Consider the following 121,896-nt stretch of genomic DNA (forward strand, 5'->3'; position numbering starts at 1 on the left):
AGGAATTACGCGAGCAAGTGGAAGCGTTTTAAGATCTATATGTCAAGCAAAGGAATGGCACCTTTGCAGGCCACTTCTTGGGACGTGCTCCTTTACCTGACCTCCCTAAAGTTGAAGGGCTTAGCTAACGCATCTATCAAGATTCATCTGGCAGCTATTTCGGCAAGACACATGGGATGGGGTGGGTCAACTGTATTCTCCCACCCGGATTGTAAACGTTTCATGAAGGGCCTAAATAACTTACATCCGCACATACGACGGCCGATGGAACAATGGAGCCTGTCCTTGGTACTATCTGCGCTAACAGAAAGCCCCTTTGAGCCTCTGGCGACTGTGCCCCTCAAAATGCTGCCTTTGAATACCGCCTCCTTGGTAGCAATCACAACGGCAAAACACGTAGGATAACTGATAGCTCTCCGTGTCGATAAACCTTATACTCAATTCTATCCTCACAAGGTAGTCATGAGACTGGACCCTCGTTTTCGCACGAAGATTGTCATGGACTTCCATATCAATCAGGAAGTGGTGCTTCCCACCTTCTTTCAGAATGCGGAAATTCCATTGGAAATAGCGCTCCACTCCTTAGATGTGCGGAGAGCCCTCCTATGCTATCTCCAAAGATCACAGAATTTCAGAAAGACTAGGAAACATTTTGTGGGATACAAGGGGAAATGCAAAGGTTTTCCTGTTTCTAGACAACGTCTGGCGCATTGGTTGGTTGAGGCGATTTCCCTCTCATACAAGAGCCAAGGTGTTGCCCTGCCAAGAACTGTGCGAGCTCACTCGACTAGAGCGTACGCAGCTTCAGCTGCCCACTTGTCTGGCATTAGTATGTCAGATATTTGCACAGCAGCTACACGGTCCTCACAATTGCCTTTCATCAAACACTATGCTTTGGACTTAAGAATGACAAAGGAAGCGGATTTTGGGAGGAGTGTTCTAAAAAGGGTATTAGCATAGCTGGAAGTACTGCACCCACCTCCAGGAGGAAAAGCTGGCTAATCACCCATGCCTTATGACCACAATGGATCACGTTCCAGATATACAGGTTGCTTACCTGTAACTTAAGATCTGGAAGTGATCAATTGTGGTCATAAGCCCCTCCCTACTGTCCCCGCTGCAGTATGAAGCACAGCTGCATTTGAATGTCTTCCTGCGGATCATTACTTCGGTGGTCTGAGAGAAACTGGAAAATGGACGCCCCAGCCGCCTCTTTAAAGACTCGGCACAGCACGTGCAGGCGGAAGGGGCGCCACGAGGTGCTACTCAATCAGCCCATGAGGTCCTTGCACAGGCGCAGAACCCATGCCTTATGACCACAACGGATCACTTCCAGAGCTTAAGTTACAGGTAAGCAACCTGTATTTTCTTCTGAGATGTATGGAGGGGCCATAGTGATAGAGTGGCAAATTTTTCTTTGCATTTTTTAAAATTGCTGGGTGTTCTTGTGGAACATCAGCAAGACCACTATCTTTGTCGACCACTGGTTGGGGTGGGGGAGAATAAAATAATATACAAGTTGTTCTAGTAAGAACTAATCAGCCTACTTTCCTTTCACTGTCTCTACATCTGGACTAAATTTGGTGCAAATGAAGGTCCACAAGTTAGATCTCATATGACTCAAATGTTCATCTTGGATCGGGGTGGATGTCATCATTACAGACTGCACCATTGAGGTGTCCCTGTGTCACTCACTAGCACTGTTCCAAATTTGGTTCAAATCGGTTAGATAGTCCTCAAGTTAGTGCACTTGCACCTCAAAGGTTTATGCATCTGCCACCTTGGATCAGGGTGGGTGACATCATCACAAACTACACCGTTGGGGCATCCCTATGTTTATATTCAGCTGTAGCAAATTTGGTGCAAATCAATTAGACTGTCCACAAGTTAGTGCACTTACGCCTCAAAAGTTTATGTGTCCACCATCTTGAATTGAGGTGGATGACATCGTCACAATCTCCGCTGTTAAGGTATCCCTATGTGTCTCTAGAGCTGTAGCAAATTTGGTACAAATTGGTTAAGTAGTTCACAAGTTAGCTCACTTGCGCCTCAAAGGTTTATGCTTCCATCATCTTGAATCAGCATGGATGACATCATCACAAGCTATGCCACTGAGGCATCCATGTGTGTCACTCATTGCAACTGTATGCAATTTGGGTCAAATAGGTTAGGCAGTCCACAAATTAGCCCGCTTGCACCTCAGATGTTTACGTGGCTGCCATTTTGAATTGGAGTGGATGATATCATCACACACCACGTCATTTGGGCATCCCTAAGTGTCCCTGCAGCTGTAGTGAATTTGGTTCAAATCGGTTAAGCGGTTCACCAGTTAGCCCACTTGCGCCTCAAATGGTTACACATCCGCCATCTTGGATCAGGGTGGATGACATCATCACAAACTATGCCATTGAGGTGTCCCTATATGTCCCTACAACTTTACCCGATTTGGTTTGTATTGGTCCAGGCGTTGCGAAGTTGATAGCGGGGGACACATGGACATAAACACCGAATGCTGGGTGATCTCATAAGCCTACTAGAAAGTAGGCTAAAAAGATAAAGAAAAAAGGATCTGCATGCCCACTTCCATGCTTCTCCTCCCACCCAACTGACTTGGCTTGCTCTCCCCACCTCCTCTATAGCTGCTTTCTTTCCATGTGCGCAGGCAGGGCAGGAAGGGATGGAGGAAGGCCTCCAACTGGGTGATCTTGTGGAAGACCCCCTAAAAACAAGGTTTAAAAATTATTATTTTTTTAAAATGTTTTTATTCATTGAAATTTAAGGTTTTAGAAGCTCACACCATGCGGACATGGTAGGGGGAAAAAGGAGGCATGGCATCCTGCCTACTCTAGAAGGCCATTGGCCAGAGAAAGACCCGGGAACAAGTGGTATGAATGGTCCACAGGAAAAATTAGAAAGGAACGGAGGGGACACCTCATCCAAGCAATCCTATGCGAACACCCCCAGAATCTATCTATCAATCAATCTATCTATATTACTCTAAGGTGTACCTGTTGCTAATCCCATGCATGGCAGATCTCGCAAGAGTTTGCAAGCGAGCTGCCAGCAGGGGGAGAGGAAAGCAGCGGTGCCGGACAGGCTTGCGGGCAAGTGGCGGGGGAGAAAATGGCGGTGGTAGCTGGCTGGCTGGGTAGGCAAAGAAGGCGACAGCGGTGGGCGGGCGGGCAGGCTGGGAAGAAAACGGCGGTGGCGGGGGTGGGGGGGTGAGACTAGAGGTGCAGATGCTCTGTGCCCAGCCCAGTTCAGGGGTGTAACTATAATAGGGCAAGGGGAGACAGTTGTCTGGGGGCCCACTGCCTGGGGGGGGCCCCCAGAGGAAAGTCACATGACTGACTCCCCCAGCTGCGCACACGCACGGGCTTCCTTCCGTTGTATTCATCCTCCGAAATTGATGTGAGTGTTAAGATCTGTAGCTACCAGAACAGCATGTCTTTCTCTAGTACCGTTATATGACTTCCATCGTCCACAATTTACAAAACCTTAAAAAAAATAATTTAGGATGATGTTCTATTGTGGAATAAATTTTACTATGCTTTTTGTTAGTTACCACTATTCAGCCTCATTTAAGATTTCTTTACTTCGCGAGCTGAGCTTCAGTGAGGGAGGACCCATTTTAAAATCTTGTCTCTGGGCCCACTTCAACCTTGCTACGCCCCTGGCCCAGTTAGTTGTAATTTCAACTTCAGGATGAGGCTTTTATGCGGCTTCTATGCGACTCATGATTGGTTGTGTAATCCCGCAATTAAGTCTGCCATCTGGGAAAGCCCTTGGAGGCTTCTCCACTTCCTCAGCATGGGCAGGGGTATTTTTCCTAGCTCTAGAAGTTTCCTGTGCATTCTAAGAATATATCCTGAGGGTTGCACAGCCTTCAGAGACATACTTTTGGAAGACCCAGAGCATTTCCAGATGGAGGGAAGGTCAGTAAAAACCACTCTCCTTCCCCTGTGTGCATGTGCTTTGGTAGTGGGGAAGCCTTCCGCTGCAAGGATGCAACATGTCACTGCATTGTCACTTACCTAGTCAGAATATCAGCGACTATTTTTTAAAATGTAGGAACAATCAGCTAGAATAAACATTTAAGTTCCATTGCTGTCAATGGAAGACATAATTCCCTCCCACGGTGATGTGGAAGTAAAAAGTGCTTAACTTGCCTGGATTGTGCCTTATTACTTAATTTCATAAACTAGTCAACAATCAGACATTTGATTGACCAGCAGACATATTGATTGGCAATCCTGTGTAAAATAGGCAACATCTATTAAATTTAAAAAATAATAATAATAATAATAATAATAATAATAATAATAATAATAATAATAATAATAATTATTATTATTATTATTATTATTATCATGCTGCTGTTCAAAAAAAAAAGATCTTGAAGTGGCTTGCATACAAAAGAACCATAATAAGATGGCTTCTGGTCCCCAAAGGTCTCACAATGTAAAAAGAAACACAAAGTAGACACACACCAGCAACAGTTATTGGAGGGACGTTGGGCTGGGGCTGAACAGAGATAGTTGTTCTCTTCCTGCTAAATATAAGAATTATTTCCCACCAACTCCCACTAGAAAGGCAGCAGCTTTAGAGAAGCACTGTGCAAGATCATTAAATTCTGGAAATGTTTACAGAATTTTCTAAAAGTATTCAACGAAAAATTCCTTATCCCAAATTTCCATCCTACTTTGCTGCCCAGTTTGCTCTAATCAGAGTAAGTTCTGTATCACACACAATACTCCTTTCTTGTAGAGTTAGGGCACAAGTGCTGAAAGCACTTCAGGAAGATGACTTCAGTGTCTAAGTTCATATTTCCTAACTCAAATGAGAAACTGCTGGTGCATTTTCTCCTTTCACAAAATGTGGAGCAATTGTTATGCCTCACAAGATTGTTTCCCTGTTGGGACACAATCTGTGTTTTATCCTCTTCAGCGTGCTGCTGCATGCCCACACAGTCCACATTGCTCCTGGCGGCGCAGATCGCTTGAGGCCAGGAAATCCCAAGCCTCCAGGAATCCCAAAATGAATTGGAGGATTCCCCCCCGTTAGTCGGGAGCTCTAGGCGCCCAACTCTGTGTGTGCTTGAGCTGTGTGCAGCCCGAGCACACACACGACCTCATACCTGGGGTAAAGGGCCTGCTTGCGCCCTATAACCCAGATATAAGATCGAAACAGGCTGGTTTGAGCATCGGTAGTCTAGCCATGCTCCAAGATATTAGAGTAGTTTTAAAAAGAATAGAATAAATGAAGTAGCTTTAAAGTAAAACCCAGAATGCCTTCTATTTACTTGCTTCTGAAGGAGGTTGCTGTCTTGAGCAACATTCTAAACTAAGGTGATTTGCACTATTCCTATAACCTCAAATATGACCCATTGCCCTTTGCATCCAAAGGCCATTAAACTGCAAATAAATTAATGTTTTTTGAGTCTAGCAAATATTTTGCCAGATTCTGTTTAAATGAACATTTGTCAAACTTACCCAATATTTTTGTATGAGATTAATTCCAAATGGTGAATGTGGAGTTTTGTGTGTAGATATAAAATCAAAATATAATATACTAGTGCACTTAACTGAGTATGCACTTGGTGTTGATCCTTAGTTTTTATAAAGGTTTGAATGTTATGTAAACTTAGTTTGCTTTTTATTCTTATATGACACTGAACATTGTTGCACAATCTTAATGCAGGTAGACTGTGGTACACATGTCAAATATTCTATGTACACCTTGCCAAATGTGTTTTGCCAACATAAAAATGATGAGCCCCAAAATTACACCCAAAGAGTCACTTCCTTTTCTGCATAATTGCCATATGACAACATGCAGTGTCACAAGGTTAAGAAAAGGTTAAGAAAGACCTGTGTATTAGAGATTATAGCTTGGGCAACATGATCCTTCATTTTTAATTCAAAACATCTGTTATAGAGCAGTGTCAAAACAGAGAAGAAGTATCCCTGAAGTTGTTCCATTTTAAGTTATATCCTGAAATGAATGAGTCTAACACAAAGTGAAATCCTGTTTCCAGTTTATTAGCCCATGTAGCAAAATATCACTGGCTGATCCAAACTAGCAAAGTATTAGTACTATGGAAGAGCCTGAGATGAGTGCTTGTGAAGAGTTCAACAAATTCAGCTCCACAGCATGCAGCAGGCAATTTTTGCAAAATTTTGCAAATGCAAGAGAAGCAAATTTTGATGACTTCTCTTCCCCTGGAAGTACTCAGTCCCATGCAGAAATGTGTCCCTGAGGGTTGCATACCCCTCAGGGATATGGCATAGAGTACTTCCAAAGGTAGGGAAGATCATCAAAATTATACATACACACAAGCACCAGTAAAGCAATAGTCTGGAACCCTTCAGAAGTACTGGTGCTATACTAGTGCTTTCCCCGTAGCACCAGTGTTTCGTCTGGATGTCAACCACTAACTCCAGGGTGCAAAACATTTACCTGAAGGGCTTGTTTACAGTCATAAAGGTAATTCACAACCTGCTTTTTAAAAAAAATCTAAAGAAGGATTTCTATAAATGCAAGCTGGTAAAGCATTTTTTGTGGTTTCTCCATGGAGTAGTCAGCCCTTATAGTGATATTTGGCTCAGTGTGGGTGGAGAACTGTCCTCTAAGAGTTTGTGTATATGCAGAGACTCCTTGTAGGGTCACCTTAGAAAGACCAGTTTGTCAAAGGATGTGTAAAGACATACGGTATCTGTGTACAAGAGTCAGTTTTCTTCTGCTGCTGTCGAGGGTGAGCTTTGTCCACCCCTCATCTTTGATGACACATGCTTTTGGTTTCAAATCTAGTGTAAGTTTTTCACTAGATTTCCCTATGCTTCAGGCAGACTTCTGGGATAGATAGATAGATAGATAGATAGATAGATAGATAGGTAGGTAGGTAGGAGGTTTGCAGACATCCACTAGTCTACTAGTCTGTGACAAGTGAAAAATGATGCCTGATGAGTGAAAAAGGTCCTGATGCGCAATGTAGCAATATAGCTTGATGAATAAAATATTTTCTCTGGCTGATAAACTGAACCAACATTTCTTCATCGTTGTATATAGGTACCAGGTATATATATCTGGTTATTTGGTGCTTTTTTTAAAAAAAGGCCAACCCATTTTGTTTTTAACACTGAAAACATTGCTCTGATTGTGTGGGTGGGTGGGTGGCTTCCTGATGGTCAAGACTTAGGGAGTCAACACTCTGCACAGCCTGCTTCTGCTGGAAACAGGAAGAACCAGTTGCTCCTGAACTTGATTCTCTGAGGAAGGTTATACTTCCGGCCAACAGGGGAGAGGGAAGATGTACAGAGGGTGTGCTGCACAAGCTATATATATCTGCATACAGTTCACTTTTCCCTCTAAGATGTGCGCGTGTACACACACTCATGGGTTTTCTGATGTCCGCTCAGTTAATTTTAGATACTGCTCAGGTTGGATTAGGAAGGCCCCACTCTGAATGCATGTGTGCACACAGTGCCTTGATATTGCCACCCAGAAGAAAACTCATTCCGCACAGAGATGAAAAAATATTAGAGGGACCACTGATGCAGTCTAAGCAGGGGCGTGGGGACAATCGAGCAAGGAGGGACAAGCGTCCCTCAGCCGCCAGGGCCTGGAGGGGCCACCAAGGCACCACATCACCCTAGGCCAGGGCACCCCTTGCCCCCTCCCGCACCCAGCTGGCAAACGAAGCTCTCACCAGCTGGGAGCGAGAGATGCACCCCTCTCCTCCCCAACCAGTGTTTCATTGAAACGCTAGCTGGGCTGGGGGTGGGGAAGCCCAGCTGGTCAGTGTTTCAATGAAATGCTACCAGGGGAGGATGGGAGAGGGTCTGAACGGACCCTCTCTCGGGCAGTGTTAATGGAACTGCTCCCAGGGAATTGGTGGGGACCCTGAGCTATGTTTTAGGCTTGTGGGGGGGGGGAATTAGCTAGCTTGAAATTGAGCTGTCCCACCTTCAGAATAAATTTGACATATTAGACATAGAGGGGTGCTCCTTGGGGGAGCCCCCAAACAGGCTCTCTTTCTAATAGCAGTAGCCATGCCCCTCCCCCCCATGTCTGACATCCGTGCAGAGGCAGGGAAAGGAGCTCCCAGCCCACGATTCAACAAACCACTGACTGGGGAAACTCTCACTGACATCTGGTGTCAGACACGGGGTGTAGCTTGGGGTGATTAAAAATCAAAAGGGGCAGGGAAGCCGCTGGCAGGACTTCATCCTCCAGCCGCAGGCTAGTTCCCTACGCCCCTGAGTCGAAGAGTTTACTGCATTTGCTATTAACAGGGGGGGAAACAGAAATCCCATACATACATACATACATACATACATACATACATACATACATACAGTACTTCTGAAGAAAATTTGCACAGAATTGTTATTACGAGGTAACTAATGGGTAGCTTTCCCCCACCCCCATGGTCAGCAAAATCATTAAGCTCAGAGATTACCACCAAGCATTTCATTTTATTTTCAGTAGTCACCTTATGAACAGTTTATTTGGCTTCATTATCCTTCATCTTGGATATCATTCAAATAGTTTATTAATGATTACGATTAATCTACTGCAGTTATTAGGAATGAAAGTTATCCTGATAAATTTATAATTTCTTTGATGAATGGAAATGAATTTATCTATCTATCTATCTATCTATCTATCTAATCTGTACACCACCCCAAACTTTCATCTCTGGGCGGTTAACAATAGCATAAAACAAGTTAAAAACATATACAAAAAACTTAAAACAATTTAAAAATTTAAAAATAAACCAGAGATTAAAACCTTAAAAAAAATTAGGAAGCTGAGAAAGCTTGGGTGAAAAGATGGATTTTTAAGTGTGTGTTTTTTTTAAATTGCCAGGATTACCAATGGAATTACCAATAGAATACAGTAACTCATGTCAAGGTGATGTAAAAAAGGAAATAAATCATGAATAAAGGTAAAAAGTAAAGTTTGCTGTCAGGTCGGTGTTGCCTCCTGGTGACCACAGAGCCCTGTGGTTTTTCTTTGATAGAATACAGGAGGGGTTTACTATTGCTATCTTCCGCACAGTATGAGATGATGACTTTCAGCATCATCCTATATCGCTGCTGCCTGATATAGGTGTTTCCCATAGTCTGGAATCCCAGAGGTCTGGGAAACATACCAGCGAGGATTCGAACCGGCAACTTCATGCTTGCTAGGCAAGTCATTTCCCTGCTGCACCATTAGGTGGTTCAAATCATGAACACCCAGTTGCTTTGGGCTTGTGGAAAGTAGGTTGGCATAGTTATTTGGCTGTACAAAGCATAAGTTAGTTGATCTCTAATAATGCAGCCCTACTAAATTCCGACGGTTTTAAGAATGCATAGGTAAAATGTAGGTTTTTCAGGGGATCCAAATTGAGTTGTTGTTTTTTAAAATAAATGCTGACTCTGAAGCTGATTCCATCTTATTAATAACATTTCCCATTCTGTTATGCTTATTCTTGTCATGGTAGGTCCTTTCTAGAAGTAACAATTGATTTCTTTGCTGATAATATTTATTAGTATGGGTAAAGTAACAGAAACTAGATCTAGATGACAACAATAAGAAATCACATGCTTCCTTGCAGATTTCCTGTTAAGCCTCTGTTGTGATCAGTCAAGAACAGCTTTTCCTTTTTCTCTAAAGAGTAAACCGGAAGTGAACCCTGTCCTGTCTGTCAGGCAGTGACCTCTAGGGATCAGCCACTCAGCACACGGTGACTGGGACATAGAGGGCCTGGTGGCAGGAAGTGAAGGGAGTCTTTGTTAGTGCAGTTGGAGCCAGGCAGGGGAAGCAACAAGTTGGCTGGCCAAGCCATGGTAGCAACCAGGAATTCTGCCGGGGCCTGAAGTCTCTACCATGATTTTGGTGAGTTCAGGGAAGAAGCCAGGGCTTGGCTTCGGAGAAGGGTTTAGCCAGGGAACCATGTGTTTGGTAGTTACAACTGCAGGTGCTTTTTGAATTATCTTTGCAATTGGGTAACCAAGATTTTAAAGTGTACTACTCCAACTATCAACTGGAGTGCTCTTTTTGGAAGTAATCTTGTAAAGTACTTAGTGTTTTCTGTTACCTGTAACTGAAGCTGAGAGAGAGAGCCTCAGACTGAAACAGTCTGTAGTATTTTGAATAAAGGTTATTTTTCTTTTTGGTCCTTTACAATTTTAACCAGCCTCTTTGAGTGGATTTTCAACTCAGGAAAGGGAGGACTAGAAAGGGGTCTTACTCTGGTGCAAACATGCCTCAAATTTGATTACTCAGCAACACATTACCAAGCTTTATCCTCATGCATAGGCTACACATGGGAGGTTTTTGTATTTTTCCATTTGGTAAAAGAAAGAGGGTTTTCCTGGAATTTCACCCACACCTGGAATTTCCTGGAATTTCACCCACACCCACAGGGATTAAACCCTGTTAAAAAGTGGGTGTTGTGGCAGCGACACCAGAGGGACAGTCTTTGTTGAGCAAACATGGAGGGAATGAATCAGCCATTTTCTTTCTCCCATGTGGACTTGCTCTGAGACAAAGGCTGAGTTTAAATCCACCATTCGCTAGTCTCTATTCATTACAGCCTCTTTGTTGTTTGAGTCATTTTTCATCCACGATACTTCTCATATTCCTGTTGAATATTCTAATCTAGGAACAGTGGCTGACATCTAGACTAGTGCTGCACTTGCACAACAAACAAACTTGTGCACATGCAAAAAGGGTGCATAGCCATGCAAAGTTGCAGTGATGCTCAAAGCTGCACTTGTATGAGAACAATAGCAGAACAGGATGTGGACATCTGCTTCTGTACCCTATTGCACTAGTCACTAGTCTGGAATGCAAGCTCCTGACATAGTGCATCTGGCTAGTGCAACATATTTGTGTAAGAACAGCTAGTCTGGATGTCAGCCAGAATCTTCAGCCAGCTATATTGACATACACTTTTATTTCTGTTATTTTTATACAGTTCAACAGGATGGCATCTCTCTCCTCATCTGATAATTTTTTTCCCTAATTTGTGGCTCTGGATACCACTAATCATCCAAATCCTAAGATAAAGGGTGATGCATGCAAAAGCAGTAAATCTGATAAAACTTTTCTATCTGCATATTGGCTTGTAGTATCATCCCACAAATGACCTATCCCTCTCTATTAAGAGGATAACAACTACTCTTAATAAGTCCCCACACTCCATTCAGTGATGAAGAATAGTTTTAGATTTTCCTCAGAGAGGTAAAACTGCAGTTGGACATTTTAACCCTCATCCAGATTTTGAGGTAGATTTCTACTCCAAGCTTCATAAAGCTGCGTAAATAAGCAAACTTTTGCACTTCCTCCCCCCCCCCCCAATTCAATTTTTATTGATTTTAACAGTAGTAATATTATCATTCATGGCAAATACACACAAAAAGGTGGACTTCCCGCACACATCTCTTCGTGAATCATCAACTATAAAATTTACCCTTGCTATAATAATAATTCAAAACATAAATTCAAACCCTTACAAACATAACTAGTCTACCCAACCTGCAGTTTTTTACTAAATTTCAAACCCTGCTGTAAAGTCCATAGTAGGAAAGTAATTCTTTAAATACAAGAAGAATGGTTTCCAATCTTCTTTAAAACATTCCAAGTTTTGGTCTCTTATTAGTGCTGTAAGTTTTGCCATCTCCGCATATTCCAAAATTTTTATCAGCCAGTCTTCTTTTGAAGGCAGTTCATTACTCTTCCATTTCTGTGCATATATAATTCTGGCTGCCGTAGAAGCACAAACTATTGCACTTCCAGCTATGCTCTTGTTGTCAAACTCTTACCTACCCTCTAGTACACAATATAGCCACAAGTACAGTCATCCCTCACCAACCACGGATTTCCCAACCACAGTTTTGAGTATCTGCAACCAGGAAATTGTGGTATGTCCTGCCAACTGCAACCTGAGTATCTGTGGTTTGGTGAGATTTTTTGCAATTTTGGGGGGGATCACTATTTTGGCGGGTCAGGGGCATTTGGGGGGTCCCCTTCACTCTTCTTCCCCATCTTGGGGATTTGGGGGATTTCCCCTCTATTTTTTACTGTATTTTTCAGTCCTTTCCCTAAACCCCCTTTCCCTAAACCCTCATGATTCCCCTAACCCCTGTTTGCCATTGATTTCAATGGCTCATCTACTACAAATTCTCAAACTGTGAGGTTATCCCAGAACAGAATCCTTGCAACTGGCGAGCGATCACTGTATGGCCCCTCACCAGTTACAATATTTATGTTAATAATAAAAATACGATCCAGGGTAGAAAACTACCCCCAAATGAATGGGCTTTCTATGGTGGGATGGTTTCTATCCCATTCCCATTGTAAGTCAATTGTGGAAAAACCAACCCCAGAAATGAATGGGTTTTCTATGGTGGGGTGGTTTCTATCCTATTCCCATTATAAGTCAATTGTGGGAAAACCCACCACAGAAATGAATGGGTTTTCTGTGATGGGCTGGTTTCTATCCCATACCATGTTAAGCCCTTTGGGATGGGGAAGAACACCCTGTTTCTCTTTGGAAATTTCAGTTTTGTTTCCCTTGATGATGATAGTGTCTCAAAGCCAGTTTGAAGCACTGTATAGTTCTGTGTTCTATAAGTTAGGGCAGATAAACCAGCCCCTCGCACAAGTCCTAGTGTTTGGAACAAGTGAAGCATTCAGAAGCACCTGATCTAACAGAAACAGGGATTTAAGCCAGCAGAACAAAGCCAAAAGATTCATCGCAGCATCAACCACAACATGTCAGCTTCAGTAAGCCTGGCATCAGTGGCTCAACCATACATAGTACACCTCTGGTGTTTTCACATTTCTCCTACTGGAATACAGCCCGGGGTGGGTGGGTTTGAGCTTGATGCCAGCTGGAGGAAGCAAGAAGATATAGCGGTGGGATGTGTGGCAGTGAACAGTCTGCTGAACCTCACTCTCCTGCCAGTGAAGGTACCAAGCTAATGGGTTATATGGCAAGCAGAAATGACAAAAGGTGGTCTACGACTAGTCTATCACTCACCCACTGAACATGTGCGGTGGCCATTTTTTACAAAATATTTTTTTAAAAAAATGGCCACCAAAACCAAAATGGCCACCATGCATGCTCAAATGGCCTCTGTGAGGCCCTAGGCCATGCCAGGCCTCGCAGAGGCCATTTGAGCATGTGTGGCGGCCATTTTTTGTGGCCATTAAAAAAAATAATTTTAAAAAAATCTTTTTTGGTCTGGCTACATCCACTGCTAGTTTTTGAAATATTAAAAGATTAACAAGCTTAACTTGTATTTTTGAGCTGATATTATGGTAAAGTTATCTGAAAGGTGGATGTCAGATGTTTAGACAGGAGCACAATTTCAGTGCTTGCCCTAGGCGCTATTTTCCCTAGATACACCTCTGCTAATTAGGGTGAGGTTTGAAATGTTCATTTTTCTTTGCTAACAGCTCGTATGCTCAGTGAGTTCTGCAGTCACATGGGCACCATGCTTGGGATGTGGTGGTCACCGCTGCACAACGCTGGAGTGAATTGTTAAATTATTGTGGGTTCTGTGGCCTGAAAAAATTGGGGGGCACCCTGTGGAACTAATGGGATTACTCAAGAGTAGGAAGTCCTACTCATGTGTAAAAAATAATGACTCCAGAAGAGGGTTAAATGGAACTGTCAGTTGTACTATTCAGTCTGCTGGTCTTGTTTTAGCTGGCCCAGAGCAGGAAAGATTCAAGCTGTTTTAACAAATGCATTACTTGCTTGCTTTAATTGTTCTTTTGTTCTCTAATTTGTCCACTTTGTGCTACTTTGTTATTGCCAGACATGAGTTAATTAATGTCTATTAGGCTTTAACAGGGTTGGTTTCTGCCCTTCTGAATGTCGCTTTAATCCACCACACCCTTTCAAATAGTTTGCTATGACATTTTTATTCCTCTTCCAGGGTTTAAAAAAAAAATTATCTTCCTTTCCATTGCACATGTTCTTTTCTCACGTATTTTTACAGCTCTAAAGGCTCATGTATCCAAATCTTATAACAGTATATAACCCTGCATGTATTTAGATAACGAATAAATAATAAATTGACTTTCTATTAACTTATAGACATTTAACATATATATTTACCTCCCTTTTGAAGTATGTTTTTGACTAGATGCTTTGTGGTGGTAATATCTCACTGTGATGTCATAATAAATTCTTTCATACTTTATGTAAATTTTCCAAATGCTTCTGGCAACTAATAAAAGAGCTGGTTCAGATAAAACATGGAGCTAGGATTAAATCCTGGCTTTGTGCGACACGCCCTTGTCTTGGGAGTGCGTTCACCAAGCAAACCTGGTTTATTCTAGCTAGAGTTTCAAAATAAACCAGTATCCAAAGCCGGGATTGCAGTTTATGATCCTGGCTTCTGTAATACTGGCTTCGTGTTATGTCTGAACCAGCCCTATGTGATCCGTCAGAGCCTTCATCTGCTAACTATAGGTCACCGTTGCACTTATCTCATTACTCTAATTTGATGCCTTCCTTACCCATTCACTAGTAAGTCACCAGTGAGTCATCATCCAGTGTAATGATGTAAGCGGGAAGAGAGCTGGTCTTGTGGTAGCAACACGCATGACGTGTCCCCTTAGCTAAGCAGGGTCTGCCCTGGTTGCATATGAATGGGAGAATACATGTGTGAGCACTGAGCACTATAAGATATTCCCCTTAAGGGATGGAGCCGCTGTGGGAAGAGCAAAAGGTTCCAAGTTCTCTCCCTGGCATCTCCAAGATAGGGCTGAGAGAGGCTCTTGCCTGCAACCTTGGAGAAGTCACTGCCAGTCTGTGCAGACAATACTGAGCTAGATGGACCAATGGTCTGACTCAGTATATGGCGGCTTCCTATGTTCCTATGATCTTGTTTCTGCTTTCAAGTGTACTAGCTTTTTCTCTGCCTCGTTATCTAAGGAAAATAAGTTGCTACTTTTGTATGTTATTTATTGACAATTATCCTAAACCAAATGGGCTGGAAGGATCTGCTCAGGTGACCAGACCAAATTGGCAATGCCAATACCAATGCCATTGCTAGCTGGTATCTCTTCCAAGAGATACTTTCTTCTCTTCCTAATTAGTGCAACAGTTGCTTTAGGGAGCTGCTATGTTGACATGGCAGTTCTTACTCTTTTCCTACAGGTTACAACAACCTTTGATTCACTGCTCTGTGAATGATTTTTTAAATGACCAAATATGAGTACAGTTCTGAGACTGGGATTTCTCCAGTGCTGAGTAAAACAGAATAATCATTTCATCTGTATGTGCAGTAATACCAGTAGATGATGTAACTCGTCATCATTCATTTTAATCCCCAGCCTTATTCCTGTATATAGCATGAATAAGAAAGTATTTCCCAGTTCTAAAACTGTACACTGAGGTTATTTGAATCCGCAGCACGTGATTATTCATCACGGCGTTTGTTCATGCCTATGCTGCAAGTATCATAATGGAGACTCACTGGTTATTTTCAATTCTTTGTTTCAATGTATGTTTCTTTTTAAACTGGCATTTTATTAAATATCTTTAAAGTATTTGAAATTCACTTCCATCCCGTCATTATAAACTGATAGTTTATTTTCTTTTAAACAAACAACATTCAAGAGGTGACAATGGGGGGTAACGATGCTGACATCCAGACTAACACTGTGCCTCTGCTATGGGAGAAGGGCAATTCTCACTGATCTGCCCTTCCCTCTGAAGTACCTTGCGCCTCCCAGAGTTATGTCCCTGAGGGTCATGTGCCCTAAGCACTTCTTTCCTGGTCCAGTTTGTTTCTAGTATCACAACTCAGTTGAGAACAAAATATACTCAGTAGGGAACAGACTACAGAAAAGGAAGCCATGCAGGGCCTTTAACACCCATTCATAGGTTATTTTTGCTTTACAAACTAACCCACCCACCCCTGGTTGTACATAATTGGTTTAACCCATTGGATCTGCTGTAAGGTAAATTGTGCCGTCAAGTTGGTGTCAGCTCCTGGCGACCACAGAGGCCTGTGGTTGTCTTTGGTAGAATACAGGAGAGGGTTTACCATTGCCTCCTCCCGTGCAGTGTGAGATGATGCCTTGCAGTACCTTTCTATATCGCTGCTGCCCGATATAGGTGTTTCCCAAAGTCTGGGAAATATACCAGCTGGAATTTGAACCAGCAACCTCTGGCTTGCTAGTCAAGTCATTTCCCACTGCGCCATTAGGTGGTTTGCTGGATCTGTTGTAGCCACACCTAATTTGGCTCTAAGAAATCCCATTGAATTAAGCAGTGCTCCAGTGCTTAACTGCATCCTTAAAGCCCACTGGCTGACACCTTGACTAACACACAACTGCCATGCTAGCTACTTGCGCTAAGTCTGGATCTTGCATTCCAGACTAGTGTGCTAGTTGCAAGCATCTTTGCACTTGCTCAACAGGCATGCATAGTCTGTGGCATGCCTCGTATGTTCTAAGGAGAACTTTGCCGACTTGTGCAGTTTCAAAGATCCCCATGATTTGCCACAGTTACACTAGTAGCTTCTAGTCCTGGTGCAATTTTGCTCATTGTGGAAGTTCAGCATTAGTCAGGATGTCGGGCACGGAGTTCAGTGGAACTTGGGCATGTGTCACTCCCTCCAGATTGAACTCTGTAATAGTTATGTACTCTAATTTGGAAATCTATGATCTAAAATGCTATAGGCTGGCATTCTGACTAAATTTATTAGAGAAAGTCCTATTGAAATGTAATTCCTGAGTAGTACAACTGAAAAATTTAGTCAGGATGTCAACCACCATTTACATTACCCAATTACCCAAACCTGTACAAATCTCAATACACATATATGTGTGTACTTCACATCTGATGCAGTCTTATTAGATGAGTTTTGTGCTCAAGTACAATACAATCTTGTATGAAGCAGCCGTGAGCCAGTAAGTCAAGGAGGTCGTTCACACAACTAGGTGGGGGGGCGGACGGGGAGGCTGTTTGAATTCACCTCCCCCCCCTCAACGAGTGCTTGACTGTTGCTTGGAGCGCAGACCATGCTCCCAGATAATCCACATTGCGTGGCACGATGTGTCCCTGCCCCCGGATATCCCACAATGCACCATGTGACATGCTCAATGCATTGGGGAATTCCCCCAGGAGACGGGTGCTCTAGATGTCCCCAATGAACACACGATCCCAGAGCCCGGGCTCACTTGCGCCCTTAAGCCCAGCTGAGAGCCAGGTTTAAAAGCTGGGCTAGGTGGCACAGCCCCACTGGGATCAGGCTCAATCCCAGCAGTTGTCATGTGCAGCCGAACCCAGGCTGGGCTTCCCGAGCCTGGGTTAGGATGTGCGTGAGAACACCATCAATATTTATTTAGTACCTGTTCATGTATCTGTACTGAAATAGGTGCAGTGGGGAAATGCTTGACTAACAAGCATAAGGTTGCCGGTTCGAATCCCCGCTGGCACTATATCGGGCAGCAGTGTTATAGGAAGATGCTGAAAGGCATCGTCTCATACTGTGCAGGAGATGGCAATGGTAAACCCCACCTGTATTCTACCAAAAGAAACCACAGGGCTCTGTGGGCGCCAGGAATCAAAATCGACTTGATGGCACACTTTACTGAAATAGAGCAAGCATTATGTGGATAGAGTTTTTTGTTTTTTAAAAATGTTTTTTTTAAATCCAGTTTCAAAATTGTTACCAAATAGTGATAACAAGGCAATTCTTAAAACCATTATAATTTTCTAGTTTTTCAAGAGCAGGCAAAACCTGGTGTTTTGAGGTTTTTTAAAATCAGGTTGCTAAATTACCTTTCATACCTTTATCAAGATTAGAGCCTTTTGAAGACTTGTTTATTCATTAAAATCTCTCCAACAAAGCAGCTATGCTGACAGTTCCTAAGTATTGTATATGCCTCCTGATTCTGGTAAATCTCTTGAAATAGACAAACAAGCTACTAAGTGTGCAGATTACTTCCTTTATTAATGTGTTAATTCAGTTTACTGTATATATTGTATACTGAGTAATTGATGTTACAGAATTCAATTCAATTCAATTCAATTCAAAAGGATTGAAGAAAAGTTCGGGTGATGTTTTTGGCATATAAAGACATGCTCATACTCACGTGCTGATGTAATATAGCCACACATTTTGCCCGATGTGACAGGTAGATGGAAATAATTAGGTGCCATATTCCTCTAAGTTAAATGGTTTTTAAGAGTTGTCATTGTATGTCAGTATAGGTGACGATAGTTATAGATGAAATTAATCTTAATATGGGAATCAACCACAGAAAAACATCAGGCACTAGTCATAGTCCTGAGCGTATACAAGGTCTCATGCAAGTCTAGCAGGACCTTGCTCTTTATTTCTTGGAACAATAGCCCCACCCCCTGCCGCATAATGTAACACAAAAAAGCATTCGGTTATGCTGCACATTCCCTCATCCTTCAGTGCGTATAGGAACTTCCCTTCCTTATTTCACTCCATCATTATATCATAAACAATAAAGACAACCATCCTCATGGAGAGTATTTTCTACTCCCTAACCCTAAGCAAACCTGCCACCTAATGGCACAGTGGGGAAATGACTTGATTATCAAGCCAGAGGTTGCCGGTTCAAATCCCTGCTGGTATGTTTCCCAGACTATGGGAAACACTTATATTGGGCAGCAGTGATATAGGAAGATACTGAAAGGCATAATCTCACACTGCACAGGAGATGGCATTGGTAAACCCCTCCTGTATTCTACCAAAGACAACCACAGGGCTCTGTGGTTGCCAGGAGTTGACACTGACTCGATGGCACACGTTACCTTTAACCCTAAGCAAAGACTATCTTTTCGAAAGATCGTTATTAGAGCTAGAAGTGGGAAACCTCAGACAAACTATGATCTCTCTTTACCTCTACTTTCAAAGGCAAGAGGAGAAAGAATGCCACAAAATCCAAAGAATAGTATCTTCAAGCAAGCGATTTCCCATTCCATCTTTCAAAACAAAGAAAACCCTTTAAAATAGTCACAAAAAAATAGTCGCAAAGATGTTAAACCACAAAAGTCTTTAGGAAGTGCATTCCACAGCCTAGGAGCAACAACAGAGAAGTCACCACCAGACAAGCCAGTGGCATATGGAGACAGACTTCTCTATGAGTGCAGAAAGCCCATCAATGCTTCTTGCAAACACACAGAGCTTCCATGGCTCTTAAGAATGGTGCCTGTGCTGTAGGACACCGTTCCCAGAATTCCCAGTAGGAATTCTCAGAATTCCTAAAGTAAGTGGCCTTAAGAGCCAGAGAGGCTCTTTGAGATGCAAGGAGTGTCAAAGGATTCTCCACACAAACACACGCTGTCGCTGAGTCAATGAAGAGTGCGATGCTGAGCATTATTGAAGCCTGTGTAATGTAAAATCTTTCCTGTTCAGCCACAAGTTCAGGAAACAGGAGATATACTCTTTAGGCAACACTGATGCATATGGTTTTCATGGCAATTTTCTGAATGCTTCTTATATCCTCCTTAGTAAATATATTCTAAGAAACTTAGAAACTAGATTTTTTCTAAATGTATTATAAAAGTATAAACCACCAATAAAATACTGCAGTACTTGTCTAGTCAGATCTACTTTTAAGCAGTCTTGGAGTTTAAGGGCACCTTACTTAGGTAAGGGAAAATGTGTACAACAGTTTTTGGGGATGATCCATGCAACCAAAGTTAATCACTTCAAAACCCAGTGATTGCAACAAGACAAATCTAAGCAATGTTTCTCTCTCCCATTGAAATCCAGGAGATTTAGAGGGCTTAACTTTGGTTGGATCAAGTATTTTCTTAATACACATTACAATTCCCATCTTCTATGAAACTGTATGGAGTCTAGTTATCAAATCCTGTAAGTATCTAATCCAAAAGAGCAACTACAGTAAGCAGGGGTCTAGCCATAATTGAGAGGATGGGTTCAAAGAACCTGGGCCTCCCAGTTCCTGAGGGGCTCCAAGGTCCACCCCTCACTATTTTCTTCATTGGTTCAAGTGGCTGCCAAGGAGAGGGATGAACAGCGGCCCCTCTCCTCTAGCTACACCCCTGACAGTAAGCATCCTGAAAAACATTGCCTGAAAACCTTGCTTGAAAATTGTATGATTTGGGAAAGGCTGTAGAACGCCTTTCTGCTTTTAAGATAATCATCAAAGCTAAAAACCCTGGCCTTGCAAGGTTTTTAAATTGCTCTAAAATGTTTTCAAGTTGTTTTATATTGTCTTAAGCCAGTGTTTTAAATATTGAGGAGATTCTCACGATCGGCCAAAAGCAGGCTAAGGGAGCCTAGACCACTTTTGGGTGAGCATGAGAACCACTGGGCTCGCAGGCGAGCCGGGTTTCCAAAAAGCAGGTAACCTGCTTAAGCAGCCCTCACCTAAAATGAGGTTAACTGAGCGAGTGCTCCGTTAACTGAGTTTTTAAAATTGTGTATTGGCGCTGCTCCGCGGTGCGGCAACACACGAGGAGACCCCTGCTGGGAGGCTCCAATTAGCCTCCTGGGCTCGGGGGTCTCTCCAGCATGCCCCGCGGACTTGCATGGGACATCCTGGAACTTCCGGGGGCCACGCAGCCCCCAATCCCCTCCTTGATCGCTGCTGCCTTGGTCGTCTGCAGGGAGAGCGGGCTAAGCCCACTCTCCCTGCTAATGCCGTTCAGGCTCTTCGCACTGATCGTGTGAAGAGCCTCATTGTTTGTTAGTTCTTTGTTTTAGTTGTTGTGCATCACCCAGAGCCATATAGGGCGGTATACAAATGTAATAAATAAATAAATAAATAAATAAATAAATAATAAAAAGCCTGAGAAAATCACCTTGTTATCTGTAACGTGTATTGTGTATCTGGAAAGTGGTGCTGAGAAGGAAGGAATATATAACTATAAACCAACAAGGTGTTTCAGGAACAAATAAAAAAACAACACTTTAGTTCTGGGTTAGGGAGGAACTCAATGGCTAGTAGCCTTGCTTAACAGGATCAATTTATATCGATCCTGGGTAAATGCTGTTTAACCACAGTGGTTTGACCGGATTGCACCCAAAATTTCGGGTTCTCACATCATGCGCCCCAGGAGCACATGGGACTCGGCAGCTGCAGTTAACTCTTGAACCATGCTCCTCATGGTCATGAGAGCACTGCTCAAATTAATACCTTGTTGGCTTACATGAAGCAGACAATATTGTCTGCTTATCCATTGTGGAAGAGGTGGTAGCAGTTCTAGAGAAGTCAATGTCATCTATTCGCATAACTTTTATTAAGATTATTGTTTTATCACTCGAGTGCTAAGTTAGAAAGATATGGAGGCTGTTCTCCCACACAGCCAAGACCAGGCTAAGGAAGCCAAGCCCAGTTTTGTCTCGTAAGAACCACTAGGATCATGCCTGGAAGTGCCTCGGCAGCAAACCCTCTTGTGGAGCCCGCTGCTTAAACAGGGTTAAGGGAGTGAGCACTACCTTAACCCGGTTTTTGTAATTGTGTAATCAACACAGATGGGCGCCCTCCCATTGCAGTGGGGATCCCCACAACGCACAGCGCACTCACACGGTGCATTGTGAGAGTTCCAGGGGCTGGGATGAAGCATCCCGGCCCCCAAACCTCCATGCTGCTGGAGGTAGCCAGCAATTATCCGGGTGCATGATCAGCGCACCTAGGAAGAAGGGAGGGAGAGTCTATGGGGAAGGTAGGTTTGAGCAGCCTTCCCCACCACCTGCCCTCAAGCCATTCTCATTGCGTTCAAAGGGCTCATTGCGTTCCTGGTTTGCTTATCCAGGCAGTCCTTGCCTTAAGATGCTCTGAGTTAAAATGAATAGCACTTAAAGCATTTATAAATTGCCACCTTGTTTCAACTTTGCAACTGTGTTTCAGCTTTACAACACTTGGAGCAGGAGGCTCTGCTAGATGGCAGCTGGTATGCGGACTGGAGGAGGTGGCAGCGACAATGGCAGCTCAGGCTCATGTTTTAATTGAGACTCACTGTCCCGGTGGCAACTATTCCTGCATCTGAGGCTGCGGAGAGATTGACTGACTTGCTCATCCAAGATGCGCTCCCTGCTGCCACCACTGTTGCTTCTGCTCCTCCTCCTCCGCGCTCAGCTGCTGTGCTATGATGGAAAAAGAGAAAGAGCCAAGTCTATTCCCAGTCCACATGCCGCTGCCTGCCTGTCCTCCTTCCTTCCTTGTCTAACGTTGCGCAGGAGGAAGAGATGGAGATGAGTTACCCAGTTGCCTCCCTTCCCTCCATGAGAAAGTGAGAAAGAGCCAGGAAGGGAGTGGCTGTCAAGGTCAATTAAATGTTGATTCTCCACCATCAACTTCTCAGCTGCAAGTCTGCATGTCTATGGACCATCATAGACATATGGACACCACCAACTCTGACATCAGCAGGAAAAAGTAGGGTATCTGGCCTTGGTTCAGGAATCAAAACCCCATATACAACATTGTTGTCTATGAGGTAATAGGTTCTGAGTTAAGGCATTAAGACACCATTTTCAGGAACCAATTGTGTCACAACTTCAGATAACAGGATAACAATCATTGCATGACACCGATTTAGTTTTCCCTCACTTTCAAGAAGAGGAAATTGGCTTGGTTAAGACTTCGCCCTCCATTCGCATAATTTGAATCTGCTGAAACTGTGGATCTGATGAAACTATCGGCCATAAGTGATAAGAACATACCAGCACTTTCACACCTGGAACTTTTAAAATTTATCCAAAAGGATAGCTGTTACAGGTTATTTCAAAAACTGATGAAAAGCATGTGGAATTTGTTATATTATAGATGAAACTTCTAGAATATAAGATCATTTATTATGTCTCTGTGTAAACCGCCATGAGCCATTTTTGGAAGGGTGGTATAGAAACCGAATACAATACAATACAATACAATATAAATAAATAAATAAATATCAATGAGGTAGAAGTTTTATTTAACTGCTCTGCAAAGTTGCTGAACCTGTATATATGTAAATATGTAGACAATCAAATGAAGCTAAATAGACTATAAAGAATATGCATTGTTTCCACAGATATATTTCTTTGAAGTTGGACTGATCAGTCTTGGGCCCAAATGATAGGTGATGGGAGCAGTCATGTATTCATGTGTCTGCCCCATGCACTTATAAAGCAAAGCAGAGCATGTGTGTGAGAGCCTGGCACCAAAAGGAGATGAGGAGGAGTGGACCTTTCACCTTCCACTGCTTTGCCTCACAGTGCTCTTGTCATCTCAATTCTTTTCTCCCAGCCCAGCTGGTTTTGCAGCTAGGCTGGGGGGGGGGTGGGAATCCTGGAAGCTTTGAAGGACAGGGAGAGTAAGTTGGAGGAAGGTCCACCTCTTCTCACCCACCCACTCATTTTGTTGCAGCACCAGAGGCATAACTATAATAGGGCAAGGGGAGACAGTTGTCTGGGCCCCCCCCCAGAGGCAAGTGACATGACTGACTCCCCCAGCCACGCACCCACCAGGGCTTCCTTCGGTTGTATTCATCCTCTGAAACTGATGTGAGTGTTAAGACCTGCAGCAACCAGAACAGCATATCTTTCTCTAGGACCATTAAATGACTTGCATCATCCACAATTTATACAACCTCATAAAAATAATTTAGGATGATGTTCTATTGTGGCACATAGATTTTATACACACACACACACACACAAATATTTGACTATGCTTTTTGTTACCACTATTCAGCCTCATTTAAGATTTCTTTACTTCATGAGCTGAGCTTCAGTGATGGGGGACCCATTTTTAAATCTTGTCTCTGAGCCCACTCCAACCTTGCTACGCCCCTGTGCAACACCCACCCCCAGCATTGGTTTATGCATGAATAGAGCAGCTAACTGAGCAAAGAGGCACCTTTTAAAAGCGGTGTTTCTCTTTATTTAGCAGGGGGAGAGTAACTGGCCCTATCCGTCCCCAGCAAAGCATCATCCCTCCAATGGCTGTTGCTAATGTCTATCGTGTGTGTGTGTGTGTGTGTGTGTGTGTTTTACATAGATATATATGTAAACCACTCTGGGATCTCGTATTTGTATGGGAATTTAAAATGTGACTGGTTCAAGTTTAGCCCTTATAACCCTACAACACTTGCGTAAGCTGCTAGGAAATCTATTCACCTTTAGACTGGACTGGGAAGAAATATGTAAACTGGATCTGAGGGGGGGAAATGGTTAAGACAGCCATTTATTGCAGGGCAGGAACGTTTGTTTTAAAATAAATACTTCCCAGGGATCTAATGGATACAACTTATTCTGTCTTATGAATATAATTCTGTAATGGTTTATGTACTATATACACTAAATTGATTACATATTGACTATTAACACTGAGTGACATTACTTAGTAAGTAAACAACAACAAAACCCCCAAAGACCATTGTAGAAGATGGTCTGTATTAGGCCTGTGCATGGCCCCAGTCAGATTCCAATGAGATCTAACCATCCCCCAAATGCCATGTTGTATTGTGATGTTGCAGAACGTTGACCTGTCTGTGGAAACACTGCCCTCTCCTCTCCTCCCTTTACTCAAACCACAGAAGGAAAGGCAGCTGCTTGAGTGCTCCCTCTTTTACCTATGACTGGGTGGGGACAGGCGGCATCATTTCTTCTTTGCTCCAAAGGGGGCACTTGGGTCGCGGCATGCCTTACAGGGATTCCTGCTGGCGAGCAGAGAGATCAGTAGTTTTCTCTCTGGTGCAAGTGAAAGAAGCAGCAACCTGCCCATCCTCGTGCCAGCAAGAGCTGGCTGGAAATGGTGACGGACACCTGAGGAGGAGCGGGATGCTTGTCACCATTCCCAGTCAGCTCTTGCCAGCAAGAGGGTGGAGGGGTTGCTTCTTCTTTGCTCAGGTGAGAGAGGACGCAACAGATCCACCCATGCAGGTGCTTGCCTGCAGGAGCCCACATGAGGCAGGCAATGAAGGGAGGAGGAGGAGGAGGAGGTAAAGCTGGAGGTAGAGAGGAGGTGACAAGACAGGGGGTGGAGTCTCTCCAAAATGCCAGTTGCCAACACTCTCCCAAAGTGCAACTTTTCGAGGACGCGTATACTGCACATTAAGTGCAAACCTTTTTTTTTTTTAATAGCTGAATAATGCGTTGGCTATATGAACAGCACCTTGCTGCTACTGTATAAAAGTCACTGCAAATCTCTCCCTCATAAGAAACACCCACCCCCCGGCCCCTACCCTAAGGGCAATGGACAGGAGTAAATTGCTGTTTGGAAAACCTCCTGGATCTTTTCTGCATGGGGCTTTTACAGTGTTTTGTATGCTGAGGCTTGGGGTGTGTTCATATGAGGGCGGGATTTAGCCTGAATTGAGACCTGAGACAGCAAGGTACTCTTCATAGAGCAATTGGAATTATTCAGGTTTTATCTTTACGAACTGAGCTTAATTTCAAGTATCTGCATCCAAAAATAGTTGCACTTTCTAAAACATTTTCCTGCTATATTCTGTCATTCTGTAGAGTATGATTCTGATGTGTGGAGAGATCCCACAGATAAATCAGATCAAGATAAGATGGAGGTGTGGCTTTGTTGAGTGTCTGCTGACATGATACTTGTTTCCTGTGCCGTGGAGTCAACTTCCGTTCATTCATTTCTATTTTTTCCCCTTTAAGTTTTACATTTTTTTGCTTCCTGCAAAGCCTGACTCATTTTAAAAAAAAATTAATTTGCCTTGTGTCTTGCGCAAGGCTCTCACGTGTCTTTTTAACATAGAGGTCAATGGAAAATTAGAAAAAGTAGTCAGTTTGGAAGGGCTGGCTGTAGCACAGGATACGGGGACCCTGTGTATTAAATTTGAAGCCAATGGATCAAGGAATTGATTCTTAAATGAATTTTTTATACAGGGAGGGTGTTCCACTTCTTTGGGGTTTTTTTTTAATTTCCCCATCAATCTTACACAAGCCTGCCATCTGGTGGATGATTGCAGTCTTCCCAACTTCTGAAATTTTTCTAGATTTTCATTGACCTCTATGTTAAAAAAACAAAAACACACCTTGTAGCTAGTGGCTATAGAGACCCACAACAGCCTTGTGCAAGACCAATGGCAAATTATTATTATTTAAATAGTAAAGGTTTAAAAGAATGCAGGGTATCCACCACATGCAGCAGACCTGCTCCTTTTCTACCTGTGCACTTGACTAGGAAGGAGGGAGTGGGGCACCCACCTTCTCTGCAACCCCTTTGGCTAAAAGCAGCCAGAAGGGAGAGCATGCAGTATGAACAATCCCTGCTTGGGGAAAACCTAAGGAGTGGTTAACAAACTTCATAAGATATAGGAATATGAATGGCCCCAGCTTTACTCCAAATTATGCCTTAAAACATTTATTTCTGCTTTGACTACTCTCATCCTAATTTGTCCAGTGTTAGACCACTCCCTCCTGCACTAAAGCTGGCAATCTGGAAAGGCTCCTGCATGTTGAATTTAGAAGGGACTTTCCCCCTTTAACTTGCCTTCTGGGTCCCAGAGTAGCAGAGGTGCTTCTGAGATATGGAGCTGTTTCTGAGGCTGCAACCATGGCTTTAGCATCAGGGGAAAAACTCAATTTCTCTTCCCTCCTCACCCCCCACCCTCCCTGCAGCTGCCACCACCGCCGTGACCCATCCCAACCTCCCTGGCTCAAGGAAAATCTTTAGGTGAAGGGGAACTCTCCCCTTCTCACACCCCACACTTCCCACAAGTACTGCCACTTCTGCACCATGGCTTTTTTTAACATAAAGGGGGGACTTTCTCCTTGCCCCCACCCTTGCTGCAGCCACATCCCATCCCAGGGCTCTGGGGAGGCCCCCCCCCGAACATTTGGAGGTCCCCCCCAGAGGCAGGAGGCCACGGACCAAATCCCCAAGGTCCGTGGAGAAGAGCACCTTATCTGCTTGTGAGAGGGAGGCAGTGCTGCCCGCAACCCCTAACGCTTTTGCCTAAGTCAGAGGGCAAGGCCAGCTCTGCCTCCCTCATGCACCCGCTCCGTCCTTCCCCATCACCACTACAGGGATGGGTTTTAAACTTCCGATAGGCAGCGAGGGAGGAAGAAGTTCCTTTCGTGCCTCCCTCGCTGCCGAACCTGCAGTTTAAAGTTCATCTCACCAGCAGCAGTGATGGGAAAGGGCAGAACGAGTGCATAAGGGAGGCAGCTCTGGCCCCGACCTCTGCTGTGAGCATTGGTATCAGGGGGTTCCCATCATTCAACTGTTCTGCCTTTCTCCATCACTGCTGCTGATGGAATGGATTTTAAACGGCAGGTTTGGCAGTGAGAGAAATACGGTTCCTTGCTAAATGAGCATAATCCCCTTTTTCGTGGGGATTCTCTGTATTGAGCAGGGGGAGAGCAACTGGCCCCATCCATCCCCAGCAGAGCATCCCTTCAGTGGCCGTTGCTGGTGCCTATCTTATCTTTCTTTTTTAGGTTGTGAGCCCTTCGGGGAGAGGGAGCCATTTTATTTATTGATTGATGATAGCTATGTAAACCACTTTGGAAACTTTTGTTGAAAAGCAGTATATAAATATTTGTCGTATTCATATCCTTCCTCTCTCACAGCTGAGCTGAAGTTCAGCATCCATCCCTGCAACGATGGGAAAAGGCGGAGAGGGCACACAAGGGGGTCGGCACTGGCTTGACCCCCTGATGCTGCCATCAGCATCGGCAGGGCGGGGGCATGACCAGAGGTGTATGTACCTCCGGCAGCCCCAGCTTCTGAGCTGGGACTGCTTCCAGCTGTCCTTGGAGAACTTCCTGTGACAATGCCTGTCAGCTCTGCCCAGCCCTAATAGGTTCATCAGTTACTCAACACAATACTGCTTCTTTTCAGAGGAATTAATATACATGGATTACCTTAAGAACTTCCTCTTTTACTTGGTTCTTAAACCTTTGCCACAGTGCCAGTTTCAGTCAAAAGGCTGAACTGGGAGGAACTAATTGTGTTGTTGCTCAATTTAATGTAAACATATTTCTAGTAGAGGAACACCCCAAGATGCTTTCTTTTGAAACCTTCGACAATAGCAGAAGTGTCAGCACAATATATATCTGTGATTGCAGGGCATATTTATTTATTTGTTTAGAAAATTTCTATACAGCCCAAAACTTCTCTGGGCAGTTTACAATAAAAACGCAATTAAAACCAATTTTAAACATTAAAACAATTCAAAACTTAAATCAAGGTTAAAAGTATTAAAACAGTAAATCTAATTAAAAGCCTGGATGTACAGATGTGTCTTGATTGACTTTTTTAAAGTTGTCAGAGATGGGGGGGGGCTCTTATTTAAACGGGAGTGCATTCCAAAGCCTCGGGGCAGCAATGGAGAAGGCCCATCCCTGAGTAGCCACCAGTCGAACCGGTGGCAACTATAGACATACCTCTCCAGATGATTTTAATAGGCAGTGGGAATCATGGCAAAGAAGACGTTCTCTTAAATACCTAGAGTCTAAGTTGTTTAGGGCTTTATAGGTTATAACCAGCACCTTGTATTTTGCCTGGAAACTTATCAGTAGCTGTAGTTCTTTCAATACAGGGATAATATCAATCTCTCCGAGATGACCCAGAGACCAATCTGGTAGTTTCTGGACTACGTTCAAAGGCAGCCCCACATAGAGCACATTGCAGTAGTCAAGTCTATGTACCACTGTTTTGCATATGTACTAGGGATGTGCAAAACAATTCAGCTACAAAACGATTTGTACTCAAATCTGGCTGATTTGGGTGATTTGTAGACAAAACGAGTCACCCCTGTCCTCAGTTGCCCCGATTTGGGTACAAAACAAATTACCCCAGATTCAGACCTGAAAAATTTGGAGTTTCAGACCTCCATTTTGTGGACAAAGTTGGTTTGTCACTGAATCTACTCATTTCCTACCAGAGAATCTACTCTCAGAAGAACACCTCATAAACAAAACGCAGTACCTCATGGGCTTGTTGTTTGTGGGGTGGTTGGCACCCTATTTAAGAGAACGTCTTCTTCGCTATGAACCACACCGCCCATTGAGATCATCTGGAGAGTTCGTCTGCAGTTGCCACTGGCTCGTCGGGAAATAAGAGCCTCCCCATCTCTTACAACTTTAAAAAGGGCAGTCAAGACGCATTTGTTCACCCAAACTTTTAATTAGATACTGTTTTAATTGTGTTTTAATAGTTTTAACTTTTCAGTTTTAATTGTTGAAATGTTTTAATATTTTATTGGCTGTTTTTATTGTTTTGTAAACCGCCCAGAGAACCTGAGTTTCGGGCGGTATAGAAATGTATTAAACAAACAAACAAACGCACTATACCACACCACACTTTGAGCCACCCTGGTGCCCCCCAAGTGGAGTTATGGGGCTGCTGAAATTACCCAATATTCCCTATGGGAGGAAAGCATAAAGACGCACATTTTTTTTAAAAAAAAAATTAAAATCACTCCTTTTCACCAATTTATTTGAAAGTTGGGTGTAGCAGGCACCCCTTGGGGCACTACCACCTGACCCACTCTTCTGCCCCGAATCTGCCCCAAAGACATGCCAACTTCAAAAACCTTTTTAAAATCACCCCTTTGCCCAATTTCTTTGAAATCTGGGTGGTAGCTTCCTTGCACCCACTGGGCACTACCATGCACCACAACCCGCTCTGGGCTACCCTGGTGCCCCACCCCCAGGGAGTTATAACTAAGGCTGCTGAAATCCCCATTATTCCCTATGGGAAACAACTTCAAAAATCATTTAAAAATCACCTCTTTGCCCAATTTCTTTGAAATATGAGTGGTAGGACCCTTGTACCCATTGGTCACTACCATCCACCACAACTCACTCTGGGCCACCCTGGTGCCCCCCACGTGGAGCTATAAGGCTGCTGAAATCCCCATTATTCCCTATGGGGAAAAGCTTAAAGATGCGTAAACTTCAAAAATTCTTTAAAAATCATCTCTTTGCCCAATTTCTTTGAAATATGGGTGGTAGCTTCCACCCATTGGGCACTACCACCCACCCAACTCTTTTGCCCCTGGGACCCCTTTTTTGCCCCGAATCTATTTGGATTTGGATTAAGAAAATTCAGGTACAAATCAAATCTGAGGTGATTCGGGAGGTGGGGGGTAGATTCAGACCCAAAACAAATCAGTGATTCGATTCAGGTACAAACCAAAACCAAAAAACCAATTCATGCACATCCCTAATATGTACCATTGTTTTGCATATGGTGGGTTTGTCATATTTGAAGGGTCAAAAAAAAACACACCAATCTGTAATACTGGCAGTGAGCTTGTACATCTCATACCATCAGTTATCCAGACGGGTTATTTAAAATACAGTGACTGTGGTAGCCAACTGCAGCTTTGTACAAGAGAGTTTGTGCCAAGGCAGTAAGAGGCTAGTTTAGAACTATTCATGACAAATGCCTTAAACAACCCAGCAATTAATTCACATTCCAAAGAGCCAAAGAGGGAGAGTTTCGACGTTCTGTTGCTGCAGTCCAGAGCTCTACAAATCTGGGAGTAATCTCAGGCGATTCTCTCACTTGGTCTCATCAATGAAGCACCAAAAGTTTCATTCACAAAATTTTTCTGTGTATGTGTATTGTTATAGATATAGGAAAATGCTCCTCCTCTTGGGATTTATTATTCATTCTCTTTACTTCCAGACCCTACATTTAACAATGTTGTAAATATACTCCACTCTGTCTTGACACTTTTAATTGATCTGTTTTAATTTTCCTTTAACTCCTGCGGTTTTACTAACCTCCTAGGCATTTTCCAGATTACACACTGCAACATGTTCACAATGTGTCCCACATGAACTCCTATACCTTTCTACACACTTATGGTCAATCATGAGAAGCCACCCACTGATTCTCTCTCTCTCTTTCTGCCTTAAAGCACCAATTGAAATCAATATTACTTAGATGTACCTGTCAGTAGCATGAGTAGTCACTCAAGTAGGTTGACTTAGGAACATAGGAAGCCACCATATACTGAGTCAAGACCATTGGTCTATCTAGCTCAGTATTGTCTTCACAGACTGGCAGCGGCTTCTCCAAGGTTGCAGGCAGGAATCTCTCTCAGCCCTATCTTGGAGAAGCCAGGGAGGGAACTTGAAACCTTCTGCTCTTCCCAGAGCGGCTCCATCTCCTGAGGGGAATATTTTACAGTTCTCACACTTCTAATCTCCCTTTCATATGCAACCAGGGTGGACCCTGCTAAGCTTGGGGAAATATTAATTGTTCAGTTAATGAACCAACTGAATATTTTCCCACTGGATGTTTTTGAACAAACTATTAGTGAGGCTGCATATTAACCAGAGTTGAAATCAGGATGCTTTGATAACATGCAGCAATCTGTGAAATGCAAGATGTGAACATAATGCTACATTAAAAGCTGTGGAAGCTTTATTATGAATGCTTCATAGTTTGTAGCTCTGAAAGTTGTCCTCTCCCAGTATCCCTTGTCTTTCACCTTTTACATCAAGTCATGCTGAATCACACAACTTGCTCTGAAGGACAGTTAAAGTATTTCTGTTTTTATGCTAACCTTGTTCCTGTGCTGTTTGTAATCTTTATGTGATTTATTTTATTGTTATTTTAAATAACGTTAGCTGCTCTAGGAGCTTTCAGATTGAAGAGCGGATTATCGCACTTGTAAAGTAAATGAATAAATAAGTTAGATTGAACTGAAGGCAGTTGTGATTTAGTGGGCAGAGTACTACACTTTGCCCTGGGGTTGGGTGGGGGCCAGAGATTGGCTCTGAATGTTCAAGATATATGTGTGGTGGAGGTGGGAGGACATGGAGAGAGAGAGCATGCAAATGACTCTCGCTTTCTCCTCCTCTGAAAACTCCAGAGTGGAATGTTCACATCACTCCTGAAGTTCTATGTTCCAACTCCCATTGTAGGGTGAAAGACAGGATGCCGAAGCTCCATGTCAGTGGTTGCAAAGAATCACGAGGAATTTAAAGCAGGATATGTCTATATCTCATATCTGAAGATTATCTTGGTCACAAATCCCATTTGGACTCAGTGGAAAGTTTTGAATAATTTGCTTTTTCAGTTTCAGTTTCAATTTTTCCATCCGTCAAAAGTCACTCCTTCTCTCTAGCAAGATAAAGACGATAAACAGGAAGCCTCTCATTCCTCTGCTATGCAAAACACTTTGTGGACTTGATTGTTGAAAAGCAGACTATAAATATTCTTAATAAAAATATAAACAATAAGAAATGAGCTCGAACAAAATCAGTAAGGCTTAATCATTTAAATCCTAATACTTCATTTTGATAATTTGGGCTGTTCTTTGGGTTGCACCTGACTCAGGGATTGAGTTGGAATTCTTAGGTGAATAAATGTATCTTTAGAGACTTTTTTTAAAGTTGTCAGAGAAGGGGAGACTCTTTATTTCAGCAGTGAGTGCATTCCAGAGTCTTTAAAAGAATCCAGGGTCTTTAAAAAAGAAAGATGGGCTTCCCAGGTATGACAAGAACATGCAAGCCACACAAAAGCACTCTGAAGTTGTAAACTGGTGGTGGTTCCTGATACAGGTAGTAAGTTAGAGAAATCAGTTTAGAAGACTGCAAAAATATAGCCTGCCTAATATTATGGCATCTCCTCATTAAGGTGTGTTGATGCACATGGGTGGAGATTATTTTATATTTTAAATATGTATATTAGTGCAGCGCTCAGCTTTGAATTACAAGACACAAAAACCTCAGTGTATTGTAATTCTGATTTTTAAAATGAAAAGGAAAAAAGTATATGAAGGCATTATTGATTAGGAAGTATATAGCTAGATCTATACTTGCAAATTACACTAACTAATGCAGTTGTAATAAGCTGTAAGATATGCAGCTAGACTATTAGTATAAGTTCACACAGAATTTCATAGACAATGTTTTAATTTCTTCTTTTGTAAACATGATTGACATAATATAGATTCAAAGAAGATATTGCAGCATTACCATAAATGAACTCCATCCTTCACAAAAATAGACAGCACAAGCTCTCTATTTTTCAACACAACATTCAACACAACACTGGGCACTCAGATCCAATCTGCACATGCTGGCAGCACTCTCCCCGAGCTGCCCCCGTGCGATGTGTGCACACACATGGCCTCCATGCATGCACAGCAGCCATTTGTGTGGTCAGCATGGTTGCACATGCACGAAGGCCATATACATGCCAGCATCATGCAGGGGCAGCTGTGGGAGAGCACCACTGGCACATGAAGACAGCTGGGAGGAGTGCCGCCAATTCAGAAGTGTCAGTGAGCAGAGGAGGCGCATATATGCACCTGCTCTCTTCTGTGTTAAAGGTGCAGGGGATGTGTTCCAAATCGCATGCTGAATTGCAATTCGGGCACCTCCCTAGGCTGGGTTTGTTCATGGGAGGAGTGTCCATTTTATTAAAAGTATTCCAGGAAAACAATTTTTCTATTGCATTTATATAGAACATCTCCAGGTGGTTTACATAAAATTCAAAGAATAAAAAATAACCAGCAACAATTAAAAACAAAACTTTTTTTTAAAACTAAAAGTCTGAAAATGCAGGTATGTCTTAAGAACTTTCTTGAAGACAGCCAGAGATGGGGAAACTCTGGTTTTGACAGGGAGCATGTTCCAGAGTCCCAGTGGCTATAGAGAAAGTCTGGTTCCAAGTCACCAGTAAACAAGCCAGTGGCAACTGCAACCAGACCTCTCCTGAATTATCTCAGTAGGCAGAAGGATTCATGATGAATGACTTGCTTAGCGAGCAAGAGGTTGCTGGTTCGAATCCCTGCTGGTATGTTTCCCAGACTATGCGAAACACCTATTATCGGGCAGCAGCGATATAGGAAGGTGCTGAAAGGCATCATCTCACGCTGTGAGGGAGGCAGCAATGGTAAACCACTCCTGTATTCTACCAAAGAAATACCACAGGGCTCTGCGGTTGCTAGGAGTCGACACCGACTCGAGGGCACAACCTTCTCTCTCTCTATCCATTCAGTCATGTCTGACTCTCGGTCACTCTATGGATCACTGCACTCCATGCCGTCCTATCTCGGACAGCTTCCTTTAAGTCCACCATGGTCATTCCAGTGTCATTTTTTATAATATCCAGCCACCGAGTACAAGGCCACCCCCGTCTCCTTCTCCCGCTGATCATTCTCAGCATAATTGTCTTTTCGAGTGAGTCAGCTCACATGACATGACCAAAATATGTCAGTCTATGTTTGGTAATCTTGGCTTCTAGCGATATTATTGGTTTAACTCGATCTAAAACGTCCTTATTGGTAATTCTTGCTGTCCATGGGATACGCAACAATCGCCTCCAGCACCACATCTCAAAAGCCTCCATCCTTCTCCTATCTGCCTTCTTCAAAGTCCAAGTTTCACAGCCATATGTAGCTATTGGAAATATTATTGCATTAACCAATCTGCATTTGGTTAGGAAACTAATATCTTTGCTCTTCCAAATTTTACTCATGCTGATCATTGCGGTTCTTCCAAATGCTATACGCCTCCTGATCTCAGGGCTACAGTCACCACATTGATCAATTTTAGAGCCAAGAAAACAACTTTACTTTACCTTTATTACCACATTTAATGGTTCAAAATGAACATCACTGGCTACAGTCTGTGAAATGACAGCCTGCAGTATCTGACACTGAGAGAATTGGAAGCTATACTTGAGCTACAGGAGCTGTTCAATTCTCTGTTTTCTGTGCACTCAGGATGGCCTTTTTATCTATTATCTATGCATCTGTACTAGCCACCTAATGGCGCAGTGGGGAAATGACTTGACTAGCAAGCTAGAAGTTGCCGGTTTGATACCACCTGGGAGGCTATGGGAAACACCTGTATTGGGCAGCAGCGACATAGGAAGATGCTGAAAGGCATCATCTCATACTATGCAGGAGATGGCAATGGTAAACCCCTCCTGTATTCTACCAAAGACAACCACAGGGTTCTGTGGTCGCCAGGAGTCGACACCGACTCAACAGCACACTTTACCTTTACTCTTTGTTTAGCAGGGGGAGAGTAACTGGCCCTGTCCACCCCCAGCTCAGTACTTCCAGTGACTGTTGCTGGTGTGTGTCCTATGTTTCTTTTTAGAATGTGAGCCCTTTGGGGACAGGGAGCCATCTTATTTGTTTTATTTCTCTTTGTAAACCACCCTGAGCCATTTTTGGAAGGGCGGTATAGAAATTGAATTAATAATAATAATAATAATAATAATAATAATAATAATAATAATAATAATGCATCTGTACTAGAGCCAAGATACATTACCTCGCTTGGAGTTTTAACTCCTAGAGCACTGGGGGAAGAGGCTGAAACTTCAAACCAAGCAACTTTAGTGCACATTTGTGTATACTGACAGAAGCTTAAGAATCATCCCACCAAATTACTACAATACTCAACACAGGGAGAGTGACAGTGACTTAACAGAGGTGGGCTCTAGAATAACCAGAGCTATTCCTAGTAAATAGGAAATGACTGGTGAGCACCAGACATGTGAGCAATGTTCCCTGTAACAGGGATTCCCAGATGTTGTTGACTTAAACTCCCAGAATCCCCAACAAAGCTGGGGGTTCTGGGAGTTGTAGCCAGCATGGTGTAGTGGTTAGAGTGCTGGGCTAGGACCGGGGAGACCCGAGTTCAAATACACATTCAGCCCTGAAACTTGCTGGGTGTCTCTGGGCTAGTCACTTCTCTCTCAGCCTAACGTACTTCAAAGGGTTGTTGTGAGGAGAAACTTAAGTATGTAGTACACTGCTCTGGGCTCCTTGGAGAAAGAGCGGGATATAAAATGAAAATAAATAAATAAATAAATATAGTCAACACATGGGAACCCATTACAGAGAACACTACATATGAACCAAAGAAAGCTGCTTACAGAAATGTCCAGTATGTTTTTTATTGTGTAAGTTTGGCTGTCTTTATGATTGAGAATAGAGTTCATAACTCTGTTTGCATATAGTCTGCCATCAGATGTAGGCCAAGTCCTTGATGCTGGAAATCTCTCTCTGACCTTTAGGGCATCATTTTCATCAGCTAGTGAGGAGACAGAGAGCAGGAGTTTTAGCAGTGTTTGCTAAAAACAAAATTCAGGGTTAGACCAAAACAAAATGCAGCCTTAGTGTGGCTGGAAGTGTTGCTCTTTGGGAATCTGATTCAAGATTAGTGATTGTGTTATGTAAATTAAAGATTAAAAGCTGAGTCATATAGAAATAACGTCTGAAGAAGTTACCAGAACCTGAAGTTGTTAGGAGAGGCTTAAGTAAAGGTAAAGTTGTGCCATCGAGTCAGTGTCAATTCCTGGTGACCACAGAGCCATGTGGTTTTCTTTGGTAGGAGGGGTTTACCATTGCCATCTCCCGTGCCGTATGAGATGATGCCTTTCAGCATCTTCCTATATCGCTGCTGCCCCATATAGATGCTTCCCATAGTCTGGGAAACATACCAGCGGGGATTTGAACTGGCAACCTCTTGCTCCCTAGGAAAGTTACTTCCCTGCTGCACCAATAATAATTATTATAATAATTAGGTGGCCCTAGGACAGAATAATTACTAACAAATAAATCCCTACATCATAAACAGTCCTCAAAACTGCAGTGAATTGTGTTGTCAAAGCAGCTCACTTAAATTTGTTGGCACACTCATAAGAGGCAAAACCAACACCAACATGAGATCCAATGGACATCAGGCATAATCAAACTCAGTACCCATATTTTCCCACACTATATGAAGTGCAAACAGCTAACATTTTCATATATTGATGTGGGTACCTGTCAACTCACCAGCATTTCCCCCAAGGGTTCACCTGTAGTTCACCTCCCATCTCTCACAGTTGGAGTCAACTGAAAGCTGGTTCATGGTCATATATAGGAGGATAAGTAAATGATAATGATCAGGTTCGGTTAATGAAAACAGTCCCTTCTTGTTGCAGCTGTAGCAAGCAATTCCTTTCTTTTCATTGACATCTACTTTCCAGATTTCTGTGAAGCTAGGAATATTTTCCCATGGCATATTTAACATACAGGTTATTTTATTAAACATGTCTGAAACTTTATTCCTCCATACTGTGTATCATGCAACACCATATACAGAGGCTCCAAAAGGTAGATGATGAATACAAAAAGCAAATGACTGCATGATAGGGGAAGGAACTAGAAAACCAGTCTAGAAGTACCCCCTGTCCATGACTGGAGACTGCAGCATTTCACTGTTTGGTTGTATTTATTGGTAATGAAATCTCAGTTTAAGAACAGAGTGAGAGAGATGTTTATGCTGTCTGAGGGCCAAACTACAGGTTCCATTAAACATATAGTTTGGCCCTGAATCCAAAGGCCACTGGGAGTGGGTCCAATCAGGATCGGGACCATGGAATGTGGGAGAGGACTTTAATCCTTTCCCTTCATTGTGATCCTGATCCATTGTGATCCTACCCCATGGCTGCTATTAGCCTTGGGAGGGAAGCTCCCATTGGCACCAATGAGATTGTTCTTGCCAAGGGAAATAATGCAGGTTCCAATCTGGGACAGGACCATGATAGGGTTAATGCTCCTCCCAACCAGCTGTGGTCCTGATCTGGGTTTCCATCCCCCACTCCACCCCACAGCTGCTACTTCAATTAGAAAAAGCAAGCATATAGGGTTAAGAACATAAGAACAGCCCTGCTGGAACAGACCCAAGGTCCATCTAGTCCAGCATCCTGTTTCACACAGTGGCTCACCAGATGACTCTGAGAAGCTGACAGGCAGGAGCTGAGGGCATGCCCTCCCTCCTGCTGTTCCCCCCTGCAACTGGTTATGTGTTTGCCATAACATGAAGTTTGGCCCTTAGAAGCAAGAATTAAGTATTGTGAAGGCTGCTGCCCTGTCTTATCATATGATCAAACATATTTGGGGGGATTAAAGCTAGTTTTATCCAATGAGAGATGCTCTGATTCTCTTGCAAGTTCAGCTGATGTATACTGCAGTTCTGGTCAACAGACACAGGAAAACCTTTTTACAATTTGAGGCACAGAGGAAGAGCTTGTCAAAAACCTGTCACATCACTTATTCCAATATCTGCTGTACAAAGAACCAACAGCTAAATATTTGGGTAGCTTGTGCTTTGTTAAGGTCTGTTACTCTAACCTACAACCTGGATTTCTGCTAGCCAGTAGCGGGAGTAGTGTTATAGAAAGAGAGTGTGTGTGTGTGTGTGTGTGTGTGTGTGTGTGTGTGTGTGTGTGTGTGTGTGTGTGTGAGAGAGAGAGAGAGAGAGAGAGAGAATGAGAATGAGAATGAATGTGGTGGACGGGGGGGGGAGGCAATGCATGCAATTGTTTTTATGATAACGGACTTCTTACTTCCATTCTGATTTCATGGTAAACATCTTTTGATCCAACTTTGTTCTAACCTATGGTTTAAACAAGCAAAATTGTGATTTCTGTCTTGGCTAATCTTCCATCGAGGGCTTTCTTGTTACAGCTTAGTGCTCAGTCAAGCAAAATGCTCTGTATACATAGCAAACCAGCCACAGAATTGGACTGTACAACGTTATGCCAGCAATCCTGGATGCATGAGTGCAACCAAGGCTGACTCCCTGGTTAGTGCCGTGGCCAAGGAGTGCCTTCAGTGCACCTCATCCGTCAGTTTTCCAACTTTGCCAACCCTGTAGTGTAACAGGCCCTAATACTGTTGCCAAGTTTCCCCAGCAATGCCCATGAAAAGCCTACAGCTACCGCTCAATAATTTGCTGCTTTGCTACTCCTGCTCTGGGATCCCAGCCTCAGAGACCTTCTCAGAGTCTCAGAGACCTTCTGCAGCTTCACTGCAGGCAATACACTCAACAAACCAGGAGCCATCTAGTGCAGGTCGGTGCCCCCTTCAGGCAGGCAACCTCTATGCGGCCATCCAGTTGCCCACTGGCCCTGTATGGGCCTATTGCAGCCTTCAGCACTTGTAAACAATGAATGCCAGGGAACACTGAGACTAGAAGCTGAGTATCATTGGTGCTGCTCAAATAATCAAGACAACAGAAGGCAAAATAAATGTTTCAGTTAAGTCTTTGGAAAATAAAGCATTCCCTTCTCACTTGCTCCTGTATAAAGTGCAACAACAAAAGCCAAATCACTTTTTCTTTGTGTCTGTCTTAAGAAGAATGTTCTGAGTGGTAAGGTATCCAAATTAGACAAGCGAGAATTTGAATGGCCTGTATTATTAGCAGGCCATTAAGCTGGTAATAAAAGAAAAATGAAGTTCCATTGTCTTTGAAGTGAAAACTATTAATTACCAACCTGGAGCCTATCAGAGTCAAGGGAAGGTTTTCCACTGTTGCAATGTTTGTCTTTCTGTTGGATAACTGGAAAGTCGTGAGCAATTGAAGTTATGGAGAAATCACTTACAGAGATGCAAAGAAGGTTGTTATGGAGCTAAAATGCTGCTTGAGTTATTTGGAGAAAGGCTAGGATAGTAATGAAACAAATAAATGAACAAAAATTACAGCCTCCTCATCAGAGGATTGGTGAAGGGCAGGGGCGTAAGTATAATAGGGCAAGGGGAGACAGTTGTCTGGGGGCCCACTGCCTTGGGAGGCCCCCCCAAAGGCAAGTCACATGACTGACTCCCCCACCTGCGCACCCGCCTCGGCTTCCTTTAGTTGTATTTATCCTCCAAAATTGATGTATTAAGTCCTGGAGCTACCAGAACAGCATGTCTTATTAAGAAGGGCAATCCTGAATCCCACAACCTGGGATTTGAGATGCCAAAATGAAGTCAAAATGGAACTGAGGATTTGAAAGACCAAGAAAGGTTGAGTGCCATGAATTACAGGAATCCCTGTTCCAGCCATCACTGTTTCAGCCTTGTCAGGATTTTGTTTCAATTGGCTCACAATCATGGTGAGATGCTGAGTGAGCCCTGAGACTGCAAGATGAAAATGAGAGCTGTAATTATGTGTCATCAGCCTATTGATGACACTTCATGCCATAGCTCTGTATAATCTCATAAACTTCAAATAATGTATTATGAAGAACAACTAATACCTGTGGGGGTTTTATTTTCTCCCCTGGAAAGAAAACAAAATGACATTGTAAACATAAAGTTGGTTAACCTATTACCAATCATTCTCCAGGGTTATGGCATAATTCTAAATTTGCAGTAATGCTTGAACCAAAGGAACATAGAAACATGGGCAGCTGCCATATACTGAGTCAGACTAGGGATGTGCAAACCGAGGTGGGGATGCTGCTTTAAAAGTGGGGAAGGGTGCACTTACCCCTCCCGCCGGTTCCCCCTCCACTGCCGTCCCTTTTATTAGAAGCTGATTGGGGCAGCAGTGTACCTCCCTTCCGCCCCGTTGCCCCCATTGTCCGGATATGACCAGATGTCGCCGCGCCTGCGCACGTCGGCATGTCAGAGACCTCCAGTCATATTTGGACAACGGGTGCAATGGGGAGGTAGGGAGGTACGCTGCCACCCTGATGGGCTTGGAATAAAACGGGGCCAGCAGGGGGAAAGCGGTGGGAGGGGTAAGTGCACCCTCCGCCGCTCTTAGACACCCCCCACTGTCGAACTGGCGGAAATGCCAGTATCATGCACATCCCTAAGTCAGGCCATTGGTCTATCTAGCTCAGTATTGTCTTCACAGATTGGCAGCGGCTTCTTCAAGGTTTCAGGCAGGGATCTCTCTCAGCTCTATCTTGGAGATGCCAGGGAGGGAACTTGGAACTTTCTGCTCTTCCCAGAGTGGCTCCATCCCCTGAGGAGAATATCATACAGTGCTCACACTTCTAGTCTCCCTTTCATATGCAACCAGGGCAGACCCTGCTTAGCTAAGGGGACACATCATGCTTGCTACCACAAGACCAGCTCTCCTCTCCAGCTCTCCTCTTCATCTCACCATGACAGTGAGCCAATTGAAACAAAATCCTGACAAAGCTGAAATAGTGTTGGCTGGAACAATACCATAGATGTCCAAATATGTTGGAGATCGGCTTTGCAAACCATTTACAAATGGAGATAATGGTTGCTTTACTGGCCGCTTTGGTGAGGTGGGCCATCCGCCACCCCCCGCTTTTCTTCACTTTGCCAGGCTATTTAATGGCCAAATATATCGACATTATACAGTCTGTAGAAATGTTTTTGATGAGGAAGCTTCCTGTTCCTGAAGATACATAATTACTTCTAAAATACTAGCTATAATTAAATTGTATCATACACTGCCTAAACAGCTGAACTGCTCACAAGCTAATATTTAAATTAGAAAATATAATTGTAAAGTGATGTGTAAAGGAATGAACAACGTTAACAGAGATGCAAGTTTTGGGCAGTATAAAAAGATGCTAAATGATAATAAATAATAAATGTTTCCGCCCTTATAGAGCCTTTTGAGAGTTTGGGAAGTGCTCCAGAGTCTAAAGGCTCTTACGCAACTGTGTTCACATTGGGGAGTCGGGGGGAGTTGCATGAAGGCTACAATCATGCCCCTTCAGCCCCAAGAAGTGCAAGCACTTTGTTAGTCAGGATGTCAGCTGCTAGGGCACTTCATATGATTGACATTGGGAGAGAAAAAGCCTCCTACCCTAATTTGGGAGCTCTTCGCGCTCCTGATTTTCAACTGTGTGTCAGTTAAAAACAAGGTTAGATGTGGGGAGCTTGAGTATGAGCTAAGCCCCAGCTGGGTAGGGTTATTTGTTGTTCTTAACTTTTTCTGAAGCTGGGGATGGAATCTGGGTAGGTTGAGCTCATCCTACCCAGTTGGGGCTTCATTCACGATCAAGCTCCCAACCTCTGACTTTGCTTTTAACTGACACACAATCAAAAATTGGGAGTGTGCAGAGCTCCCAAAAGGGTTGGAGGCTTCTCCTACCCTATTGTTGATTGTGTGAGCCTTCTTCCGAAGCTGGGGGTGGAGTCTGGGTAGGCTGTGCTCATCCTACCCAGTTGGAGTTTCATTCACAATCAAGCTCCCTACCTCCTACTTTGCTTTTAAAATCAAAGACTGGGAGTGTGCAAAGCTCCTGAAAGGGTAGGAGGCTTCTCCTACTCTAATGTTGATTGTGTGAGCCTTCTTCTGAAGCTGGGGATGGAGTCTGGGTAGGCTGTGCTCATCCTACCCAGTTGGGGCTTCCCTCACAATCAAGCTCCCTACCTCGCTTTTAAAACCAAAGACTGGGAGTGTCCGGAGCTCCCTTCTTCTACCCTAATATTGATCATGTGAACTAACTACTGTGTGCTCCCAGGCTATGAGAACTATTAGAGATGGTGTGGTTAAACATAGAACATTTGAGCATTGCCACATCTGTCTTTGAGTCCTCCATCCCCAGTACATCATGTTGCCTATTGTTATCTAATTGGACTGGAAATGGCTGTTTGGTAGTCAGATCCAAAGTCTGTAGAGAGCTAGTCATTTGCTCATATCTCTTGTCCACTAGACTTCTGAAATCATTTCCCTAAGAATCAAAATTCCTAGCAGCAACAATTCAGCTGTAGAATCAACAGCATAAAGATATTATGGACAAATACAGTTTGGTACAGAATACCTTGCCTCAGGCTAGGGGCGTCATAGGTGGCTACTAATTCCACCTATTTAATATGTGTTTAAGAAGCAGCTCAAAGTCATCCTATAAAAAGGCATTGAAATATGCAACTTCTCTGGCACGTGTCGGTGTATTATATGTAAAATAAGAGAGCAATGACAGAAGTTGGAAGAACATGAAGCCGAAAGTTATAACACTCACTGATACAACCTCAACATATGAAACCTGTTGCATCAATAGAAGTCAATTTAGGTGTTAGGAAATTGCAGGAGAGAAGAATCTTCTGTATATTCCTTGACACAAGGCACCAGAAAGCAACTGAGTCTGAATCTTGACTTTAAAAGTGACTCCCTTGTTTGAACCACATCAGCCCCAATTCTACTAAACAGTGGAAGCCATGTTGGTCTTGATCTCCATCCAAAATCTATATATACTGATTTAAAGCAATGAAGTCCTACCTCATAGAGGATCTCTTCTCATGCACTTCAGCCTCGGGGAGGTGGTCCCTGAGGAGACGTGGCCGTGGTCTTCTGAAAGGAATGGAGCAGCAGTAATCACACTTCCCCTCCCAGTGCTCTCTCTAATGAGGGGAGGACGAAGCAGTAAATAATCCTGCATGAATGCAGCATTTACTGTTATCAGGTGCTGCACCCACAAGGGATTACATGAAAACCTGCCAGAAGCCAGATTTGTCTGCTGGGAATGTCTATGTCATTTAACAGGCTTCCAGTTGAACTAGCTAACTCCAGTACAAGCCTCTAATGCAGACCCATTTAGGAGGCGATTCCATGAGCATTTACAGCAGTGTACCAATTTCAAAGAATCATTAAATATACAATCATATCTGGATTGCTGTACCATTTCTTTACTCCTTGGCTGGCATGTTTTAGTCCCACACAGTAATTTGCTAAATGATTTAATAAAGAGATAAAACAGTTTTAGTGGTCTATTGCATGGGCTTCAGATAGTGGCAACATTCTCAATACACTTCAGGCTGAAATTATCTGAACATCTCTTTTCAGTAGTTTGAACTGAAGAGTCAATGGATGGGTCTTCAAAGCCAGAATAAAACAATTTTGCAGAATTCTAGGTCGATCACTACAGCAACATGGAAGTAGTTATGAGGAGGAGAGCTAGTCTGGGGTAGCAATCGTGAATTGACCCCTTTGCTAACCAGAGACTGCCCTGGTTGCATTTGAATGGGAGACTACATGCGTGAGGACTGTAAGATATTCCCCTTAAGAGATGGGGCTGCTCTGGAAAGAGCCTCTGCATGCTTGGATGCAGAAGGTTCCAAGTTCCCTCCCTGGCATCTCCAAGATAGGGCTGAGAGAGACTCCTGCCTGCAACCTTGGAGATGCCGCTGCCAGTCTCTGTAGATAATACTCAGCTAGATGGACCAATGGCCTGACTCTGTGTAAGGCAGCTTCTGTATAAGGTGGTGGGGATGACGACGAATGTCTCTGGGCCAGTTGGGGTAGGAGCTCCCTCCGTGCTGGGAAGCAACCTGCTCTTTGGTCCTCCCCTGACTCATTGGCAAGCTACTGGTTTCTGATTGGAGTGTGTGATATTATTTGCATAGGAACAAGTAAAAGGGCATGCCACAAATGTTTCCACCATGTCCTTCTCATTCTTCTGCAGCAGAGACATGGCAGGCGGCGGCGGCGGCGGGCAGAGAAGGCAGGAGGCTCCCTTCACTTTTTGTCCCAGGACCCACTTCAGCCTTGCTATGCCCCTGGTCAGTCATGGACTATTTTAAAAAAACTCATTCTTGTTATCTTGACATATTAACACTTCACAGAGGGATTATTTAATTTAAACTTCTAAAAAGTGTTTTAATGGCTTGGTTTTAATTGTGGTTTGTTTTAATTTTTGTGTGTAAACTGCCATGGGGTGTGTGAATTTTGCATCGTATAGAAATGTGCCAAATAAATAGTTCTGATGGCTATGACATCAACCTATGATTTATAAAACTACTGTAGCTTATTGGCTGGGTGTTGTACCATTAAGACTGAGGAAACTTTACCCATGGCGAATCTTAAAGATAGCACTGAGCATAAATATAAATCAATTGGTAGGTGAAGCCCATCATTGATTGGGCAGAGTCATTTTGCATAGATTGCACTCAGAGGCGCACTTAGCCACAGACCTTGGGGATTTGGTCCGTGGCCTCCTGTCTCCATGGGGGCCCTCCAAATATTTGGGGGGCCTCCCCAGAGCCCCGCCACTGCCCCAAGCCCACCCCACCATGCAAGTTAAATCCTTTTAAAAAACCAAAACCTTTCCCCCCAACTGCCGCTTTGTGTTGGGGATAGTAGCAGAGATACTAGCAGCAGTGGAGGTAGCAAGAGCTCCTTCCCTGAGCCCGCCTGCCACCCAAAGGCCAAGTTGGGTCCATTTCCAGACCATTTAGGGGCTCTCTGCGCACGTGATAAGAGGGAATCACTCTTTAGGAATGCAGATATAGCTCTTTAGAAATGCAAATCAAGCACGCTTGCCTAGCTGTAGGAAGCAAACTCTTTAAGATTAAACTCTTTAAGAGTTTAAGATTGTTAACCGCCCAGAGACTAACGTTTGGGGCAGTGTACAAATGTGATAAATATATAAATAAAATAAGTTCTAGTTACAAAAGTAAAACCTCTGTGTTTGCTCAAGTTGACTTTTTTTGAACAATATCAGTCTGCTTGCTTCAGGTTTTCGCTAGTTAAAATGCCACACATGTGTTGGGAAAAAGGGAAGAAATCTGTAAGTGTATGCAAATGCTCCCAGTCTAGGACACAAGGTTTTGAAGGCAACATTGTGTTCCTACCCAAGGAGTGCTCTCGCTCTCTCCCCTTGCCCATTGGCTAGAAGGAAAACACAGAGGCATACAAAGTGAACTTGCACCAAAAGAAAATCCAAGAGCAGAGGGGAGGGGCTGCTTCCCTCATGCCGTGAGTGTAATTCGAAGTGGCTTTGCTCAACATTTACCCCGGAGCTTTACCTGCTGTGCATAAAAGCACCTGGTGACCTAAACGTGTCTTGAGTGCTCTTTAAAAACCTGATACAGATGGGGAAGCTCTTGCAACAACAGGGAGTTTGTTCCAAAACCTCGGGGTGGCTATAGAAAAGGCCTGGCCCTGAGTTGACACCAGATGAGCTGGGAACAGCCACAGGCGGACCTCTCCCAAAGATCTTAAATAAGCAGTGGGGTCCTGAAGGGTCCTTTTGGACTACGGCTCCCAGAATCCCCAGCCACAGTGACTAATAGTCAGGGATGATAAGAGTTGTACACCAACATCTGCAGGAGAGCTGAAGTTGTGCAGCCCTGTTCTACTTACATGCTGCTGTCCCAATTGTGCAAGGTGGCTATTTTAAGATGTTTTAAAATCCAAACTAGATGATACATTTATAACATCATGTCTAATTTGACCCTCAGTCTACTTATCTGGTTAAATATCTTCATTTAGAAATATGCTTTCTGTGATCAAAAGTGCAGAGCCATTGGTCAGTGTTCTATTGTACAATGTAACATCTCTACTTTTTCACCAGCCTTTAGCAAAAAGAAAAAAGAAAGAGGATGGCATTTAGTTTCCACTGTTTTGTGGAGAATTTCTACAAGGGCATTCTGGCTGATCTACTCTATACAAGGCTCACCATAGCCATCTGAACATTTGGTCATCAACACCCAAAGCCTATAAGAACTAACTAATTGTTTCTGCCCATTAACAGTTTCATTCTGCACTTAATGACAAAACACATCAGTATCTACTCAATGAACCCCTTCAAACAACCCACTTCTACACAGGTCACACATGTAGTATTTGCACAATGGGGAAAATGCATTGTCTGAATCTACCCTAGATTATCTCAGGCTCAGATTTGGTAGTGGCATCAAAATATCACACAAATATTTCACAGAACTTTCATTACAGATGTTTATTGGCAAGCAAAGCTCATGGAAGCAGCTATTAACAATATAAAAAAGCTTCAATCATTTCAGAACAAAAGCAAGCATGCAAGTTAGAACCAAATGGGTTCTGGTTTGTTTGTTTGTTTGTTTGTTTGAATTGCCACACATATATTTAACAAAAATGGAACTAATCTTGTTACAATTATTTAACAGGAATATTATGTCATCATTATGTGATTTAAGAGAGGAGAGGAGAGCTGGTCTTGTGGCAGCAAGCATGACTTGTCCCCTTAGCTAAGCACCCTGGTTGCATATGAATAGGAGACTAGAAGTGTAAGCAATGTAAGATATTCCCCTTAGGGGATGCAGCCACTCTGGGAAGAGCAAAAAGTTCCAAGTTCCCTCCCTGGCATCTCCAAGATAAGGCTGAGAGAGATTCCTGCCTGCAACCTTGGAGAAGCCACTGCCAGTCTGTGAAGACAATACTGAGCTAGATAGACCAATGGTCTGATTCAGTATATGGCAGCTTCCTATGTTCCTATGATTTAATTTAAAATGAGTAACAGAAGTTCTATTTCAGTTAATTTAGCTAATAAGGGTTTAAACCCCATGGAGTTTCAACAAAATGAAATCTGGCTGTTAGCATACATTTATTTTCTTTATCATTCATTTTTATATTTATATTCTGCTTTTTAACATTTATATTCTGGTGCTCAGAGCAGTGAGTGTCTGGCCACAAAATGGTTGAAACTCATGTCCATGTTATTCTTTATGCAATACCTCTTTTAATTCACTCCACTGCCTAAAATTCATAACATAAAGACCAAGGAAAACCCAGAAAGACTCCTACAAATAAAAGAATATCCACTTGCACCCACAATGATATTTGATTTCAAGAGATATCTGGAAAGAAACATATTTTTTTCTTTTAATAATTTAAAAATGTGTTTTAATAACTATTTTATTCTATTGTTTTTATTGTCATGTATTTTAATTTGTGACTTTTAAACCTTTTAAATTTTGTACACCGCCTAGAGATGTACATATCAGGCAATATAGAAATACAATAAATACAATAAATAAAATAAATTGGTGATTAACTGCCTTGTAAGTAGGCCTTACTCTTACAAGGTCTTAAACGACAAGTTGAAGATAGATAATCCTGGAGCAAATCTATGTGATCGCTAAGAGTCGACACCGACTTGATGGCACTTAATCAAGAGTAGCAAGTTTGGAAGCCTCACTCTGTGTCACACAACTGCCAAAAGGTCATCTCTATAGACACTACACACAAGGGAATGAACCATGTACAGCTAAAAGCAGAAGTTGCTGAGCCACTGCTTTCACTGTTGAGGTGGAGTATAATTGAGGGGGTCTGTTGCTACATTATGTTCCTTAAATGTACTGTAGCAAGAGACCCCCTCAACTACACTTCCCAGATCTGAAAGCGATGGGACGGCAACTTCTGCTTTTGGCTGCAGAGGTTACTGGTTCATTGAGTGAACCTGTAAAGCTTCCAGACATGCTGATCTCACAAGGCAGTTAATCAGCAATGGCTGAAACGAAATCACTTGTTTCTTCACCAAGATCTTTCTAAATCTACTAATGCAGTTGCTGGGGAGAATCCTATTTTATCTCATACCACCGGAAACACCCCAAGCAAAGTTTGTGTATGCATGCTCCACTCATGCTTCTGGAGTGTCCCTGGCCACCAATACCCACTTCCCACTCAGTGAGTACAAAGAACTCTCAGGCCTGGCAACTGCTGGAAAGTGCTCATTGCAGCCGAGAATTCTTGAGCTGTAGTGCCAGTCTGCCTCCTCAGGAACTTCCCAACACCTCCCTCCCCCAGCGGTTGTTTAGGGAATGAAGGGAGCTACCCTCTGCCCTCACCTCCAAGTAGTAGTAGAAGGGAAGTCATGAGCTCAGAGACAGCATGCTCCTTTGGCATGTTGCCTTTGCAGCCAGGATCCTCTCGCAAATAGTTGATTTGGGGACGGAAGAAGGTCTTGGCCTTCTCTTTCTCCTCTGAAATGACCACTGCTGTGAGGCGCTTGGTTCAGAGGAAGTGTTCCTCTGAGCCAGGTCCACTTTCCACCTGCCGTAACTGAGCCATTGCTGGAGAAATGAACGGTGAGCAAAGGGATAAATATATTGCCCGATTTCTCCACCCAGCCCCTCAATTCCTTGTAGGTTATATTTCTAACCTGTGTTTATTTTCTGGGCTGCATGCTATAAAATAAAGCAGCAACAGAATACTTGGGGGGCATCATCTTCCTTTTTGACGGTTTGCCAATGACATGATATCAGTGTCATATCAAGCACCCCCAGACTTAAATTTTTCATTTTTAAAATCACACTCTGTGCTGCACAACCTGCTGATAAACAGCCTGATCCTATCCATATTTATTTGGAAGCAAGGGCTAGACTTTCCTAACACTTGGGCCTTCATGTCCTCACACAGTTAGAAGAACAACCAGTAGAACCAGGTTAAAAACTTCCAGTCAATATCATTTCTTCGTGTTTGGGTATATTCCCACTACGGACACCAACAATTCAACACATCCAGTAGCAGAGCCAGTCCAGCAGTGGCCTGTGTCCAGCCGTGGTGGTGGCCCTGCTCACTCCACCCCCTATGTCTTATGTCAGACACGGGGGTTAGTCACGCCCCCACATCTGATGTCAGATGTGGGAGGCGTGGTTTTGACTCCTGAACAGGGCCATGCAACCCCACTCAGGAGCTAAACGAGCCCCCCCCCCGCATCTGACGTCAAATGCGGGGGGCGTGTCAGGGCTATGAGGCACGACCCTTGAGGAGCGGTGGCCAGGGTTCTTTGAACCCAGTCGCCCAATGATGGCTACACCCCTGAACACAACAAAGGTTATGATGCTAAGCATGCTTACTTTAAAGTAAAGCACATGTCTATAAATAGGACACTTGCTTCCAACCATTTATTTATGATCAGGATGATTATAAATAGGGGTGCAATGGCTTGTTGTGCCTACAGAAAGATGAACAGAGCAAAACTTAGTCCAGATAAACTAACAGCATTTTCTTTTTCTTGCCTAAACTTGTATCCCTGCAAATGCAGACACTGGTTAGAATTAATTTATTCCAAAACAGGATTATAAACATCATCATTCTGAATAAATATTGTTCAAGAGCTCTCTGTTAAACTGCTATTAACACTTAAGGTGATGCTAACTAGAAACCATCCAAGGACCAACAAACCAAAATTACTATAATTATGGATGCCAAAAGATTCTGCAATCTGTAAAGCTGCTGTGTTCTGAAAAACTGGATATTGCTCAAAAAGCAGAATGCCTTGTATCCCCATCATCAAAAGCAGAGCTTGACCAATTACAGGCGCCAGGGAGCCATGGCACCTAGAAATTCAACTGTAGCACTTAGAATAGGATACTCAGAGGTACAGTTATTTAATAAAATTGTTTGTCCCAGGTAGCTCTGAATATGTTACAAAGGGGATAAAGAGATGCCCATTTACTCGCCTCTTCCACAATGTCCATCACTAAGTCCCCTAACAGCGTCAAGTGTTCACTGCATGGCTCCTAGATTTTTGGGCTGCCTCCTGGATCCAAAGAAGATATGTCATGGTCCAATCTAAAGCATTTAAGCTGCAGTCTATTGTTTAATATATTCCTTTGCAATCCCCCTGTAGTTCATGCATCTACCCCCACAAAGGATGTAAGATTGTGGCTTTAACACATCATTTAGGAAGTAGCTTCTGATGATATTCTGTTTAAAAAAAAAATATCCCAGCCGAAATTAACAGACTACAACTGCATAGGTCAACTGCTCTCTGCTGGCTTTTGCAGTCAAGTCTCCCATGTTAAATCACCCTTTCTATATTCATAATGCAGACGGATTTCCTGAAGAAGGGTTGCACCCATTCAAATGCCGACCCAATTATGACTGCCCCTTTGGTTTATAGAGAATGCTTATTGGATTTCATTTCCTTCTTCACCTTGGCCAGGCACACAAGGCACTCATCTCGCCAATGTCTCCTGGCATTTAAGTGCTCCGGATCAGCTGGAGTTTCTTTACACATTGCCTGAAATGTGAAGGGGAAACATGGTAAGTCACAGTACTAGTACTGCAGTACAAAGTTCAAAGGTTCAGGCTACCCTCTCCTCCTCTGTTTTAGGAATTTTTAACCTGATTTATTTCCATTTTCTTGCTGGCTGTGCTCACTTAATGGTTTAACAGTATAGCTATCTTCCTTGCAGCAAGACCACACCAATCTAACATGGGACCAAGGTATTTCGCTACTGGCACAGAATGAGGGCTAGCATGGATATTAACGCAATAGGGGGGTTTTGGTCTAGAAAGACCCAGAGAAAAGACATTCTTATCTAAATCATAATATATAAACAAACTCTAAAGTGGCTGGTTAAAGCTTAGTCAGAGTTCAATATGCAGCTGCGTACTCTGCACAGAGGACTGCTAAGTCACAACTATGTCACTTCTCTGTTCCTCCAGCTTCACAGCTACTGGCCCATTTCCAGGCTCCATTGGAAGAGCTTGTCATTACATTTAAAGTGTTAAACAATTTGGGACCAGGTTACATGAAGGGCCACCTCCCTTCCATCAGGCCACCGATATCAACGGAGGAAGCCCTTCTGTATGTCCCGCTCCATCAAAGGTATGTTTGGTGGAGAGAAATGAAAAGAGCATTTATTTTCCACTGTATTACTCAGATCATAGAATTCCCCAAGAGATTCAGCTAGCCCTCTTCTTGGTGTTATTTTGACATCTTCTGAAGACATTTCAAGTCTGCCGGGTTTTCAGCCTAACCAGAAGCCGAGTTACCTTGGCTCTCCCCTGAGGATAATTTGAAATATCTGCTGCTGCCTGTTTAAGTTATCTTCATTGTTTTAAAAACACATTATTGATAGTCTTCAATCTGAGCTCTAGTTACTTTGGGCATGTTTATTACAACTGAAAGGCTGGACAAAATGTTTTTATAAATAAAGCCAAGAGAGTCTTTTCATTTCTATAGCAACTCCTCAAAAACCAAGGGTGATGCAGTTCCTCTCCTGGTTCTAACAATATAATTATTTTTTAAAGCTACAAAATGGAGGTCTGCCTTTGGTCATTTAGGCAGCTAGGTTCATGTTGGGCACTTGAAGTCTTGATCCCTTTTTTGTTTCCTAATAGACATAATAAAGCAACTCCTCTTTGTTTAGATACTGTTTTATGAGTGTACCCTTAGAGGTAGATTACAGGATGGTGCACAGTCAAGGAATTAAGCTATTGCTTGTAGAATGTACAGACAACAACAGGCCTTGAAGTTTAAGAAATCCTGGTGCCAGTAAGATAAGAATAAGGAGGCAAACTGTTCTTAGGAGATTATACATTAAGGGAACAGAACGGTGAATGCTAAATTGTCCTAGAATGGAAAGAATGAAGTCTTTTGGCTGACTAAAGGTGAACAGGTTCTGTCTCATACATCTGCTTTGCCAGGTTTCTCTATATAATGACAACGGGATGTCTGTTAAATTAAAAAGAGGAGACCCAGCTATACCAAGGTTGAGCATTTCGACTGCCTTCTGATCCTATATAAAAGTCTTGGGATAAATTTTATGAAAGGTGGTATCAGGCGCGGCTCGTGAACTCTCCTCCGGGGGGGGGGGGAGAGGCGGGCGGCTTCTTTAAGGTAAACGGAGCCAGTGCTCCGTGCCGCCCAGCAGACCCCGCGGCGGGGAATCACCTCCGCCACTCACCTGGCCGCTGGCAGGAGCTTGCCTCCGCGGGAGCCAGGTGAGTGGCGGAGGCGATTCCCCGCCGCGGGGGCTGCTGGGCGGCACGGAGCACTGGCTCCGTTTACCTTAAAGAAGCCCCACCCCCCGCCGGAGGAGAGTTCACGAGCCGCGCCTGGGTGGTATAGAAATCAAACTATAAATACATACGACGTATAACTAACTTGGACCAAACACTTAGTGCAGTGTTCTTCACTGTAAGGCACAGGGGCCAGTGGTGGCTCCCATCTACCCTCAGTGTGGCCCCCGACTAATTGGTTATTGGGCCTATGTAAGACTGGCTAAAGCTAAACATGCTGCACAGTCCCCCTGGCATCAGTTGGAGACAACCATTCCCACAGTGCAGTGCTGCGCTTTGCTCAGTGCCAGGGGCTCCTTTAAGGGAAACAGCGCCCTCTTGAGCTCCTGCACCATTCTGAAAGGATTGCACAGATTGCCGGCAAATGTAGTCCTTCCCAGGACCTTCCTCACAGAGTTCTTAAGAGGCGGCTCAGTTTCTCTTAAAGGGCTCTCTTAAGGAAAAGTGCAGTACAATACAATGCGGAGGTCAGCACAACGGGAAATGGTTCTCACATAGAAGGTTCTTTTTGCCAAAGTGGCCCCCACTTGAAAAATAGTGAAGATCACTGACTTAGTGTCAAGCCCTTGGGACATGTACAGTGGTATTCTAAAATTGTTGTGCCTTCTGGAGGAAGCCATATTGCCTTACCTTTAATGAACATGTGATTTATTTGACATATTTGTATACCGCCCAAAATTTACGTCTCTGGGTGGTTTACAATAAAACAATACAAACAAAACAAAAACAAAAAGGTTACAAAATTACAATAATTGAAAATTTAAAACAATGTTAAAAACTATTAACACATTAATGTTTTACAACTGATTGTAAGTACAAGTAGTTAGTACATGTACAATGCATTCTGTTGGGGTGCTGTAAGTAAGAGTAAGTTACAAACAACTGCTCTATGGCTTACATGTAAGCAGCTCAACTCAGGTCTAGATTGACTCTGCTGATATAATTCATTCATTCATTCAATTTCTATACCGCCCTTCCAAAAATGGCTCAGGGCGGTTTACACAGAGAAATAATAAATAAATAAGATGGATCCCTGTCCCCAAAGGGCTCACAGTCTAAAAAGAAACATAAGACAGACACCAGCAACAGTCACTGGAGGTACTGTGCTGGGGGTGGATAGGGCCCATTACTCTCCCCCTGCTAAATAAGAGAATCGCCACATTAAAAGGTACCTCTTTGGCAAGTTAGCAGGGGTTATTCAGGGGTGTTCCGTTCCCACCAATTAATGCAAATATGGAAACTACAAATAACGAAACCTTGAGTCAGTGGGAATTGCGGCAGGGGTTAGGTTTCTTGCACGTTAAAAGGTGCCTCTTTGCCAAGTTAGCAGGGATATCAGCATCTCTAATTTGTATTAGCATTCATCGTTCATTCAGCTTTCAAAAGAAAAATAAACTGTTTGTGAAAATCCTCCTGCCAAAAATAGACAAGAGAGGCCTCCTTAAAACATACCTGATTTATCTTCTGTTCGGTATCCCCTGTGAAATCTGGTATTGGCCCAAAGCTTTTCAGAACACGTATCATGCCTTCACGATACCTGTCACAATAATTTAGCATTCCTGAAACAGAATTGGAAAAGCTTTTGTTGGTCTTTCCCGCACAAACGCCTATACAATTGCCACATGTTCAGTCACCATAAAAATGATGTAATTTCAGAGTTAGGAGGCAACTTCATATTGAATATTTATACACTGCTTTTTAGCAAAATGGTTCTCAAAGCAGTTTACATAGCAAAAGTAATGTCAAGATGGCTCCATGTTCCAAAGGAGCTCACAATCTAAAAAAGAAACACAAGATATAGACCAGCAACAGATACTGGCCGACATGACGGGAAGCCCTTTGTCAGTGTTAGGGACCTGCTGCCAGGATTGCTGCGCAACCTGAAAGGCAGCCCTAACAATGTAGCCTGCTGGGGCTGCTGAAAAGGAAAGTAAAGTTGTGCCATTGAGAAGGTGTTGGCTCCTGGTGACCACAGAGCCATGTGGCTGTCTCAGGGGCGTAACTATAATAGGGCAAGGGGAGACAGTTGTCTGGGGGCCCACTGCCTTGCCCCCCCCAGAGGCAAGTCACATGACTGACTCCCCAGCTGCACACCCACCCGGGCTTCCTTCAGTTGTATTCATCCTCCAAAATTGATGTTGGTGTTAAGACCTGGAGCTACCAGAACAGCATGGCTTTCTATAGTACCATTAAATGACTTGCATCGTCCACAATTTACAAAATCTTTTAAAGAATAATTTAGGATGATGTTCTATTGTGGCACACAGGGGTATAATATATACATACATACATACACATATAAATTTTACGATGCTTTATGTTACCACTAATTCAGCCTCATTTAAGATTTCTTTACTTCATGAGCTGAGCTTCAGTGAGGTGGGGGGGTGCATTTTAAAATCTTGTCTCTGGGCCCACTCCAACCTTGCTATGCCCCCTGGGCTGTCTTTGGTAGAATACAGGAGGGATTTAACATTGCCATCTCCAATGCAGTATGAGATCATGCCTTTCATCATCTTCCTATATCGCTGCTGCCTGATATAGGTGTTTTCTATAGTCTGGGAAACATACCAGCGGAGATTCAAACTGGCAGCCCCTTGCTCCTAAGCAAATTATTTCCCCGCTGCGCAGAATGACTTAAACCCACTTCTGGGCAGGCTTGCAGCACTACTTCCTTTGTTTCCAACTGAACAATGGTAACGCCACTGGTAGAATTGTCTTATATGATCAAGTGATGTGCCCTAATTACCAGGGGACAAAATATATGTTTCAGCTGTGGAACCAGGGCCTCTTAGAAGGAACACATTTCACCATATAGGTGTGCTTAAACTTGGTAAGAAAACCTTCAAATAATCTGTTGAAGTATCCTCCATTGTAAATAAGCCCCACTGATGAGTCTTGCTCTCACATGAGCAGGGCCAGATAAAAATCTTTGTAGGGTCTTGGCATTATCATAATCGTAGGCCCCCAAGATACAGTAGATCTATAGATACATATTTGCATTGTGTACATGTATAGGTCCCCTAATTATATGCCTAATGTGTCAGAATGGGCATCCAAAGGGCTGGATTGTCCATTAGATAATTTATTCACAAGAAAGTGTATTGTACTATTTTGTTATGCTGTCAATAATTTGCTTTAACTGAATTATTTTAAGTTTGATATAGCAGTTTTCTTTTCTCATTTTTTTTTTTAAGTCATCTGAGATTTGGAGGTGCCTAAAACCTTTTCATAGGCCCTTGGGAGCTTCACAGGCCTTCGGCATTGTGCCTATTGTGCCCAATGGATAATCCAGCCATGCATATGAGGCACTGGTCACACAAATAAAGAATAAAGGAATTTAGTTTTGCCCATGTGAGAGGAACTCAAAAAGCTCATTAGAAGTAGAGCAATTCTCTCTCTCTCTCTCTCTCTCTCTCTCTCTCTCTCTCTCACAGACACACACACACACACACACACACACCCCAACAAACACTTGCAAACAATATGTTACTTTCCCTCTCTTCTCATTTTTCAAGATGAGTGTCACAGCTTAGGATATGTTCATACATTACTAAGCACTAGTCTATACATGCAGATCTCTTGATCACTGCAATGTTCATTGATGACCTGCATGTCTGAATGAGCCAACACAGATAGTACTCTCTAATTCCCTTGAAAGCAATAGCCTACAGAGTCTAGCTAGAGCTGGTACATGCCCCACAATACCAGTGTCCGTGCAGCACTAACCCGCAATGCTTCCATATATGGACACTCTTCCATAAGAGCACAACTATTTTGGAGTTCTCCCCATGCTCTGGAAGCACTCTGAGCAGAAACACACCCCTGAAGGGGTCTGCAGCACACACACAACATTAGTCAGGTTGTCAGCCAAAGCTTTTTTAGGGGACTCACTCCACACATTCACCTACTGGCTACAGTCATCAAGTAAGTGTAAAGAAATCCAGTCATGTTCATACTGGTCTGAACCAGCCCTAAATATGTCTCTAATCTAATCAGTTCAAGTAGAGACAAGTTTAATTTTGTGATTCACATAAAAACATTGCCACTCTGTGAGAAGTAAATGCAATCTCACAGAAGTTGGAAGGCTGGTGTAATGCCAGAATTTCAAATTTACATCATCAGGAGCAAAGGAGATGCCTCCTTATTCATCACCAGTGTATGTCAGCAGTTTCAAGGGAGAATGTATTACTTGGCAAATTGATGTTCAGCATTAAGAGTCATCTTTTACCACATTTTTGTCTGTGTTTTGGTATTTCAATGTGTTTCATAGTGAGGAATGCAATATTGTTGGTCTAATATGAGAAGACTAAAGTCCTGATTGCTTTTACAATATATTTGCCTCGTTTCTCCCCGCTGCCCTCCCACCCCCACCCACCACATCCCCATACAAATAACAACTTTGCAGAATAGGTACAAGATCTGATGCAACTCCTGTACTTGATTCCTAGTCTCAGTTTTATTGGTGAAAAGCAACTACTTTTTCATACTGTCAAATCAGTTACTTTTCAGTAGGAATGTTCACAAACCGAGGTATGTGCACTGGTTTGGCGCTGAACTGGTTTGGACCTCGGAACCATGGGGAGGGGAGCAGCAAGCGGGATATGATTGATTGATTGATTGATTGAGAGAAGGTCCTTATCTGCTCTCTGCCACTGTATACCGCTTCCTGCTACAGTGGAACTTGTCCCAAGTATCCGCACATGGTGCCAGCATGCATGTGGCATCCACGCATGCGTAAGCATCATGGTGTTGAGACCATGCAAATGGCATCTGAGCATGCCACGTGCAGGTACTTGGGACAAGCACCGCTACAGCTGGAAGCTGCATGTGGCAGCAGAGAGAAGGTAAGGACCTGCTCTCTTGTTTTGTTTTTGTTTAAAGCTCACCCTTGCTGCTCCTCTCCCAGTGGCGCCGAACTGGTGCACGGACCTCAGTTTGTGCACATCCCTACTTTTCAGTGGATTCAGAAGTCCCCAGTGTTTTGCACCACAGCATCCACTAAAGTTAAAGACATGTGAGATTGACGTATATGGATACTATATTTCTAGGTTACTAAGCCTTAGGGCTGTACATAGAATCTCTGGTTCAAACAAAACTGTATCATCCCCAGGTGCTGCATGCTCCCAGTTCATTTGTCTCCATGTGCTACCTGCCATTCCCAACATCTGGGGAGGAGATTTACACCAGAACTGGGAGGTGTACAGGAACACCAGGAGGTATGAAGGGGATACTGGGAAGTCATGAGGGGACTGTTGGAGATCCAGCTCCAGATGGCATCGACCTTTTGCACCAGTAACCCTAGTGACCACTAAGGGCACTGGGAGTAGAGATAGATAGTGAGGTTCTCCTTCTCTTTCCTGTTTATCTCTGCCTCTATGACCCCTCTATGGATAGAATGTACTGGGAACTTCCTGGGAGTGACTTCCTTCTTCTTTTTCCCAGAATGCTTCTAGTTCTCTCTCTCTGACCACCATGTAGCCAGTGGTTAGATATAGGTACTGTGCAGAGCTGGCCACTCAAGGAGCTCCTGCTGCCTCTACCTGGCATTGGTGGGGGCAGGGATGGTAAATTTTTGTCAAAATCAAGTTCTGATGCACAAGACTACTAAGTAGTAAAAATGTTCACATTAACTCTGATTTCTTGATGTATTTCCATAGATTATTTATATATAGCTACCGAAGTCCAACATTTGGTCTGTTTGAATATCTCATCATCCCATGAGCAGTGAGACAGAGAAATTCTCAGGTCAACATGTCTTCAGTCTGCTTCCACCATGTGTAGAAGGTATTGCTTGCAGGAGACCTTTGGTCATTTGCATACAAAGAAGGGCTGCAAACCAACATGGAGGAAGCATAGAGCCTAGTACCCATTCCCAATCTCACCACATGTCAGTTGGGAAGTTACTGTATGATCAAGCCCATTGAATCTGTTTAAGTTAGCATGAATTACATAGAGAATGCCACAGAGGAGAGCTGGACTTGTGGTAGCAAGCATGACTTGTCCCCTTAGCTAAGCAAGGTCTGCCTTGGTTGCCTTTGAATGGGGGACTAGAAGTGTAAGCACTGTAAGATATTCCCCTCAGGAGATGGAGCCGCTCTGGGAAGAGTCAAAGGTGTCCCTCCCTGGCTTCTCCAAGATAGGGCTGAGAGAGATTTCTGCCTGCAACCTTGGAGAAGCCACTGCCAGTCTGTGAAGACAATATTGAGCTAGATAGACCAATGGTCTGACTCACTATATGTCAGCTTCCTATGTTCCTATGACCACAAAGGTAGCACTATTCACATCTTTTCCCAAAGCAACAAGCCTAGAACTAGACCAACTCTCTACTCTTCATAGGTAGGTCCAAATATTACATAACTGAACTAGCTGATGCAACAATGTGAACCACAAGTACCTCTAACTAAACTTGGTAAAAAGAAAGCACCTATTTCAAAATATGGTTGAGTAATTAAAAAGGTAACACCTGGGTATGCTTCAGACAGTCTGGTAGTGGAAAAGGCTCAATGACTGTTTGGCTGCAAATGTTGCCTTTTAGTCTCAATTGCTCCTTGTTTTTATATTCTGCATCCTTTTCCACAAACAAAATTGAGCAAGCATGCCTCTCAACCCTTTCCAAAGTGAATTAGAATGCTCATTAGCAACATAAAGCACCTTTATAGTGAAGCCTAATTGTTTAATAAATTTGCCACAATGTTAACATATCTCCATCACAATAAAAAAGGAGGACCTACAGTGAGGTAAACATAGTCAAAAGATGGTCTACAGAGAGAAACTCAAGTTAGGAAAAAGGACCCCCACGGGCATTAACACTATTAAAATACACAAGGTTTATGCTGGAAGAGCTGTTTAAGAATCTGTTCAAAGCAAGATTGTCACAACACTTCCCCCCCCCCCCCCCCAGTTCTTACAGATTTTTTTTAATGAACTTAATGTAATTCAGAAAACCTGAAAACAAGGTATAATCTTACTATGTACTGTGGAATCACAAAAGACTAGGCATGCACACACAGGAGGTACTTTGTATTCAGATAATACTGTGATAGGTAAATGAGAAAATAACTTTAGGAGCACTATATTGCTGGCAGGTTTTTTTCACTAAAAGGATCTGTTAGTATTTCTTTTTTTAATGGGTACTTTGCCAGATTTTAAAATGTCCAGCTCTAGGATAAGAACTCACTGGACTCAAGATCAGCATTCACCATTATCATATTAAGTCAATGAGATATCCTTATAGTACTTCCCTTGTTTTTAAAAAAATATTGATGGCTTCCTTTCTATCTGTCAGCATTCAGTTCTCATGTTTCCCTCTCTGCTCTCTCACTGACTTGCTGTTGGCATTTGCTCTGTAATCACAAGTCTACTGCTGGCACAATGCCATAACTTCTGTTCTCTTCCTGTCCTATGAAGGACTGTAATAGCAGAGCAAAGACTCTTAAGCAATATCCAGTGCCCAGTCTGCATGTGGCAACTGGGCAAAAGAAAAACAATCCAGAGAACCTTTATGCTACTCGCACAAGCACAAACCTCCCCATTTGTTTCAATGGGTGGAGCACCTCCATCCATTCATTCCCTGTACACTGAACTTAATGGGACAGCCCACACGCATGTGTGCGGGCGCGCATGCACCTCCCCCTTTGGATCAGGAAACTTGAAAGTTTTGAGGAGGCAATGAATCAGCATTCATTCCTATTATTATGCTTCTTTGTAAATTGCCTAGAGAGTTTTGTTAGGCAGTATACAAATGTAATGAAATTTTAACAAGTTATTAGCCATGCGATGCAGCTCTAACAGGCACAAAAGTAGTAATGCCAGCTTGCTCCATCAAGACCTGTTTGGATATATTCTTCCTGTTCAAAAAAGCTCTCTCTTCCAGAATTAGTCCAATGGGTACAATCCAGCAAGTTCATTTGTGCAATCCCACCACAGGATGAATAAGAATGAGACATCTGGACCCAGTAGGCTTCAAGAGTCGAGTGGAGTTGGAACTATTTTCTGAGATGGAGCACATGGAACATACTAAAGGGACTAGAACAGACCTGAAAATGGGTAAGCCACTACACTGAACATGGCCCATTAGTAATGAATACTGGCCCACCATGGGCTCAACGGGCCTCCTATTTTGTGATGTACTTGGAAAATGCAAGTGTGAGTGAGCACACAAGCAAGCATACCTCTTTGTAGGCTGCAACATATGAATGGGTTGTGTTTGGTGGGTCACATTTTTGTGTGGGCCTGGATTATAAAAAATCCTAGGATGCTTGTATATAAATGGACAATCATATAGACGATTGGCAACCTGAACTAGAGTGCCACTCACCAACAAACTACATGATAAGAGGGACACTTGGTTTCAGCTGGACTAGCAGGACTAGAACTGGGTAAAAGGTACAATAATACCAAAACAATAATGGTAGATCTAAACCCTGTGGAACAACAAATACCTCTATAATGTGGTTGCTTATAGAAATCCACAGAAATGTACTGATACTGAAGATTACAGTGCAAAGGTCTTATCTAACAGTATTAGTATAACAGGACTTTAGATCTTATCTAACAGTATTAATTTATTATTTATTTACACAGTCAGACAGGTGTTATTGACTGGTTTGTTTTATCCAGACATCGAGTCCTTCCCAAGGACCTGGGATGGCTGAATTTTATTGTCAATGCTGTTGCTGTTATAGATATCGTCGTAGAATATAGGCTGTTCCCAGTAAAGCTGCTTTTCGTAATTGGCTGATGGTGATTTCTATGGCCCCTATGGTGTTGAGGTGCTCTTCAAGGTCTTTTGGAACTGCACCCAGGGCGCCAATTACCACTGGGATTATTTTGGTCTTTTTCTGCCACAGCCTTTCAATTTCAATTTGTAGATCATCATCATCAAGAGAATACTGTGATAGGTAAATGAGAATATGGCTATAGGAGCACTATATTGCTAACAAATTTCTGTACTCTTAAGCTGATATACATGAAGACTTAATATCATGAAGAGTTTGCCTTGGAAACTCCCATATTTAAACCTTGGTGGCAAAGTTTACATACCTTCTGCATTCAGATGCATAGTTTCCAGAGGTCCCATAAAAGCATACCGCATTCCCAAGCCATCAGACATCACAAGGTCTAAGTCAGTGGGAGATATCACTCCCTCCTGCATGGCAAATAATAATTATAAAATATTATGAATACACGGCTCTCATTTTCTTTGCAGCAAACGTCCTTACTATTCACAATGAACTGTGCTAATCAGATCATATAAATGCCATCTTCTTACTGTACCAAACTGTATATTTTACCAACACAAGGATAACTTTATTTAATATTAGCAAATGAATACAGAGGGCAATCATTCTTTTGAAAAGGCTTTGCAACATACACCATTTTGCAATTGCTGTGAATATTATATATGATTAAAAGCTTTCTAGATTATGCAAGTCCAATGTTATATTAGCAACATATACCACTATGAAAATCCAGACCTTTATAATATAATGGCCACCAACCAAGTAAGGAATTGAGATGGCAGCAAGATCAATCACCATTAAGCAAGAGACGTTGTCATCTTTGATGCTATCTATTTTTAAAAATGCTTTTCTAGGTATATGAGTACAGCAGTACCATTTTGAGTGCAGACATTTTAGCATTCCTGCTCCACTTTCACTTTCTGTAGAGAACTATGGCCTTTACTGCCAGATGAAGGATTTTATTAGCTTTAAAATAAATTTCAGCTGGTGTTTTCTTCACTGTCTCATTTGTGAGTGCATCATACCCAATTACCAATTCCATTGATTTCTATATTGCCCTTCCAAAAATGGCTCAGGGCGGATTACACAGAGAAATAATAAATAAATAAAATGGATCCCTGTCCCCAAAGGGCTCACAATCTAAAAAGAAACATAAGAGAGACACCAGCAACTGTCACTGGAAGTACTGTGCTGGGGTGGATAGGGCCAGTTACTCTCCCCCTGCTAAATAAAGAGAATCACCACATTAAAAGGTGCCTCTTTGCCAAGTTAGCAGAGGAGGTGCAAAGTAGGACTGCATACAAACAAACAAGGGAGCTACCACACTGAACTAAAAATTGGTTGTATCACATAGTCAGTTTGTGTGGCTTTAACATGGCCAGGTTCTTGAGTTCATTATTGGGAAACTCCCAAATGTCCCATGGCAGGTCATGGAGTATTGTTCAAAGCCACATCCACAGGGAACATTTTCAAATAAATCCACAGGGAGCATTCTCAAATAAACTGTTTTCTGGGAACACCCAAAAAGCAGGTTAGGACAAATGCTTCATCTTCTCCGTCTTACAGGTTACTGCACATTTCTGTAAATCTCTTCCCAACAAAATTTCTACAAAGATTTCTCCCCCACTTTTTTTGAAAGGCTCCAGTTACAATACATATTTTTAGCTGAGAAAGCCACATTCTATCACATCCTATTTAACAACTTCTTCTGTACCTTAACAGAGAGAACTACAGAAAGAAGTCAAATTTCAAGGAAGGGTTTAAGGGAACTACTGCAAGGAGTGTTAATTAATGTTTGCTATCCCGAATTTAAAATCCCAGCAGCAAGACCTCAGACTATGAATGGCCAGAGATACAAGTCAGCCAAATGAGCAGTTCCTTCTATGTTCAGCTGGAAGTGCAGACCACAACATCCAAAGGGGAAACTACATTGGGAAGCTGTCAAACTAGGAAGCAATCACAAGCTCAGTTGGCAGTACAGAGTCATATCGGATTGGTTCTAGAGTATCTTATGTAAGAGGAAAGGCATTTCTACTCCTGCAAAGAGGATACAATTTCTGCCAGCTGTCTGCCTCCATCTACAGTCCCCATGCCATAGCTGACCCTATTTCCAAGCACCCCCAATTTTCAAGAAACTTTTTGGAGGCAATAGGACTGCAGTGGGGAGAAGGTGGGCAAGAAAGCACTGTCCCATGAGTGGAACGCTTCTCCTGGTTCATAGGATCCAACCCATTGTCTGTAGTCAGTCAGAGGGCCAAATTATGCTTTACTTTAAGCCAGGGGTTCTCAAACTTGGGTCGGACTATAACTCCCATCATCTCAAGCTACAATGCTCAGACATTGGGAGGAATGATGGGAGTTGTAATCCAACACCATCTGGGGACCCAAATTTGAGAACCCCTGCTTTAAGCGCATTGATAATACCGATGTACTTGTTCCTTTTAAACTAGAGAGCAAGAAATTGGGGCCCCATAGATCCAGACCATCCCAATCTGTATGGTCCCAATATGAATCAGCCCCCCAACACCCGTTATTTGCATGTAAAAAAATTCCCATTGGCACCAATGGGAGTTTATTTCCCTTGGCAAGCAGCAGCCATGGTGGGTCTGATCCAGACCAGAACTGTGGCAGGGACAGAATTAAGGTCCCCTCCTTCCATGCCATGATCCTAATCATGACCGGTTGATGTCTTAGAAGGAACACAATATTAAAAATTATTCTGAATAGACAAAATAATAATGCACAATACAATTATATGTATGCAGAAGAGTTAGAAAATTAATTACTCCCACAAAATTGTAGAAAGCAAAACATTCTAGGGGAAATGTTAAAGAAGATAACTGTGTGAAGGACAAGACACTAATACTGTAATTTCTGGTTACTGGTGTATATTATTGCTGTTCTTGATTTATAATGAAGATGAAAGAAAATGCAATTTTAAAAGGTTACACATGTGTTTAATGTAATGTGTACTCTGACCCTGTGACACTTGAGTAACAACAGATATAGAAGCTATTCTCATGAGCAAGCAAAACCGGACTAAGGGAGCCCAGCCCAGTTTTGCACACTGGTGAGAACCAGCGGGCTTGAGAGCGAGCCCAGTGGCTCCCATTTGTTTAGCCATCCTCTTAAATGAGGTTAACGGAGCGAATGCTCTGTTAACCCCATTTTTATGATCACGTGTCAGCTGAGGCTGCTTGCAGCCATGACAGGCACACTCAGGTGGGGGATCCCAGGAACGCACCACACACTCACACGATGCATTACTGGGGCTCTGAGGGTGGGGTGCCACATGGAGGCACCTTCCTTCACCTGACACCTGGAGCTGCCGGGAGCGGCACGGCAAGGCCCAGGTGGCCCTCAGGAGAGTCCCCATTTTTCTGCGCAGGCGACCCACCTGCCCAGCGAAGGGGAAGTGATCATCTGCGGGGAGAGCGGGTCAAAGCTGCTCTCCCAACAAACCTCCTCTTGGTGCGTCACACTGCTTGTGAGAAGCGCTTCACTCTCAGCATTTTCCAGAGCTGAGTCCATTTGTGATATACTGTACAAAGCAAGACAAGTTCCTGCTCCTTTCCAGAGAAAACTACACAGATAACCAATATTTATTTAACATACTTATAGACCACCCAAAACCTATGTCTCTGGGTGGTTTACAATAAACAGTACAAATTAAAACAAAATTAACACATTAACATAATTTTGAAGTTTAACACAATGTTAAAAACTTCCAGATACATGTACTCTCAGGATCATGTTATAAAAATGTCTTGTAGGTTAATACATGTAATGTCAAAAGTCGCCCTTAACTGCAGCTTGGTGAAATCCTTGCGTGATATTTTGTGCCCACAGGAAACTTCTCCCAGGACAGTCTTTCAGATGTCAGTCACATCAATTCAGTGCACATGAACACCACAAAGCTCTTGTCTCAAAGAACAAGATAATTGGTTTATAATGATCCCCTCCAGATCATGGGTTTATAATGTAACAAATGCACTGCTATTGCTCATATGTTCAAGTGGATCCAGATACCTTCCCTAGAGGCAATACCTCTGAAGGGGGTACCACATTTCCCTGCACAATTTTTCTCACAAGGAACAAGTGATCTCTTTGCCCTCCAGCTGGTGCACCTATTGTTATCCCAAAAATGATAGAATGAGGTTTTACAAGCACCTACTGGACAATGCCTTAAGCGACACAATCCGCTCCATGCTTTTACCATTTTACATTTTTTTAAATGCATGTCTTCTGTGAGTTCATAATGCCAGCACCAGAGCACTTAGCCACCCACATTCTGACAAAGAAACAAAAGTGGCAAACAGTAGCATAGCTCATTTCCCATCACAAGGCTATCTGCCATTCATTACATGAAGACAACATATTAGTTCTTTCTCTAGCTCTTCTGCTTCTCTTTTACTGGTGCACGTAAGAGCTAGCGAGAGTGCTCAGGCAGACAAGGCGGCTACAGTTTTCCCTTCCTGCCACCGTTGTGTGTGTGCACGTGAGCAACTGCTCCCATATGGAGCAATATGGCTGACAGCTCCTTCCTGTGAGCTGTATTATTATTTATTTATTCTTATTTGGTGGTCCAGAGAGTAAAGCACTTAGGAACATAGGAAGCTGCCTTATACCAAGTCAGGCCATTGATCTGCTTAGCTCAGTATTGTCTACACTGGCTGGTAGTGGCTTCTCCAAGATTACAGGCAAGAGTCTCTCTTAGCCTTATCTGGAGATGCCAGGGAGGGAACATGGAACCTTTTCCCCCCAAAGCAGCCCCATCCCCTAAGGAAATATCTTACAGTGCTCACATGTGGTATCCCATACAAATGCAAACCAGGGCCAACTTTGCTTTGCAAAGGGGACAATTCATGCTTACTGCCAAAAGACCAGCTTGTCTCCTAAGGAGTAAAAATGGCCATGTCACTCACTCGTCCTTGAAATCCTTCTCAGTGTTGAACCAGCAAGTGCATAGACAGAAAGGATGCTTTCTTAATGGGTTAGTGTTTACTTTTGTCAGACACTAGAGAGAAGACCTCAAGATTCTCAGTCACTCACATTCTCAATCAAATCCAATTAAGTCCGTGAAGTGCCTCACACATAGTAAAGTCAGGGCGTAGCAAGGTTGAAGTGGGCCCAGAGACAAGATTTTAAAATGGGCCCTCCCTCACTGAAACTCAGCTCATGAAGTAAAGAAATCTTAAATGAGGCTGAATAGTGGTAACTAACAAAAAGCATAGTAAAATTTATTCCACAATAGAACATCATCCTACATTATTTTTTAAAAGGTTTTGTAAATTGTCAATGATGCAAGTCATTTAATGGTACTATAGAAAGACATGCTGTTCTGGTAGCTCCAGGTCTTAACACTCACATCAATTTCGGAGGATGAATACAACTGAAGGAAGCCCGGGATGGTGCGCAGCTGGGGGAGTCTGTCATGTGACTCTGGGGGGCCCCCCCAAAGCAGTGGGCCCCCAGACAACTGTCTCCCCTTGCCCTATTATAGTTACGCCCCTGAAAGTCATCTTCAGTGTTACTCCTCACAGCAGCTCTGACTAAGATTGGGAGAATCCATTCATCTGGCTTAGAGTCCGTATAGGATGTTCTATGACACCACACTGTTAAAGAATAGTCAGTACAACAGGGTGATATGTAGTGCAGAGTTTTCAATCCTAATAGCAGAAAACACCAAAAATGTTTCCATTGCACTGGGAATGGATCAAGAAGAAATTTACAGCAGTTAATATATTTGAAATAATCATGTTGTTGCAGGCTTCCTTTTAAACATATTAATTTAATATTACAATGTTGGCATTTGGAAGGACTACCACAGCTGAAGTCACAGACTTCTTCCAGATCATATTGCTAGCTGTGTATGAATCCCAACAGCAGCTTTAGCAACAGTTTTGGGAGAAAGCTATTTAGGTACTCTATATATTTTTCTGAATTTTTAGGTCCCTTAAAAGAACAGGACCAGAATGGAAAGGCATTTGTCCATATCATTTAAAAAGCCCTACTTAAGTGAATGGCATTTACAATACTGCTTTTAGAATTGCATTGTGAAATGTGAAGCAAGATGGCAAGAAATGAGAATAGATTTGAAGCTTATGCACTGCAGAAGTGTAGCAACAGCATGTCAGAGCAGATTTACACACTACTACACTGACTTCTGTTCCACTAAGTTAGGATATTGATGTCATCTGAGAACATGGAAGACGACTGTTAGGATGGCTGCTTATGCTGGTATGGAAATGCCATGTTGGCATTCATATTGGGTCAGGAACATGAGTTGACACCAGTTTAAGAAGCCAGAAAATGAATACTTTAAACTGAAACCAGCTTTAACGTAGTACAGAAAACCAAAATCTGACTGGACTGCAGGACCAGCTGCAGACTGGACCATCAGTGATCCATGGTCTGGTTTTAAAGCAATCAGCTTCTATAATTTAGATTTGGCTGTCATTGTGATTTGTCACGTTTTCTACCAGAACTGCTCAAAGCAACGTCCAATCAGTAAAAACTATTGAATTAGTACCTTTCTTGCTGCTGGTTTTATGAAACCTACTGGACTGGATGTGTATTTGCCGTTTCCCCCCATCTGATTGCGTTACTTTTTTTTAAAAAAAATGTCCTATTATTGGGATATTGTTATTGATTTAATTTGATTTTTTATAAGCCACTTCAAGCTACTCATTAAAGGACATGGAATAGATTAAAAGATAATTTTTTTAAAAAAAATCAACCAATTTGTGTTCTGGAGCTCAAAATAAATCAATGCTAACATCTTCTCCAAAATGTATTTCTTAACTCAATCTTTGAAGCAACTCTACTAACCCCATTAACCTCAGCACAACTCATTTCATTGTGAATTATTCTCCATGATTTGGAGCAACAACATATTGGGGCTATTCTCACGATTAACAAAAATCGGGAGAGCCTAGCACTAGGAGAGCCTAGCCCGATTTTTGTTAATCGTCAGAACCACCGGGCTTGGCTGCGAGCCTAGTGGTTCTAGAGCGGGTAACCCGCTCTGGAACCCCTGGTAAAAAGCAGGTATGCGGAGCGAGCACTCCGCAAACCTGCTTTTTACAATTGTGAGTAGCCTTTGCGCTGCACCTACTCATGAGTAGACCCCCGGCCGGGAGGCGAAAAGCCGCTCCTGGCTCGGGGGTCTCCCCAGTATGCCCTGCGCACTCGTGCAGGGCATACTGGGGCTTGCAGGGGCCATGCAGCCCCCGAGCTCCCCAGCCCCCGCTGACTCTTTCTCAGAGCCAGCAATCGTGTGGGTGGCCGATCCAGCCACCCAGGGCTCCCTCTCCACTCGTGAGTGGGGAGAGTGGGCTTAGCCCGCTCTCCCCGCTCACGAAGAAAGGATCCCTGCTCACCCGAAGGAAGGATCATGAGACCCGGCTCATTCACTTCTATAGGGAACACCTATAGGGAAGCAATAATTATTCATAACAAGAACAGCATCCTTGTGAACAAGCAAACTTGTCAGTGAGGTAAAGCTGACTATGTGGGGTGAGGAGGCAAAAGTTCATGGGGGCAGCCATGTTTATTCATATGTCTGCACTGTTTCTGTATTAAACTTGAAGGGTTCTATTACGCAATCAAAAACGGGACATGGGTGAAAGAAGCAGTATCCTTCCCCCTTATACACACTACTACTCTGTGACCAGTTATTTCAAGCACTTTTCTCGCAACCTGGAGCTTTTCCAAATGGTGACTGAACCCAGCTTGGCTACACTTAGGCTGGGGCTAAAGGGGTTCATACCAGGGAACCATTTACAGCAACATCAGAATGGCGACTGAAGGTGCCGTTCATACAGACAATTGCATTATTCAGCTTTGCTCCTGGTAATTTGCAGTTCTGCGCATTATATGTATCCTTTAAAAAGGAGCATTTTGGTGCAGTGCTCAAAATGGATTAACTTTAGGCACTTCCTACCTCTGTAAAATCACCTTCTGGGAAAGCTCCTGGCTCACTTCTGGTATGAGAGCTAGGCTGGGGAAAAGGTTATGAAAGTGAGAGAGCACAAGGAGATTCAGTAATCCAAAAACCTTCAGTTTAAAATGAGAGTTAAGATGCTTTACATTTTCACTCGTGCCTAAAAAGAATGGAAATGTGCATGAACCAGTTCGCAGGCCATGTTACAGGCCTGTAAACCGGCTCACAAGTGGCCTGGTCCGGCGGTCCGATGCCAGGTGGGGTGGGGTGGGGGTCGTACTTACCCCTCCCGCCGCTTTCTCCCCCCTCTGGCGCTCCAGTTTTGGGTAAAGATTTCAGGGCGGCAGCATTTCTCCCTGCCGCCCTTGCCCCCTTGTTGTCTGCCAAAAGCGGAAGTATCTTCCGCGCATGCGCCCGCCGCTGACACACGCGCACACAGTGGCGGCAGACACATGAGCGGAAGGTACTTCCGCTTTTGGCAGACAACAAAGGGGCAGGGGCAAGAGGGAGGAACGCTGCCGCCCTGAAATCTTTACCCAAAACTGGAGCGACGGAGGGGGAAAAGCAGCGGGAGGGATAAGTACAACACACACAACCCGCCCTTAAAGCACCCCCCCACCTGGCGTCGGACCACGCCTCCGTGGTCCGTGCACATCACTAATGGAAATTAGAAGTTAAGGTGCCCATCTTAACTTCAGTGCCATATAAGCTGTAAAGAATGTGTAGAGTCTGGTATATTTATTTAACATATTTCTATACTGCCCACAACCTGCGTCCCTGGGCGGTTTACAGTTAAAATAGTTTAAACATCAATTAAACAATTAAAATCATTCAAACATTAAAGTCATTTTAAAAACCCAACATTAAAATACTGAAACTATAAATCTAATTAAAAGCCTGGGTGAATATGTGTGTCTTCAGTGCCCTTTTAAAAATTGCCAGAGATGGGGAGGCTCTTATTTCAACAGAGAGCGTGTTCCAAAATCCAGAGGCAGCAATGGAGAAGGCCAGCTCCTGAGTGGCCGCCAAACGAGTTGGCAGCAACCACAGACGAACCTCTCCAGATGATCTTAACAGGTGACGGGGCTCATGGTAAATACAACGTTCTCTTAAATACTCAGGGTCTATGCTGTTTAGGGCTTTATAGGCGAAAACCAGCACCTTCTATTTTGCCCGGAAACATATCGGCAGCCAGTGTAGTTCTTTCAACACAGGAGTAATATGGTCTCTCCTAGATGACCCAGAGACCAACCTGGCTGCTGCATTCTGGACCAACAGCAGTTTCTGGACTACATACAAAGGCAGCTCCACATAGAGCGCATTGCAGTAATCCAGCCTGGAAGTTACCAGCATATGTACCACCATTTTTAGGTTGTTCATCTCAAGAAACAGAAGCAGCTGGCGTATCAGATGAAGCTGATAAAAAGCACCTCTAGCCAATGCCTCAACCTGGGACACCAGGGAGAGGTATGGATCCAGAAGCACCCCCAGACTGCATATCTGTTCCTTCCAGGGAAGTGTGACCCAATGCAGAACAAGCAGAACAAACTTATCTCCCGAGTTTCGACTCCGCACAATGAGTACCACCGTCATATCTGGATTCAGTCTCAGTTTGTTATCCCTCATCCAGCTGATTACCTCCAGACAGGCAGTTTGTTATCTGCATAACCTTTAGGGAGTTTATGCCTTCTCTTAATAACGCTGACATGGAGAAATAGATTTGGGTGCCATCAGCATACTGATAACATTGCCCACCAAATCTCATGATGATCTCTCTCAGCAGTTTCATGTAGATGTTAAACAACATTGGAGACAGTATGGAGCCCTGAGGGACACCATAGGCAAGTTCAGATTTTGAACAACAACTGTCTCCAAGGGACACTGTCTGGAATCTGCCTGTGAGGTAGGAGCAGAACCATTGCAAAGCAGTGCCTCCCACCCCCAACCTCCTCAGACGTTCCAGAAGGATACTATGGTCAATAATATCGAAGGCCGCCGAGAGATCCAAAAGAACCAACAGAGTCAAACCTCCTGTGTCAATTCCCAATTGGAGATCATCCATCAGGCCGACCAAGGCTGTCTCCACCCCATAGCCAGCCCGAAAGCCAGTGTGAAATGGGTCTAGATAATCAGTTTCCTCCAAGACTGCCTGGAACTGGGGGGCCACCACCTTCTGTTCTCAATCACCTTGCCCAGCCATGGAAGGTTGGAGACAGGCCTGTAGTTGCTTAACTCTGAGGGATCCAAGGCAGGCTTCTTCAGAAGCGGTCTAATGATTGCCCCCTTAAGACAGGAAGACATCCTGCCCTCCCTCAGAGATGCATTTATAATCGCAACCAAGCCCTTTACAACTAGGGATGTGCACGAACCAGTTCGGAGGCCATGTCGGAGGCCTCCGAACCGGTTCGAAGCCGGACCGGTCCGGCACCGAGGGGGGGTCTACCTTTAAGGGCGGGGGGGTAGAACTTACCCCTCCCGTCGCTCTTCCCCCTCTGGCGCCGCAGTTTAAAGCAAAGTTTTGGGGGCAGCAGCGTTCCTCGCTGGCGCCCCTGCCCCCGTCGTTGCCCGGAAGTCTCCGGAAGAGCAGCACGCATGCGCACTGCATACATCACACGCAGCATGCATGTGATGTATGCAGCGCGCGCGCACATGGCGGCGACAGGCGCGTGCGCGCCACCACGCGCGCATGCATGCTGCTCTTATGGAGACTTCCGAGCAACGATGGGGGCAGGGGTGGCAGCGAGGAATGCTGCCGCCCCAAAAACTTCGCTTTAAACTGCAGCGCCAGAGGGGGAAGAGCGACGGGAGGGGTAAGTTCTACCCCCCCGCCCTTAAAGGTAGACCCCCCCTCAGTCCGGTGCATGTCCGGACCGATGCACATCCCTAGCTACAACAGCCTCCCTGTCAGATAATATAAGCTATGCTGGGCAAGGATCAAGATGACAGGTGGTAGGCCACACCATTCCAAGCCACTTGTCCACATCCTCAGGAGTCAAACTGAAACTGATCCAGAATCATCACATAAGAGGAGCTGCTGGACATCTCGGCATCAGATACTCTATTGTGGTAGTTTCGATCCAAGTCAGCCCGAATATGAGAGATTTTCTCCACACAACAAACTCATTAAAAACAGCATAGCATGGGAACCATTTATTCAGTATAAGATACTGCAGGGTTTGGTACCTCATCTGAGATTCGGCTTTTCCTTGTAGAGGAAATTAATGCAGATAGTAAGAATATCATTTTTGTTATCTTTTAGTTCTGCAGTGTGGCGGGGGAAGAGACATGTCAGTTGAAGGAATTCAGGTTGATGTATACAGACTGGATTGAGAACTTTGTATTTGCTGGGTTCGATTATCTTGTCCCCCCCCCCCGCTTTTTATGTTTCTCTGTTTATATCTTTGACAAAACAATAAAAATAATACTTTTAAAAAAAAAAAAAGTCACAGCAAGTAATTGCTAGTTCCAAGTACTAGGAATTGCTGGACTGGGAACTCATCTTTTGATCTGGATGGCCCTAATTAGTGAGTTAATGCCAGAGAACACATAGCTGTGGGAAACACTGAAATGTGATTACATTTCACAACAAGTGATTACAGCTAGAAGCCCAGAAGGAGGAGGATCAGTTTGTCTTTACACTCTATCAAAGAATTATCAACGCTTCAGAGACAGGATTCTTGAAGGGTAAATTTACTTCTGTTTAAAGGATTATTTTCATAATTGTTTCATTCGGCACAAATGTGATAAGTATGCCTGGAGCACTCTGAATGCAACAGGAAACAAAAACGAAACATGAAAATCAATATTTCTCTTTCTGACCTTTTCACCTTGTTCTTCTGGCTAGAATGAAAATAACATTGTTTAGAAGAGTTCCTCATATTACGTACCATACAACTTTGCTTTCTCTCTCTTTTTCAGTATCTACTAGAGCACGACCCATCTTTTCTCATAGGAAGGTTTACTTGCCAGTATTTTTAATGCCACTGCATCAGAGTCATTTTGATACTAGCAGAAAAACCATGGCCTAAAAAACTGGGAGCACATGTGAGGGAGTTGAAAAATAAAATTATACATACACCAACAAGTCTCCATGCTTCACTAATAACCGCATACTGGAGCCGGTTCAGAGCAAACCCGTCTATCTCTTTCGTCAGTCTAACTGGTGACTGTCCGATCTTCTTCATCAGAGCATAGGTTTTCTCCACTGTACCAGGGTCTGTTTCTGGGTGGGGAACCAATTCAACCAGAGGTACGTAGTATGGTGGGTTTACCTGGACACAATATTAAGGAAGAAAATACATTAATGAACAAATTGGGTGAGTTTATTCATTATTTATTTAGTGCATTTATTTACCGCCCTATACAAAAGTCCCTGGGCGGTTCACAGGAAGCCATTGTTTCCTGCCACAGGAAAAAGCCTTTAAGATTCCTGGGTTGCATACTCCCCTCCTCTCCACTTTTACATATGAGAGGAGAGTGAGAGCTTTTGCTTTCAGTCTGAAGTAAATCACAGTTCCATATCATGTACCAACATGTCATTCAAACCACAGTTACATAATAAACCAGAATCTGAAACCACAATTTAATCCTGGTTTGCTTTACTAAACTGTGCTATGAATAAAACACAGTTCCCAGAGTTACAAATGTAGATCATTACATCAAACCAACATTTACTTCAAACTGAAAGCCGAAGCTTCGTTCTCCTCTTCTCATACACAAAATAGAAGGGGAAAGTGTGTACAGGAGCCGGTGGTTCTTCTGGACTCATTCTTTACATCTGAAGCTGCCCATTGTTAAGGTCAGTGAATCTAGTTTAAGATCACCACAAAGGAACTGAAGCAGGCTTCCCTAAGGTGTGCAATTCATAGAGGAAGGGACAATTTTTTCTCTGCCCCCATCACAAGCACAGTTTTGGCATGTATTGACTGGAAGACCCTTCCACTTCCCAGTCAATAAAACACAGCTGCCTATATGCATCCTTAACACAGACTATCGAGAATTATCACCAACTTTCATTCATTCAACATATTTGTATACTGCCTAAACTCTAGGCAGTTTACGGCAATAAAGCAAACCAAGACATTTTAAACAATTAACACATATAAAATAGATTAAAATACCCACAAAACCTTCCAAATAACTAAAAGTTTGGCTGAAGAGATGCGTCTTTGTTTCCTAAAAGTTGTTTCATTAAGGGGATAGAATTGTCTGAGATTGTATATAGGGTGGTATATAAACTAGGGATGTGCACGGAACCACGGAGGCGCAGTCCGGTGCTGGCGGGGGTCTCCCTTTAAGGGTGTGGGGGGGTTGCACTTACCCCTCCCGCTGCTTTTAACCCGCCGGCGCTCTGTTTCTGTGAAAGGTTTTGGGGGCGACAGCGTTCCTCCCTGCCACCCCCTGCCCCCGTTCTTGTCTGGAAATACGAGGTAACGAGCGCACGCGCGCCCACTGCACACATCACACACTGCGTGCGCACGCAGCATGTGAAATGCGCAGCGGGCGAGTGCACGCGCACTCGTTACTTCGGGTATTTCTGGACAAGAACGGGGGCAGGGGCAGCAGGGAGGAACGTTGCCGCCCCCAAAACTTTTCACAGAAACAGAGCGCCGGTGGGGGGAAAGCGGCAGGAGAGATAAGTGCAAACCGCCCCCCCTTAAAGGGAGACCCCTGCCGATGCCAGACCAGCCTAATTTTGAACTGGTTTGGAGGCCTCTATAATGGCCTCCAGACCAGTCCGTGCACATCCCTAATATAAACGTGACAAATAAAATAAGCAATAAAATAGTCTGTACCACCACAGATTTAATGCAAAGGGATACTTTATAAGCAACCTCAACATCAAAAATGGCACTCTTGGAAAACTTACATACATTTTTCATGAGACACACACAAGAGGTAGTTTCAAACAAGTTATTCCCCACCACCCCAAACTAAGGCTTGAACACAGCAAATTTCCAATATATCTTGAAATACTTACAGGATGTGCTACTATACATTGTTTAATATGCTTCAGTCCAGTGAACAGTTTTGTAGGCAAAAGGCAGGAAGTCGAGCTGCTTAGAATAACACTGTTACAGACAACAACATCTAACTGGCCAAAAATCTTCTTTTTCAGTTCCAGGTTCTCAGGTGTACACTCCTGAAACAGAATTTTTTTAAAATAAGTGACTAAAATATTATAGGAGACCTTTAACTGACATCAATTTCCACACATGTATTTGTTTTCCAAAGCAGTTTATGAAACTAGCAAAGAAACAGCTACCAATGTCATTTTTTAACATTTTAAAATGTTGAAGCTGTAAGGTAAGGAGGGGCGATAGTTGTAATTAACAACATTTATATCCCACCCTTCCTCCAAGGAGCCCAGAGCGGTGTACATGGTTATGTTTATCCTTACATAAGGATAATGTATAGGCTGTATGTATAATACATAGGCTGGGAGATATGTGACTGGTCCAGAGTCACCCAGTGAGTTTCATGGCTGGATGTGTATTTGAACTCAGGTCTCCCCGGTCCTAGTCCAGCACCCTAATCACTACACCACACTGGCTCCATTCAGAAGTAGATCACATACCTTGCATACAGAAGGTCCCAGGTTCGATCCCTAGCACCCCCAGACAGACCTGGGAAAAACTCTGTCCAAAGCCTCAGAAAGCCGCTACTAGTCAGTGTGAACAATATGCAGCTAGATGGACTAATGGTCTGACTCAGTAAAAGGCAGCTTCATATGTTCATGGAACCACCTAATGGCGCAGCAGAGAAATGACTTGAACAGCAAGCCAGAGGTTGCTGGTTCAAATCCCTGCTGGTACCTATATCAGGAAGCAGCGATATAGGAAGATGCTGAAAGTAGTGATATGCCCGGACCGATCCGGAGGCCATTCTACAGGCCTCCGGACTGGTCCGAACATGGGCGGTTCGGGTGGATTGGGGTGGGGGGGTTCCTTTAAGGGCGGGAGAGGGCTTACTTACCCCTCCCGCCGCTTTCCCCCCTCTGGCTCACATATTTTCTGTAGTAATTGGGGCGGCAGGATACCTCCCTGCTGCCCCTTCCCCTGCTTGGCTGCAAAAGAAGGCTTCTAAAAGCCTTTTGCAGCCAAGTGGGGGAAGGGGCGGCAGGAAGGTATCCTGCCTCCCCGATTACTACAGAAAATATGTGAGCCAGAGGGGGGAAAGCAGAGGGAGGGATAAGTAAACCCTCTCCCACCCTTAAAGGAACCCCCCACCCCAGTGCCGGGCCGCAGCTCCGCGGTTCCGTGCACACCCCTAGCTGAAAAGCATCCTCTCATACTGTGTGGGAGATGGCAATGGTAAACCCCTCCTGTTTTCTACCAAAGAGAAACCACAGGGCTCTGTGGTTGCCAGGAGTCGACACTGACTCGGCGAAACACTTTACCTCACATATTCATAGACAGCAACTTCTTAAGCCTTGGTGAGAAGAAGCCTTGCCCGCTATAGATGCGGATACTGGTGCTGCTTGGCAGCATACTTCCTGGGAGAACACAAGAAAACTGGGAAGAGTCTTTAACATCACACACACCCTTGCATCTTTCTTAACTACCCCACTACTGAGAAGCAAACCAGTAGCCATGCTCCATCTGGCCTGGGTGAGGAGAAGCCTTGTCCTCTATAGAGGTTACATGGGTGTTGCCTGGCAGCACACTTCCTGGGGGCGGGGCTGCTATTTTCTCTGGGCTTGCCATGGCCAACAGCCGCAGCAGAAGCAGCACAAAACACCAGAAAGCCGTACAGAGACTAATGTTACACCAGCCCAACATCTCTTGTCAGTAGGGCTGCTAAGATGGAAGTCATGCTTCACTTGTTGCTGTGTATCTTGTTGTTGGGGTTTGGTGGCTCCAGTCAAAGCAAATGGCCATGCCTGCTCCCACCTGTGTAGTACTCAGGCCTGCTCTCCAGCCAGCAAGAGGGAACTACAGATGAGGCAGTGTCCGAAAACAGAGAGTGGGTCCAATCAAGACTCCATCATCAAGGTGATAAGAGATGCTCATATGGGGTTTCCCCAACACCTGCAGTCTCACAGGAGAAGGAACTCCTGTTATGCGAGGGATCCTCTCCCTGGGAGATTTCTAGCAGTTGTCAGACCTATTTAAACAAGAGGCCGATTGTGATTAAGGGTGAGCAGCATGGCAGGTGCCTAGCATCCAGTGAGGCATTACGTCTGAGGAAAATGCCTGGAGGAAGACACTCACAGGGCTTGCAGTGGTTAAAGTGCCTGAACTTCCTTGCTGCCCCCGCCTCACCCATACTGGGCCAGGGAAAGGCCTACTAAAACCCGAGCAACAGGAGTGGCATTATATTGTTTTAATGTTCTGAAAGCTGCCCTGGAGATCATTTGAACAGTGAGTTAAGAGTCTTTAAAATATATATATAGTTTGGGATGAGCAAAAGGATTTACTTCATAAGAACACAAGAAAAGCCCTGCTATATCAGGCCCAAGGCCCATCCAATCCAGCATCCTGTTTCCCACAGTGGCCCACCAGATGCCTCTGAGAAGCCTACAGGCAAGAGGTGAGGGCATACCCTCTCTCCTGCTGTTGCTCCCCTGCAACTGGTATTCAGAGGCACCTTGCCTAGGAGGCTGGAGATGACCTATAGCCACCAAACTAGTAGCCATTGATAGGTCTGCATGAATTTGTTCAAGCCCCATTTAAAGCCACCCAAGCTAGTGGCCATCACATTCTGTGGCAGAGAATCCCATTGATTAACTATGTGCTGTATGAAAAAGTACTTCCTTTTGTCGGTCCTAAATTTCTTGGCAATCAGTTTCATGGGATTACAACTGGTTCTAGTGTTGTGAGAAAGGGAGGAAAAATTATTTGTCCACTCTCTCTACTCCATGCATAATTTTATACACCTCTATTATGTCTCCCTGTAATCGCACCTTTTCCGAACTAAAAAGCTGTAAGCCTTGCCACATAAGGAAGATGCTCCAGGCCCCTGATCATCTTGGTTGCCCTCTTCTGTACCTTTTCCAGTTCTACAATGTCCTTCTTAAGATATGATGACCAGAACTACACACAGTACTCCAAATGTGGCTGCACCATAGATTTGTATAAGGGCATTATAATTGCCCTTATAATTTAGGCAATTATAATTACGGCCTGTAATTTCCGGGATCCCTTTTTGAAAATCAGTGTTACATTAGCTGTTTTCCATTTTTCTGGTACAGTGCCTGATTGTAGGGACAAGCTACATATTTTTGCTAGATTATCAGCAATTTCACATTTGAATTCTTTCTGAACTCTTGGGTGGATGACATCTGTCCCTGGAGATTTGTTAATGTTTAGTTTTTCAAAAGAATTTAGAACATCCTCTCTCGTCACCTCAAATTGGCCCAGTTCTTCAGCCTCCAAGCCCAAGAAGCTCAGTTCCAGAGAAATATGTGGTCAGTATCCTCTGCCATGAAGACAGATGCAAAGAACTCATTCAGTTTCTCTGCTATCTCCTTATTCTCCTTAATAATCCCTTTCACACCCTCATAATCTAAGGGTCCAACCGCCTCCCTGGCAGGTTTTCAGCTTCTAATTAAAGAAGTTTTTGTTATTCCCTTTGACACTTCTAGCTATATGTTCCTCAAACTCTCTTTTTCATCCATTCTTATCTCCTTGCATTTCTTTTGCCAGAGTCTATATTCCTGTCTGTTCTCTTCATTTGGCAGGACTTCCATTTTCTGAAGCAAGACTTCTTCCCTCTTACAGCTTCCCTGACTTTACCTGATGGCCACATTGGTGTCCTCCAGAACTTAGTGGTACCTTTCCTCCTTCTTGATATACATTCCAACTGCTTCAATTACTGTGGAAGATATATTGTGTCTATCATTCTCCATGAGAATGATACACTATTGCTCTTTACTGCTGCCCAAATAGAAACACCTTAACTGTGGAAAGTTGTGGTTGAAACCTTTATAGATCTCAGGATACCAAATACATCTGGGACAACAAGCCTACAGAAAAAACTAACCCACTCAATAAAATCATCTAGAGGTCTGTGTATCCATAAACCTTTCAGACAATTTGCTTTGAACTATCTAGGACAGCCATTCTGTGCATCCTATTAATGATGCAATATGTAACTCTTTGGATACAACCTTTTTCTCTTTTGTCCAATGTTACTGTTTACATATAAAAATAAAAAACTTTTCATAAAATAGGTTTGGATTTGTTTGGTTTTTTAAAAGAGTTTTCATTGCCTGAGCTCCATATTAATTTAATTGTAAACCTCCCTGAGCCATTTCGGAAGGGCGGTATATAAATCAAATAAATAAATAAATAAATAAATAATCCTTTGCTTAAGCATAAGGACTCTCACAAACATGTTCCACACAAGGCTGGTGACTTCTCAGTTAACTGGCGTGCTTTTTAAATTTGTACTTTAAAGCTTGCATGAATTAATCATCCTAGTCAACTGCCTAAAAGCCTCATTAAAAGCAATTTCTATATTAGGGACCCAGCTATCTATAGGTAAATGGAAATATATTTTCTCCTTCATCTTCTCTATTTTGCATTTTAAATATGTCTATCAAATTTTATTACCATATCATTATTTAATAAATTGTTCATTAGTTCATAGATGTGTCTGAAATACGAACATATTATGGACATTGTACACATACTTTAAAAAATAAATAAAGCACAGAGAAGAAACCAATTGCTGGTTTGGCATTAAATGGAATTTTACTGAGTTTTTAAAGTCACAAAATTGGTACAATTCAGAGCAACAAACAAAGCTATTTTGGAACAGCAGAGGCAACTGTAACGCATCCCCATACCGGTGCAAAACAATGCTTTGCTCGTAATTCCTGGATCAGTTCAGTTTGCAACCTTTAAATATTTTCCTTTAACAAAGTCACAAGGCTCTGAGAACTCTGTAGATACTTGTTCAAACTAATAAAAGAGCAGCACTGAATAGTTTTATTGTAAGATTCTTCACCTGAAACCCAAAGCTTTCTTTCAGATCAGATGATAATCACACAGAGGTGAAGCTCAACACTCTTGGAAACTCAAACCGACAATGATTATGCAAGGCCTCTGAAGGGACCATTTGCTAAGGGCTTCTTTGATAGTGGCACAATTGTATTCAATTTGTTGGACTGGCGCAATAAAAGTTTCTGTCCTTGTCAAGCATGCATTTATTTTCTTAGTTAGGGGAGACTGAATACCTGAAGAACAGAGGGGAAATTAAGCTTTAAACCAACTATTAATCAGGGGCTTCATCACTTGCTCAGAACTACAAAGCCCAGAGAAATGCTGAAGCTATTCAGTTCACCCTGAGAAAAAGGAGATCAAACATGAAATGGATAGGGGCGGGCACAGGACTGAAATTCAGCTCACCACAGTAAGTACACCTGAGTGAATTTTAAAGGACACTGTATATTCCTGGGCCCATTTCTGTTTTGGTGCAGATCACACTTCTCATTTGCACCAAACACAGTGAGACCTTATTCGAAAACTCCAACACCTGAATAAGACTACTGTAACCTGACTTTTAACTTAATTGAACCATCTCTTGTAAAAGCCTGATTATGACATGCCAATTTGTTGGTTTTTAACAACTTACTATTGAGAGCGTGACTTAAAGGGCTTCTGTTTTTATATGAGAGTCCTATTCTCCCCAAGTTTAGCAAATAAATTCAGACAATTCAGAGTAAAACCCAGAAGCACATAGTGTCCCTGGAGGTCCCAACATGAGTTGTGTGGCAACTCCCAATGACCTCATTTAAGGTTGAATTGGTGTGGATTCCTTGGATATCCTATACTTACACTAAGAAAAATTAAAAAGTGATTGTTCCAGTCTTCACATGTATGTTTCGCACTGTACCTTTCAACGCAATGTTACATTCTGTAAGGCATTATATAATCTTTAGGTAGTCATTACGCATTAACTAAGATTCCATTACTGAGCATCTTCTCAGATAGAGAAAAGGAGAAAAGGTCCTGGGGACAGAATGTTCAACTCAAAGGCAGTTCACCCATTCAAAGTTTGGTGTGGCCAATCATGTGTATGAGATATGAGTGTATATAATTTCAGATCCTGGTTTGTTGGCTCCAAACCAACCATGGCTGGAGCCTAGCCCTAGCTTTGTGGAATGCCCTCCCCAAGAAAGGCCATGAGCACCTGCCACTGTCAGGAGTCCTGTAAAAGCCTCTCACTAAGAACACTTTCTGAAACTTCATCAATTTTGCTTTTTAGTTGAAATTAATGCATTCTAGTTTATTTACATTTTTCTAATTGGAATAGTACTTCACCTTTATGTTGACTGGTTGTGCAAAATACATTACAAAGCATGCTTTAACAACAAATGTGTTTTAGTGCATTAGTTTTAGCCATCTTATTTATTTATTATTTCTCTGTGTAAACCGCCTTGAGCCATTTTTGGAAGGGCGGTACAGAAATCGAATTAATAAATAACAACAACAACAACAATATAAACCGCCCAGAGACAAAAGTTTGGGGTGGTGTACAAATTTGATAAATAAAATAAAATAAAATAAAATAAAATTTTAAAACATGTATTTTAGGTAATATTTTAATACATAAAAGAAAAAATCTATGTGGATATCTTTATGACGGTGCAGAAGTTTATAAAACGTACTCCGAGGCTGTCTCTAAGTTCTAAATCTCAGAAATGAATGTGCTTCAAAATAGGTTATTAATCTCACAGGCTCCTGTAGCAATAAACTGTCAGTAATCACATCTAGACTAGACCTTAGCAAAGACAACAACTATTGATCTCAAGAGTCAAGGATTAAGAAACTCCATTAGATAGTTTCAGAATTGTTAGAAGGGTTCTGTGCACCTATACAAGGGTATAGTGTTCAATCAGACATGTGATTTTCGCTAAATATAGCCTTATTTTAAAACTGCATATATAGAGATAAAAACAAAGCTGAAGTTATTGCCCCATTATCTAAGTACTAGAAGACAGGTCTGTATCAAATAAAGAATACATGAAGAACTTTCAGTTTGGCCATAGTAAAAAGAAGAACTCCTTGTGGAAACAAACTGGCATGGAGTGGAGCTCTTGAAGCACTAACAAGGTAACTTCATCCCTACTTGTACCAGTTAACAGCTGTATTCTGCACCAATTACAGTTTCCAGACAGTCTTCAAAGGCAGCCCCATATAAAGCACATTACAGTAATCTAACCTGGATTAATGGGTATGGACAACTGTACTTAAATCATGTTTTTCGAAGTCATTTCGATATGCATAGCTGATATGCTAAATGCTGTTAAGAGAATAGTCTGTTTGGGGGCTCCCAGAAGCATCCCTACATGTGATTTGGAACTACAGGCTTGTAGTTTCCATTTTGACTCAAGGGACTGGGCTCACCATTTGCCTACATGGGTTAACTCCCAAGAATAAGCCACTTAGCATTTAGCATGGGAAGGCAACTCCAGGTCAAGCCTAGCCCGCTTGATGAGAATTATTTCTCATGCCCCCTCTCTGTTCATGCACAGAGGTGGTTGCTGAGTAGACCAGAATTAAGGAGAAGCCTTTTCTCTGAAAGGAGCAGCCGAAACTCATCTCAGTGTTGGCACAAAAGATTAACCTTCTAAACTAATCACCTTCACAGGAACAGCAGAAAAGATAGCAACAAGCTCTTCTCTCTAACAGGGGTGTCGCTATAATTGAGCAGATGGGTTCAAAGAATCCGGGCCTCCCAGCTCCTGAGGGCCCCCAGCTCCTCCCCTCCCTATTTTCTTCATTATCTCCCTCTGAGGGACCTCCAGGGAGAGGGGCGAACATGGGCCCCCTCTCCACTAGCTACGCCCCTGCTCTCTAACAATTATGTTAACGGTTGGCTTGAAGCATGGGAAACATGCTCATTATGGTAAAGAAATAAGTTCTCTTCTGCCCAGAAGGTCTTCCTGACAGAAAATAAGCTCCAAGGCTGCCGATTCAAAATGTCTAAACCTTTTCACTTCATTGCGTTCTAGAGCACACCCACCTAGAATTGTACAAAATGTATTCTTTTGTCCGTCACAGATGTCACCCTCATCAGCAACAAGCTGTGATCAGCATTTGGCCCCAAGGCAGACTTCTGCCTATTTGTATTCACAGACACAATCAAGCAGTCTCTCTCTTCTCTGGATTCACCTGCTGCATGTACATGTATATGGGCACCATCTATTCCATCTGGCTGTGCCTTGGCCCTCGTGCCCGTCCCACTTTCCGCCTCCAGGTTGGCCCTGTCTCCAGTAGGGATGTGCACGAACCTGTTAAGAGGCCCTTTTACGGGCCTCTGAACAGGTTCAAACACTGGGGTGGGGTGGGGGGGTCGAAGTTTGAGGCCTGGGTGCCGCTTTAAGGGTGGGGGAGGGTGCACTTACCCCTCCCCACCACTTTTCCCCCACCGGCGCTCATTGCTATTAAAAGCCTTCAGGGCAGCAGCGTATCTCCCTGCCGCCCCTTCTCCCTCCTCGACTGGAAGTGGCCGGAAGTACTGGGTGTGCGTGCGTTTTAAAAACTTTTGTAAGTTTAAAAAACACAAACACATTTAATTAATGTCAAAGGAATGGGAATGAGAATTGGCAGGGATGTTCTCCAAAGACTACTCCATGGAGAAAAGTACAACAATTTGTTCATTGCAACCCTAACACTTATCCCAACCCTTTGCTCTGTGCAAAAGTGACTGCAGTTTTACTATAATTGTTTGAGGGTCGGAATAAAGAACAAATGATAACTCACAGAAAGCTGTAAGTGCAGTTATCTCTATCACTAGGGCGGTCGGCATTGCCAAAAACCACTATGAGCATTTGTCCCCTGAGAGGGAACTGATGGCCAAAATTTGTGGGGCCTGGCCAATGGACTAATACTTCACCTGCCTGGCCCACTACATGCGATAAAGACATGCACACACACACACACATGTATGTCTGTATGAACTTCCTCTTGTACATATTAGAGATGTGCACGAAACCGGGTGTGGGAGGGTACACTTGCCCCTCCCCCCACTCCCCCCCCCCATCAGCACTGGAGTTTTGTAAAATCTTTCGGGGCAGCAGCATACCTCCCTGCCGTCCCTTCTTCTTCGGCCAGAAGTACGGGGCACTCACACGTGATCACTGTTGGAAGTGAAGGATTTTGCGCTGTCTCATGTCTCACTGACAGAGGCAGACAGACTAGTGAGTCAGAGGGCTAGAGAGGTCAATACACTGGTCATCCCTTCTCTACTGCTCTGACACTATCCCTTTGGTATGTAGATTGCTACTCTTAGGGACTGACTTCCTTCCTTTCTGCCTGGCCACCTCCTCTTCCTTCTCTTCTCTTTCCTTTCTTCTCCCTTGCAACATGCAAGCTCCTCTCTTTCCCTGCACCATGTGTGCAGAGATGCATCCATGTGCATCCAGCTAGCTAGCTAGATTGGAGATACTATCTAGAATGGAGTTCACTAATAAATACTCCTATGTTGATTTGAAACCATGAACTGGCTCCAAGTTATTTTACTCTTAGCATACACGCATGCCTGGGCAGACTCCGCTGTGTTGTGCCTCTGTGCACTCTGTTATATTAGAAAGGTATCTCTTACCAGAGAGAATTCCCAACAATCACAACATGTGATCTTTTGGCTGAAGAAGAATGGGTGGCAGGAAGGTATGCTGCTGCCCCGAAGGATTTTACAAGACTCCAGCACCGGCAGGGGGAGGGTTAAGTGCACTCTCCCCCACCCTTAAAGTCCTACACCTCACCCCCGCCAAATGTTCGTACCGGCCAGTGTTCGAACCTATTTGGAGGCCCGTAACAAAATACAAAGATCTACACATTGAAATTGAAAGGCTGTGGCAGAGAAAGACCAAAATAATCCCAGTGGTAATTGGCACCCTGGGTGCTGTTCCAAAAGACCTTGAAGAGCACCTCAACACCATAGGAGCCACAGAAATCACCATCAGCCAATTACAAAAAGCAGCTTTACTGGGAACAGCCTATATTCTGCGACGATATCTATAACAACTGACAATAAAATTCTGGCATCCCAGGTCCTTGGGAAGGACTCGATGTCTGGATAAAACAAACCAGTCAATAACACCTGTCTGACTGTGTAAACAAGAAATAATAATAATAATAATTTGCATTGCATCTTCCCTTCTCAATGTGTAATTCCATCAGCTGATGCAGGCAGGCTACTCAGCAAGGCCAGTCAACTAAGACAGACTAAGAAAAAAATGATGCCAACTCCACTACATATCTCCAAATCCTTGAATGGGACAAGCCTTGGAGAACATAATACAGATATTCTCCGATCACCACTTCAACTATTGATGGGCCTGTATGGGCCACAGATGTTCCCATGAAAGGGATAGGAGTGGGCCACAAACCATGGGCATTTGAAAGTTCTCAGAAAGCTGCAAATGCTTATACCACCAATAGCCTTTGGATGGATAGGGTGGTATAGAAATGTAATGAATAAAATAAACAAACAAATAATCAGGCCTTACATTGGGAAACACTGATCTTTAGGGTAAGAAAAGTAGGGCTGCCTACATGGTTTATGATGAGATCATTTGGAAATGGATTACATTTCCTGAACTGACTTAAGCAACAAGGTACAATTCTCTTAATACCAAAAAGCATGTCTTCAGTATAACAGGCAAGTGCTAACCTGTATTCATTTGAAGCCTTTTTTGCATGTCTAATGCATATAATTTTACTTGATAGAAAATGTACTAAGGCAAGTTGTGCAGCTATCAAATACAGTACAAAAACAAATGGTTGTATTAAAGAAGGAATTAAGAGTTAGAAGTTGGAAGCTACCAAAAGGCCAGTTTTCAAAGGTAGCCCAATTTTCGAGGCATGTTTTCGACCAATTATTTGAAGATCTACAGCCTAAGGCACTGTACAATCACTGAAAATATTTGAGATGCAAGTACGACAATGGAAAGAAATACACCTGCCTGGAGGGAGCAACGGCTTATTAAGGGATCACGTACTGCGCTAAGCTTGCATAAGCAATATGCCAGACAAGTGCTATCAAGTACAGAAGGCATACTACCAAATTTAAGCTTGCAGCATTAATAGGAACATGAATCCTTTGTCTTCATGAAACCATCTCCTGAGAAGGTACTCCATGTGACAGGTGGGGGGAAGTTATGCGAGAAGGCCCTAGAGTAAAGTTGATCCCACAGGAGCTGCTGCAGTTGCGTAGGAAGGGAGACAAAAGTGTGGAGACTTTGCTGTGCCATGGACAGGAAGGAGAAAACTGCTTTCTTCCCAACCTGCTCCATTAATTCCTTTGCTTCCAGGAAGGGCTGGATGAAGATGTTAGGGCAGAGAAATGGGGAGAGGTTCAGTTCCTTCTTCCCATCCAAGCAATATCTCATGCAGATTATACCATAGGCGGAACGGGGGGGGGCAGGCAGGGCACGTGCCCTAGGTGCCACTGAGGTGGGGGCGCCATGCCAGTTCCTGCCACCCCCCACCCCATTGCCCACCTGCCCAGCCCCAGGGCCCCTCAGCCACTTGCCTCCAGCTCCGGCCTAGGATCGGCGAGGCCTAGGATCGGAGCAGCCTGCAAACTGCAGAGCTCTTCTCTCCCCACCTCTCAGCTGATCGGCGGGTGGGCGGGGCTTACAGAGAGGCCTCCATGTAGGCCTCCCTGAAGCCTGTACTCAGCAGGCCAAGCAAGCCAGGAAGGAAGAAGCAGGTAGAGTTATCTGCAGCAGCAGACACTCTGCCCAGACCATCCAGCACAGCTTTTGCCAGGTAGGCTGTGAATTCCTTTTTGTGGTACCCCCACCCCTATAGGAATCTGCTTGCCATAGGGCTTTGATATGGGGGGTGGGGCGAGACTGAAAAATCTCTGAATATTTAATTTAAAACAGACTGAAAAATGTGCTGGCTTTAAAAAAAACTATCTAAAAAGGCCTATAAGTAGCTTGTTTCAGGGCAGAAAATTACAAAAACTTCTGGAACAAGTATATTTTATTTATTTTCATTCATTCATTCATAAATGCACTTATATTCAAGTTGTTTTGCAACCCAGAAGGTCTGAGTGAGAACTGTGAAGCATGTGTTGTGCTTTTATTTTTCTTGTGTGTGAGCTGCTCCCCAATAACTTGCAGGGACTTCAGGGTAAATCTGGCCAACATGTGAATGCAGCACCTCCATTCCAGAGGAGATGTGTGTTAAAGGGCTTTAAAAGCCTCGTGTGAAAAACCTTGACTGAATTTGTTCAGAATTCTGAGAAAACAAACATAGGCTCACCCTGCATGGTTGAAAGTCTCCTTTGCTAATCCGCAGTGAGGGGGCCATTTTAATAATTAGCATTGCTAGTGTGTTCTAGGCATTAAAAGTAGCACAAATATATAGTACTCAATGTATATTACTATATACTGTGAAGTGTGCATGTGTGTATTCAGTGAAATGTATTTCCAGGCAGCATACTTATTTTGAAATATCAGACTTAAATCCTTGGGGGCCTGGGGTGTGCGGAGGCCCTGGACTTTGAGGGGCTGGGGGCCCATTTTAAAACCTCATCTTGGCCCATTCCAACCTTGCTATGCCCCTGGCGGTCACTACACATGGGTTTCTGCACAACACCTTCACAGAAGAAACTTCCATGTAGAAAATGTGTCTCTTGTAAATTGACTCTGAATTTTCCATCCATGACTGGGATATCTGAGAGTTAGAGTCAATAATAAAAGAACAGCACACTGCTTGTGACAGTAAGGGGCAAATTACAATGATTTCTTAGTCTGGCAGGGGCTGGTTTTGGCCCTGGCAGAACTTGGCTGTCTGCTCCTGTTGCAAATTCCTCTGTCTAGTGTGGCAAACGAATGTATCCTCCTCCCTCTTGGTGTCAAAGTAAGCACTAGTGTGGTGAATGCACATATACCCCATCATGAGCCAACAGTCATCATAAGACAAAGGCTGGCAGGAACCATTCACTGGTTTATACACACATACATATATATACACACACACACACACCCCACCACCTTCTTCTTCCCCTATTTTGCTAGTGGCTATTTGGGCAGGTGATCCTCTAGAACAAAGTCGTATTTTTTAAAGAATGAGAGGAGACAGAGAAAATGACACTTGGAATCCTCGCATAACTCCTGACTGTTGTTCTAAGTCTTTTACAGAGATGGCTCATGTTTTCAGGTTTTGATCAACAACCATGTCTAGATGGTACAGTGTTCCTTTTAACAGGGATTTCCAGATATTGTTGATTACAAGTCCCATCATTCCTGTTTGGACAGGGGCGCAATTTCAGTGCTTGCCCTAGGCGCTATTTTCCCTAGTTACGCCTTATACAAACTGATTATTGTCTTGATTATACAAACTGCTGGTGTGTGGCAGGTGGGAGAGACACTCCTCAAATTGTGCCAAATGTGCCTTAGAAGAAACAGACTCTTCTTCGCCCAGGGCTACTGCCTTCAATGGGCCAGTTCATTTTCAGATATATTCTTGCAATGCTTCAGGAATTCCTTTGAATCAATAGATTCCAATCAGTGGTAGCAAGCATGAATTGTCCTCTTTGCCAAGCAGGGTCTGCCTTGGCTTGCATTTGAATGGGAGACTACATGCATGAGCACTGTAAGATATTCCCTTCAGGGCAGACCTGCTCAACACAACCCCCCCCAGCTGATTTTGGACTACAACTCCCATATTCCCCAGCCACAATGGCCAATAGCCAGGGATAATGGGAGCTGTAAGCCAACATCTGCAGGAGGGCCGAAGTTGAGCAGGTATGGGGCCGCTCTGGGAAGAGCAGAAGGTTCCAAGTTCGCTCCCTGGCATCTTCAGATAGGGCTGAGAGAGAGACTTCTGCCTGCAACCTTAGAGAAGCCACTGCCTGTCTGTGTACACATAATACCGAGCTAGAGGGACCAATCGTCTGACTTGGTATAAGGCAGTCTCCTGTGTCTGTAGCTAGGACTGCCTATTCCATTCAATAAGCATCTACTGAATAGGAGTTAGATGTCATTGTGGTATGAGAAAAGAAGTCTTAATTACTGGAGTTATACAGGTTTTAAAATGTAAACAAGAAACACTGAGGATCTTGTAAGATCAGTAGGCCCCGACAATGTTTTAGCTGCTTGGTGAGCAACACCAAAAATGCCTGTGCACTTGGCGCCTCTGTTGGGGCACATGTACCCCAACCTTAGACTCAGAGGTACCAACCCAGAAGTATGTGGAATTCAGGCCTGTGTCTGGTTCCATTTTATTAAGACATGAATTAATGCCTGGACTCAGGGTGAATTGACACCCAGATCTGCCTGGGTAATGCTTGGTAAATGATTTGTAAAGGCAGGGGTAACCTAGCATTGTTTATCAGTATTTGTGGAACTCACAAGAGACACAATGGGTCAGGCTTAATTTCCAGTCTCACACTGCTGAAATTAACCTGCTGTCCAGTAATCCCCTTACCTCACTGACAGGATGCTTCTGCCTTAGTCAAATGTGTTGATTAACTCGCCTCACACATGTACCCCTTTTGATGTTACTTTAAATATTCTTTTGTTATAATTAATTTAATTGCTGTCTCACACAAATAGAACTAACTCTTTCACTAACTCCTGACTTTTAACATTCTTGGGACAAGGCAGGAGAAGCTGTAGATTTGTTTTGGGGAATAACAATAGAACAATACTCTCCTAACAGGAGAGACCCTGTTTACCCTGGACTGACCAAATATCCTGAGCTAATTTTGGTAATTAAAAGACAATATTCAGAGGATAGCAGGAATAGACTCCTTTTGTGATCCAGAAGACTCAAATGAACATCAAAGGATGGAACCACTATAAGAAGGAGTCTCTGGACATGGCAGACTAGCAGTCTTTCGCCTACAAGCAAGATCTGCTCAAGAGCCATCCCAGAGTTTGCTGCTAAGCCGCGGGGCAACAAGCAGGGACTCTGTGACTTCTGCTGCGCAGTGAGAAGTCAAGACTTCCCCAACCATGGTGCTCTGACTCTCAGCCTTGCTCTGAGCAAACTGCATGCTTGATGATCGCTCTAAAGACTCTTGTCCCCAGCTACAGCCTCCATCCTTCAGCTGAAAGATCCACCGTTCTCAAGCCTCTGATCCGGGTAATATCTTGCCTCCACAAGCCTTGGATCCCTCCATCCTTTCCCTTCCTTCTCCTTTCCCCTCATCCCTCTACTAATTCCTGATCTCCCCAAACCATGCCAGCCCTCAGCCTTCCTTACCTCCCCCACTTTTCCATCTATTATCTGAATTGTATTAGGCTCTAGGAAGATTTAATACACACACATATGTTAGTTAGGAACACTGTTGGTTCCATTGGTGCTGGCTAGGGTTGAAATACTGTTAGTAATATTGATAGAATGTTCTGCTTTCTGCTCAGTTAGATTGATGTTGTTATTCTTTTATACTCAATAAAGCCCATTGAATCATTTAGGATTGGTCTGATCTCCTTTCTTCCTTGCATCCAGATCCTACATGGTCACTATATAAAAGAACTTGGTCACTTGGTGACACTATGAGACAGGCCTAATTTTGTATGCTAGCTAATGAGCATATTTAGTATATAAATCAGGCCTGGACCACAACACCTCTGACACACAGACATAGTCATGTACTTCCTTTTCCAACTCACCATACACAGCATCAGCTTCCTCAACTGCAAATGAATCATCTTTCTCAGAAGTCCTTCATCAACTGCCAACAAAGAGCAACTCCTTACCTTAGCTTGTCCTAGTGCTTTGAGGCTTTCCTAACAACATATTACACTCTTGCCCTTCCCACCCCCAGACCATTCAGGGAGGCTCTGAAACCAATCTTGGCTCATTTCCACCACCACCTGTGGATGTGCCCCTGGCAGGTTTCACATTTTAAAAATCTGTTTTTGAAAGTTCCGAAAGGAATTTTAACAAGGTGCCAGAGCATGATCTAAGGGCACACGATACAACTACCTTGCTGAAGCTAAGCAGTTCTTGGTCTGATAAGTGCCTGGATGGGAGATCCATGTATGTCACCTTTGTGGGTGAAGCCACAGCTCAGTGGCAGAGCATCGGTTTTGCACACAGAAGGTCCCAGGTTCAATCCCTGGTGCCTTCTTTCCCAGGTAGGGCTGAGAAAGATTCCTGCCTGGAACTTTGGAGAAAGCTTTGCCAGTCACTGTAGACAATTTGGAACCAGATGGACCAATAGTCTTGACTTGGTATAAGGCAGCTTCCTATGTTCTATCAGCTTAAAGTAAAGTAAAGTTGCGCCGTCAAGTCAGTGTTGACTCCTGGAGACCACAGAGCCCTGTGGTTGTCTTTGGTAGAATACAAGAGGGGTTTACCATTGCCATCTCCCACTCAGTATGAGTTGATGCCTTTCAGCATCTTCCTATATCACTGCTGCCCAATATAGGCGTTTCCCATAGCCTGGGAAACATACCAGAAGGGATTTGAAACAGCAACTTCTTGCTCGCTAGGCAAATTATTTCCCCACTGCACCATTAGGTGGCTTCTATCAGCTTACTATACTAAAAATATTGATCCTGCTTTGGCTTCTAGTGCAATCCTATGTATATTTACTCACAAGTAAGTCCCACTATATTTAAATGAATACATCAATGAAGACTCATCTCTTCAGCCAAACTTTTTAGTTGAATTTAATTGATTCAACTAAATTTGATTCACTTCAAATTTTATATATGTTTTAAATTTTTTAATATTTGTTTTGTTATTGTAAACTACCTAGAGAGACTTTGGTAGTGGGTGGTATATAAATGTGTTAAATAAATAAAATAATGGAGCTTACTCCCAGACAAGCAGGCAAAGCACTGCAGCCTAAGTTAGATTTTATCTGATTTGTTGATGATAAGATTAGCCATGAGTACAGAGAAGATACACTAGAAACTAAATAGCCAGATTTCGCTTACTAAATAACTCAGGGCCTTTACAATCATAGCGAATGAAGTTACCTTCAAACTAAAGCAAAGTCCAAAAGGACAGTCATGTGGCTTATACAGTGAACTAAAAAACCCTTGACTTTTGTGAATAAAGATCTTGCATTTCGGGGCAGAAACAGGATAAAGCTTCAATAATAAAAGCCTACTGGTTCTTAAAATGTGCACCCAGGTGAATGCTTTAAACCAGAGCTGCTCAACTTAGGCCCTCCTGCAGATGTTGGCCTACAACTCCCACAATCCCTGGCTACTGGCCATGCTGATTAGGGATTATGCGAGTTGTAGTTCAAAAACTGCAGGGCACCCAAAGTTGAGCAGGCCAGCTTTAAAAAGGGAATTGCAATGTTACATGTGGAAAGAGTAAACAAATGTGTATGAGCTTCCCATATTTGATGGCAGCCAATGTATTTTATCCAAACCAATATGCAGAAGACTGGTGTTTGAAGGGTGGATTTAAGTTTGTTTGGCTTTTATGGTGAAGATGTTTGTTGAGAGAAAGATCCAATTCTTTACTGCTCCCAGCCACTACTTTTGTAACTACTGACACATGACATCATATAGCTCTAGTCTAAACTAAAGAGAGCAATGGTTTTTAAATGCTTAACTTTGGTGGGAATATACCATATCCTTTAAAAGTCTTATTGATTTCAATGGGAAACAGTTAAGCACATGCTCAACTCTCCTATGTGAGTTAATGGGACTTTAAAATACTCAACTTTGGATTGTTGCCAAAGTATTAACACAATTTCCCCAATCACCTTTGTATTTTTACTCATAATCTATCATTTACTAAAGAGATCAAAGAACATGCATGGGAGGCAGAAGAGTGTATGTCTATATTGGGTTCATTTGGCACAAGGTGGTTTATAAATCTACATATAAACAAATCAATATATTATGTTCAGGAATTAATAGGAAGAGTATTACACTGTGGTGGAAAACATAATAATTTACAGCTTGCTATGAAATAAGATATTGAAGCTCTTCTCACGATTGGTGAGAAGAGCTTCTTCCGGGTCTGCGGAGAGAGCAGGCTTAGCCCGCTCTCCCCGCAGACGATCAAAAGGCAGCCCTGGGCAACCGGATCAGCTGCTCACACGACTGCTGGCTCCGTCACGGAGCCGGTGGAGATCGGGGGCCACGTGGCCCCTGGAAGTTCCAGGATGCTCCACACAAGTGCATGGGGCATCCTGGAGAGACCCCTGAGCCCAGGAAGCTGATTGCAGCCTCCCAGTCGAGGGTCTACTCGTGTGTCTCCACATGCCAACTCACGAGCAAAAAAATGAGGTTAACTAAGCATTTGCTCCATTAACCTCATTTAAAGGGAGGGGGAATTAGGCAAGCTAGCAGCCTTGGGAGCACCAGGCTCACCTGCAAGCCCAGTGGTTCCCACAATCCCTGGAAAGTGGGCTAAGCCTCACTAACTGCTATCACTTATGCAAGAAAGGCATGGAAACAAAAAAATAGAAAAAACCTTTGTTGGGGTTCCAAAATTGTATATTCAACATATTTTGGAAAGTTTTAAACATTGCTAATGTGTTCGACTTACATATTCTCAACAGATGCTTGTAAAGAAGGAAGCAATGTTGTTAGTGAAATAATTATAGACCTTTCAATCATGAACCCAGGATACGACAAATAGTTTAACGTGTGATCTAATCAGAGAAGAGGGCTAGGCCAGCCAATCTGCAGCAGAAGAACCTTAGGAACATAGGGAGCTGCCTTCTACCGAATCAGACGATGAGTCCATCTAGCTCAGTATTGTCTACACAGACTGGCAGTGGCTTCTCCAAGGTTACAGACATGAGTCTCTCTCAGTCCTATCTAGAGACAGCAGGGAGGGGCATGTAAGCATGCAGATGTTCTTCCCAGAGGGCCCCATCTCCTAAGGGGAATATCTTACAGTGCTCAGACATGCAGTCTCCCATTCAAATGCAAACCAGGGTGGACCCTGCTTAGCAGAGGGGACAATTTATGCTTGCTACCACAAGACCGGATTTCCTCCTCCTTTCCCCTCCTACTTTCTTGGCAAGTATTCAAATGATTAACAATTGCTTGGTTTTTCATTCTCTGCACATTCTAATTCTTATATCTGGGCCCTACTGTGATACTTTGGAAAAAGCACTGGGAGGTACCAGCATATACGAACATATGTAACTGTAACTGCCATGGACTAGGTCAAACCATCAGTCCATCTGGCCCACACTGTCTACACAAACTAGCAGTTGTTCTGACTGGCAGGTTTTCAGACAGGACCTGGAGATGGCAGGACTGAACCCCCAAGACTCTCTGCATGCAGAGCAGATGCTCTCTGCCATTGAGCTAGTAAGTAAAGTGTGCTGTCGAGTCGGTGTCGACTCTGGTGACCACAGAGCCCTGTGGTTTTTCTTTGGTAGAATGCAGGAGGGGTTTACCATTGCCATCTCCCGCGCAGTATGAGATGATCCCTTTCAGCATCTTCCTATATCGCTGCTGCCCGATATTTCCCATAGCCTGGGAAACATACCAGCGGGGATTCGAACCGGCAACTGCTGGCTTGCTAGTTAAGTCATTTCCCCACTGCGCCATTAGGTGGCTGCCACTAAGCTACAGTCCTGCAACTTAGCCTAGGTTAAAGTTCACCCACTGCTATTTCCTTCTTCCCTTTTATATGCTGCCTTCCTTTAGCTGGCCATACTTCCAATAAACTTAAAGATATGGTGTCTTAAAGTTATAAACCACCATGAAGAAAGTAAACAAAGGTATTTATTTTTATTTAAAATCATGAATGTGTGCCTCTTTTCTCTTCCTGCCAGTAGAGGGAGCCAGTCTTCCTGAGATACTGTGGAAGTGACTGCACGGTGATTAATTTGTCTAACAGGACGGCAAAGAGGGTATCTCAGGCAGACTGGCTTTGCAGAACATGAAAATGTTAATTTCTGTACATGAGTTGCAAGTACAGGCAAAAAGGCTTTTCAGTATAATCACAGGTAGAAACATAGTTGTCCCTCAGGATGCCTGTGAACATCACGTAACAGTTATGCACAAGACTAATGCAGCAAGGCATAATACACAACCCCTTCACTAACATGTCAGCTTAACTGATGGCCCCTTGAATTTGAGCAATTGTAATAGAACTTCCATTTTCTGTACCAAAAGTAACCAGATTACCTAGTTATTAAAATTCTGTGCATCCTTCCCATTCAATTCAGTGCCATCAAAACCCTATACAAACAGCAACTCCTTTAATCAGACTTATCACTTCAAATCTGTGTGACTAAAAGACGGTGCACAAAATTTTAATAAAATGTTAATTTGGCCCATGCATTGCCAAAGAAAAGACACTTGGTGACTCAGAATTACAGCTTTTAATTTCATTCTATCAGGATCTAAATAGCGTAAAAATATGGAATGGTAATAACTGATTTCATCATAAGTAAGCAGTTAGCTGTTCATGACTGAAATAAGCCAATATATTTAGTTTCACTAACCGCAAGACTTCTTTAAATAAATGGAGTTGACAAATGAAGATGTATACATCAATAAATTGTAGCAGTTTACTCATAAAGCTGGCTTTGTAGGTGCTCTTGGCCATTTGAAGACGCATCGACACACTCACCTGAATGTAAACAGCTCCCTCTACTGCTGCTTTCAGATCCGTGCAGCCACTAATGAGAGCCAACTGTTGGTCAGCTTTCAGTGAACCTTTCAACATTCCTGTCTTCTCCAGATCTTTCAGTTGCTTGCTATTTAAAAACAGAACACACAGTGGGGTTGTTGGTTTTACTCATTTCCATCACTTGCAGTCACCTTAAAAATATAACACAGGGAGAGATTCAGGCAGCCTGTTCTTCCCTTCCACACTAAGGTTTGCGTAGGGTCAACCTACCTTTGAAATCAGTCGTGACATCAGCCCTAATGTGCTTGGTTTTTCTGGAGTAAATAGTGCACAGGGAATGCAATCCAAATGAGGACTGTGGCAAGCTTTGGGGCAGTTTAACCTACCCCTTGCTGCAGTCCTGATCTGGAGCATGACCATGTGTATGCTGTCCACAGAAGGGCGGGGGAAGACTCCTGATGGCTCCAACAAAAGCTCCCCCCGCTTGTGTAAAGAGCACACACGGGGCGTTGCTATTCACAATCTGGACTGGGACCAGAACAGGATAAGGTTCAAAGCCCCTATCTCCCCCCGCACCCCATGGTCTCAATGTCAATCACACCTCCACATGCTGTTTAGCCAAGAAACGCTTTGCACTTCGAGCTAATGAAGCCTCCAACATCAGGTGCCGTTTGACATGGGCCAGACTGGAGTGGCCTTTGGGGATAAGCAATAAGTTTGCCTTGGGTACATGGTCTTATGTAAACTGCCAAAGGCGCCACTGAAACATCAGAGTGTATGAGGAATAGCTGCAGCTCAGTAGTAGAGCTTCAGCTTTACATGCAGAAGGTCCCAGGTTCAATCCCCAGCATCTCCAGTTAAGCCTGGGAAAGATCCCTTTCTGGAACTCTGGAGAGCAACTGCCAGTAAGAGTGTCTGAGATCAGGGGTCCCCAAATGTTGTTAGTGAAGTTATTCCCACGATCAGTAGAAAGCGGGCAAAGGGAACCTAACCTGCTTTCTACTGATAGTTGGAACCACTGGGCTCACAGGCGAACCTGATGGTTCCAAGGTGGCTAGCCCGCCTAACTCCCCCTCCCCTTAAATGAGGTTAATGGAGTGAGTGCACCATTAGCCTCATTTTTTGCTCATGTGCCACCGCAGTGCACGACGACACATGAATAGACCCCTGACCAGGAGGCTGCAGCCAGCCTCCCGGCCTTGGGGGTCTCTCCAGAATGCCCCACACACTTGTGCGGGGCATCCTGGAACTTCCGGGGGCCGGGCAGCCCCCAATCCCCGCAGCCCCCACCGGCTCCATGATGGAGCTGGTAGTCGTGTGGGCAGCCAATCCGGCCACCTAGGGCTTGGAGACTGCTCATGTGTGGGGAGAGCAGGCTAAGCCCACTATCCCCACACAAACCCTCCCGGTGCTTCGTACGTGCTGTGTGAAGTGCCTCTACAATTCCCAACATCCCCAGTCACAATGGCCTTTGGATATTGTGGCTGGAGACAAATGGGAGTTGTAGTCCAACATCACCTGGCGACCCAAGACTGGGAACCCTTGATGTAGACAACAGTGAATTAGACCAAACAATGGTCCAGTTCATGTTTGACAGCTTCATATGTTCCTTATGGGACTACCATTTTTAAAAAGGTGTAATGGGCTTTAGCTTCATACTATGGACACAATACAAAGCAGAGAGGGAAAGTTCATCCACTTCCCACCAGGTGCTGCCTGGAGTGAGAGACCAGGTGGTTGCTGGGGTTCCTTCTGCTGTTGCCTGCCTGCTTCTGCTTCCCCTGTGAGGCTGCAGCCTCAGGTTAACACCTGTGGGAAGTGTGGGCAGGATTGGGACCAGCCCGAGTTACTCAGCTGTTCCTCGGGTCACCTGCTCAGTTTTGGGCTTTACAGTAAGGCTCCTTGTGGTGGCGGGCCCGCCACTTCAGGGGAGAACGAGGGCAAGGGCTAGAGGGCTTCTGTTTAATCAGTTTTAAGCTGTTTGGGGCTTGGGTTGAAGTAGCTGTAATGTGTTTGGGTTTGTCTGGAGATGGGGGAACAGGGAGTGCCTTTGTTGACTATGGGGCAGCTATCCCGGTGGTGGTCGGGAATAGAAGAAGTAACGTTGGCAGGTCAGCAGGCCATTCCAGGGGAAGGGTAGTCAAAAATTTAATAGCTGTCTCCCCTTCCGGCTGTCCTGCCAGCTCTTTGACCTCGGACAGCACTGCCAACAACCCAGATAGCCTTACCCTGTTCCTCTGTAATGCCAGGTCGGTCCAAAATTAATCTGAACTCATCCATGATTTGATCATGGATGAAGGGGCTAACCTGGTATGTATTACCGAGACGTGGTTGGGGGAGGCTAGTGGTCCAGTCTGGTCCCAGCTTCTTCAGGATATTCTGTAGAGGAGCAGGTGAGGGGACGTGGGCGGGGACATGGAGTGGCTGTGGTCTATAAGGATAACATCTCCCTTAACAGGGTCCCTGTTAGGGTATCAGACCATATTGAATGTGTATACTTGAGTTTGGGGACCAGGGATAGATTGGGACTTCTGTTGGTGTACCAATCGCCCTGTTGCCCAGCAGAATCCCTTACTGAGCTCACGGATTTGATCGCAGAACTCACATTGGAGTCTCCCAGACTCTTGGTGCTGGGGGACTACAATGTTCATTTCGGGACCGGGGTAGCTCAGGAGTTCATAGCAGCCATGATGACTATGGACCTATCCCAAGTGGTCTCTGGACCGACACATATTGCAGGTCACACGCTTGATTTGGTCTTTTACTCTGATCTGGGTGTTCCATAGGTAGGGACTCCTGCGATTTCCTCATTGTCATGGACAGACCACCATCTGGTTAAGGTTGGACTTACAACCACTTCCCACCTCCGCAGGGGCGAGGGGCCTATTAGAATGGTCCACCTGAAGAGGTTATTGGATCCAGTAAGAATCTAAGAAGCCTTGGAGGGATTCAATATTGGCTTTGCCGGTGATCCGGCTGATGCCCTGGTTGAGAATTGGAACAACTTGCTCACCAGGGCAGTAGACACGATTGCTCCTAAGCGTCCCCTCCAACCCGCTTCAAAATTGGCCCCTTGGTATATGGAAGTTCTACGGGGGCTGAAGTACAGTGTCCCTCAAGGCTCCGTACTTTCTCCAATGCTTTTTAACATCTACATGAAACCGCTGGCAGAGAGCATCAGGGGATTTGGAGCTGGGTGTTACCAGTACGCTGATGACAACCAGATTTACTTCTCCAGAAGCTGGCATATCCTCCCTAAATGCCTGCCTGGAAGCAGTAATGGGCTGGATGAGGGAGAATAAACCAAAGCTGAATCCAGATAAGATGGAGGTACTTATTGTGCAAGGTCAGAACTCTAGAGACAATGTCAATCTACCTGTTCTAGATGGAGTCACACTCCCCCAAAGGAACAGGTTCGCAGTCTGGGAGTACTTCTGGATTCACACCTCTCCCTGGTTTCTCAGGTTGAGGCAGTGGCCAGGGGTGCTTTCTATCAGCTCCGGCTGATACGCCAGCTGTGCCCGTTTCTCGAGATCAATGACCTCAAAACTGTGGTACATCTGTTGGTAACCTCTAGACTGGACTTCTGTAATGCGTTCTACGTGGGGCTGACTTTGTACATAGTCCAGAAACTTTGGGTCGCTGCCCCGAGATTGTGGAATGCGCTTCCTGCTGAGATAAGATCCTCCCCATCTCTGGCAATTTTCAAAAAACACCTGAAAACCCATCTATTCGCCCAAGCTTTCTCAGTTTCCTATTTTTTTTTAGGTTTTAATCTCTGGTTTATTTTTAAACGGTTAAATTGTTTTTTTGTATATGTTTTTAACTTGTTTTATGCTATTGTTAACTGCCCAGAAAAGAAAGTTTGGGGCAGTGTACAAATTTGATTAAATGATTAAATAAATAAATAAGTCTGGCTGGTGGAAGGTACAATATCACCATCACACACACTACAATTCCTCCTACCAAGGAGTACTGGTGGCCCTTGTTATCTGCGGTTTCACAGATTTCAGTTTCATGTATCCATGGATCGGTCTTAGAGACCCAGTTTCTTTACCCACAGCACGAATTGTATTTTCACCTATCTGCAATTCCTGAGTGGCCAGAAATGACTTCCGATGTCATTTTCAGCTGCCATATTAAGGCTAAATAAGAGGGGGGAAATATGAGGATTTGGGGGCATTCCTGGAGAACAAAGTACTATGCTTTCCTACTCTTATTTCTGCTCCTTAGCATTTTTCAGAGCAAGAAACCTAACCCCTGCCGCAATTCCCACTGACTCAAGGTTTCGTTATTTATAGTTTCCATATTTGCATTAATTGGTGGGAACAGAACACCCCTGAATAACCCCTGCTAACTTGCCAAAGAGGTACCTTTTTACGTGGCGATTCTCTTATTTAGCAGGGGGAGAGTAACGGGCCCTATCCACCCCCAGTACAGTACCTCCAGTCACTGTTGCTGGTGTCTGTCTTATGTTTCTTTTTAGACTGAGCCCTTTGGGGACAGGGTTCCACTTATTTATTATTTCTCTATGTAAACCACCCTGAGCCATTTCTGGAAGGGCGGTATAGAAATGAAATCAAATGAATGAATGAATGGGGCCACCCGTACAACATTCTTACAGCAATATCATGAGCTTCTCTGGTGTTTTATAGTCAGTGTTGCTCTTAAAGCTTGTGGAGTTTAGTGTGAAGAACATCCTAATAGGGCTCTACAATTCTTGTGGTTGTCATGGATAACCACACTTCAGCAAGTGTGTGCTTACAAAATGATCTTCAATTCGTCATGAACCCCACTGCCCTTTGAGATCATCAGGAGAGGTCCGTCTGCTTATGCCACTGGCTCGTCTGGTGGCTACTCGGGGACGGGCCTTCTCCATTGCTGCCCCGAGGCTTTGGAATGCGCTCCCTAGTGAAATAAGTGTCTCCCCATCTCTGACAATTTTTAAAAAGTCTTTAAAGACGCATCTGTTCACCCAGGCTTTTAACTGATACTGTTTTGATTGTTTTTAATGTTGTTTTAGAGCATTGTTTTAAAAAAATTTAAATTTCTTGGTTTTGTTTTTAACTAATGTTTTATCTCTGTTTTTATCTGGTTGTAAACTGCCCAGAGACTTACGTTTTGGGTGGTATAAAAATATGTTAAATAAATAAAATTACTCTAGAAAAGCAAGAGAAAAAGCTGCACCCACTCAAGCTACGTCCCAGTACCTACTCACTCAATTTATACGTGGCATGGTGTTTTGTTTTTTAAAAATATTTGTATACCACCCAAAACTTGGCATCCCTGGGCAGTTTACAATTAAAAGCATTTAAAACATTAAATCAGTTTTCACAACAATTTTGTTGTTGGTTTTTTTGTCAGGAGTTGGAGAAAACACAACAATTTATATACCGCTTTTCAACAAAAGTTTCCAAAGCCATTTATAGAGAAAGAGAGAAATATTATTATTATTTATTACATTTATAAACCACCTGATCCAGAGGCTCTGGGCGGTGTACAACAACTTTTTAAAAGACAGAAAACCCACAACTCAAACACAATGCTAAAAACAACATAAAAACAATTCAAAAATGATTAAAACTATTTAAAACCAATTAAAACACCTTTAAAAACAACAACACTTTACAATAAATAAAATAAAATGGATCCTGGTCCCCAAAGAACTCACAATCTAAAAAAGAAACCTAAGATAGACACCAGCAACAGCCACTGGAGGGATGCTGTGCTGGGGATGGATAGGGCCAGTTGCTTCCCCCCTGCTAAATAAAGAGAATCACCACATTTAAAAAGGTACCTTTTTGCCCAGTTAGCAGGGGGTACTGTCACCCAGCTTCCCAGAAATATGATGCAGGTATCTAGGAGCTGAAGTTTCTCATTTTGGCATGGGTTTCCTATGTAAAATTCTAATACGCACTCCCCAAGATAAGTAGTGTTTCCCCCCAGTCCTGCTCTGTTTTATAGAAAGGCAAATGCATCTGCAGTAATGGTTACCAACAGCAGGGGGCTCCCTTATATAGCTTTAACAATACAAATCTCAGTGCTTAAGCATGAAAGTGTTAATTTTGAAATTCAAACACCCATTTGAGATAGAGAGGGATACAACAAGGATGTGCTCTGTCTTTTCACTGTTTGTTGGATATTTTGGTCAACTTCTAAAAATGCCTGCGCTAACTTTTGGTGACGAGCATTAACACATGGGAAGCCGAGTAATGCATAAAGTTAAACACTGCTTTTTGTTTTAATTGCATACAAGCCACTTTAAGTTGTCTTGGCCTGAAATATGCTATACAAATGAATAAAACCAAGTTTTAAAAATAAAATAGACAATAGATTTAGAAACATGTGTATTGCTTGTGAACTCCAAATCATAATATACAAGTATGGACCTGCAACAAAACATGGAAGTATATCCCTGGTGTGCATGTGTTACCAGAGTTTATTAATGAGCACAGTAAAATTTCTAGGTTACCTTTCTCCCCTCAGAAGCAGAAGGGGTGGTGACTGTCTTGGCGTATTCTTCACGCTGAGAAGTGCCCTGCTCTTTTATCAAGCTCTCCTTCCCCTCACCAAAACTCCTCACCACTGAGTCCCATTAGCTCTGTCCACTGGATTGTCTGTTAAGTGCCCTCTAAGCCCACGAACATTCTGCTCCATTGAGTCACATAGGGGCAAATGTGGGCGGGGGTGGGTTACTCCCTTAGGTTCTTCCCCTTCAGATTTTTGAGAATCTCCGACATATCTGCGGGATACTCCGAGTCTGCCAGTACCTCCCTCTCACCTGCAGATGCTCCCATTATGCATCCATAAGGAATATAGCATTTCCAGCTCTTTTGTAAACAGATATAAAATAGCTTAATGGCAAACTATTAGGCTCATTTGAATGAAGAATACATTATGTTACAACTGCATCAGCTGAAGTGCTAGCCTTGAGCTAGTATATTACAAAACCTGATTAATTTGGCCCTGAATGTTCTTTTTGCAAAGCAGAGACTGCATGTCCATTAATAAGGGATATTAAAACTTTTCAAACTGTTTTCCCCATCTCCTCTTCAGAACTTGCAACTTTTCAAGTCTAGTTCTCTCCAAAGAGGGGTACTTTTGTCTTCCTTCCTTCAATCTTGCCAGCACTTCCTCCACAGAGTTTTATGGCTGGAGATTATGGGAGTTTAGTCCAACAATATCTAGCAACCAAGTTTGAAAACCCCTGCACTAAGGCTCAGGTGTTTTATGAGGCAGTACAGGTGCAGGACAACATGGGGCATCTTTGCTGGTGCCAGGTATTCCATCCTCCCCAAGGAAAGTGTGGATGCATGGAAGGCAAATTGTAAGCAGGCACAGAATTACTGATTGTGTGGTACATCAGTTAAGGCATCATATATATTTATAATATACTATAAATATACTATAAATATAAGTGTTTAAAGACACATTTTGTAATTCACAGCTTACATGTTTGCTGCCGGAAACAACCAGGGGATACTTGTGGACCTGCAGCCATTATGTTTGCTGTATAGAGTGCAGAGCTGCCCACAGTTTAAAAAACAAACCAAATGTGAAGTACTATACATAGAACATTAGATAAAGAATTGACTTGGAAACAAACAAACAAAAAAAGATACAGCAAAACCTTAAAGACAACTCAGATGACCCAGCTCACAACAACACCTCTTCTGTTGTTTCCGGTAACAAAAGTTAACATTCACTTATTGTTAGGACCCTAAGCAGTTTAAGAGACCAGGTGCTTCTGTGTAACACAGTACTGTATTTCACAGAAAAGGAATCAAATAAACTTCAATCCTTGGCATCTCCTCCAGGCAGCACTGGGAAAGGCTTGCCTGAAACCTTGGAGAGTCACAGCCAGTGAGTGTAGACAATACTGAGCTAGATGGATCAATGCTCTGTCTTGGTATAAGGCAGTTTCAAATGCATAGCCCAGTAACAGAGTTTGTCTAGTGCTCAGCCAAGTCAGATTCTGAAGTGGATGCAGTGCGGGGGGCGAGGAAGAAACACACACACACTTCTGTTCACACAGAGTAGTATCTGTTACACCAAACACTCAGGAATGTAAAATTGCTGAACCTCTCCCCACAAGTATTCTGTTTCTTTGTCCATTGTGCTTTTACCTAGACAAGGCCAATCTTGGCAGTGCAAAAGGTATCGTATCACCAGACTCCTTATTACAAGCGAATTGCCCACTTTCAAAGGCTGGCAGCCAGACTATTACTCTGAAGTAGCTGCATTGAAATGAATGGTACAAGTTAATAGTCATGACTAACATGTCCAATTTCAGTGGGACTACTCATGAGTAATTTAGTCTGGCTCTCAGCCAGTAACCAGAATAGATCATATGTATTAGACCTTGCCAGACTCAAACACTAGGGGTGCTTCTACTTTATCATACGATCAGTCCTTTGATATCATATTCCATCCATCCATCCATCCATCACCGCCCCTCGCTCGTGACACGAGGGAGGGCAAATGATGGTCTATATTTTAAATACTTCACAGGAAGCTTTTACAATCTCTCCCTCTCCCTCCATGGCACAAAAGCTTAGAAGACTCAAATAAAGCTGGTTTAGTTTACCATCTCAAGGATATGATCCCAGCTTCAGATTGTGGCTTATTTTGTAAATTCTAGCTAGAATGAGCCAGAATTGACTGGTTAGGACATATGGAGAGATTTTACCTTATTCTAAGCCAATATTGGAAGTAGAATCCTTCTTCCCCTTCTGCACCAAGGGGAGGAGGAAGCGTGTGGGCACAAGGTCAGGGGACAAAGCTTGAAGCCAGGATTTAATCCGGGCTCCAAGTTACGTCTGCACTCAACCTAAAACTGTTAGAAAACTCCTAGAAAACAGTGTGCAGATGCATCCATTAGGAAGCAGGTATCGTTTGAGGTTTTTTACATAAATAAAATTGAAAGATTTAAATCTCACCTTTTTGCACATGCCTCAAGGTGGTTAACAATATCAACAAGATTAACATCAGAAAAGCAACCAAGCACTGGTGACAATGGAAGCAGTAAAACCAGTTGAACCAGGGAGACTATTGTATGCTATGTTGAGTATGCACGACTGAAGTCTTGCAAGATAAACCCTCTAACCCTTACTTTTATGAGAAAAATCAAGCTGAACACAAAACTAGCTTTATTTACATCACATTAGAGGTTAAGATGAGGACTTGGGAGACCCCGATTCCAATCCCACTCAGACGTACAGGTGCATAGCTAGGTGAGAGTGAACTCGTGATGTCGCATGCAGGGGTTGTGGCCAGCACCCAGAAGGGACAACTCATCCCTCCAGAGCTCATTTCCCAGCTAGCCTCATTGCTGACTGGGTCTCTTTGTTCTCTCCCTTGCCTGGAGTGAGGAAAAGAATGAAGGAAATATCTAGTCAACTACAAAGTCAGCTGGGAAATGAAAACGCTAGAGCTTAGAGAGAGGGGTGAGGGCGAGTCAGGCGGCTCCCAGGAGCTGAGTAGTTCAGATTTTTAGTTTGGACCCAATTATAGTTCTGCTCCTGCAGCCATGAGATTCACGGGGTTACCAGTCATTCTCTCTCAGATTAACCTATCAGAGGGTTGTTGTGAGGATAAAATGAAGGAGAGATAGTGTACCCTGCCCTGAGTGCCTAGGAAAAAAAGCAGGATAAAAATGAGAATAAAGTAAACAATCCAGCGCCTAGGGTCTTTATAGTCTAGTGGCCTGAAAGGAGAATCTTCAGTGCTCATAAGCCCTGTTCAGGCATTATGTTGATTGTTTTCTTATCTATATACTCGGCCTATTCAAATTAGCAGCTAAGAAATCAAATAATTGTACAATAAATGCAGCTATACTGGTTCACTAAAGAAAAAGGAAGTCAGCTGACTTACCCAATTTTTTCCAGGGCTTTGGTGATCTGCTCTTGCATAATATCATAAAGTTTCACTTGGAAGCCCCCAGAAGCAAATACCATGGCCCAGCTGCATCCAATGAGTCCACTAATGAGGAAGTCAAAAGAGAAAAAAGAGTTAGTGTATATCCTTATCACTGGCTGTGATAGTCAAAAGGAACAGTTTGTCAGGATTAGGCAGTGTGCTGGAAGAAGCATCAAAAGTGTGGAAGGAGGACAATGAGTATCAGCAATGAAAGACGGATTGTGGCTACGGCCCCTTCCTGCTCTACGTTCTAGTCTTTTGCCAACACTGTCTGCCAGTTTTGAAAGGTACCACCTAAACCATGAAGGACTAAAAATTTACCTTACCAAACCAAGACAAAATAGAGAGATTTCAAGGAATATATTCTAGGTTTCAATTTCTTTTCCAAACACCACATTATGAGCCCATTCACAAGATCATGAAAAAAGGGTAAAAGGCAGAATACTCTGGGATTCATGGTCATGTGAACCCATCGGAATCCCTCCAACCAACTCGCTCAGATCTGGGTAACCTGGACCCTTTACCCTGATGTTAACCCAGGTATGACAAAAAGTAAGTGCTCCTACCACGATTTTCTGGTCACCTGGGTGCATTTGCCTTTGGTAGCAGGTCATGGGAAGCAGCAGCCATGATTGTAATGGAACGCTGTGACTACAGGGGGTCGCACCTGTGCATGTGCTGCTCTGGAAAATACACTCTATGATCCTTTGCTTACAATGCCTTCACCAGGGCTGGTCCCACCTCTTGCCTCTTCATGGCTAATCATGGGACAGCTAATGATGTAATGAGGGTTCCTGGTCAGACAACACATGCTGGGATAGCTCTTTTGATCCTCGGAGCTCCTAGTTTAAAAAAACAGAGACCATGTCTGCCTGGATCACCTATGTGTTGAGTCTGCAGAGCCAAACAGAGGTTCTGCTTGTCTGTGGAGACCAGGGTATGAGCTCTTTGCCCCCATCCCCACCGTAAACCACCCCCAAATCATCATGTGAAAGGGCTCTATGTTTTTCTGCAATTTATTCCTCCAGAAGTGTGGTGGAAGGGTCTCTTTAACACTGTGATGTACATTCAAGCTATCTATGTAGGCCCCATGTTAAACATTATGGAGAAAACAACCCCAGTGCCCCTGCATACATTCAGGGTTTTCAGCTGGCCACCATGTGGGATAGCCCCTAGAAATCTTCTCATTGGCAATCAGAGGATTGTTTATTTTTCCTACCAGGTTCCATTGATTTGGAGAGTTTTGCCCACCTTCCTGTAGAGCATGCAGATTGGCTTATTTGTCTGGCATCTGTATTGTTTCTTGAATTGGGCAGGCACTCCAGGTGTGGGGGACCTTCTCAACAGGGGTGTAACAATAATTGGGTGGACATGTTTTAAGAATACAAGCTGCCCAGTCACCCCAAAAAGGGGGCCACCGGGGCTCTCCACCTGCCACTCACCTGTCCCCACTCCTGTTGCTTGCCATTGTTCCTTGCCACTCCCACTCTTTGCCCCTGCTGCTCATTGACCGGTTCACACCGTGGTTACGGGGCTCCTCACTCAAGGAGAGAGGCCATGTAACCCCTTACAACTGTGTGAGCTGGCTATATAAAATGGAGGATACACAAGCACCCTGTGTGTTGGGCATTTCCCAGCTGGCTCTCTCACCAGTAGGAAGATGAATGGCTGCTGTTCTTGCTTGAGTCGGGAAAGTGGCCATTCAGTCCTTTACTGCTAGGCAAGCTGGCTTATAGCGGTGGTGGCAGCAGCAGCAAGCACAGGGCAGGGGTGTAGCTATAATTGTGCGGATGGGTTCAAAGAACCTGGGGCCCCCCCAGCTTCTGAGGGGCCCCCCCAGCTTCTGAGGGGCCCCCCCAGCTTCTGAGGGGCCCCCCCAGCTTCTGAGGGGCCCCCCCAGCTTCTGAGGGGCCCCCCCAGCTTCTGAGGGGCCCCCCCAGCTTCTGAGGGGCCCCCCCAGCTTCTGAGGGGCCCCCCCAGCTTCTGAGGGGCCCCCCCAGCTTCTGAGGGGCCCCCCCAGCTTCTGAGGGGCCCCCCCAGCTTCTGAGGGGCCCCCCCAGCTTCTGAGGGGCCCCCCCAGCTTCTGAGGGGCCCCCCCAGCTTCTGAGGGGCCCCCCCAGCTTCTGAGGGGCCCCCCCAGCTTCTGAGGGGCCCCCCCAGCTTCTGAGGGGCCCCCCCAGCTTCTGAGGGGCCCCCCCAGCTTCTGAGGGGCCCCCCCAGCTTCTGAGGGGCCCCCCCAGCTTCTGAGGGGCCCCCCCAGCTTCTGAGGGGCCCCCCCAGCTTCTGAGGGGCCCCCCCAGCTTCTGAGGGGCCCCCCCAGCTTCTGAGGGGCCCCCCCAGCTTCTGAGGGGCCCCCCCAGCTTCTGAGGGGCCCCCCCAGCTTCTGAGGGGCCCCCCCAGCTTCTGAGGGGCCCCCCCAGCTTCTGAGGGGCCCCCCCAGCTTCTGAGGGGCCCCCCCAGCTTCTGAGGGGCCCCCCCAGCTTCTGAGGGGCCCCCCCAGCTTCTGAGGGGCCCCCCCAGCTTCTGAGGGGCCCCCCCAGCTTCTGAGGGGCCCCCCCAGCTTCTGAGGGGCCCCCCCAGCTTCTGAGGGGCCCCCCCAGCTTCTGAGGGGCCCCCCCAGCTTCTGAGGGGCCCCCCCAGCTTCTGAGGGGCCCCCCCAGCTTCTGAGGGGCCCCCCCAGCTTCTGAGGGGCCCCCCCAGCTTCTGAGGGGCCCCCCCAGCTTCTGAGGGGCCCCCCCAGCTTCTGAGGGGCCCCCCCAGCTTCTGAGGGGCCCCCCCAGCTTCTGAGGGGCCCCCCCAGCTTCTGAGGGGCCCCCCCAGCTTCTGAGGGGCCCCCCCAGCTTCTGAGGGGCCCCCCCAGCTTCTGAGGGGCCCCCCCAGCTTCTGAGGGGCCCCCCCAGCTTCTGAGGGGCCCCCCCAGCTTCTGAGGGGCCCCCCCAGCTTCTGAGGGGCCCCCCCAGCTTCTGAGGGGCCCCCCCAGCTTCTGAGGGGCCCCCCCAGCTTCTGAGGGGCCCCCCCGCTTCTGAGGGGCCCCCCCGCTTCTGAGGGGCCCCCCCGCTTCTGAGGGGCCCCCCCGCTTCTGAGGGGCCCCCCCGCTTCTGAGGGGCCCCCCCAGCTTCTGAGGGGCCCCCCCAGCTTCTGAGGGGCCCCCCCAGCTTCTGAGGGGCCCCCCCAGCTTCTGAGGGGCCCCCCCAGCTTCTGAGGGGCCCCCCCAGCTTCTGAGGGCCCCCCCCTCCCTCCCTCCCTATTTTCTTCATTATCTCCCTCACTCCGAGGGGCCGCTGGGGAGAGGGGCAAACGTGGGCCCTCTCACTCTCCTAGCTACACCCCTGGCACAGGGGCAGTCAACAGGGGCAAGTACAACACAGTAATCAGCAGCAGTGGGCAAGAGGAGGAACAGCTGCAAGGTGCTATTGTGCGGGGGGGTGGGGTGTTGTGTTGGTGGCCATACCCTCAACCAACAAATAAAATGTAAAAAGTTTCCTCAGTGCTGGAAATTTTTGAGAAGTGTGTGTTCATTTATTGACAGGCCATTCCGACAGGTCCCTCACTGCTTCTTAATTTTTACACACATTGCTTGTGGCTGCCAGTTCTGGATGGGCTCACACTTCCCCAAAAGGAACAGATAGGCAGCCTGGGGGTGCTTCTGGATCCTGCCCTCTCCCTGATGTCCCATGCTTGAGGCAGTGGCTAGAGGTGCTTTCTATCAGCTTCAACTCCAAAGGTCCGTTTCTTGAGATAAACAACCTCATAACAGTGGTACATATGCTGGTAACCTCCAGACTTGACTACTGCAATGCACTCTGTGGGGCTGCCTTTTTATGAAGTCCGGAAACTCCAGTTGGTACAGAATGCGGTAGCCCGGTTGGTCTCTGGGTCATCTCGAAAAGACCTCATTACTCCTATGTTAAAAGAACTGCACTGGCTACCAATATTGGGCAAAATACAAGGCACTATAAAGCCCCCAACTGCTTGGGCCCAGGGTATTTAAGAGAGTGACATCTTCTTCACTATGAGCCCCACCACTCATTGAGATCATCTGGAGAGGTTCGTTTGGAGTTGCTAACAGCTCAGCTACACAGGGATGGGCCCCGAGACTCTGGAATGCACTCCCTGCTGAAAGAAGGACCTCCCCACCTCTGACAACTTTTATAAAGTCTTTAAGAACACATTTATTCACCCAAACTTTTAATTAGACTTGCATTTTAAAATCATTTTACGGTTTTAATTCCCATTTTAATATCTATTATGTTGATGTAAGCCACCCAGAGACAGAAGTTTGTGGCGGTGTACAAATAAAATAAATGAAATATAAGGATGGGGTAAGTTATGTATGGGCAAAAAATTAACATATTGTATAAATGCAGTCCAGAGGCTCATACCATGAGCTGCCATGGGATGGGGCAGGGCTGGCCTGGATGCTATCTGGGCCACTTCTCTGATTGGATACTGTTAAATATACAATAGGCCAAATATTTTCTTTTATAGAAAATGTGTTTGAATTCAGTGGCAGTTAGCAACAAAGTACCGCAAACAGGTAATGGAGGGAAGGGAGGGAAATGCAGCCAAGTTACCTTTGCACTCATAACTCTGACCTCATTTCAAAAATCAGATCAACTACACACAGCCAATAAACACTGCAGTTGACTATTTGCATCTCTGGGAGCAATAATGCCAGTTACAGAGCTGTTTATATAGACCTTTTCTGTTGAAGATTTTCTGTCCTAGTCTGATAAGTCTTGATAGGAAAGATCACCATTCAACAAACCAAAAAGAAAGCAAATCTACACATTTTTTGTTAAGACAGCACCATCTAGATGCATGGTGCTTTACAAAGAATGAGAAGACTGTGAACCCTTTTAGACAGAGACCAATCTAAAAGCAGACAGGACAACAGTGGAAGGGGCAAGAAATGGAAGCAAGGATAAGGGAATTGTTTTTATGTTTTTCCTTGCAAAGTTACACATTGGATGTTCTTTGCCTATATAATTTATTTGCTTTTGTTCTGTTTTCTATTTTTTAACACTTTATATTGTATAGATTTAACAAACCATTCAAAAATTCATGTTAAATAAAAAACATGGTACAATACTATCGAGTTATTTTCCACACCCATGAAATAGGGATGTGAACAAAATCGATTTTGTCAAGCTCAAAACAAAATGCAAACCGCTGAAACATTCTGTTGGAAACAGCGGTTGAGCCAGCTGTATCGACGGAACAATCTCAAAACACAGTTCCCAGCCATAGGAAACTATGGAGAAACTCAAAACACCAGATTGGTGCCCCTAGGAGCTACCCATGGGGAACAGAGTGGGTTGGGTGGTAGGGCATGATGGGTGCTACCTACCACCCAACCCACAAAAGAAAGGGGCAAGCGGGTGATTTTAAAAACAAGTTTAACCTTTCCACATAGGATCCCAGAGTGCACAGCACACAAGCTTTTGCATTGCAATTTGCAAGGCATTTTGCAACCCTGCCTTGAAACACACTGCAGAAGCACTCAGTAAAAGGGGATCTGTTCACCCCACAACACAGAACACACATTTCAAACACAGCCCAAAAGTGGCCAAAAAAAAAGAATCACTGACCCAGAATCTACTGCCAGCTGCAGGGCCTGCGCTGCATTAACATCATTGGTACAAGTTGCTCTCTCACACACAATTATGACTTTTTACTTCCCAGCTGCTACAGCAGCACTCTTAGCATCAAACATAGTCTAAGCTCAACTAGAACCTCAGCCACATTATGACTAATGCATATGCAACCTTACAATGCAGATTGTAGAGCAGACCTCTGTGTGAAGCACAGGTTAGTCTCAAGGCCAGACATGGAGCTCATCACAGCAATCAGCAAGAAATATTCTCACCACAACACTATTCTCACAAAGCAAACCACAACTCAAGGAAGGAAGGCACCCAAGTTCTGCCTTTGTCAGTCTGAGACCCAGCAAAAACAGATATAGCAGCAATAGCACAGCATATTATACTCAGTGCTGAGAAAAGAAAACCACAAAACCAAACTTTCCTTGATTCCTTCCTAATCTCCTCCTGATGTATCCTCTTCAAGAGAGGCACACTATAAGGGCTCTCTCTGCCTCCCAGTCTCTTTGGATATATTTTGAAACTCCCCCTTTTGTGTGTCCCCCCCGCCAATGGGGGTACAGTTGCCTATGACAACACTTGATTTGTATGATAACAAGCCAACCAAGAAGCAAGGAGATTGTAAGACTGTTGGACGTCAGTGCCGGAAAACCAATCACCAAGGGAAAAACAGGCTTCCAAAATGGGACATCAAAACGTTTAGCTTGAAATGGGGTTGTTTCATTCAGCGCTCGAAAAAGGGCCTTTATTTAGAGGGCGTTCTGCTTCAAGCTCGAAAAGATTCATTTTGAATTGAAACGTTTCTGCGTTGAAACATTCTGCACATCCCTACCATGAAATTAGAGAAAAGGATCCTAGATGCTTTCTATGGATGCCTTTAAAAAAAAAAAAAAAGAGGAGAAAGTAAACTGGAGAATACCAACATGCTCTTATTTACTTGCTAGATCCAATACATCTAGATAGATTAGAGGAGAGCTGGTCTTGTGGTAGCAAGCATGACTTGTCCTCTTAGCTAAGCAGGGTCTGCCCTGGTTGCATCTGAATGGGAGACATGATGTGTGAGCACTGCAAGATATTCCCCTCAGGGGATGGAGCCACTTTGGGCAGAGCAGAAGATTCCAAGTCCTCCCCCTCCCCCCGGCCAATGTCGATCACCCCCCCCCCAATGTCAATATTTTGTTGAACTACCTTTTGCTTTAATAACAGCCTTGAGTCTGTTGGGATACTTCTCTATCAACCTTGCACATCTAGACGGAGCAATATTTGCCCACTCCTCCATACAGAACTGTTCAAGTTCGGTCACATTGGATGGTAGGTGTTGGTGGACTGCTATCCTCCCTGGATCCGGTCGGCCCTCCAAACTGGATGGAAGAGCAAGGAGGAAACTGGTAAGAGAGGTTACCAAGAGGCCAATGGCCACTCTGAAGGAGTTAAAGGACTTCATGGCAAAGAGTGGTTGTTCTGTGCATGTGACAACAATTTCACAAGCGCTCCACAGATGTGGCTTGTTCGGGAGGGTCGCAAGGAGAAAGCCACTTCTCAAGAAAGGCCACATTAAAGCTCGTTTGAGCTTTGCCAGAAGGCACCTTGAAGATTCTGATGCCAAATGGAAAATGGTCTTATGGTCAGATGAGACCAAGATTGAACTATTTGGCCTCAACACCAAACAGTACACCTGGCGTAAATCCAACGCAGCTCACCATCCACAACACACCATACCTACAGTGAAGCATGGAGGTGGCAGCATCCTGTTGTGGGGGTGTTTCTCTGCCTCAGGGACTGGGGCTCTCGTTAGGGTAGAAGGAAAAATGGATGGGGCAAAATACCATCAGATTCTGGAAGAAAACCTGCTACCCTCTGCCAGACAGTTGAGGATGGGCAGAAGATTCACCTTTCAACATGACAACGATTCGAAGCACACAGCAAAATTGACCACACAGTGGCTGAAGGAGAAAAAAGTGAATGTCCTCATGTGGCCCAGTCAGAGCCCAGACCTAAATCCCATAGAAAATCTGTGGAGAGATTTGAAGATAGCAGTCCACCAACACCTACCATCCAATGTGACCGAACTTGAACAGTTCTGTATGGAGGAGTGGGCAAATATTGCTCCATCTAGATGTGCAAGGTTGATAGAGAAGTATCCCAACAGACTCAAGGCTGTTATTAGCAAAAGGTGGTTCAACAAAATATTGACATGGGGGGGGGGGGTGATCCTTTTTCAATCTCAGTAATTCTTGTTTTTTGTTTCTGACACTTTTTCTGGACTGTAATTGTGATGTTTTTCAGTTGGATGTTATAGGTCGCATTGGATAAGTACAGCTGGTGAAGGGAATTTTTGTGTTTTCATTTCAGGATGTAAGGGAACCAGAATTTAAGGTCTATCAAAGGGGGTGATTCTTTCCTATACCCACTGTATACTTACCGTGTAGTGTACTGCAAGTGTGGCTGTTTGGCTTTGCCATGAGAAAGCAAAGTACAAATCACTTGCTCACTCATTAAGCTTCAGATGCCTCCTCCTCATCTCTGCCTAACCTACCTTGCCTACCTGCTGCTGTGAAGGGAAGGTTCAGATGATCCACTGCAAGAAAGGCAGAGGGAACTGCTGGTTGGTTCCTGCCAAGAACATACTCCCAGTGTGAGTCCAGCTCATTTTGACAGGCAGTGAACCCAGAACTGCCAGGTGGCTGAGCAGCCCTTTTATACACCACCCAACTTTTGGTTATGGATGTCAGGTGGAAGAGAAGAGTGTTGCTTGGCCACATGACATTTCTGTGTTCACCTGTAGTTCCTGCCACCCTACTTGCAGCAGGTCATCGGAACCTGCCCCTGAATGGCTGTAGCTCCTCTTACTAGTTTCCCTTTACCAGCTTCCTCTATTGGTTTGTATCAATTTTTAAACTTAAAGGTTAAATGTCTTGTCATGGCTGTGCTCCCTCTTACTTATCTTGGTTGTTTTCTCTCTCCTCCTTGGTACCTCCATTCCATCAAATACTGATGTTATTAAACCTCCACTCTTGTACTATTTCCTCATCCCTGTGCTTTCTCTCTTGGGACCTCAGGTGTAGAATGGGTTGTCTTAAATATTAAGTTGGCTTATTCTCTCTCTCACCTAAGGAACTTCATAATTTTCTCTTTCACGTCTCTCTCTTGATACACTGTTTGGCTTTTTGTTTCTGCCCTTTTCTTGGGTGGTTTTCTCTGACCTCATCTTCCTTCAACTTTCTCTCAGCTTGTGCAAAGTTTCCCCCATTCCCTCTCAACCCCACTCTTATTTTGCCTCACTTGCTTTAGATTGCGAGTCTTCACACAGTGACTTGTGTTTTTTTATTTATGTTCCGCACCTGGTGCATATTAGGCACTTCATAAATATCTGAGGAGGAGGGTGAGATGCAACTGCAACCACAAAGATGGAATCAGGTTTCTGCAAAACAGGCCACATTGCAGGGGTATAGCAATAACTGAACGATGGGTTCAAAGAACCCGGGCCCCCAGCTCTACCCATCCCTATTTTCTTCATCATCTCCCTCACTCTGAGGGGCCACAGCGAAGAGGGATGAACACAGGTCCCATCTCCCCTGGCTATGCCCTTGCCACACTGCATGTTAGAAGTAACTGAGGGATAATTTGTGATCTGATTACTGTTGGAAGTGAAGGACTCTGCGCTGGCTCATGCCTCGGTGACAGAGGGCAACAGATTAGTGAGTCAGAGGTCTAGAGGGATCAAGACACTGGTCATCCCTTCTCTACTGCTCTGACACCATCACTTTGATATGTAGAATGCTAGTCTTAGGGACTTCCTTCCTTCCTCTTCCTCTTCCCTTTCTTCTCCCTTGCAACACACACGCTCCTCTCTCCCTGCACCATGTGTGCAGAGATGCAGAAACCATCCCTCTGCATCCTGCTAGCTAGCTAGATTAGAGATCCTATCTCTCCACTTTCCTATCTAGACTGGAGTTCACCAATAAAGACTCCTTATATTGATTTGAAACTATGAACTGGCTCCAAGTTTCTTTTACTCTCAGCATACACACATGCCTAGCAGACTCCGCTGTGTTGTGCCTCAGTGCACTCTGCTGAAATAGAAGGATATCTCTCACCAGAGATAATTCCCAACAATTACTACATATAGACCCTGCCTTTCCTTTGGAAAAAAAAAGTCCAAGGGTATCATAAAGTACAATATACTTATTACAATTACAACAGGTTAAAGAGTTTTTAAAAGCAGCATTAAAACCAAGCATTAAACTTTAGCCCAAGTCTAGTTTATTATTATTTGCACAGGTTAAAAGCTCAATCATAAATGCAGACTTAGAACACGCTCACCTAAATTGGCCTGTACATAGAGGAAGAAGTGATTGGTCCCATAGCAGCATTCTCTATATGTTTATGGCTAACTAATTTTGTTTCTCAAGATAAAATTCCCTTTAAAATAGTAGTTTTAATAACACCATGTACAAAGCTTCTTGAAGAGAAGGGTTGCTTCACTAGCCCGCTCTGTCACTATTCCAAGTTCTTCAGGAGCCAAGTACCTTTGATTAATACCATGGCCTGGCCAATATATAGCAGCAAAATAGAAAGAGTGACTGGATTGGCAACATCAAGCCAATTAAAGTCACACCTTACTGAAGGGTATCGCTGTGACCATGAGATCTGAAAGTCACTGAAGTTCAGACACTGGCACATAATATACTCACAATATTAATGTACTGTATAGCCAGACAGTCTGGACAAACACCTCTATTGAATTTAAATGTACGAATGTGCACTGAGAGATCAAACAGTCTCTCAATTAAAATGTTTTCATTATTCTTATTTTACAGCGGAGAAAATTTTGAAAAGTTTTTAAAGTAACATTCTGTACTAGAGTTCTTATTGAGCACAGGCTGCAAAAGCAAACTGATGTGTGTGTTTTGAGACAGTATATTTTAGCAACTTTTTGCTGTAGAATAGCATGTGTCTGAAAGACAAACACAAAGATATAATAGATCATGATTGGCAATGTTACACTGACTGCTGTGGTAGCAGAACAGAAATACTGCCCTCATGCCCTTGTTGTAGGCTTCCTGGAAGCACCTCTTGTGGGAAGCAGGAAGGGTGGCAGATCAGATGGATCTTTGGTCTGCTCCAGCGGGATTCCTCTTAAGTTAAAGGTAAAGTGTGCCGTCAAGTCGATTTTGACGCCTGGCACCCACAGAGCCCTGTGGTTTTCTCTGGGTAGAATACAGGAGGGGTTTACCATTGCCTCCTCCTACACAGTAAGAGATGGTGCCTTTCAGCATCTTCCTATATCGCTGCTGACCGATATAGTACCAGCTGGGATTTGAACCAGGAACCTTCTGCTTGTTAGTCAAGCATTTCCCCACTGTGCCACTTAAGGTGGCTGTTCCTCTTACATTAGACCAGGCCTGCACAATAAAAGGCCCGGGGGCCAGATTTGGCCTGCAGGGACTATTTTACTGGCCCCCAGGTATCCTGTAGTAACACAAGAGCTGGAAACTGCCTTTTAGCGCCATCTTGTGCATGCTTGCTCAGAAATATGCTCCATGGTGTGCCAAGTGAGGCTTACTCCCATGTAAGCATGCCTAGCATTGCAGCCTGAAAGCAACAACATTTGAGGGAGAGGTGAGGACTTTGCATTTGTTTGGGGCTGGCATGCACTCTAGGGGTCCCACTGACTGAGCAGGGACAGGACCTATTCTCTGGCCGCTATCCTTGGCTACAACTATGGGTCCACTGACAGGGAGAATAGATCTACAAGTAACTAATTATATTTTTAATTTTAATGCAATGTGCTAAAAATTTGACCTTGCATGCCAAGTTGTGGATGGTTCTGGCCCACCAGGGCATTTGAGTTGTGCAGCCCTGCGTTAGACACGTTTAAGTCCCATTTATTTCAAGGAGAGAGCTAAGCAGATGTTTGCTGTTTCTTCATGAAAAGACATGAAAGCAGTACATACTGACAAATTCAAGTAACTGTGCAAGTTGGACATGCAGAGGGAGGAGGGTGCATACATGCTTATCTTCTTCATGAAGCAATAAACCAGGTCATGTAAACTGGACCACAATGAATTTAGACTTGCCAGTTGTGGCTTGTCTGTATTATGTCGACCCCAGTATCTGCCACTACAACCCTAAAACAGTTAATGTCAATCCTGAGTGTCTGTGTAAAGTGCTATAAAGTCATGTGGCCAATGTCACAGCCAGGAATGCTGACAAAAAGTCAGAAACAAGTTAAAAGGAAAACATTCAGGCAGACAGAAGGAAGGGGTGGAGATAACAGGAACAAAGAATTGGAAGTACATTACAAATGTTGCTGAGTAAACCGGAAAGTGTATAAACAGAGAGTGGATGAATTCTAAAGCTAGCAAGGAGGATGCTTTAGCCATTACTGAAGTGCCAGATGGAATTTACATGCCAGCAATAACAACCCATAAAGGCAAGAACAGACAAATCACCATTAGTAACCAGCTTCTATTGAATATGGTTTATAATTCAAGTTATTGATGTATGCATACAAGTTCTTAAGTTGTATGGAGCTTTAGAGAAGGCTTTTATGATGTACTGGATTGCAAATACTTTCCTTCATAAAAACAAATATAGATTTTTGTATAAGCATATCAGCATAAAATAAAGAAAAATAAATATTTCATATAAATGCTTCACCTGAAAAGGCATACAAAAACCCCTGACTTTCTTAGTTAAGTTTGCCAATTTTAATACAGTTGGCAATTGTGTATTAACACAATTAATAGTTGTGTTGCCGTTAATGCAACTTCCTTACTACTTGTTCTTTTAACAGGTTAACAATAATATTCAAATTAGTAATTGTATTGGGGCAACTTACAAGTTGCAAGTTACCAAGGATGCAAAATAATCCTACCATACCGTTTTATTCTGGCATACATTCAATATTCAGAATAAAAAATGTACCTTATTGCCTTAGTTCACAAGAGGCCCCACTTCTGGAAATTTTAAATTTCACAAAGTAATCATCACATATCCTACAGCAATTCACAACCCACAATACAATATTCTTAATAGCCTATAAACACACTTCTGGTGCAGAAGGAAATATCAATTGACCTTTGTTCAGTGCTAGCTGAAGTGCTCCAGTTTCTGACATTTAAATTCTTTGCTAGTTGGTCAAACATGTAGGCAAAGCTTGACCTTCCCCTCTACATACCATTGGTGAATGATGCATAACTGAATCTGGCCCCTGTCTTGGCCAAAGATCACATGACAATGCAAACAGACATGCTCCAAAACAGAATTCCCACCTCTAAGCTCTGCAGTGTGGGTAGGCATAGTGGAGCAAGTGTTCATACCCTTTCATTTGAAGAATTAGGTGGGATCATGGACAGAACTCAAACATCCAACAATAAAAATGAGAGGCCTACATTTTAACTAATGGGGAAACAGCATATAGTATACATGGAACATTTTAAGGCAATTTTATCTCAGTACAGTTTGAACCACAGTAATATTCATTTCAGCAGCAATTTACCATGGTTTGAACAAGTAGTTGCAATTAACTTGTAATAAAAGCTTGCATATTTATAAACTGGAATATAACACTGTTTGTGTACTTATGCAGTATTATGAAGAGAGTCACATTTTAGACAAATTATTTTTAAGAAGTAAGGACTTGTACACACAACTATAAAATGGCTTCGCTAAAGCAATCTAATGTTTTTCTGTTTAAAATGCTTTCCAAACATATGGGTTGCACCCAGACTTACTTAGTCATGACTAAGCACCATTGAAATTGGTGAGACGTTAATCATAACTAGCTTAAGCCCCATTAATTTAAAGGACACTAACATGGTCTGGATGCTACCCATGGTTTAACACCATTTGTTCACCCAGGCTTTTAATTAGATACTGTTTTAATAGTTTGATGATTTTTAAGAGTTTTAACGTTGTTTTAAATTTTAAGCTGTTGTAATGTTTTAATTGTATTAATGTTTTAATTGTATTACCCAGAGACTTGCATTTTGGGTGGTATATAAATATGTTAAATAGATATATAAATGATTGCATGTACATGTACATTTAAATACAATCTTTTACAAGAGACTGACACATAGAGAGTTTTTTTTAAAAGAGGTTCTCTGTTCTGTCGTTTTCCTAGAATGCCTAATGCATTTTGTCCCATGCGTTTCGAGATCGTTTATACAGATTAAACTGAAATGAATTTAATGTTCTAGATAAGTGTTCTATTTACAGAGGAACGTTTTGGTTCTTTGTTGATTTTAACACCTTGTTGCAACAACACCAGGTGCCAATGAAAAGTTGTGTTTCTGTCCGTGGCTGTTACTGGCACAAAGACATTAACAGAAGTAAGCTAGATTCGGCACCTAGAGCGCCTAACCCGTGCTCTCTACACTTTATTGGGGTGTTTATCACCAGGAACACCCCTTGAAGTCTTAAATAGACATCTTAGTTTCTCTCTCCGGGCACGACCGTACACAGGAACCACTCACGTGGATTAAGGAATTTACCTGCCAACAATCACAACCCGTCCCTCTTGTATAGGATTCATCTTGCTAGATCAAGTGCAGCACCCTCAGCAGTAAGACGAGATCGGCACACCAAACGCCTCCTGGGCAACTAAGGTCACCTCCTTCTTAAACCCGCTTTCCTCCCCACCCCCTACTCCACTCCCAAGTTCAGGGGACGTCACAGCCATTCCCATTGGCTCCCAGAAAAGAAGAGTTCCCATTGGCTCTCCAAGCGCCCCAAGCGGCAACTCCAGCAAACGTCTGCGCGCGAGTACGGGGTGGCCCCGCTAAACAAAAAAGAGGAACGGGCGGGCGCGGCAAGCGATTCCCCGGAATTTTTCAGCTGAGGGCTGAAGGAGGCGTTTATATCCTCCTACGTGGACTGGTTCCGTGTGGAAGAACATCGAAGGAACGGGAGGTTGCATGCATACGCGAGAGGGAGTAGTTCTGGGAGAGAGCCCAGCAGAGTTCATCGCGGGGGGCCTCCGAGCTGAGGCTTGATTCTTTCCTCGTTCCAAGCATGCATCTCACTCTCCCCGCCCCCATATTGCTTCGTAAATATATAAATAAATAGCAAATGACTCGAGGCGTGTCTTCTGCTGCAGGAGCCGCGGCTGCTTCTACACACTTGCGTGCCCTTCCTTCCTCTCCCGGTGGCGATGGAGGATTGGGTCCATTGGGCACAATCCCTTCTGCTACACTTCCCAGGGGGAAAGTGCAAGTGAGAGGCAGTGGCGGATGCTATTGCTTATTTGCCTTCTCTGACTGGGTGGCTCCTACCCCACTGCAGGGAGGACTGGGCCCAGCAGAAGGACTATCAAGAGAGGGCTGCTCCTTGCTGCCTGGAGCCACACCTGCCTCTGCCTGCTACCTCATCCCCTCCCAGTTCTGGTGCAAGCAAGGAGAAGTGGGCCCAGGGGAATGCATGAGTACTGAGGCTCAGAATGAACCCATCAGCAAGAGAAGTGGCAGCTGCCCTTTGCAGGAGTGGCGACTACCTCTGCCTGCTTGCTCACCCTCTCACTCTCTGGCTGGTACGGTGCAGAGGATCGGGCCCATTGAGGCTGGCTACAAACAGCATGTGAATAAGTTAGAGGAGGCAGCAGCTGCTCCTTGCTTACTGTTTTCTCTAGGCAGCACAGTGCAGACAATAGGGCTCACTGGGCCCAATCCCACTGCTACACCACCACATCCAGAGGAGGAGCACCGGCAGGCAAGTAGATGATGAGAGATGGCAGCCATCTCTGCCTCTTGTTTGCTTGTCCCCCCCCCACTCTCTCTGGGCAGCATAGCAGGGGCGTAACTACTATTAGGCAAGGGGAGGCGGTAGCCACGCCTCGAGGGGCCCCCCAGAGGCAAGTCACATGTGAAGTGTGTGTGTGTGTATCAGCGAGGGGCCCATTTAAAATTTTTGTCTCTGGGCCCGCTCCAGCCTTGTTACGCCCCTGCAGCGTAGCACTGAGAACTGGAGAAGGGCAGCAAAGAGAACTGAGGGTCCCCCATAACCTGGAACTGGCCCTTCCTCTCTTTCCTCCCCATACATCTCCTGTCTACACTAATATTTCTTTATTCTTTGTAAAGCTGTATATAAAAATGTATGCGTGCATATTCTCTGCTCAGTCAAACTCAACATCTGCCAGCTATTTCCTTACCCAGATCTCTCCCACTTCAGCGGTTCCTGGGGTGCGGGGCTGTCATCTTTTTTTCCAGAGACATTATCAGTTCTGATTATGTCATTGTAAGTGTCCCTGTGATGGAAGCTCTTCCTGCTGTAAAGGACAGTTGCTCGTAACCTTGCTTCAGAAAGTTCTTCGAATTTCCAGTTCCCTCCCTCCCAATTTAAGTGCAAAACCAGTATTTGGAAAATACAGTATCATCTCATAGATTTGCATTCATGGAGACTGCACCCACACATACATTTTCAAAAGTTGGTCAAAATCTTTCAAAAAGCAACCTAGTTCTCAAACTCTGGTGTCATGACTTTTGGCAATCTAAATTTTCCTGCCAGAGCTCTAATTACTGAAGTCGAATAGCGTTCTCACCACCACCTCCCAATGTTAAGTTTGGTGTAAACCCACTGAAGAATTATAGTGTGAATTTCCCCCCCTCAAATTCCAGAGTGTCAGATTTTACCCATTACTACATACAGACAAATAATCAATATGCCAATTGCTGTGTTTCTATTTGTTCTAGAATAAAACTGATATAACTGAAACATCTCTGTCCATATCCTGACCTCTTCCACTTGGTACATATACTATAATGAAAAATTATAGCAGCTCCGTAGACTGGTTATGCCTGGAAATTGATGTGTATGAGGAAAGGGCCCAAAGTTCCATGGTGGTACAGCACATGTATTTATGTAGAAGGTACCAAGTTTGGTCCCTAGTATCTCCAGTTACAGCAAGGGTTCTCAAACATGGGTCTCCAAACGTTGGACTTCAGCTCCTATAATCTCCAGTCACAATGGCTTGGCCAC

The 121,896-nt window shown here is 43.9% G+C and overlaps 1 protein-coding gene across 1 annotated transcript; it reads right to left on the reverse strand.

Annotated features, from left to right (window-relative positions):
* Positions 1-46,371: 46,371 nt before the first annotated feature.
* CRYL1 (crystallin lambda 1) lies at positions 46,372-119,574 on the reverse strand. Its single transcript, XM_053312396.1, has 8 exons — positions 119,418-119,574; positions 105,269-105,376; positions 95,396-95,522; positions 74,890-75,051; positions 72,986-73,180; positions 61,266-61,371; positions 53,673-53,779; positions 46,372-50,433 (listed from the first exon to the last, which is right to left on the reverse strand). The coding sequence occupies exons 1-8, from the start codon at positions 119,456-119,458 to the stop codon at positions 50,308-50,310; spliced, it is 972 nt and encodes a 323-aa protein (XP_053168371.1). The 5' UTR covers positions 119,459-119,574; the 3' UTR covers positions 46,372-50,307.
* Positions 119,575-121,896: the final 2,322 nt, after the last annotated feature.

This window comes from Hemicordylus capensis, chromosome 3, assembly GCF_027244095.1.
Source record: "Hemicordylus capensis ecotype Gifberg chromosome 3, rHemCap1.1.pri, whole genome shotgun sequence".
Taxonomy (NCBI): domain Eukaryota; kingdom Metazoa; phylum Chordata; class Lepidosauria; order Squamata; family Cordylidae; genus Hemicordylus; species Hemicordylus capensis.

Bases quoted from the DNA above. Each gene is read 5' to 3' on its own strand.
- CRYL1 (XM_053312396.1), bottom strand. From the start codon at position 119,458: ATGAATCCTATACAAGAGGGACGGGTTGTGATTGTTGGCAG. The intron at 75,052-95,395 runs GTGAGTGTGTCG...ATTCTGTTTCAG, and splicing joins AGGGAGCTGTTTACATTCAG to GAGTGTACACCTGAGAACCT. The intron at 61,372-72,985 runs GTATGTATAATT...TTTGCCATGCAG, and splicing joins AAGCATGGAGACTTGTTGGT to GAGGGAGTGATATCTCCCAC.